The sequence below is a fragment of the Vipera ursinii genome (assembly GCF_947247035.1).
Source record: "Vipera ursinii genome assembly, chromosome: 1".
Lineage (NCBI taxonomy): Eukaryota > Metazoa > Chordata > Lepidosauria > Squamata > Viperidae > Vipera > Vipera ursinii.
The window spans coordinates 238653258-238797436 of record NC_139512.1 but is presented as its reverse complement, the minus strand read 5'-3'; the positions used below and the strand labels follow the sequence as shown (position 1 = coordinate 238797436).

The 144179-nt window shown below is 38.7% G+C and overlaps 2 protein-coding genes across 3 annotated transcripts in view; both read right to left on the bottom strand.

Annotated features, from left to right (window-relative positions):
• BCKDHB (branched chain keto acid dehydrogenase E1 subunit beta) overlaps nucleotides 1-32405 on the bottom strand; it is a 593817-nt gene extending 561412 nt beyond the window's left edge. Inside the window, exons 1-9 of one of the 2 annotated variants that reach the window (XR_014494206.1) lie at nucleotides 32203-32405; nucleotides 30417-30494; nucleotides 29800-29868; nucleotides 28664-28797; nucleotides 26520-26675; nucleotides 25008-25116; nucleotides 20439-20536; nucleotides 20000-20110; nucleotides 8035-8121 (exon numbers count right to left, since the gene is read on the bottom strand). Coding sequence is in view for 1 of the 2 variants with exons in the window: in XM_083377561.1 (XP_083233687.1) it covers nucleotides 8035-8121; nucleotides 20000-20110; nucleotides 20439-20536; nucleotides 25008-25116; nucleotides 26520-26675; nucleotides 28664-28797; nucleotides 29800-29868; nucleotides 30417-30494; nucleotides 32203-32335 (975 nt within the window). In the remaining variant the exon portion in view is untranslated. The remainder of the gene's footprint in view (nucleotides 1-8034; nucleotides 8122-19999; nucleotides 20111-20438; nucleotides 20537-25007; nucleotides 25117-26519; nucleotides 26676-28663; nucleotides 28798-29799; nucleotides 29869-30416; nucleotides 30495-32202) is intronic. The other variant, XM_083377561.1, reaches the window with a different exon arrangement.
• Nucleotides 32406-53485: 21080 nt separating this feature from the next.
• TTK (TTK protein kinase) lies at nucleotides 53486-122596 on the bottom strand. The gene is made up of 22 exons (XM_083377069.1): nucleotides 122468-122596; nucleotides 104160-104303; nucleotides 101945-102170; nucleotides 99564-99670; nucleotides 96383-96526; nucleotides 93945-94041; nucleotides 93780-93861; nucleotides 93571-93668; nucleotides 92138-92225; nucleotides 89420-89525; nucleotides 87073-87251; nucleotides 78464-78630; nucleotides 77669-77789; nucleotides 73217-73309; nucleotides 69241-69398; nucleotides 68990-69141; nucleotides 64398-64522; nucleotides 62880-62960; nucleotides 56697-56873; nucleotides 56378-56468; nucleotides 56051-56148; nucleotides 53486-53772 (listed from the first exon to the last, which is right to left on the bottom strand). The coding sequence occupies exons 2-22, from the start codon at nucleotides 104299-104301 to the stop codon at nucleotides 53683-53685; spliced, it is 2622 nt and encodes an 873-aa protein (XP_083233195.1). The 5' UTR covers nucleotides 104302-104303; nucleotides 122468-122596; the 3' UTR covers nucleotides 53486-53682.
• Between the last annotated feature and the right edge of the window lie 21583 nt (nucleotides 122597-144179).

Here is a 144179-nt window from a genome sequence, read left to right as displayed (position 1 = left end):
ACATTTCAAATTCTTCCTAAATCTACAGTTAAGGGTTCAAACAATGTATATAAGTCAGAGCAATTATTAAACAAAGGTACTACTTCCATATAAATAGATATGCATATTATTACTGATAATTATTATCAACACATTTGCCTTACTAAGCATTAGGCTACTGATGCAAAATTGCTATATTTATAGTAATATAAAACCTTGACCATACTTTTTAATGTTTTTAATAATTCAGTTCTAGGATGTTCTAAAATATTGTACGTTTCAAAAATTATTTCCTGTCAACACCCTCATTACAGGCTTATTCAGTTCAAGGATTGTTGGATTTTTGCAAGTTTTATACAAAACTTTTCTAGCCTATGAACAGTTAATGACAGCTTGTCAGGAATCACAGGTGTACAGCATCAGTTCAAAAGCGTATCACCAATGACTGCTCAAAATATGCAATTTTGTTGTTGCTGCTGCTATACTAGAAATGATCAAAGCACTGTTTTGATGTCTATAAAATTATTCAGAAAACCAGGAAAGACTAACAATTTGTTCTATATTTTTATTTTTTACTTTCTAGGAAATTTTATGGTAAAACATTAATTCTTAATCAAATTAAAATGTTACTGTTCACTAAATGACCTAAGAAAATAAGCATTCTTCAGACCAACACCCACCCGATGAAGAGTAGAACGTGGAAAACTTGCCATTTATTCTGGACTGATGTATTTCAAAACTATTTTACCTATTTATCTAAAAATGAAATGAGTGAGATACTGATTTCTATCTAGTAATACAGAACCTACATCAATAGCTTCAAATTACTGTTTCAGTTATTTGTAACATTGCAGGAACTTAAATAATTCAGCAAGTTGCTGAAAATAAGATATAACAATTTAAACTTACACATTTCCACGAAGTTTATAATACTATTCTATAACAACTGAGCAGCTATATAAAGTCATTTTTTTTAAAAAAAAAAACAGTATAGACTAGCTCCTGTGAACATTTTAGAGTTAAAAAAAGTCTGGTAACGGTCCATACTATTTGGTTCTTCACATTATAAGCCTATATATTTCAAGCCACTTGAAGATCTTAAATCTACTAGGACTACAGCTCTAAGAGATTAATTGAAGTAAAAGATCATTACTCACATTTTACTCATTCCTTCTCTTGGCCTAAAAGCAATGTATCTTCTCCATGAACTAAACATTACTGAACCTTTCCATACTCAGATATGCTCTTGGATTTTTGAAAGCTCTTTTTAAAGAAGAAAAGCGTTCTTTAAAAAAAATCAATTACTCTTATGTAATGAGTATGAATTTAAATCTTTGTCATTTAGCAAATAGTAACATTAATAAGAATATTAACAAACATTTCCAAACTTTTATTCTTTTATTCTTGCTGAAATAAATTTAGTAGTTTTCTTCTTTTACTCACCTCCTCCAAGCAAAGTCTATATTTTGGTATGTACGTTATATGTGCATAGATTAAATGGCGTTCCAAGTTATCAAAGATTAGAGAACCCAACAACATGTTCTCAATAGCAAACTTTTCCCAGGGATAAATCTGCTCTGAAATTCCCTACAAACAAAAACTTTGTTATCAAACAATACAGCTAACTTTTTACATGGAATAAAATGATAGGGTTAACTTTCCAAACTGATAAGGTAATAATGTTCAAATTAGAGAAGATAAAAATAGTAAATAAAGTCATACCTACAACTAGCCTGAAATCAACAAAAATGACTTTTAAAAAATGAAATTCAAGCTGACACATCAGGGCAGAGGTCACCTTAAATTTAAATTATCAATAAATGCTTCTTGCATTTATTCAAAGTGTCATTATTATTAATTGAATTGCATCTTTCAACAATTATCTTCCATTGCAGACAGTAAGTTCTTTCCAATTTCCTTTTAGAATGAAGCTGTGAAAGGAATACTAAAAGATAATTAAAGAGATGGCTGAAAATATTTAAGTGAGTGGAAATTTCCTACAAGTTTGAATACACTTGTACATATCATTTTATTTGAGAGATTTAGGGATAAACAGGATAAACATCTGAAATCAGGTGGCCTGCCCTCTCTGGCATGCAATAACCTCCAAATAGGGAGGGGAAAAGTGCTGAAAAATTGAAAGACTATACAGGTTTAAAAGAATGTAGACCAGTGGTCTGCATAAAATAAGGAAAATCCATAAGGAAAAAGAGGTAAAAATTGTGCTCACTAACAGCCATATGTTTATTTTATAGAATCCCATTTTAAGACTGCCCAACTCCTTCGGCAACTTACAAATAATGTTACTTTTCAAGCTAATTTAAAGAAGCTTTAAAAGCATTTTTTATATTATCAAAACTTAAAATATATAAACTAAGAAAATTATAGCACAACACAAATACCATCAACTAGCAAACCATGCTTTCACATTTTGATACATTAAGCATATATATATTTTTCAAACTGAGTATCCTATTCCCAGTTCCCTTTTGGAAGAACTGAAAGGATAACTGAAAAATTGGTTGAGCTAATCATGAGTTTTTTCCCTCAGGAACAAAGAATCCATAACTGGAAATTAGAAGAATGTATTATTTCTAAAACACTATAGCATTGCATGTGTTAGCCTTACATTTTGTACTAAATCAATTTCTTCTGCTAAAAAATGGTTCAAAGGCATTTTCTTTGTAAAAGAATGTATGATAATCTCTCAAATATAAATATCCCCCGTTCAATGCCGAAAATATAGTCAATCACATAGTAGTCTAATTTTCCTAGAAACTATCAGGCATATAGGACATGTTAATTTCATGTTTCTTTCCTAAATACCATATACGTATTTAACCACAGCCACTGACAGAATGAGTAGATGGCTAAGTAATCACATAAAGTATTCAGAAGGTGGTCCTCAATGGAACTACATCTACGTGGAGGGAAGCATGCAGTGGCGTGCCTCTAGGTTTGGTCTCTTCAACATCTTCATAAATGATCTACATGAGACTGAAGGGGAACTCATCAAATTTGCAGAATGCCAAACTGAAGGGAATAGCCAACACTTTAGAAGACAGGCTCAAGATTCAGAATGAGCTCAACAGACTTGAATATTGGGGCCTATCCAACAAGATATACTTCAGTGGTGAGAAAAGTAAGGTTCTGAACAATGCACAGGTACAGAATAGGTGGCACCTGGCTCAATAGTAGTAATTATGAGAGGGCTCTGTATATCCTGGTGGACTAAGCACTTAAGTATGAGCCAGTAGTGTGCTGCAGCTGCCAATCCAGTCCTGGGCTGTATCAACAGAGGGATAGCGCCAAGACAACAAGAACTGATGATAGCACTACTTTACACCATGCTTGGTGAGACCACATAGCATACTTCGTAAAATGATCAGTTGCCAAGCAGTAGATCTACTAACAATTCTCCTCCCAATTAATCTAAACTAGTCAATCTAAACTAATCAAGGAGAGAACCAACCTAGAACTAAGGAGAAATTTCCTGACAGAATAATTTGTCGGAAATGGTATAGGGTTTTCTGCTTGAGCATGAGGCTGGAATAGAAGGCCTCCAAGGTCCCTTTCAACTCCGTTATTCTGTTCTTTTGTTAATTAGGAATTGGTTACCCAAACAAGGCAAACAGCTAAAAGCCCAATACAATAAGGGAAAAGTAAGAGTGCTTTTCCTACACTACCACTACAATGTAGGTTCAAAGCTGAGCTCACACCCATCCTTCATCAGATTAACTTCTAAGTCTTTCTCTGCTTGTCTGACTGATTTTCCAAGAACCTAAATGACAATTTGGGAAAAGAGTCTTATCATTGCCTACAAGTTTAGCCCATAAGCCTAGATTATTGTATGGACATAATAAAGGTCACTTATTATTACTGAGCACCCTAATGCAGGCTGCTTAACTATAATGAAACATGAAGATTTAGAAACTAATGCATCTCAAATTTCATCCTTCAAACTCTGTTCATTCAAACTGTACAATTAACAATCAATATGTCAGTCCTATCTGCATTCAGCTGCTTCAGGCTTTAATTTTCTCCACATAAAAGGAGAACTCCACATAAAAGGAAATCAAGAACTGTAACTGACATCAAGCACCTGCATATAAATGCTGTGTAAATGCATAGGTATTTATCACATTCTTTATGATTGTGTAAACCTAATATTTCTTGCTTTACTGCACAAGCATACAAGATGCATGCAAGTATGCATCATATTTGGAGCCAAGAGCTAACTTTTTTTACAGCATCATAATTTCAGTCTTTGTTACAGGTTATAGAAGCATGATAAGTATGAACCATCTAGTCCAGGGGACTTCAGACTTAGCCCTTTTATGACTTGTGGACTTCAACTCCCAGAATTCCTCAGCCAGGCACTGAGGAATTCTGGGAGTTGAAGTCAACAAGTCATAAAAGGGCCACGTTTGAAGACCCCTGATCTAGTCAATATGGAAAGAACTGTGACAAGGCAAGAGAAAAATGCCTAAACCAATAAGACAATATTAAGTCACATGCAATTTTACAAATATAATGAGACCTCACTGGTTAAATTTATGCACAATGTGCTCAAAACTAAAACATGACACCAAGTATCAGATGAAATTGTTTCTCTTTTTCATACAATTAGAAGACGAAATCAAACATAATTCTCCTGTTGTTTCAAACTACAATCTTGCACAAAATCTTCTTCCGTTAATTATACTGACAGAAAATACTAAACAGACTATAAACTGACCTCAATGCTATATCATTTAACCTAGAAGAAGTTAGTCATTTTCAAATAAAGATAAAATGGACAGTGTCTCTGGTCAGACAAGATACACACTGATTACGTGGTGATATTTTATGCAAACACATACAGTATATAAAATGCAAAACAATAATATCCATATGGTAAACTGCAAGAATTGCAATTTAGTTTCATCCTTCAAAATAAGGATGCCTTATTTCTTCCTCACAATCTGAACGACATAATGATATGAAAATATATAATCTACATTAACTGGAGTTGTTGTAAGTTTTATTAATTCCATATGGAAAAAAGAAAAGAAAAGAAAAAGAAAAATCAGCTTCAATCCCTGAGATTTTCTGGCTTTCTTATTACACATTTCATCCAGAAAAATGGTTTTTATAACGGTTTTTCCTTTTATATTCATGACACGACAGGTCTAACACTGAAGCCTTGCTTTCAGAGTCAAGTAAACATATATTAGAAATTAATAACAGTTCTTCTGCATGCCTAAAGCAACATTCTTCTGTGAAACACTTCATAAATCACACATCAAACCTATTTTTATATACTTATGAAAAATGACTATGATTTATCTATAGGAGAAGGGAGAAACTATGATGAAACAAATAAAATTTGAAACCGGAAACTCATTTCCTAAACTCTTATTGAGTTAAGACTTTGTAAATCTTTAATTTTTTAAAAAAAGATACTTCATAATATATAGGCATACATTCAAGGGATCTCTTTATCCAGGCTTCCATAGCAACTTTGGGAGCTGCTCTCAGCTGCCTTTAGAGATTTGAACATGAATAGCCACTCCACTTTGCATTTTTCTCAACAAAGCATCTTTCTTTTAAGGATTATTATAGACATTTTATTCTGCTTTTTTATCAAAACATCTTGTCTAAAGGATTTCCAAAACTGCACTATGAACTTGACACCAAGCAAGAAACAAAAGTGGATATTTTTCCCCTCATATTTTACCTCTTGACTATTGGACATAAGTGTGGGGGGGGGGGAAACAATATTGCTAACTGCAAAGCTGGTATTGTGCCTGGCCCTTATTGAGCCAAGGCAGGGAGTAAGGAATCATATGATTCCCAGAAACTCCTGGATCACATGATTCCTAACCTCACTGCAGCCCGGGTAAGGAAATCTGCAGGACCTCTGCCACTACATTTGGTAAAGTCTCCCCACAGCGACATTTTTCACGGAACAGCGTATCTAAAGTTTTCAATGGTTTTCTACCACTACCACAGAATGTTATAAAGAACAGATGTAGTAAATTTAGGATTGTAACCTAAAGCTTATAAACACTATGAAGCCAAGCACAATAAGTTCTCAAGGACTTTTTTCATAATTATCAGAGCAGAACAGTGTTATTTTTTTCTACAGGATGATGTGAACTTGAAAAGTAATCATAACTGATATATTATAATCTATTAATAAAAAAGTGTAGCAAAAATAACTGTGAAAGATCACAATATTCAGATTTTAAAAATACACACACCGCAAAGTAAAACGAAGTACAAGATGATTTAGAGATAGTTTCAATATACCAAGCTTTTCTCTGTCATTTTTTGAGGAAGTTCTTCAACTTCTCTTTTTACCGGCATTGTTGGATACATAATGAGACTGAAAGACTATTCCCCAACTTCCAAATAAAAATTGGGTAGCACCCACTTACAAACACCTATTTATTTATTTATTTAGATAATTTATTTGGCTACCCATCTCACAGAAACAACTGTAGATGTTGCACCAAGATATAAAAAAATTAAAAACAACAGCCCATTGACATCCAAGGTAAATTATATGTTGTAGTCCTAAAATCCCAGCTAAAACAGAGCTTGCCTAACTTGGCCCAAATAAAGAAACACCCAGCCTTCAGAGTGTTATGAAAGGCTAACAGAGTCAGGGCTAGGTTAGTCATTGGTCTTCTCTATTTTTACTATTAAGGTCTATGATGTTTGAATGTAACTTCATACAAATAATTATAATTTATATTATGATACAAAAGTTAGTTTACAATTAAATGATATAGACTTTCAGTGTATTCTATTTGGCTTTCTCAATTATTCAGTACTGTGTTCCTCAGTCTGTTCTAAAACCAACCTTGCTTTTTCCATGTATGACAGTAATCTGCACTAGATGATCTTAAGCCTTATTTTGCTAGTATGTGAAATCAAAGTACTGTGCAATAGTTTGCACTTTCTGTTAAGCCTCCTTTCTTTGGCATTAACATATAAACATCTCTTTCAATCCACTCTTTGCCAGATATGCTGGGATAGCTTAGTTAGAACCTTTATTGATTTTTTTTTCTGCTGCTTCCCTTTACTCCATAGATACTCCATCAGTTCCTGTAGCCTTCAAACTTAGCAAAAACCATTATGCTCTACTTTTAAGTTCTAGCACTAAGAATGCTTGTAAGGAAATATTCTGGAAAATAAGGTATCTTGGATGTTGCTATTTCCACCATGCAACATTTCAGTATACTTCTTCCATCTTTTGTTTTGAATCAGTTACAATGCCACATTAAAAGAGTGTCCTCAAAGTCTTATTGATAATATTTGTTCATTGACTGCATTAAACCCAATATTACTATTTTCCTCTTGATTATGGGAGCAACACTATCTATCATTTATCTCCTAAATGATGAATTTCTAACTGAAAGTGACTAATTCCTATACAGTTCAATGTGCTGATACTGAAGACACTAATATGTAGTTTGATTTATTTCATCTTTCACTCTGCTGAGCTTTCCCATGCTCATGCTTCTTACATTCTATGTTCCTGCTGTGATTCTATCTTTGCGGCTTGGATTTTCTTTTCCAGCATGGCAATATTAGCAGCTATATGTCGAACGTCTTTAATCTAATCATGTCATAAATACCATTAATACTGTAGATAGATCTTCAACTCTTCCTCAGTAGAATGTTGAATGCTATCCAGCTTAAAGGATCCCATCATCTGACACTACATCATTGATCACTTTATCTCGTCTACCCACCTGGCTTTTGTTATTTTCTTCCACACAGTATAAAATGATGCCTTTATCCTTGTCATTCAAATGGTCATCTGCTTCTAGTTTAGTTATATATCACTGCTGCCAGATATAGACACCTGCTTTAGGTGGGCAGCTGAGATCCTGGCTTTCTTCATTTTTTTTCCAAAAGTACCCCCATTTCATGTATGTATCTTTTAAACATATTTCATGTATTTTATGTATGTATCTTTTAAACATATTCTTTTCTCTTGTGAAAATCCCACTCAATAACCAAGTTGAGTTTCTTCTGAAAATTTAGCACTTCAGGCGTTACCTGTACTGTAGAGCTAATTTCAGATGCAAAACCTCCAGTAACAGGGGCTTCATGGGTGATGAGCAATCGTCCAGTCTTTGCCACTGACTAAAAACAGAGGGGGGAAAAAGAAAGACTTTTAAGAAGTATTCATAAAGGCACTTTCTGTAACTAAAAAGTGGCATAATATTTGCCTCTTAAAGGCACACATAAGTTATTTTGAAGTCCTGGCAATCCAAGTTGATGACAGCAACTATAGACAGTATCTGGGATGGGAGCAAATTATTTAGCAAGCCATGGTGTAAGTTATACCCACTTTATTGAGATAAATAACATATTATTTAATAACTATTTCAACTTTTCAGAAGAAATGTGTTCAACATTTTTTGAGCTCTGTTATACTGTTAATATTTTGAAAATACTATTAAACAAGTTTCTGATACCAAATAAAAGATAAGAAGAATTAGAATATTAATCTACATGAAATACCTTTAGACTATGAAAACCCATGCTTACATTAATACTAATTATATAAAGAACTTGATCAGCACAATTTGCCCAAAGCTAATAACATTTATTTTCACATAATCAAATATTATTTTTAAAGTGCTCTAAAGCTTTTAAAACTAAAGCCAAAATGTTCTATATTATTTATTTATTTTTAAAAAAGCATTTTTCCATGGCAACTGACAATAAACTAAACCTACATAAAACATTGAAACAGTATGAATACAAAGTGTAAGACAATAAAACAATAAAAATAGCAGCTAAAACGAATATTTCTAGACAACAGCATGTTAAAAATCAACACAATGATTTAAATACTCACAGGGGGGGGAAAGCTTTTGTCAAGTAAAGAGAATTTCAGAGGCAGGCAGATGCTGTAGGAAAAGTCCATTCTCTGATAGCTGCCTGCCTCATCTCAGCACAGGCAGACACCCAGAGAAGGTGAAGATTATGTTAGATTCCAGATAAGAACATACTGTCTAATTATTATAGTAGTCCTAAGCAGTGAAGGACTTTATAGATTAGTACAACCACCCTAACAAAATCCAGAAATGAAGTGAAAGCCAATGGAGAATATACTAGAGTAATATATTTACAACACCCATTTCTAGTTAAGTAATTCATAAGAAGCAGAATCTAAAGTTGGCCATGTTTGAACAATAAATTTCAAGTTGTTAAAAAAAAGCAGCAACCCCTCTCCGCCCCCAAAAAACATGTGTTTTACCTGGCTGCAACACTTTTTTATAATGGAACAGATGGGCCCACATAGCTCTCTCCAGGTATGATTTCCTTATCAGATGTTCAACAACATATATATGATTCTACTGCTTAAGATTAAGCTAAGCAAATTAATTCCAGTTACTCGTTATTGCATTAAGCAATTTTGTGTGTGCAAGAACTAAAGAGGCACATTATATCTTTCAAATATTCTGAAATAGTTATACTTACAACCTTTTCTTCAAATTCATTTGAACATATTAAATTCCTCCCTAACCCATACATATGGCTAGAAATGGCATATCTGGAAGACCAAGCAAGGATCTCATTTCAACTGACTACAAAATAATAAAGTGTATATATTGCAAGGGGAAAGACTCCCTCAAGTCAAATTCAACTCCTGTTGAGTGCATACACAACACATTAATCTTATCCTCAAGTTGGAGCACTGACAGGTTCAAACCTCTGACTGGCAATAAACTGGCTGGACCAGAAGATAAAAGAATTAGACTTATGTTTTATGTTTTATTTGGTAACCTAGCCAGCCAAGCAACTGGTAAATTTTCCTCCTGATGGAAGGAATGCAGGAAAGTTAGGAGCTATATACCTTCTGGAAAGTTGGGAAATTTAAATTTATTATTTCACAAAGTAAGATTCAGTATGTGGCAACTATAGATTTTGGTTTTAACTAATTTTGCCTTACTCAATATGTCTTGATAGACTTAACAGATTTACACATATAATTATTACAGTGCTGTAACTACCCAATGTATGGGCAGTTTATGAATGATAAAAACATTCCTGTCCTCTAGAAGAAAAATGCCTTTCCAAGTCATTCAAAAACAGCATGTAAAATGTGGGGAGGGGGAACCTAATCTAGACTTCTTCATAAGATTCAAAAGTTCCTCAGTCATACCTTTTTTCCCCCTCATCACAGACTGGCATTTATATTGTTCTAAATACTGATACAGGTCTCTCAAATTATGCTTATAAAAAAACAAGTCTACATCTGTAACTTGTGAAACAGTATAATTAAGAATTAATGGGCAACCAGAACAGAGGTGCAAATTAATTTCATTAATACTATTTCTTAATATCAAACCACCCACCCATCCAACAGAATTAGGAATACCATCACCCATAGTACATCAGTGATTAGAATTCTAAGTCGTAATGTACACAGAAAGATATTATAAGCAAAAATGTGCACTCATAGCTCATGAATTGGGATGTAATCTAATCCTTTGAAGTTCTACAAATACTTAGCCCAAAGAAATATGAAAGACAAATACAAGAATGCAGCCATTCTCTCTGCCTGCCAGTTCATTTTAACACTATCTAGGAAGAAGTAGGTAGAAGGAATTGTTAGCTATAATTCTGCAATAATATCATGGCTATTTTCTGAGTGATGCTTCATATTCTCGAGCAATCGTTAAGGAAGGCTAACTATGGAGTCATACTTTCTTCATATCCTACTTATTACTGAATAGAGCTAACTATCTGTATGCTATTCTGAAAAAAAAATCCAATGCTGTATAAAATTAGCTTGGAAGAAGCAGGGGATTTGCTTTTAAATAACTAAGGCTCAAGAATTAAGGAGCAGATTAAGAATAAAAGGTGCTGAGCCACGAAGGGATTTAAAGACCATAACCACCACCTTGAACTGCAAATGGAAGCCAATCGGGAGCCTGTGAGGCTCACAGATTAACAGTGTAACATGGGCCATTCTAGGGGCCCCAATGACTGCTTGTGCTTGCCTTACACTGCACTAGCTGAAGCTTCTGAATGCATTTCAGGAGTAGCCCCATGTAGAGCACACTGCAGTAATCCAGACAGGAGATGATTAGGGTTTCAGTGACTAAACGCAAGAGTCCTCATCCAGGAAAGGCTGCAGCCGATATACAAACCAGAGTTGTGCAAAAGCTCTCCTAGCCGTGACCGCCAGCTTCAAGCAGGAATCACAAGTACAGGAGAACCCCTAAGTTGCAAACTCAGTCTGAAGAGGTTAGTGCTGTCCAGAATTTAAAAAGGTTCAAGACCTGCATCTTGAAGCTCCATGCCTCCAAAGCCACTCAGCCTCAGTCGTAGCCTGTCTATGGTTATGGTTAATAATTAGGGTCAGGCTTTATCTACCTTAAATTATAGGTGTCAGTTTTATTTCATCCTTACACAGCCTAAATTATTTCATGGTAGTAATGAATGTATACATTTATAAAATTGTTAGTGTTATTTGTTATATTTTACAACAAAATGATTTTCAGTACTGTACTTTGATAACCTAAAGTTTATTATGAGCAGTTTACTAGAAAAGAAGTTTACATGAAAAATAAAATAATTCTTACTGGTATTATTCCAATATCCAAGGCCTATTCTCTTAACACACTCTTCTTAAATCTAGAAATATTCCTATTCTGGGTTTTTTTTTCCTTGTAAGGCTTTGGGGGCTTCATTTTACCCTCTTCTTTCTCCCATCATGCTACCATTCCTCGTTTAGATGCTTCTGCTATAGGACAAAAAAGGATGGGAACTACTATTCCCTTTATATTTTAGGTACAATCTTTCTCCTCACAATTTCCATTCTCCTTTACACTATTCTTAATTATAGTAATTCCCATCTCTCCCTTGTCAAATTCCTTTCTGTAAATGTAAAATTTTTACTGTGGTTAAACACTTTTCTTTTTAATTGCTCTTTTCTCCTTTTACTTTTTTTTTTACAGTCTTTATTGATACTGGATAGTTATTTTGTTTTTCTTCCTCCAGAGAAATTCAATTTTCTTGAAAATGACTCTCACGTTCTGGTGTCTTCCGTCCAGCTAATTTTCCTTTTCATTTTCCAACTTAATCCTCTCCTCCCGTTTTTGTTGTTGTTGTTGTTGTTGTTGTTGTTTTGGCAACATCTGTGAGAATCAAGCTCTCACTTAATTTTTTATTATTATTTTAACCTAACCGCTGCAAATCTAACTTAAATACTATGCATTTTGTCTATCAACATAATGAACTACGTATAGTTCATCTGATTTATGTAGCCCGCTTTATTTCACAACGCATAATGACCCCCCAAGACATGTTATTCAAGTATATACAGGACTAGAAAGATATGGGTAATAACTTAATTTCTTGGTATGATAGAAAACTTATCTTTAAAAAAAAAAGAACTGCATCATTTAATACAATGATATGGGACTGCCAATATCCTGGCAACTGATAGGAAGAAGCAAAGAAATCAGTTTTGTGACTCTTTTGACATCTAGTCCAGATTTTTCAAGCCCAGAAAAATGGTAGCCCTATGAGGGTGGTAATGATGATAGCGGTGGTGATGAATTTGTGATCTGCAGTTGCAAAGCAGTTGCAAAGCAACTGTATTGGGCAAATGTAGGACATATTTTCAGATCGTAATCACTGAAACTTTGAATCTGATCGATGTCTTGCCTGAACGGACTGTTTCAAAATCTCAAATGTCAACAAGGTATCTGAGATTGAACAAATCCCTCAACAATGCAGGCTGATGAAAAAATTATTTCCTGATAGCTCAGAGGCTAAAACCCCACTGTATTATGAGAAACAAGCAAGCTATATGTATACCACTCCAACCCATTTCAGGTTTCTTTGAGCACATGAAGATTTGTATTGACATTTGCTCCCTCTTTAGAAAGCTATTGCTAGACCCAACTGTTCTGGACAATTTTTCTCCAGTCTCTAGTATTTCCTTTATAAGGGGAAATTGTTGAGAAGGTGGTTATGCATCCTTGCCCTTGACCTCTCAGCAGCTTTCGATACCATCAACCACATTTGGGATGTGGGCAGCACAGAATTCTGCTGGTTTTCTTCCTTCCTTCGGTGTCAGTTCCAATTAGTATTGATCTAGTAGAAGGTCCTGCTTTGGTCCTGCTTTGCAGGATGCCACAAAGTTTGGTACTTTCTCCTCTCATTTAACATTTACATGGGTGAGGTTATCTGATGGCAAAGGGTGAATTATCGTCAGTATGCCAATGGTACTCCGCTTTACAGTATATCTCCACCCTGGGCCAATAAGTGATGCTACGGAGGTCCTGCTCTTTGGAGATGGTGATTGGTTGGATGAAGAACTGGATTCAGCTCAAACCAAGCAAGACTAAGTGGCTTTTAGTATTAGATCCTCCTGGATTTTGGGACTTTCCATCTCTTTTTCTGGATGGTATACTACTCCAACATGACCTGTGTAAGATCTGGGGGTCTTTCTGGACTCACTGCTCCTGTTTGAAGAATAGTAGCAGCTGTGGTCAGGATAACCCTTGCGCACCTACTATTGTATGTGTCCATTCCTAGACCAAGAGGCTCTGCTGAGTGTCATTCATGTTTTATCCCCGTCATATGGATTTACTGCTATGCATTCTACATGAGTATGTCCTTGAAGACTATTTAGAAGCTACAATTGATTCAAAATGCAGCCAGTTATATGTGGACAGTTATATGTGCGCTATTCATCTGCGCACATTATACCTTTGCTCCAGAAGCTGCACTGGCTACTGGTTTGTTTCCGAGTTCAATTTAGTAATGGTAATGAGCTTTAAAGTCCCACATAGCATGAAACCAGGTTACTTGAGGGACTGCCTTTATCCAATTACAACTACCCATCCCATCAAGTCTGACAGGAAGGGCAGGTTTGGTTACCATCAACCAAGGAGTATTGTTTGGTGGACACAGGAAGAGAGCCGATTCTGCCATACCACCTGCTTTGTGGAACATGATTCCCTGGAGATGAGATTGGCCTTGAGTATGCTGGTTTATTGTAAGGCTCTGAAGACATGGTTTTACCAACAGGCATTGGGATTCCGGAGTGTAGTGGAGTCGGTACAGTGGTTGTACTGATTGTTTTGAAGAATGGGCTTATAATAATAATAAAGTTGGAAGGGACCTTGGAGGTCATCTAGTCCAACCCCCTGCTCAGGCAGAAAACCCTATACCATTTCAGGCAAATGGCTGTCCAGTCTCTTCTTAAAAACTTCCAGTATTGGAGCATTCACAGCTTCTGGAGACAGGTTGTTCCACTGGTTAATTGTTCTAACTGTCAGGAAGTTTCTCCTCAGTTCTAGGTTGCTTCTCTCCTTGATTAGTTTCCATCCATTGCTTCTTGTCCTGCTTTCAGGTGCTTTGGAGAATAGCTTGACTCCCTCTTCTTTCTGGCAGCCCCTGAGATATTGGAACACTGCTATCATGTCCTCCCCTTGTCCTTCTCTTCGTTAAACTAGACATACCCAATTCCAGCAGCCGTTCCTTATACGTTTTAGCCTCCAGTCCCCTAATCATCCTTGTTGCTCTTCTCTGTACTCTTTTCTAGAGCCTCAATATCTTTTTTGCATCGTGGTGACTAAAACTGGATGCAGTATTCCAGGTATGGCCTTACCAAGGCATTGTAAAGTGGTATTAGTACTTCACGCGATCTTGATTTTATCTTAGCTGTTTTATAGATTTCATTGTTATTATATGCTTTTATAGTTTTCCACATTTTTAAATTTTAAATCTTTTTGTTGCTTTTATTTTTGTTTCAGTTTTTTGTAAACTGTCCAGAAACCTATATGTGAGATGGGCGGCTATATAAATTTAGATAATATATAAACTGATGCACACCTGTTTAAGAACAGTTCCTTTACTTTGAGAATAAAAAAAGGTATCGACATGGCATCAATTATAAATGAAAAGGAACAGTAAATTTGTAGATAATCCTATATTTCTCTATATAATTAATTTACATCTTATTTTTTAGTCTGAGTACTAGAGATTTCCAAAGGAAAGAAAAATAAAGAGTAGATTTTGTATTGCTAAACGAGAGGATGCAATTAAGCAATTAATCTTGCTTTACCCATTGATTTTTGGGATAATTAATCAAAAAAAGTGTTAAGAGAGTGTACAAAAAATATGTAGAAGACTGCCAAATTACTTTCAGCTATACAAATTCTTCTCCCTTTCTATAGTTTTACATATGTCTAGATTTAGGGAAAAACCTCAATGCTTTCCACACAAAAAATTAATATGAAAAATATTGGGTAAATAATTATCTTACCTTCTCATATATGTTGTTACAATATTTATTTATATTGTATGTATGTTTAGCAAATATTACACTTTAAAATCATTAACATTCTCTCAAAAATTAATTAACTCTGTAAAATAAAACAAATAACAAAAACACAAAATACTATGACATTTAGAATTCAAAAATATTAGACCAGAATAAATTTGCAAATGTATTACATTTGTATTTATTTTGCAGAACGGTATCCACGTCCTGAACTACAATTAAATTAATATCTCAACATTTCATTCTGCAATAGATTTTTCAATTCCCACAAATCAGCATAGACTCGGCAAAGCTTAAAGTGCGTTTAGCTTACTTATGTCCATGAATTCTCTTACAAAAAAGTATAACTCATGCCAATGGAATCACAAGCTGAAATGGAGAACAGGGGAAAAAAAGTTGGTTTCACCACCATCATTTACAAAGAAAAAAAGTGTCAAATGTAAATGTCATCCCAAGTCAAAAATAAAAAAAAGCACAGAATCTCTTCCTACCCTTAAATCATTCATTTTTAAAGGCTTTTAGGAAGATTCCATCATCTAGTGCAGGGGTAGGCAACCTTGGCTCTTTTATGACTCGTGGATTTCAACTCCCCGAATTCCTGAGCAATTCTGGGAGTTGAAGTCCACGAATCATAAGAGAGCCAAGGTTGCCTACCCCGATCTAGTGTTTCTGGAATACAGCGAACATAGGCACATGACTAAATTGTGGCAGGCAGCTGCCAATTTTTCTTCACCATAATTCAACATTTGACCAACTGATACATGTATCTCTATCAAATTAAAAAATGACTTGCGTAGAAAAATCTGGAAGGAAATGACAACTTGAGATGGATGCAGACATGCTTTTATGGAACTAAATTATAGAATTACCCAGTGTTTTTCCTTTTCTTTCTTTGGAAAAACCTAGAATTAAGAATGTAATTATAACTACAAAACAGGCTAAGAATTTCAACTAATATGCTGTGCGTAATCTTGAGCTATGGGTTTGGAAGCCTTCTGATGACAGGGATGCTCCACCTTTGACTCCAGACAATGTGACACTTCCCCGTGCAGAAGTGGTTTACAACTTGAAAAATCTTCTGGGCTCACAGGACCAACTTGAAAATTGGGGCTTGGGAAACCTTTGCCTATCTTCCTCTTGTGCTCCAATTAAAGCCTTTCCTAGATGAGGTTTGCTTATAGCCAAAAAACGATTTCATCAGCTCTTGCTAGGAATACACAACTACAAAGCTCTTAAAAGAACCTTACCTAGTCTAAAAAGCTATGATTCCATCAAGTGATGGGAACTTCCACATCATCTTAGGGAAGATAAGGGACAAGCCCTCTCAACCACTTCCTTCCTTTTGGGGGACTACTGTTCTCCCCGATATGAGCTTTGTTCCCATTCTAAACCAAAATATGAAACCTGGCCTTTTGATTAGTGCATTCTGTGAGCTCAGCCAGTCTTGTTTGTGAGCCATGGCTATAGATTAGCATTATATACAGGTAATCCTCAGTTACAACAGCATCTGGGACACAGATTGTTGTCACTATACATTGCAGTTGCAAAGCAAAGTATCACATGACCGCATAAGTGTGGGCTGGTTGCCAAGTATTACAAATTTTAGTCATGCCACTGCAGGGATACTGCAATGGCCAGCATTTTGAGAACCAGTTAAATCCCTTTGTTCAGTGTCATCCTAACTTCAAACAGTTGCTGAACAAATACTTGTAACTGAAGGACTACCTCTTGAGTTTGGAGTTAGATTCCATATTTAATTTATTTAAACACAATTAAAGAAATCATGGTTAGCACTACAATTGGGTCCATCCATCCCCTTATTTATCTCTATTGAAAAAAAAGCACATTTCTAAATCAACAGTCCTGACTTATTTCATTGAACAAAGACATTTCTTATTACAAAGAATTTCTAACAACCTTTCTTAGATAGTAAGTTATGGGGAAGCAATCGGTCACAGTACAGAACAGAAGAATAAATAAGTTTAAATTCACTGAAATAAAATGTAATAGATAAAATGTATCCTTATTTTGTGATGTAATTTTGTTCAAATTAATATTCAGTACACATGGGATAACTATCAGTTTGAGAAGTGCACTCATGATCGACAGGTGGCCTATTCACCATTACCTTGAGATTTAATAATATATTACTAACATCAAATTATTGCAAAAACAGTTCAAATTATAAAACAGATTAAATACTCAAATTATTTTGGAAAAAAATAAAACCAGATTTTAGAAAACAATACTCAGTAAAACATATGTAAAACTCAAATTTAATTGATGTAACAGAGACCTCTAGTGGTCTATACTATTTATAATTTTTAAAAAACCCAAACTGTAATGAGTAGTATGCAAATTAATTGGCATTCATAAGACTTACTTTTATTTTTTCCTAAAATAATTAAGAGGTTAACATTTATCCTACTAATGCTGCCCTTAATCATTTGCATTCCATTCCATGCTGGCTCAGGAATTCTGGGAGTTGAAGTCCATGAGTCATAAAAGAGCCAAGGTTGCCTTCCCCTGGTTTAGATATATTTAATTCTTCTTATATATAGAAATGCAGTTGTAAAATAGTACCTTGCCTTCCCAAGACAAAATTTATATATGGTGTCAATGGGGCTTGTCGTGTGATCAGTATTAACATTTATTTTCTTTTGGAAAAGATGAGGAAAAGCTGTTGACTATTGCTACTTGTTATTTTTGGATACTGGCATTATTTACTCCTGTCAGAACTATAAAAAACAGCTATTAGATGTTATAATACTTGCACCGAATGATAGCATTTTCATGAAAAAAAAAGATACTTCCAATTCACAACCAAATTCCAAGCTATCGTTACCAAAAGTCTTGTGGCTATTTACAGGGAGAAATCAGGTTCTGGAGGCAGGGAGAAATACTGAATATCATCCATGGGGAAAGTGTCACACGTACTTAAATAAAGGGGTTCACTGGATACTTCCCCACAAGGAAGGCAAGGCAAGAGAAATTAGGGAGTGGTATGATACAAGGAAATGACAGATGAAAGGATAAGAGGGAAAAGAAAGAAAAAGGAAACAATTAGCACAGAAGAATAAAAATTGTGAGGAAAAATAAGCTATCGTTCTTCAAAAAAAATGGTGACGTAATTTATTTCATCCTTTCATTCCCCCATTCCCAAAGGCCCAGACTACATTCTTTCATTATTTGGGACAGGAATAAATCCAACATCCCTAATAGATAACTGCTCAGCAGGCCAGAAGCTACACTTGCAGCTCTTGGAGGGGAAGGGGAAGTAGTTGGCTCAAAATTGCTAAGCACATTGATTTGTGCTTTAGATTGTAAGCCGCCCTGAGTCTTCGGAGAAGGGCGGGATATAAATGGGATTAAAAAAAAATCCCTCTTCAAAACCCACATTTTATATTTAGCGTATTTTCCAGCGTATAAGACGACCCGGCGTATAAGACAACCCCCTACTTTTAAGAAGTTTTTCAAGGTTTTTTGTCTTATACGCCAGAAAATACTTACATGCCCTGCCCTCCCCGTCCGTCGCAGAGGAGGCGAAGGCCCGACTGGCCCCACCGGCCCTCCCGCTGCTCCCGCGCTTCTGCCGGCCCCCGAGGTGCAGCGTTTCCCAGGCGGCAGGCAGCGCCGGAGGGCAGCCGCCACCCTGCCACGGCCAGCGCCCCTCCTGCTTCCCCCCCAGGCCTTGAACTTCTCCCATTCGGCACAGGGCGGGGCAGCTCCGCCCGCAGCCTCTTTTTCATGTGCCGCTTCCCTCTCACCATCAGCCGAGGCGCGCTCGGCCCGGGCTCCCGGTCCCTCTTCCCAGCCAGCTTCCTGCCCTGCCCCTCATGGAACTGGACTGGGCGTGCAGCCTCTCGGTGTGGCTGCTTTTCCTGGGCAGCCTGGCGGTGCGGCTCCTGCGCTCGGACCTGTGCTGAGCCGGTGGCTGCTGCTGCGCGTGGGGTTGCTGGCCGTCCTGCAGGCGCTGGGCCGTCCTGCCGCTGCCCCTCAGCGCCGCACTCACGGTGGCTGCCTGCTGGCTCGTCTCGGCCAGCACCGCCCGGCGGAAGCGCATCCCCGCGGGGCGGAGAGCGGTGCTGGTGACAGGTGAGTCTGGCAGACGCGAGGCCCTCCCCTCGGGCAGCCAGTTTTTCAAGGTTTTTTGTCTTATAAGCCAGAAAATACTTACATGCCCTGCCCTCCCTGTCCGTCGCCTCCTCTGCGACGGACAAGAGCCGACGGGCAGCGCCGCCTTCGCGTGGGGAGAGCCGCCCGACGCTCCCGCCCAGCCGTGTCCCGGAGCCGCGCCGGTTGCACGGGGCGGCCCAGCTTTGCAAGAACAAGGACGCTCGACTGATTTGTTTTTTTTCCGGCGTATAAGATGACCCGGCGTATAAGACGACCCCCCAACTTTTGAGAAGATTTTCATGAGTTAAAAAGTCGTCTTATACGCCGGAAAATACGGTAATCTCAGACAGAGAAACCTAAAATATCAGTTCAGTGCTGCCCCAGTAGTTTGTGACATTCCTTTTTTAAATATATATATATATATATTTTTCCTAAGCATTTGGTTTCCTTGGACCATAGATTTCCATAGACAAACAACAGAGATTTGTTCAAAATATTTTGTATCCATCTTATATGTCACTACGGTATAATAATCAGATCATTATAAATGAGTTTGATTAAATGGACAAACAGGATATGTGCACTTACCTTGCACACAGTTTCTGCATCCCAAGGCAAAATCGTCTTCAAATCAATTATTTCACAGGACACTCCTAATTTTTCTTGTGCCATAACTGCTACCTCCTTTATAATATGAACCTAAATATTAGGAGAAAACATGCAATAAACTTTAAATCTCACGAATTTCAACAAGATCTAAATTTCACTAACATTCTGGTTCTAATCCTATCTATTTTGGTCTTATTTAATTTTCATCATTTTCATTAGAAGAATATTCTAGAATATTACATACACACATAATGGAGGCCTGAATGAAACATCTGTTGAAGTGATTGCTTCAGATACCAATACTACCGAGATGAACATGCCAATAAAGTGATAATGGTAAAGTATTAGGAAGTAATAGTAGTAACTAGTAAGAAGTATTTGGGGTTTCTTTCCTCAAATCCTAACAAATCTTACTCACCTGAGTACCCCAAGCCACCAAAGTCACATCACTTCCATCCTGAAGCACTTCTGCTTGAGACAAAGGGATGGAGTAAGGCTCCACAGGTACTTGTTCCACTGAATAAAAGGAAAGCAATTAAGTTTATAATTTGAGTATCTAGAACAGAGATAGGGAACTACAACTTCTAGCAGCCCCAACCAGCATGGATAAAGTTGAAGGATGCTGACAAAACCTGCTGGCAAAACATGTTCCCCATCCCTGCTGCAAGATGTCTAAATTGAGAGCCATAACTGTAATAGAACTGACAAGGAAAGTTCCATTCTGAAGAAGCGGCAAGGTATGAAGATAAAAATTACGGTAATTCACTTGTGTCATTGTGCAATTTATTATCAGTTGAAGCTATGACTGCAGAAAATAAAAAGCCCAGATATATAATTTAGGAATTTCCCTGGAAAGAATCAGAAAACTCTTTTTTTACTGAAAAACTTAACCACAATTAAATACTTACGTAGATGAAATCCAAGTTTTTTGGGAAAAGGAAGCAGCAACTAAAACTCGCTACAAATTTAGCAGGCAGATAAGTGATCTTATAAACCAAAAAAAAATCTGTTTGTGTTCACAATTATTCAGATATATTGCAGTACAAACCAAACAAAATTAAATACAGGGATAATCCAACAAGATCCTATTTTTTGCAAGCACAACTGGCCATCTCTATGAATAAGAGCAGACATGTCAAACACAAGGCCCGGGGGCCAGATCTGGCCCGCGAAGTGGTTTCATGCGGCCCGCGAAGCCATCCTGGAAACAGTGAGGGAACGGCCCCCACTGCCTTGGCCCTGGCCCAGAGACCCTCCTTCTGCCAGAGACCCTCAGATCTGTCCCACTCCTGCCCAGGCCCCCATAGGCACCCTTGATGCCAACGATGTAGAGCTGGCCACGCCCACCCAGTAGGCCATACACACTCTAGCCACACCCACCCAGTAGGCCACACCCACCCAGGCCACACCCACCCAGCCCCCTGAGGGCAACCGCAATGCTGATGCGGCCCTCAGTGAAATTGAGTTTGACACCCCTGAATAAGAGGGTGTCACAATAGCAAGAAATTAAGCATATGCTTGATAAATGCTTATATGACAATTTGTGAATGGAGGTACAGATCTAACAGCAATGGCAGAAAGCCAGCGGAGATGATGGAACTTTCTAACACAGAGCCCTATTTATGATTATTTCTCTGCTGAACATTTATATGCACACAAGAGATACAATAGTTTCAGAAAGACAAGGCATCCACTAACTTTCCCCCTTCACAGAGCCAACTGCCTCCAATTGATAGTTTTTAAATGCCAGTGTCAACCGTCAACTGAATCATTGGCTTCCCCTCTCCCCAACCTCGTTCTACTATAGAAGAGATATTCCTCCAACCAGTGGTTTCTTGGAGCTCACCTACCAAACTTTCTCTGTCAAAAGATTTTACTGCAATCTCCTAATCTTTGGAGGTGTCTTTAAAGGATGCAATGTTTGGATCAAATTTTCACCAGGAACCAAAATAAGTTTAGCTTAGGGTGAGAGTTTAAAATTATTTCAGTTTCCACTCTTCAGAAATCGAGGAAATGGAAAATCAAGATCTTATATTTTATCTAATACAGTCTAGAAAGATTGTGTTTATTCTTTGTATGTCATAAGGAGTTTACAAGTTGAAGTCGCTGTATTCACAATCCGCATCCTTCTTTCAAGTCAGTCTTGGGAGGGACATATCCAGTCATACTTCAAGAGGTGAAGTGTCCCAAATCCCTTGATAGAAATTCCCTGAAGAGATTATGACTGTTGCACAAGAGTTGGCACTTCCATAAAACTCCACTCCCTATACTAGTACAATTCATCCACAATTCATCCCTGCCTGAATCATAATGAATTCATATAGGATAAGGTCACTACAAAACGTTCTGATGTATATCCCAATATTCTAATAGTTCTGCTATCACAGTAAGTCCATAGGCAACACATTTCTTTGTTCTAAGCATTAAGAATGTAATTGTCAGTCTCTTGATACAGCAAACCTATAGGAAACAATCTAATAATCTTTGAAACTGCACCTCTTCATATATTGAAGAAAATGTCCTGTTTAAAAAATATTAAATTGTCAATATGTTATAAAAAGTGATTACTGATTCTAGTTCAAATTTTTCTAACCTTCACAGAATTACCTTAATTTTCAATTGTTTTACATTGTTTTACATTTGCTATTTTTCTTTAACTTGTTTGCTTTGCATATTTTGTGTATCCTCTATTTAGACTAACATTCTCACCACGTGGAAACATTATAAAGACTTGCATTTATAATTGTCATTTTCATTCAGGTCTTTAAGTATTTTGTGAACACTTTACTATAAATATAGGTATATAACTATACAGATATACAGATATATAAATACAGGAAATATAGAAAACAGGAAATATTTTAATTATATTTCATTTATTGATAAAAGTTATTATTTGGACATATCAAACTTCATTCTTATATGTTAACTATGCTGTATTAAACATTAGCAAAATAATCATTCAGAGATACTTAAATAAGGATTTATCTAGTTTTCTTTCTCAGAGTTTTCAGCACCCCATTAATGAAAAATTAATATTTGCTCATAGAACTAGTAATCTATATGACCTGTATTGAACTCAAACTTCTTCAGGTCAGTGGCTGCGTTCACACATTGTAGGAAATTATTACATTATTTACTTCTGCCTTAGTATGATTGCCTATGCTTCTATAAACAGCCACAACTGTTAATTTATGCATGTTGCAGTATATGAATTTTAATTCTATTAATCCTTAATTATAGTAGGAAAACGTGTAGATCCTGTGACAGGACATTTTAAACACTGATTGAAAAACTAGTTGTTTTTAATCTTACTTGCCACGTCACTATAACAACCACTGATGCAAATCATTTATGTCTACACTATTTATGTCATATAAGGTGGAATTAAATGAAGCTTGAAAGGTCATAAGAACAAATTCTCCACAAGAAATTTAAACCTGATAATGTCAAGATGACTCATTTTTCCCCCTAAGTACCACTATCTGCTTTTGAATCATTCAACGATTCATTAAAAAAAAACACCTCTACTATTTAAAGTTTAATTTCTGAAAAACAACTGTCATATTTGAGTAGAAGAGTTTCTCAATACCCTGAATTTGTGTTATAAATACTAAAATCATAAAATGTCTTTATAAGTCACCTGTCTCACATTAATCAGTATTGTTGAGCAATAAAATCCCACAGCTATTTAAGGAGGTCAGAAATATATGTACCTTGCCATAAATTCTGTACCTCCCAAGCTAGGGAATTTTGACTGAATGCAGATTCAGCTTAACTGAATGAAACCAACTGCAAATTATCTGTCATGACTACATGGCCTATTATAATTTGGGGGGGAGGGGGGAAATTCAGTTTTATTTTCTCCTTTATTTGACAGAAGTTAGGAATATGTAGAACATTCCAAACATAAACCTTTCCATGCACAGAATAGCTATTTTTGGGTGGTCAATAACCAAATTAAAAGTGGAATGGAATGGCTTTGTTCATGCATTCAATGAAACTATTTTAATTTTGGTGCAGGTGGTACGGGGGGGGGGGGAAGAAGACAAGAAGAAAACAACAAACTCATCAGAAGTTGAGGGGAGAAACAAGAGAAAGGGAAGTTGCTTAGAAGGCTGGGGAGCTGGTGGGATATGCTACACTGGACATTGAAGAAAAGCAAGGGACAGGTCATATCAGAATTGAGATTCCACACTTGTTTCTAACCCACAGCACAACAATGACTTTATAGCACTAGAAAATGTACTGCACTGTTTGACCAACACTAAATATAGTTAAGAAGAAATCTTCAATCAGTGGGATGGTCAATTATTAGATATGGTTAGTAAATTCTGCACCAAGCAAACAAATGAACTAGATGATATACTGCAGGGGTGGCGAACCTATGGCACGCGTGCCACAGGCGGCACGCAGAGCCATCCCCGTGGGCACATGTGCTATCACCCAAGAGGGAGGCGGGGCCAGGCTGCCCCACCCCCTCTCCACGTGCTCCTGCACTCTTGCTCTCTTTCTCTCTGCACTGAAAGTCCGGGAGCAACTGCAAGAGTTGGGTGGATCTGGCTGGATGGTGGAGGCAGCTGCAGCACGAGTCCAGGTAAGCCTCTGGAGCGATTTCACCCCCCTGGCCGATCATTTTACGATGCTCCAGCGGCCTGATCCGGGCATCGGAGGCCTGCAAAACACTTCTGCTGCCGAGATCTAGGGCTGCAGAGCGATTTCGCTCCCCCCCCTACAGCCAATTTTGCAGGCCTTCAATGCCCGGATCGGATCGCTGGAGAATCGCCCACTCAGTGGCCACGCCCCCGGCACCTAGCGATGCATAAGTGGGTTTCGGGTTGCAGTTTGGGCACTTGGTCTCAAAAAGGTTCACCACCACTGATATACTGTATAAGGTCTGTTCAACTCATACATGCTATGTTTCTACCATGTGAATAAATAAGATGTAGGTTACATTTTTACCTTGAATACAATGAGAAAAATTTACCTGCTGCTCTGTACATTATTTTAGGTTCAAAGAATATGCAAGGGTTTTTATCTTCTATACATGACAATAATAGTCCTTTGGCTTCAATAGGTCCTCTTGGAACAACAATCTTCAAGAAAATGAATACATAAACAAGTTAGAGATTATCTTGGCTAAGAAAAATATCAAGAGTAAAAAACATTGTTCCAAGGGATAATTTCTTATTTCAAATTATCCCAATAAGACTCAGTGAAAAGATGCTAAATGCATGACAAAGATAAATCTGGTTAAATAAATGACCATGCATTAATTAGAGAATTAGAGAAATTAGAGAAAATGAGATTGGTGGCACCACATTACACTATTAGGGTAATTATTCAACCTGGATTACAGACTCAATTAGCACTATATGGATGGTTTTCATCTATGGAAGAAGTAGTATGTGCATATCTATCTATCTATCTATCTATCTATCTATCTATCTATCTATCTATCTATCTATCCATTGTATCTCTCTAGTATATAAATCTGCTCCTATTAAAATATGATTCAGAGACCAAACATGTCAATGTCTGTATGATTAAATGTATGCAGAATTTAAGGAGGATAACTGACATGCAAAAAACGGAATATCAATGAAAATGAATTTCAACTAATATACCTAAGAGAAAAACTGGTACAATAAGTTCTATTGTTCCAATGATGATTACTACAATAGATAATGAATATTGAAATAAAATATGGAAATGTAAAAATCAAAATGGAACCATAAATCATATCTGGTGACAAAGTAAAAAAAACTCAGGTGTACTGAAAAGTAAACTATTATAGGATGCAACAACTCTTAAACATTGGTCTTCCTTTTCCATCAGTCATTTTTTCTATTAGCAAACATTATATATCTACAAAATACACTGAGCTGATTTTACATATGAAAACTGGCATCAGAATACTTCTTACTGGAAATCACATCTAATCTTTCATTAGAGGAATGGCAGCTGAAACTATGGGAACACTAATCAATATGAAAAATAACTTCATAAATAAAAAACCCTATTCTGATGTTAATTTCAATATAACCGAGAAATTATTTATGGATTATAATTCTGCACATAGCTTGCTGCCACACCCAAGATTTGAGTTTCCTTAAAATAAGGTTTTTAATCTCTTTAACCATAGTTATTTACTATTTAGCTATTCTTTGACATGATTTCAAAACTAGCTTTGAAGGTATTAAACTGACACAAAAATATACTGTATATGTTCTAAACCATTTTGATATCTAGGATAAAAGAGAGATAGTTTTTCTTCCAAGTGGATTATTTTATAAATGCATCCATTTAATTTTACTTTGTGGTGTTTCATTCTGCAAATTTTCCTGTGTAATATTTGTATTCTATAATTTCCTTGTATCTGTTTTAATATAAAAAACAGATAAAACAAATATAAAAGGAAGCTTTTATATTTATATTTTAAAAGAAGTACCAGTATTAGAACACGCTAAAGACCATCTAATAAATGATTACTCTATACCTTCAGTCCTGGACAATGAGCAAAAAACGCCTCTGGGGACTGAGAATGATACAGTGCACCATGACCCACACATCCCCAAGGGGCTCTTATTGTAAGGCTTCCACAGTTAAAGAGATCTCCAGAACGGTATCGATACTTTGCTGCCTCGTTTACAATCTGAAGAAATAGAGAGAGAGATTTAACATTACATGCAGTTATCAGGATCTATTTATACAGTTACAGCACATTCATGTTCTATTATAAATTGTACAGAAAAGAGGCAAATTCTGAAATTATGGATACTATCCAATAGTAAAGAAAATACTATGAGGCAAGAACTTTATATGCACTGCTTGGAGTTATACAAAATAAAGGAAGGATATCAAACTAACAATAAATTTGCAAATCAGAATCCTACATGGGGGGAAAAAATGCCAGATGTTCAAACTAACTGTAGAAAAGGAACACAGGCCATGATTTTTGGTGCACTCTGGAAAATTGAGAAAGCTAAACAATATTTAAAAAATGAAGTTATTGTTTCATTGATTACAGAAAGTCTTTTAACTAAGTTGATAACATCAAGCTGTGGAATTAATTAGAAAAATGGATATCCCGGAACATCTCATTGTCCACTCTTCTGATAGTCAAAAATGCAAAAATCATGAAAAAATGGTACTAAAATTAAATATAAAGACCAAACTAACAACTGGTAGACCTACCAGGACTGACAACGAAGGTATTGAAGTGGAAGATAGCTTTTGTCTTTTAGGATCAACCATCCCAGAAAAGGAACAAAAAGTCAAGAAAAACACTGCTGACAATTATTCCATACAGCAGCCATGAAGACCTTGGAAAAGATAGTCAGATCCCATCATGTGCTTATATCTACAAAGATGAGAATTGTCCAAGCTATAGTATTCCTTATGACACTATGGAAGCAAAAGTTGGACTTTGAAAAAAGCAGGATAGAAAGTTTTTTTAACTTGAATACTAAATACTCCGGCACCTTTTTTGGATGGAACCTTGTAGGGTAGGCAAGGCAGGTTGTATGACATGTGTGAGTTCCGGCACCTTTTTTTTTACAAAAAAAAGCACTGAGAACAACATATCATGAAATAGCTTGAAACATGTTATCATGAACAATATGGTAAGATGAAAAAAAATAAGTACAGCCTAGACCAAATCAATCCACTCAAGGCACAAACAACCAAGCTCAAGTATTCACATTTTGGATACATTATACAAAGACCTAATTTTCTGAAGAAGTTTTAAGGCTGGGAAATGTAGAAGGAAAGAAGAGGATGACTAGCAGCAAGGTGGATTTACTCAGTTATAGCGACAATGCATGCACTGTTGGAAGATATAAAAGTTCAGGTTAGGGACAGATCATCATGAAGAATATCTAGAGATTGTTGTTGTTGTTAGTTGCAAAGTCGTGTCCAACCCATCGCGACCCCATGGACAACGTTCCTCCAGGCCTTCCTGTCCTCTACCATCTTCTGGAGTCCATTTAAGCTCATGCCTACTGCTTCAGTGACTCCATCCAGCCACCTTATTCTCTGTCGTCCCCTTCTTCTCTTGCCCTCAAGCTTTCCCAGCATTAGGCTCTTCTCCAGTGAGTCCTTCCTCACTAAAGATAGTCCTCAACTAATGACAACTCAAACTTACAACAGCCACAGAAAGGGTGCTTTACAGCTTTTAAAGCAATTCCAGCTTTCACAAAATACCGCACCACCACCATCCCTGCAGTCACATGATTGTAATCTGGGCACTTGGCAACTTGTTAGCCAAGTGCCCAGATTCCTTCCCATTACAGGACAGAAATATAGTATTGGTATGCTCATGCTTCTGACATTACTTCTTCTAAAAGTATTTCTTCCATAAAAGAATACATTTTCCTCAAGAGGAACAGGTAGTACTTTCAGCCATCCATAGCAGAAGTACCAATTCTCTTTTTGCATATTTTCAAACATATTTTCACAATTTCTCTTCCTTTTGTCACATACAAAATGGCACAGACTCTTCAACAAGTCTAATTCATATTCATGAAGAACCTTTCAATCATCACACCTAATCTCTCTCCAGTCACATTTTCATTGTTTTAAGAAAGTTAATGTAATATCTCTAAATTTCCTTCTAATTTTTGACATCTTAAAACATCTAACCTGATCAAAGGCGGGATAAATATAGTCAGCAAACTGGATTTCGGCGATAGCTGTGGCACCAGTGACTGCAATTCCAATGCCAAATCCCACAATTCCTTGTTCACATAAAGGAGTATTGAACACTCTATCTTTACCTATAAGAGATTTTTATTAATATATAATATATAAACCAGGAAAACATATTTTAATACATGGTATCTGATGGAATGAAAAGAGCTTACAGTGTTTGTGGGGGGTTTTAATTAGCTTTTAACTAAAAATAGAACTAAAAGATAGTGATGAAAAGGGTCATTTTGGCCAATATCTCCAATCCTCTTCTCTATAATCAGAATCAGAATTAAAACACTGGACATAGACTGAAAGTCCATTACTTCTATGGGTAATTGGCATCACCACTGAACCACTCTTGCAATCTCAAAGCTTTTTCTAGGCATTCTGCTGAAATCCGTCTTCCTATTACTCAAAACCTTTAGTCCATGTTATACACACTGGATTCCATGTACTTCAGACATTTTAAGAGTATGATCATATTTCCCCTCAATGTTCTCCCACAGCTATTTCCAGTTCATAACTTTTCTTCTAAGTTTCTAAAGTTTTCCTCAATAATCTATGCAATAATTTCAAAATTAAACCGCTCTAATTTATTTTATGTAAAGCTATGCTAGTGTAGCTAGATTCCTCAGTAGAACTCCATATTATGCCCATATGAGCAATGTATTATTTACAAAATCTTAAACTTGACATCATACTATTTTCCATACAAGTTGTCTGAGAATGCCTTGCATACTGTAGTGCCAACGCCCATTATATGTAACGATCTCCCCACCTAGATCAGGTGCACTCCTAAACTAGACAATTAGAACATTTATCAATTATTTAATCACATTTAGATAATATCCAAAGTGGCTCTGGACGGCAAAATAACATCCATTTGCAAAGACTAATTCATACCAACCATTCCAGTGACTGCTCTAAAGTTATTCAAAATTATGGCTTTAACCAATGATCTCAATTTTTAATTACTGCTAATTATGTTTACTTATTGTAAAATATAATAGTGAGACCTTTATTAAAATTAAAAACATTGTTTTATGAAAATAATGTAACATGATGAAATTATTAAATTGTGAACTTACCAAATTTGTCTCTCAAGCCAACAGTACATCTGAAAACTCCACCAAAGGATACATCTTCACCAAATATTACTGTGTATATTAGAAATCAAGGAAATAGTTATTCAGAAAGAAAACTGGATTGTTAAAATGAAAGTCACCTTCATCCAACTTTTTTCTACTGTGTGTTTTTCTTTACATAACATGAATTTGATGAGTGATAAGAACCAAGACCTTTCATAAATAATACTGGAAATGAAAGGACTAGCCAATTTACACAAACCATGAAAGAAATCTATTTCCATTAAAGTTGTACCTTTTCCACTTACTTCATTTCATAATTTTTGCAACAAAGGCTATCTTCATTTTTCCCCCAGCAAAATTATATTAATTCAGCAGCACACATCACTGATGTAAGGCTTCAAACTTCAAACAAACTTTATTTGGGAGCAAATTCAAAACCTAAATAGAATTGTTTTACCATCCAAAAATGATATGAGAAAATATGCTGATTAAGCATCTCCAGAATAACACAATTGTTTTTGCCTTATGTAGTAATGAGTGAATTATGTAGTAGTGAGTATCCTCAATTGAAGAGGCTCTAAGTAAGTTTCTTTTACATAGCAAAGCATAAAACTTACCTGCAGTTGGATCTCTAGATAAGGCATTATCCAAGGCACTTGTTATAGATTGGAAAAGGTTCATTTTTTGTGTCTGGCCTGTGAAGAAATTATTTAGTTAAACAAGGCCAATATTGAACTGATTGTCAAACGGCACCATATAAAAACAGCAAGATCCATTTGGAAAGCTTTAAGACTTGTCAGAATCCAGTATTTCCATCTGTTTTCCAATGCATCACTAATGTATGTACTCAGTAATTGTGTTTGTTCAACAGTAACAATTTGAGAGAATAGGGAGGGAAATCCACAAAAATCATCCCCTTGGTTGGTTAGCCAGTCAACAGAAGTTCCACCAAATTAAAAGTATATTTTTAAAAGATCCATTTGTTAAAAGATCTTGCTGGTTCCCCTGCTGTCCATGTTTACAAAATTATCTTATATGATTTAATCCTTTAACTTAATTTTTCTGAGATCATAAATATCTCAAGTTCTGTGGATCATAGAATTCTCATCTCTATGGCTTGGTTAAGGTTGGTTTACATTTTAATTAGGAGATGAAAGGGAATTTCCTCAGAACTAAGCAGTCCTCTACAGCAGTCTTAGCATGCAGGGACCAGTAATAGATTAAAGTCCCAGAACAGGAATTATGACATTTTAAAGGTGACCTCAATTACTACATAATACATAAATGTCTGGCACAAGATATTACTTTCACTCCTACCTAAAGTGGGCTTTTCAATATCACTCATGCTCTTTCCACATTCAAAGGGATAATGAAGGACAGATCTTTTGTCAAATTGAAACATCAACATGCCATAAGGACAGAAAATGAAGAGACAGACAGAATGGCACAAGAGTGTAGTTAACTGTATTCACAAAGGCAAATACTCCAACACTTTGCAGAAGGTGCCAAGCCTCAGCTATGAGTGATAAACTGTATCTACTCTAGTTTCCTCTTCTATAAAATTCTTCACAGAAGTTAGAATAGAACAACAGTCTTGGAAGGAACCTTGGAGGTCTTCTAGTCCAACCCCCTGCTTAGGCAGGAAAACTTACACCATTTCAGACAAATGGTTGTCCAATCTCTTCTTAAAAACTTTCAGTGCTGGACAGGGCTTTTTTTCTCATAGAACGCTCAGAACGGAGTTCCGGCACCTTTTTTGGATGGAACCTTGTAGGGTAGGCAAGGCAGGTTGTATGACATGTGTGAGTTCCGGCACCTTTTTCTTTTACCAAAAAAAGCACTGGTGCTGGAGCATTCACAACTTCTGGAGGCATTGTTTTGTCAGGAAAAGCCTTTACTTTAAATTATGGGAAGGGACAACCTGCGTCATAACCAGGCACTTGGTAGGTGCCACCAGTTTTAGTGTCTTGTGGTCCCACATGATTTCCTGAACAATCATAGGTTACTTGTACCGTATCACATCAGTGGCTGCATCTACACGGGTGGTGAAACCTTCATTTTAGGATGCAAGGGGAGGGGGGAGAAGTACTTTCTGATTCGCGTGTAAGACTTTTTACAGGCATAAACCCAACGTAGCGGGGTCGCCGTTTTCATAAGACCCTGGCCTATTGCGCCAAAAGCTTTTGAAAACGCCAGTCTCCCGCTTGCACAGATGCCGTTTCCCCTTCCGCCATCTCAGCCAGCCTAAACTGGAGAAAAAGCCGCAGCAAAGAGGGGGGTGTCTTCCTCCGACTGACTCGCTTTCCCCGCACTCGACAAGGGGCTGCAAAGAGGCCGGGGAGCGGCGTCTCCTCCCTACGACGCTTAGCACGGACCCGGGCGATGGACGATTAAAGCGCTCACCATATTGGGTGGGCTCCGGGTCCGGCTGGAAAGAGAAATGCGCCGCGCGCCTGCGGGGTGGAGACCCCGTTGCGAGACGGAGCCGAAGAGTGGAGACCGCCGCTCTCCGGAGCCCGAGACCGGCGACCGCCATCTCGACCACACGCCGCCGCGGGGTCGGCTCACTAGGACGAGCGCGAGCACGTTGCGGGAAGGCGGGGGCCCACGCCGGCTCCTCTCATTGGTAGCGGCGCCAATAGTAAACAAACCAATCGGAGCCCTGCCCAGCTGGGGCGGTGGGTATTTTTTTAAAGAGCGAGCCTGCCTTCTAGGAGTGAGGTAGGCTGGACTGCTTTACGCATGCGCAGAGGGCGAGCGTTGATACGCTGACGAGGCAAAACCAGTCCCAGATGGGGAGAGAAGAGAGTGTGAATGTTTTGGGCGGAGCATCTGTAGGGTAAAGAGAATCTGTTGTAGATTTGCACTTCGGGTTCTAGTTTGATAGGTAGTGCTTGTAGTATAAGATCGTACAGATGACATACTTTCCTTTGTCGGCAGAATAAGGAAAAAGCAAGCGTCGTATTCCGATATTGTGAGGTTGCACCTTGTTAGCATCGATGTGGGCCTTCCAATCGCCCTATCCGAAAGGCACAAATGATCTTCACAAATTGCCTTGGTCTTGTAGCACAAAAAAGTGGTTGCTTTAATTGTACCGTGCATAGAAAAGATTCTTTTGAATACAAAGAAAAGAACGAATTTTCTCAGCAGAGCACGTGCTTTTCATCCAAAGATGTCAAAACTCTCGAAAAACCTGAATGGCCAGTCGTGGCGCAGTCAACTCAATGAGCTGCTTTTGGGTTACTGCAATGTGTAGATTCACATTGCCACGATGTGTGTTTGCTGTGCAATATACTCCAGACAATATGTCAATGCAGATCTTAGACGGAGGCCCAATTTGCTTTGCTATATACTTTAATTGGAAAGTACAATCATGTCTTAGCCATGATTGCCACCTTTCCTTTTCCAGCAGGAGTTGTGATTCCATGAGGACCCCAGATTACACATCAGGTTCATCTGGGCAGTACAACCCAGTTCAAGAACAAAGATGGTAACCTCCCCCCCTCCCCCGCCACCCCAGATACAGGCGAGCCATTATTCTTCCATTGCAGGGATTATTTCTTGTGGTAAGATCACAGTCCAGACCACTTTTGTTATCCAATGTTATTCCATATTAAAGAAACATCTCAACCATTCTCTTCTTCATGGTATTTACATCTTATATGAAACCTCTAGAAGAGATCTGATGAGCTTGGGGTGAGGTATCATCAGCACACTTTATTCACTATTCATTACACCCCCATATTGATATTACAAAGAGCCTTGGTGGAGCAGTGGGCTAATGCCTCCTTAAGTAACACCAGCTGCCTGCAATTAGTGCAGGTTCGCATCCCACCAGGCTCAAGGTTGACTCAGCCTTCCATCCTTCCGAGGTAGGTAAAATGAGGACCCAGATTTTTGGGGGCAATTAAGCTGACTTTGTAATAATGCCGCTTGGGGTGGGGGCGAAAGCCCTAATAAGCAGGCATATACATAGAATGAAGGCTACTGCTAAGCTTGTAAGCCGCCCTGAGTCTTCGGAGAAGGGCGGGATATAAATGGAATTAAAATAAAAAATAAAAAATATACCATTTCACAATGCTTTATAGCCCTCTAAGCAGTTTACAGAGTCAGCATATTGCCCCTAACAATCTGGGTCCTCATTTTACCGACCTCAGAAAGATGGAAGGCTGAGTCAACCTTGAGCCAGTGAGATTCGAACTGCTGGCACCCGGAAGTCAGAAGTAGCCTGCAGTATTGCATTCTAACTACTGTGCCACTAGGGCTGATAAAAACCACCTGTTGTTTTTTCTGGATAACACATAGAAAATCTGCACATTGACAAAATTTTCACCCATGAATTACAAAAGGCTAAAACTATTTGGATTTGCATATATACTGCACCAATATATTACAACATTCTAGGTTCTTGGGAAGAACTCAGTACATACAAAGGCCAACACCAGCTAAAGAATTGGAATAACTGACTTCACATTTTTCTGAGGAGATAATAAACTGAGCCAAGTAAAACTATAGGGTCACAAGGAGCCTTGCACATTGCCACAGCATGAACTGAGCAGTAACATCATGTGACAAGACTTCCCACTCAGTCAGTGCCCAGGAGCACCAAGTAATCTTTGTTGCTGCAGCCTTGCAGAGGTAGCCAAGCTGCTCCCTATCTTCCAACCTCCAGAGGGCACAAAAGAGCACTTTCCTCCCAAAAAGATGTTCCAAAAAAAGGCTTCATTAATATCTGTTGAATTGGATCACACTTAGTTGCTGTTAACTTTATTTTTTAAAAAATCAGTTTTTAAACAAACAAATAAGTTCAAAATACATGCTGAGAATGGGGAAGAAATGAAATGCATTTAAATGCATTTTGAATACTACTTTTCTGTTTAATTATTATGGTATCACATGCTAGAAAAAAAATGAAATGCTTACAAAACATTGATAGCAGTTATTAGTGATTAGGGAATTCATATTATAATCTGTGAGCACACATATGTGTAGAGTCAATATGGAGAATTGGTTAATGCACCTGGCTAGAAACCAGGAGACTGCCTCAGGTGGGGTGTGCCAGTCCCACCTGAGGCACAAAGCCAGCTGGATGACCTTGGACCAGTCACTCTCTCTCTCTCTCTCTCAGCCCTAGAAGGGAGAAAAGGCCAACGACTTCTGAAAAATGTTGCCAATAAAACAGCAACAAGGAGCAGAAAAGGCACAACTTTTAAGCATGCATGTTGCATACTGAATTATACTTTCTGGTTTCTATACATTAACTAAAAATATGTAAACATGTAATATATTGCTATTACATGAATTTGCAATTTACTTGTATAGTCATATTGTGATACACAGATTTGTTCTTAGTTTGGGGAAAGCTGCACAACGTGATTTTTTTCTTCTGCATGCAGCACGTCAGAAAATACAGAGAGCATTGCTCCCACCTGTTTTCACAATGCTTCTTGGCTCTCAAGAGCTATGTGTTTAGTATCTCTGCTCCTCAGACTATGGGTGTTGTAGATATTGAGCAGATACATCCTTAGATTAATTGGCTTGGATTGCCTCCCTCGGTTTCTGGGAGGAACGTAGATGAGACTGATGTTTATACAATGTTTAAAATATTCTTTCTTTCTTGGTTATGGGACCCATTGATCAGCAACTCTGTTTCTGGGATGTTTAGATTCCTCCAGATTTGACAGCACCAGTGGGGTGACACCAAAGGGATTACCCCTGTAAGGGGCACTGCATGAAGGCCTGCTATATGACATCATACAACATCATATTTCTGCTGTGTGCATTAAGAGATGTTGCTGATGGTAATCTAGGATAGAACAAACAGGTCTAACTTAAGTATCGGAAAAGAGAAGTATTGGCTTCAGGAAATTATTGCCAAAAAGATCTGTTAGATATCTTGTGCTTTTCCCCTCTTCTGAAGAATAGAATTGTGAGGATCTAAAACATGAGTTCAGCAGCCTCCTGGTATTGTTAAATATCAAGGTGGTAACAAAAATGAAGCTGTTTGTCATTGTCTTTTTTCACAATGATTCTTTATCAGTGATGATGTTTTGCAAATATTCTTTACAGAGTTATCTAGTCTACAACTTTGAGATATCTTAGTGTTCTTTCAGTCTCCCATCCAAGTACTAAATGTAAATTACCTTAGTATCATGTAGTGCACAAAAATCTATCCATGATTCATGAACATACCTCTTTTTTTTTACACAGCCAGGTACAAATGGTTCAAATTATTATATTTTGGATATGAGAAGATTCAACTCCATTGAGAAATCCATAATGCTGAGAAAAGTGGAAGGAAAGAGGATAAGGACAACCACGGTTGGAAGATTTGAAAAACCAAGCTGAGGACAGATTATCCTGCACAATATCTATGTGGTCACTAAAATTCAACACTGACCTGATAGCAAATGATAATATTTAAAATAATAAAGCTCAAACAATGCAGGTCTCCCTTTAACACTTCACTTTGTCATGCTAACATCGGATATTTTTTGCTTTGACACACTTGTTCCTTCCTCAGCTCAACTTTAAATTTCTTTATACACAGTACCTGAAATCTTAAAAGGATCACTGTTCTCAGGCTTAGTTGATTGCCAAAGGATCTAATATGTAACCAGCAATTATGTGATTATTAATTGACAATTATATAAATGGGGCAATGTGTGCTAAGGTAGATTAGAGGGTCTGAAGGAACACCCAGAGTAAAAGATGCTTGGGAACAAAACACCATGTTTGAATTGCATGCAGATCATGTTCAAGGGTTCTTGAAATGTCTTCATAATGCCACTTATAATCTTTGATCTCCAGGTTTCAGTGGCCTTTAATCCTGCCTCTGGTGAAGACTGTCATTTGTCAGTGCTTTGCTAAGTCCTAGGTGAAGCAAGTCAAATGTAGGCTGTGTTGTGAAAACAAGAGTCTCAGTGAAAGCATCAGAGGGAGTCTGTTAACACTTAACTGAACAATTGAAACACCATGTGATGAAGGGAACTGCAGCTCATGAAAAGGTATGCTGTTTGTTAGTCGGAAAAGGACCCCGGAGAAGAGGAAGACCTGCAGCTTAGACAATTTTGAGTTGTTAGGATTCAAAGTGAAAATTTGTCCTAAGGAGGACAGGTGGCAAAAGCCCTTCAGAATGTATTCTCCCTAGATTTTGGGAGAGTAAAAAAGAAAAAAAGGAAGGGGTCCTTTCAGACTTGCAAGATTCTGATAACCAGGGCTTTTTTTCTCATAGAACGCTCAGAACGGAGTCCCGGCACCTTTTTTGGATGGAACCTTGTAGGATAGGCAAGGTGGGTTGTATGACATGTGTGAGTTCCGGCACCTTTTTCTTTTACAAAAAAAAGCACTGCTCATAATATAACCTTGCAATGAAGATAGAGCTAACACTAGTTGTGCTTCTCTGGACTACCATGTAATGCTAACACTTCCTGACTCATACATACATACAATTATAAATACGATCTATAATTTTACAGTTTATAAGCTTAGTGTGATATCTTCTCTGCAACATTGCTTGACTCTTAAAATCCCTTACCCCTTTCAGTAAGAACCTGGCCTGGAGGTGAATTAGCCTCACAACTCAATGTGGATTCTTGATATATTTCTGATATTACAAACTATCTAGGTGAGTTGTCTCAAAAATAAATTCCACTTTATCTAAGGCATCCTCAAGAAGTCAGCTTAATATTGCAGCCTTTTTATGATTGCTGTCCAGGCCGACAAGATTCCTTTGGATTTCTTTCAAAATAATTTCAGGCTACTTTGAAATTTAGTAATGGTTGCAGAGCAGTTTTAATGCAAATTGCTGATTTGGTTTAGAAAATTGATTCAGTCTGGTCATTTAAACCCATTTAGAAAATCAATAGGAATTGTCAAATTGGATCAACTCCCCCCCAAAAAAGCCGGTTTCTACATATGTCTAGTAAAAAAGTTCAAAAGTATCTCTTTGATCCAACATTTTTATTTGACTTTGTTTTCAGAATATCAAATCCATTTGTGGAATTTATCAAACTGCTTTCACATTAAATCTCTAAAATGAAGCACTGTAAATTCTTAAGTATGAAAGCATTCTTAGCTTCAAAGTGATGCAGAATACATACGTAAGTTTTAATGTGGCAGTTTATATAAATGACATCCATTAAAATACTGACCTGCCTTGCAATGATGAAAGCTACTTGTCCTGTTCTAGATTGAGTAATCTCACAGTAGCTAGCTACAACTGGTTTAATGATGGGATTGTAATTCAAACAACTAAGAAGGCAAACAGAATGATCAGCTATGCCATCTCATATGAGCTGCAGAAAAAAACTCAGTGAAGGTGACATCGGGTAGTCAGGGGAAAAGGTCAGGGGGGCTAATACCAGTTGCAGCCAGGAGTCCCAAAGGTGCTTTTCCAAAAGGCAACTGGACTTTCTTGGGTTTTTCTTTGAAAACATTTCGCTTCTTATCCTTCGCTTCTAAGCTTCTTGGATAAGAAGTGAAACATTTTCATGTAAAAAACCAAGAAAGTCCAGTTGCCTTTTGGAAAAGCAACTTTGGGACAATCGTGACCTGGATGACTGAGAATCTCCATAGATGTTGCAGCCAGGATCAAGAGCTAGAGGTCCAGAATTGTGGCCATAAGAGACAAAATGAAAGGCTAGGAGGAGTTAGCCACTGTTGCACAAATCCAGAAAAATGGGACAAGGCCAGCAGCAGAGAAACAAAAGCAGTTTGCGTTAGTCCATGATTCGACTGCCGTAGAGATCCACAAGCTAACCCAAGTGATAAAGCTTAGAACCTGAGACCGGAGCAAGAATCCAGGAATATAGGTCCAGCATTGGGATAACTCCAGAGGGGGGCAAGGAGCCACAAATTACAACATATCATCATCCAAATACGTAACCCAAGTCAGATGTGATGCAAATACTGTATGTAATTATCATGTTTGTGTAATGATGTCATCACACACATCATTATTTTGAACCCCTTGCAGTTTCTTTTTTATATATATATTTAGAATCCAAATAAAATTTTAATATAGTTCCTTCCAGATCACAGTTGTTGTTGTTTTTAAAAATTTTACAAATTTTATTATTTAAAACTTTGGACAAGGTGTTAACGGTCTGACATTCCTTCTTGTCTTACATCCTTTTTGTGTTTTATATACATATCATTTATATACAATTATACAATATTCAATCTTATCGACCACCTTATTCTAGTAATATGTGAAATCAGCATCTTGTGTATCTCTATTGAGACCTTCCTTTCTGTTCCCACCATAGGTAAAACTTATTCCAAATTTTGTAATAATCTAACTCATTATTTTTTATTTCCAAAGTTAACTTGTCCATTTCTACGCATACCCATATTTTATTTATCACTTCACATATATATATATATATATATATATATATATATATATATATATATATATATATATATATATACATACATATATATATATATATATATATATACATACATACATATATATATATATATATATATACATACATACATACATATATATATATATATATATATATATATATATATATATATATATATCTTCTTTGGTATGTTTCTCTGTTGTTATGCCAAGCAGGAAAAATTCTGGTCTGTAATCTACTCTCCATCCTGATATTTCTTCTAGCCATGTCCATATCCTTTGCCAAAACTTTTGTGTCTTATTACAGGACCACCAAACATGAAAATAAGTACCTAGTTCTTCGGAACATTTCCAGCAACTAGGGGATATTGTTTTGTACATTTTGGCTAATCATGCTGGAGGGAGATGCCACCGGTAAAACATCTTAGATAAATTTTCTTTGTAAGCTGAGGCCAGCGTTATCTTTTTATTTCTATCCCAAATAGTTTGCTATATATCAAGATCAATACCATGTCCCAAATTTTTAGCCCATATCAACATTCTTTCTTTAACTTGATCCTCAAACATTTTATACCCCAATAACACTCTATACAATTTCCTTATTTGTTTCTCATCTGGTCCCAATATGATTTTATCCAATGCAGTTTCTTGAATATTTATCCCCTACTCTTTCTTATCTTTCCCATATCGTGTTTGTATCTGTAAGTAAGCCTATCATTCCAATTTTATCCCTTGTTGTTCTAATTCCTGTCTGGATTTCAATTCTCCCACATCATTCATAATATCTTTGTACGTAGTGCTGTTCTCCAAATTGAACAAATTTGGGTAGACTATCGCCTCTAGGGTGGACAGCCAGACTGGTACTTTAATATAATTTTGTTTTCTAATTTTATTACAAATTTTGAGTAGCGCTTGTCTAATCTGATTGTTTTGAAAATGTTGGTATAGCCCTTGTTTCTCATTCCATAGGAATGCATGCCAGCCTAATTGCAAATCATGGCCTTCTAAAATTAATAATCTTTTATTCTTTAAAATTATCCATTCTCTGATCCAGGTTAGCACCGCTGCATGGTAATATGTTTCCCAGTCCGGTAGTCCAAAACCCCCATTTTCTTTAGCATCTTGCAAGTATTTCATTTTAATCCTCGGTTTTTTCCCTTGCCATATAAAATTTGGTGTCAGTTTGTTCAGATTCCTGAAAATGTTTTGAACTAGTTGTATAGGGATATTTTGGAACAGGAATAGGATTTTAGGTAGTACATTCATTTTTACAACAGCGATTCTCCCTAACAACGAAAGACTCAAGTTTCCCCATCTTTCCAGGTCTTCTTTTATTTGTTTCACTATTTTGTCATAATTGTCTTCTTTAATTGAAGTACATCTGGCCATAATAGTAATCCCTAGATATTTTATCTTCTTAACTATTTGTATGTCCATGAACCTAGCCAAGTTTTCTTTCTGTTTATTCATCATATTTTTAACAATCATTTTAGTTTTACCCTTATTTATTTTCAGCCCAGTGACTTCTCCATATTTATCTAGTTCTTCCAACAGCCTTCTGAGGGTCTAAGTTCTGGAATTTCGGTGCTCCCAGACATGCAAGGGATTCGCTTCTCGTGTCACCTGGATTTCTTCATCGGGGGGGGCCCTGTAAAGGGGTCTAAAGTTGCCCTGGAGGGGCGATGAGCGGGGGAGAGGTCTCTCCAGTCGGTAGAAGGGCGGCGGCCCTCCCATCAGCTTGGAGCTACTCTCCAAACCGAAGGAGAAAGGATCGGCCACTCCCATGGCCCATCATTTAGCCGTTTCCTACCGAAGCCAAAAGCACAACAAAGCACTTGAAAACTTGGTGAGAATTGCCTTCTTGTTTTCTTAATTGTCTACTTTGCCTGTCAAAAGCTTTTTGAATTTGCTTCCCCCTGCGAGGAGAGAGGGAAGGGATTTTTTTTCCCCACCCTCCTTAAGAGCGGCCTTTGTTTACATCGGGGGAGAAAAGAAACAGCCTTCTACTATATTATACTGATTTATTGGACTTACTGCCTTTCTACTTTTGGCCCAAATTTCCTATATTTATAGAAATTGACTATTTTACCTATTAGTCTAAAAAAGGGGACAAAAAAAGAAATAAATAAAAAGATACTGTCTTTTGAAGTACTCTGAGGATATCTAGTGAATATTATTGGCAAACAAGCTTGCTTACATTTTGGACTGACCTTGGCATTAAGATAAAAACCTGAAACAGCTGGAGATGAATTTGGCTTAGACTTGTGGAGGTGGACTCTTACTGATTTTTGTTTGAAAAATAGCCTCCACCAAGGACTATTTATAATTATTACAAAATGGAGAAGGATCAGCCACAAACCTTGCTTGATTATAACCTCATACTTGAAAAAATCTAAAGAGTCACTGAGATGTCTATCTCCAGATTTAATAATTTACATGCTAACCTTAAGTCACAAATTGAAACCCAGACTGCAACTAAAGAATTTACACTTCAGAATATAATAAAATTGGAAGATATTACTATTGAGGCAGAGGAATATAAGCAACAACTATCCAAAGAACCGACAACTTTAAAAGTACAAGGAACTATCACTATGGCAAATAACCTTAGGGACCAACAACATACTATGGCAAAACGTAATGTGCAAGATAGTGATGTTAACATAGAGGATGTGGAAGATCAACAAAGACAGTTTCCTGAAAGCCTGGATAGCCAAGCATTAATTACAAAATTGGATAAGACTTCTATTTAAAGCAGATGAACCAAGATGGAAGAGGAATCCAGACCGAACTGAAGATAAAGTTTTTAGAGCAAATACAGAGACTAGAACTAACAGGGCAACAACATAATGATTACAAATGGTTTGGTTTTTGTGGACCACTGATGGCTAGATGGCCTTCTTCAATTCAAATAATATGTATTGGAGCGAAGGGAGACCCATCTGGCAATTCAAAGGCCTTGGTCTGGAAACCTGACTGGCAAAAAAAGAAAGCCCAAGTTAGATTTAAAAAGTGAGTTCTTAGAGAACCATTAAAGGTTATCCTTTTAGTAATCAGTGATCTATCAGGATCTAAAATAGAAAATGTTTATGAGATAGAACTAGAATGTGTTTATGTATCTATTAGGCTTATTTTAGACATTATAATTTGTGCACTGACATAATGGAAATTTGGTTTATAGATCCCACATTTGATGTTAAAAGATGTTTGATTATTCCATTCAAGAATTAAGAATTAGCTAAAATTTAAAACAGAATCTGGTTGTATATAAATAGTTCTAGATTGATAAACATAGGCTGTGGTCCTGTCAGTAACATGTGATGTATTAGGATGTAAAACAGACAATATTTATTAGGTAGAACATAGCTACTCAGCCACTGTGTACATGTTAGATGCTATAGTTTTTGCTGTAATGAAATAAGGGAAATTTGGGTTGTGAATATTATTTGGGATGTTAAAGGCTAAATTTGAATAATATACCGGTAATTAAAATTAAAATTAGGTAAACTTTAATAACGGGACATAGATATATCTCAATAAAATTGAATTGACAAATTTTTCAACTGACCATGCTACTTCTAGAAATTTATTAGTTTAAACTGGTGGTATGAAATGTTAAAGGAAATTGAGAAGGATGTTTTGATAATGTAACCTGAATTATGTACTGAAAACTCTGTTACTGAATCTCTGATTACCCAGTCATCATGATGCTTTCTAAATATGTAGATTTTAACTGAAAAACCAATAAAACTTGTTTTTTAAAAAAACTAATAACGCCATTTGTTGTCCACTATGTATTTCTTAGTATTCTAGCATATCCAATATTATCCTAATGTTGTTTTTTAAGTTTGTCTTTGGCTAGAAATCCGTTCTGATCCACGTGTATAAAATCATTTAAAAACCTTTTTAATCGCTCAGCTATAATTGTTGTAAATATCTTATAATCAGAGTTAGGTAAAGATACTGGTCTATAGCAGGGGTGTCAAACTCAATTTCATTGAGGGCCGCATCAGCATTGCGGTTGCCCTCAAGGGGCCGGGTGGGTATGGCCAGGGTGGGCGTGGCCTACTGGGTGGGCATGGCTAGACTGTGTATGGCCTACTGGGTGGGTGTGGCCAGCTCTACATTGTTCGCATCAAGGGTGCCTCTGGGGGCCTGGGCAGGAGTGGGACAGATCTGAGGGTCTCTGGCAGAAGGAGGGTCTCTGGGCCAGGGCCAAGGCAGTGGGGGCTGTTCCCTCACTGTTTCTAGGATGGCTTCGCAGGCCACATGAAACCACTTTGCAGGCCGGATCCGGCCCCCGGGCCTTGTGTTTGACATGTCTGGTCTATAGTTTTGGATTGATGTATGGTCCGTATTATCTTTTGGGATCAGAACAATATTCGCCTCTGACCATGACTTTGGGATTTTTGCTTCATCCAGGACCACTTTAAACACATCCAATAAAGGTTGTCCTAAGATGTTTTGTTGTTGCTTATAGATTTCTGTCGGAAGGCCATCAGGACCCAATGCTTTATTATTTTTTTGTTTATTACTGGCCGTAATCACCTCTGTCATCCTAATTTCTTCATTCAACATATTTTTAATTTCATCTGTAACTTTTAGTAGTGATGCTTTTTTGAAATATTCCTCCACTTTCTCCTCATTTTCCTGGTTATCTTCCTTGTATAATTTCTCATAGAATTCCCGGGCTATGATTTTTTCTCTCCTCTTCTTGATAGTGTATTCTCCCTTTGTCATCTCGTAATTTACTGATGCAACTTTTCTCCTTTTGTTTTTTCAATTTGTGTGCAAGCCATCGACCAGGTTTGTTTGCATTTTTGAAGAAGTTCTGTTTTGTACATCTTATCTGTTGTACTAATTTTTTTGGTAAGATGTTAAGTTTATGTTTAATTAAGTCCATTTGTTGTTTTACATCCTTTTTTGTGGTTCTTGTTGAAGTATTGTTTCTCATCTTTTGTATTCCCCTTCTAACATTTTCTGTTGTTGTTTTTCCTCCTTATTCTTTTTCACCATATATGCTATGGCTACTCCTCTCATAATTGCCTTAGCTGTGTTCCAATGATTTTGGACAGAGGTGTCTTCAGCTTTATTTTCTTTAAAAAGAAGTCCAATTCCCTCTCCATCTTTAGTCTGAAGTCATCTTTTAGTATTGATCTTTGTATAGTCCATCTAGATGTTTTTTTGGACCCTTTCCAGCTACATTTCACAGGGTTGTGGTCTGCCCAGGTGCTTGTCTCTATACACACATCTTCAACTTCAGAGTTAATTTCCCTTGACATCTACACCATGTCGATCCTAGACCACGAACTGCGTCGATTTGAGTAGTATGTGTACTGTCTTGCCTCACAATTCCTTTCTCTCCATATGTCCTGAATGTTTAGGTCTTTGGCCATTGTAAAGAAGGATCTTGGTAGTGTCCTTCTTTTCCTTTTCCTGGTCTTGTTACCCTTGTAATCCAAATTATTATCAATAATAGCATTGAAATCTCCTAGCACACAGATCTCGTCGTAATCTATATCACGTATCTTATTATGTAACATTTTTAAAAAACTGTTCTTGGTTTCCATTCAGAGCATATATTTCTACTATCACTACTTTCCTATGGTTTATTTCTACCTCTGCTATCAATATTCTACCTTCTCTATCTTTATAAATTTGTTTAGCTATCAGTTTCTCATTCACATACAATACCACTCCTCTTTTTTTTTGTTGATCTAATGATACAAATATATTTCCTAATTTTGGCTGGTGTAACAGGTGTTTTTGTTGTTTTCTATGAACTTACTGAATTGCTATTATATCTAATTTTTGACGAATAAGTTTATTAAAGATTTTCCATCTTTTCATTGGTGAGTTTAAACCATTAATATTCAGTGACAAAATCCTGCATTCTTCTTTATTTTACTTATATCTGGGTCTTGTGCTTCTTGTTGTGCGGATCTCTTTTGTTTCTTTGTCTCTGCCTTCATATTTCTATGTAGTCTCTCCAGATTTATTTCCTCTATCCTCTGTTCCAGTACCTTCCCTTCTATAGCCATCTGTCTTGCATCCCTTCCTCTTATGCCCCCTCCACCTTGGTCTTCTACTTCACCTTCATTGTTAAAATGGAGCTTATAAAAATCTTCTGCCTTGTCTATCAAGTCTAATCTATACCTTCTATCTTGCCACGTGACTAGAATGCCTTCTGGAGTTAGCCATCTAAAGTTCACATTGTATGTAATCAGTTTCGATGTCAAAAATTGGTAGCCTCGTCTCAAGTGTCTCATTCTTTTAGGTATTTGTTTGAGAATTGTTATTTGTTGCCCTCCATAATCTAGCGGTTCCTCTCTTGATCTATGTAGTAATTCATCCTGGGTCGATTTTTTAACCAATCTCACATGTACTTCTTCGGAAGGTTATGTCTCCTTGCATAATTAGTTTGGATCCTATATGTCTCATCTATTTCCACCATCATTTCATCTTTTCCTATGCCTAGTGCTTTCGCCATTAAGTCCGCCATCATGTCCAGCAAGTCTTCACCTCTTTTTTTCCTTAACATTTTGAAAGCGCAGATAGTGGGTGGCTTTCTCCGCTTCCAGGAAGATCACTGTTGTATCGAGTTCTCTGTTTACCCAGAATAATGTTTCACTTAAGTCCTCTACCTTCTTCTCCTCCTTCTCCATTCTTACTTCCATTTCCTGTAGTCTTTGCTCATTTTTTATTAATTGCTGTTGAATCACCTCAAATTTACCATCAATCACTTGTATTTTTTCCTTGAGCTCAGCAGTATCATTTCTCACTTGGCCTATCTCTTTCTTCATCGCTTTTTTCATTTCTTTATGGTTCTTAGTCATTGCTTCTTGCATATTTTGCAGAAGGGCTTGTAGATCTTTAAAGGAGTTTGACCTTTCCCTTTGTAACATATCATCAATGGACTTCTGACTAGAAGGGCTTGAAGATATCCCTAACCCCTGTGGCGCTGCCCTCTTTCCTGCACTGATCTTTGTTAAGCTCAGTATGCTTCTCATATTTAACCAGATTTTTGTAAAAATACTCTTTGTGGGGTATTTCCACCTTCTTTTTTCCCCTCTATCGCCCTCCACCACAACCTCCTTTTCTATTTCCTAATTCGGCGGACATATATCGAAATCAACAGCCACCCTACCCTCTATCTCTACTCTATTGTAGCTCTTATGATATTGATAAATTCAACCAAACCCGAAATATATAGGGATGCGGTGGCTCACTGGGTTAGGACGCTGAGCTTGTCGACCAGGTCAGCAGTTTGGCAGGTCGAATCCCGAGTGCCGCGTAGCAGAGTGAGCGCCTGTTACTTGTCCCAGCTTCTGCCAACCTAGCAGTTCGAAAGCACGTAAAAATGCAAGTAGAAAAATAGGGACCACTACGGTGGGAAGGTAACAGTGTTCCGTGCGCCTTTGGCGTCTAGTCATGCCGGCCACATGACCACGGAGACGTCCTCGGACAAGCGCTGGCTCTTCGGCTTTGAAACGGAGATGAGCACCGGCCCCTAGAGTCGGAAACGACTAGCACGCATGTGCGGGGGAACCTTTACCTTATGATTACAGTAATAGAATTATCAACACTTAGTTTGTGGAGAAACTAAACCTATACTTAAAAAAGGTAAAGGTTCCCCCGCACATGCGTGCTAGTCGTTTCCAACTCTAGGGGCCGGTGCTCATCTCCGTTTCAAAGCCAAAGAGCCAGCGTTTGTATGGGTGGGAGATCAAAAGAATGGCAGGGCTGGAGCTTAGCTTGGAAATCTGGAGAATCATCTTGGAAGAAAGCAGTAACAACCAATGCCAAAACAGGGCATCTGGCCATGTGGCCACAAAGATTACATGGCTGACCCAAAAGAGATTTTACATTTTATGATATAAACCCATCACTATCATTTTAAGACCATTGTTCATGCTTACCATTCATCTTTGGTTTATTCAGCACACTTATAGTTAAGTAAAATATGGTGTTACCCAATGTGTGGACCTAGAAAATAATCTATTTCAAGTAAGTGAATAAAATTAAATGTTTGGGTCATTGACTCAACTGTCATATACTTTTAAATAGGGCACTTCATTTACCACAAGAGCCACCCTGATTTTAGTAATCCATCCAATTAGAGTCAGCATATCATGATTGCAGCATTCTCACTGTTCTCTCAGCCAGCATGAAGTATTGAAATGAAGAGTCAGATTGCAGCTCAGAGTTAGTGTCTCCCATGGCCCTGACAAACACTCTGCTTTCATCGCCTCTTAGCATTTGGGGTTCAAATTTACATTTTCATTAATCAAGACAAATATTTGTAGCTCAGGGTTGAAGTGAGGGGTCCTCTCTGAGCTTGTTTTCTTGCAGACATTTCATTACCCAACCTAGATAACATCATCAGTAGTACTAGCAACCAAGCAAGAAAACAACCAAGCTCAGAGAGCACTAAGGACCCCATCCTAGTTGGCTATTTATGTGTGCCTCTGTGACTGAACATGAGAGAAAATCTCTTTTGTGTTTGCTCCTTCAGTGAACAATTTCTCATTATGTGACTTGTAATTAAATATCGGACAAATACAGTATGTAGACCAGTGTCTCTCAACTTTAGCAGCTTTTAAGATATGTGGACTTCAACTTCCTGCAAGTTGCAAGGTTGAAAAACAGTGACGTAAACTATTCACTGGCTTATTTTGAATTGAAAGCCTAGTGTTCCCTGTGGGATCTCATGAGTCTTCTGTACATTCCAAATACAATTTGTACAAAAAAAGGTAAGGTTTTTTTTTCCCTGGAGGACATGGGAAAGAAAAGTGATGGGGATGTTTTCTATGTTTAGTAATATTTGCAGCACTTTGTTTGCCATAAAGGAACATACACACCTTGTACAAAACTGAAAAACAGCACATCTAGGCTAATTGTGTTCTCTTGCCTCATTCACTAAATAATGTGAAACTATTACACATATAGTAGAGGTAGTCCTCAACTTACAATAATTGAGACTGGCAATTAAGTCATGATCATCATGAAGTGTGTCACCACGCAACTGGACTCAGTTTTATGATCTCATTTGTGGCAGTTGTTAAGCAAACCTATTGTTCACAATAAGCTCACAGAAGTAAATGCAGGTTTCCAGCAAACTGTTGCAAATCATGGTCATGGGGCGCTACAAACAGCCACGACTGCAGGCCGGTTGCTGAGCACCCCAAATGTAGTCAGAAGCTGAACACTCTCACTGCGGCCCTGATGTTGGAACTTCAAAACCACATTGTAAAGTAGCTTTTGGGGAAGAGTTCCCATCATAACTTTGAACAGTCGCTAAGTAATCGATTGTAAGTCGAGGCTCACTGCTATGTCTGAGTATTGATCACGTGCTAATACTTTACAATGCCTTGGTAAAGCCACACCTGGAATACTGCATCTAGTTTTGGTTACCACAATGTAAAAAAGATGTTGAGACTCTAGAAAGGGTACAAAGAAGAGCAACAAAGATGATTGGGGGACTGGAGGCTAAAACATATAGGGAACGGTTGCTGGAATTGGGTATGTGTAGTTTAACAAAGAGAAGGGTGAGGGGTGACATGATAGCAGTGTTCGAATATCTCAGGGGCTGCCACAAAGAAGAGGGAGTCAAGCTATTCTCCAAAGCACCTGAAAGCAGGACAAGAAGCAATGGATAGAAATTACTCAAGGAGAGAAGCAATCTAGAACTAAGGAGAAACTTCCTGACAGAACAATTAACCAGTGGAACAACCTGTCTCCACAAGTGGTGAATGCTCCAACACTGGAAGTTTTTAAGAAGAGACTAGACAGCCATTTGCCTGAAATGCTATAGGGTTTCCTGCCTGAACAGAGGGTTGGACTAGATGACCTCCAAGGTCCCTTCCAACTTCTTCTTCTTCTTCTTCTTCTTCTTCTTCTTCTTCTTCTTCTTATTATTATTATTATTATTATTATTATTATTATTATTATTATTATTATTATTATTCATTTGGAGCATTTTTAAATTAATTTAAAATTAAAAGTCAAACTTGTTAAAAATATTTGCAGGCTTTCAGCAAAGATGCTTGAATACTCAACCTATGCACATTGGAAGCATGTCCCACTGAATTCAGTGACAGGGAAGTCACACTAATTTTAGAGCTTATTTCCAAGAAAATGTGCAGTCACATTGTATATATTTTACAATATGAATTATTGTATGAATTTTATGAGGATATCTCTTTTCATGAAAATAATCTAAGGTTGTATCCAGGATTTTGTTTATCAGTTGACCACCATAAATCACAACATAGACCTAATAAGCTACAAGTGTTATGTAGGTTAACTTACATTATATCTGAAAAGATCTGACAAATATCTGGCTAATTGTTTGATTTGATGGGCCACAAGTTTGGAATATTGGAATTTGACTATTATGAATTCAGAAAAGAACCTCTCTACAGCAAGCATGAGTTGATGCTCTATGTTGCAGCATCAATATTTCCAGAAAAAAACGGGGGAGGGGGCTGTTGCCTGAAAACTATTAATACCTTGCAATGAAACACTGAATCATGGCTTATTGACTAAATCACAATCAAATAATTTACACGAGAGGAACATCACCAGTCAAATAAATGTCAGCTTTAGACTGTCTGGCCCAACTATGTCTAACTTCAGAAGTAAGCAAAACTACTCCTGCTTAGTACTTAGATAGGAAATCACTAAAAAAGTGGTTATAGATTGGACTGGGAACATGGCAAATAAGGGCAAACTTTTCTATATTTCCAAGACATCCATGAAATTACCAAGTGCCAAAACATTCTGAAAGACTTTTTTTAAATGAAGAAGGCAACAGATCAAATCTTCTTAAAAAAGAGAAACTGTAGAAGAGGCCAGACTAGTTTTGTCAATCTACCATCTCTTATTTGCGTAGGTGCTTGTCCAGTTCCCAACCCATCCTTTTGTGACTCCTCCTGCGATGTGTCAGAGCTGGAAGATTCTGCCTGACTTCTTCTACACCCATTCCTTGGGAAGGGAGTGGCATCCCCAAGGATTTCTGTGATCATAAAATATTTTAGAGAAATCAGCTGTGATTAAGTAGTGTTATACTTCAGAGTTAAGAAGTAATCTAGAGAGTGATAGATTTTAGAGTTTATGGTTGTTAGCATATGGATGTTTATGATTGTTCTTTTTGTTTTTTATACCTTGTACTTAGCTCTGGGAAGTGAGGGGGAGGGGAGGGGTAGGGAGGGAGGGATAGGGGAGGGGTAGGGGGGACTGTTAAAGATAAAATGTATGATAAAACTTTTCAATAAAAAAAAAGAAGTAATCCACATTACTTCCAGGCCTTAAGGAAGTAAATCAGAACCTTTTGAGCATTAGGACATTTATCTGTGTTTTAGTCACTTGACCATTGTGATTGTTAGGGAAGTCCAGGGAATGATAGATGCCTCTGCACAGGAAATTGTTCTTAGGGGTTGTTGTTGTTGCTGTTTTGCCTTTTCTAGGACACCAGTTTTGAAAACCACCGCTGTATGTTGTATAGAAGCTATCATATGAAACACTCTGCTGTTGAGATAAATTATCTCCTTACTGAATGTAAAAGTGATCAAATTAGAACATATTTCCGTATCTCATATCACATGCTGGGAATATGCTTTTCTGTAACAAAAAGCACGAAACACAATTCACAATTACTTAGAGAATTTTGTCTGACCTAAAAAATTCCTTAAAAAATTCCCAACTATTAGCCCATTGTTCATCTTCTTTTGGGGGAATTGGTTTGCAGGGTGTTTTTTTTTTTTAGCACAATGAAATGTTTCCTGTATATCCAATTGATAGACTTCACACCTGCTATTACATCAATAGCAGAGCAATTCAGAGGCATGTATACTGGCCATAAAATCTGATAAATAAAATAATTAATATAGAGTATCAAGATACAATCGTGCTTAACACACTTTTCAAGTTCAATACAGGAAAAATGGAAGATGTAAATGATTATACTATATGCACAAATACTTTAATGTTAACTCTGTACTGTACTAATAATAACTAGCACAAATACTTTAATGTTAACTCTGTACTGTACTAATAATAACCAGTGATTTTCCAAAGTTAAAAGGCAATTTAAAGTGAATATATTCCCCCATGCCATGCTTTCACTTTAAATTGGGACTTTTTGCAGATGCTTTTGATAGAACATTTTGACTCCTATTCATTATTTCTTCAATACGTTTTGGAGGTGGGGGTATGTGATGTCAGGAGATGTATGGTACGCTTAGGCAAAGTGTGGCCTTATCACCGTTTCTGATCACTGAACAACGGAAATAGAGGGCTGACCTGAAAATTAAATAATTAAACTGCAATGCAAATTTCACATCACAAAGGGTTATCTAAGTGATAACATAGTTAAACCAAAAATTAAATCTCCAAGCTTAATAGTAAAGACGAACCCCAAAGATGCTTTTCATGAGGCAACTGGATTTTGTTTTTTTTTAAAGACATTTTGCTTGTCATCCAAGAAGTTTCTTCATCTCTGGATGGTGAGGAATGGGAAGATTTATACTCCTTGCAGTCAGCTATTCATTTGCATTCTTTTAGCAAGTTATTAATGCTATCTGGAGGCTTATCTGTATCTTCAGGGTCACCTGCGTAATGCAAATGTGTGGAGCCTTCTTGGAACTGTTGAAAGGACTGTGTTGTAGAATGGAGATAGATGATGTTGTATCCCTCCCCTTCTGTTGAGAGGGTTGTTCAGTTTTGACATAGATGGCCTCTTTTACCCCTCTTTCAAACCAGCAGTCCTCTCTGTCCAAAATGTGGACTTTGCTGTCTTGAAACAAATGGCCTGTCTTTTAAATGCAGATGGACTGGTGGATCTGGTCCTGATGGGTTTGTTCTCCTATGTTGTGCCGTACGTTTATGAAGTTGTTGTTTCGTTTCCCCAATGTACAGATCTGCACACGGCTCACTGCATTGTACTACATATACCACATTGCTCAGTTTGTGTATGGGTGTTTTATCCTTGGGGTGGACAAGCTTTTGTCTTAGTGTGTTCTTGGATTTGAAGTGTGCATGTATGTTGTGTTGGCCGAAGATCCTCCTGAACTTTTCTGATATTCCTGCAATGTATGGAATGATTACATTGCTTTGTTTATTGTTTTCTTTGTCTGGTATGGAGGAGCTCCCGCTGGGTGTTTTTTGAGATTTGATGAAGGCCCACTTGCGATAGCCACGTGTTCTGTCTCCAGTCTACAACACAGTCCTTTCAACAGTTCCAAGAAGGCATACACATTTGCACTACTCAGGTGACTCTGAAGACACAGATAAGCCTCTGGGTAGCATTAACAACACGCTACAAAGGTAAAGGTAAAGGTTCCCCCGCACATGCGTGCTAGTCGTTTCCAACTCTAGGGGCCGGTGCTCATCTCCATTTCAAAGCCGAAGAGCCAGCGCTTGTCCGAGGACGTCTCTGTGGTCATGTGGTCGGCATGACTAGATGCCAAAGGCGCACGGAACGCTGTTACCTTCCCACCGTAGTGGTCCCTATTTTTCTACTTGCATTTTTACGTGCTTTTCAACTGCTAGGTTGGTAGAAGCTGGGACGAGTAACAGGCGCTCACTGTTACGCGGCACTCGGGATTTGACCTTCTGATCGACAAGCTCAGCGTCCTAACCCACTGAGCCACCGCGTCCCTTTTAACAACATGCTAAAAGAATGCAAATGAAGAACTGCCTGCAAGGAGTATAAATGCAATAAAATAAAATAAATAAATAAATAAATAACTCTTTCCATTCCCCACCATCCAGTCACAGCTGAAGAAGCTTCTTGGATGAGAAGCAAAAAGTCTTCAAAGAAAAAACAAGAAAGTCCAGTTGCCTCGTGAAAAAGCATGTTTGGGATAACTATCATCTGGATGATTGAGAATCTCCATAGACAGTAAAGAGGAACAAATTTGTGTGAACCAGAACAAATAGAAAATTACGATTTTAATTTCAGGATCATTAATTTGTTAAGCTTTTCAAATCAGAATATTTAATTTTTATAAGATGCGGTTTACTTAGAAACTTTGCAAGAAGATTAACAGTATGAATATCTTTTTATTTACAAAATTGAACATCAGTATCAGTAGACTGTATCATCTGTACATCAAAATCTTTCCATGGGAATATGTACAGAATAAAATAATGTATAAAAGCAGCATAATTTGAAGTACTGCTTTTATAGTATCTACCACCAGCAAAATATGAAAAAATGACAGCTGAATCTGATAGAAAATAATAATTGACTTGAGTCTTAAAAACAGATAATTGTCCAACACTAAACTTCCTTAGTTCGTGTTAAAACAAGTCAAAATATGTCTCACAAAATAAGCAGACCAGCCTGTTACATAGCATGGATGTCCCATAATATTCATATGCAAATACTGGAAGAACAAATGATGAAAAGTATTTGTAAGTGGCAAGACAGATATATGCAGATGGGGCCAGCCTTTGCTTGGAATATCTTATTTTCATTAATATCTTTTGTAAATCAGTCCTTATTACTTTTGTTTTCCAGGTTGTCCAACTGTCAGATTTCGAAAAGCAGACACATCTAAACCTTCACCTTTGTTGCACTGCTCATATAAAGTCTGAAATTTAAAGACAAGACAAATGTATTAAATCTTTCCTCTTTCAAATCCCCTTACTTTCTTTTTTCTATGGAACATTGAGCTTAATCTTTTTTTGCTGTCATCTTTAACTAAAACAAATCCTTAATAAATATTTACTCTTCTTCCCAGCCCAAGTTTTTTATTTTTGCTTCCATTTTTTTTCCAGTTCTCTCAGCCACTTAGGAGAGGATCTTTTGCCGTTCTTTCTAAAATTTCTGCAGCAGTACTGTGTAAATGCCAGTTCAATATACACATGACCACAGTGAAAACATACAAGGGGAATTCCAATGTTACACATGTCCTGCAAAGAACAGAATTAGTAATACAATTTGGTGCAACCCTTATTTTTCTCCTCTTGTTTTCTACTTAACATACTTTTTTTATTCTTCTCAAGGAGAAAAAGAAATAACCATCAAAAAAAAATCTGGTTGATGTTACAAATGCAGCAAAAACTAGCAAAAAAAAAATTCTTAGCAGGATCAAAAGAAGCTAGTGAGAAAGTTATATTTCTGAGGCTTGGCTAAAGTGTTTGTACATTTATAAAAATAAGGATTTGGCAGTATATGATTTACAATTGAATCTCATTAGTTTACATAGCCTTGGAAAGGCACAGGTAACTTGAATGAAATAAATTGCACAACGTCTGCTCACACATTTTCCTTAATCCCCTCACTCTTCCCAACACATATAGCAAATAATCTTCTGCAATTTATTTTGGCCATGCTCAGCAGTGTCAGGCTTAATATTAAATAATTACAGTATTTTCATACATTCTTATAAGAGTTCTCTACCATTTTAGTCAAAACTTCAATTTTAATTAAGATTTTATTTACATTTGTTTTGTATCAATCAGTGCCTGACAAAGGATTATTAACGTATTTTTCTGCAATTATTTTCAAAAGGAATTGAAAATTATATTCATAAATATGAATCAATACAAAGCCCCATTGTACATTGCTTATTTTGATCAAACTAAATAGAAACACTTTGTTTAATGAAATGTTATTTTATTTCTATATGTAAAGTCAAATTGGCATGGTGATAAATTTTCTTTAAAAGAACATCAAGCAAATCCATGAAAAATCAACTGGCTACTTCTACATTTATAAACTTAAAATAGCTTACTTGATATTTCAACTTAGATTTAACACATGAGCTGGAATTAAAGATATTCCGGAAGGTAACTATACTCATAATATTGACCCCCTCATGAGAAGAACACATACTGTAAATTTAAATACCTTCCCCCCCAAGCAACAATTTCTTGGAATAAAAGTAAAAGTTTCCCTAATTGTCCACAGCTCATTTTATCTTTTCTTGCTGTGCTGCAGTGGCAGGAAAGGAGGATACTTTTAGGGCAGTGGTGGCGAACCTATGGCACAGGTGCCAGAGGCGGCACTCAGAGCCCTCCCTGTGGGCACCCGCCCCATACCTCAGAGGTGGCAACTGTCCCTCTTCAACCAGCTGCCCCCCACAGGTGTCCCTCCCCACGAGCGTCATTGAGTCAACCACATCCACCTTTGCCACACCCACCCAATCTTCCATGACCATCACAGCCACACCCACCCAGTAGGCCACGCCCACCTGGCACCCAGTGACAAATAAATGGGTTTTGGGTTGCAGTTTGGGTACTCGGTCTCTAAAAGGTTCGCCATCACTGTTTTAGGGTCTTCTGGGCAAACAGAAGCCCTGTTCAGGGCACAGAGTCTCTGGTTGGGGCATGAGAGAAGCTCTGGAAGCACCAGTGCGAAAGGAGGCACAAAGGCTCCACCAGTACAGTAGTGGCACTCAGTGTGGCAATGGACAAGGCTGGGAGATTGGAGCAAGTGGACAATAGGCGATCATAAATACAGGTGGGCCAAAGTGAACCCAAATTTAGTTCATGTGACCATGAAAATAATGAAATAGCCAGAAGTTTGAGGACTGGTCATAAATCCCTTTCTTTAGCACCATCATAATTTTGAACAGTCGCTGAATGAATAGATGTTAAGCGAGGACTAGTTTCGTAGAAGAGCATCCCACTTTGCCTAAATCAAAGTATTGATCATTATCTACTTTATAAGAGCCTCTGTTTCATCAACAACATTCCTTATTACTTACTTAGTAACTTTTGAAATCATATCTCATTACACATTCACCACCCTGACAGCCTATTTTTCTCTTCCAAAGGAATTCTGAGCAAGAAATGTATAGTTCTAACATGATTTTATTATTTTTATTTTAATTATACTAGCAGTGATATTACTTATTTACTTACTCTAGCAGCTTTAGAAATAGAGTTAGGAGAATTCAAGCCAATAAGGTGACCAAGGATAACCTTCATTTCTTCTGTTGTTCCTTTTGCATTTTGATGTCCTAGAAGAATTTAAAATTAAATTCTGTTTGAGATGTATGCTCTATGATTTGATTTAAAGCTCTTTGAAGATTTTGGTACCGTAACACTTGGTGACCTAACTTAAGCTAACATACATACTTTAGTCTGCAAATAAACTGAGAGCATGAACATAGATCTCTTTTAAACAAAAGAACTTTGGTAAAATAAAATGAAACGCTATAGTAATATCTATTAGAAAAGCTGAATTACCTGTTTGTGAACTGGACTGTAAATGTACATAAGGATGAATCAAGAGTTCAGAGATAGATATTCTTTGCTTAGGATTCCTAATTAAACAATTCTAGGGGGGAAAGACATAAAGATAAGGAAAAAAATAATTGAAAACAGAACCAATCATGTTAAAGGATATATACATAAAATCAAGAAATATGAAATCAAGAAACCTATTGTGCCTCCCATATTCTGGGATATTAAAATGTAATTAAAATAAATCATGTTTTGGAAACATGAACTCTGAAACATAACTCAGAGCATGAATTTATTATAAAAAAGAGAGACAAAATATTACCTTTAAGACATCTAGGAGATCCTTTTCTGCAATCTCAGGAAACATTATTTCATAATTAGGATCAATTATAGCATGAAGTTTTGTTATATAATTCGTTATATTCTGAAATGGAGTTTTTCCATAAGTCATGCAATATAAAATACAACCCAATGACCATACATCACTTTTTTGGCTAATCTAAAAAGTAGAAAGAAAAACAGGCTCAATCACACAATTATTTTGATGTTCTTGTCATTCTTAACATAATCCTATCTGACACAATTGATTACACAGTAAGGGGAACCATTCGTTTTATACGATCACACATTGTGATTCTGCATGCTGCCAAAATGATGTATATTAACATCTGTACATGTCATTAATTCACAGTCAAATCAATGAAAGTGAAAGATAATTAACCAAAAATCAACACTGCTTTCAAGGTAAACAATCTAAGTGGCATTGACAGGTAGTTTTTAGGAATAAGATAAAGGAAATGCTAAAAATTTATATCCATTAAATCACAAATCAGTTACTCCAGACATGTCAAACTCACGACGTCACGTGACGTATCAGAGCTTTTCCCCCATTGCTGGCAATGGGGTGGGTGCGGTTTTGTTGTGACGCATCCGGCCCATGGACCGGCAGTTTGACACCCCTGAGTTACACCAAAGTTTCTGCGTTAAAGTCTGTAATTTTATGATCTAACCTCCTTAACAATACATTCAGCTGAATCTCAGGGATGACATAGAATAGGTGAGAGTAGGCAGAGAAAACGGGACCAGGGAGAAGGAGAAGGAGAACATCAAGAGGATGAAACAGAGGAAAATGGTGCTGGAGGAGATCAAGCTATAACTTCTTTGGATGATCCTAGAGAGCAAAGGGTAACGCGTGCTGCTTTAAAAAGAGCAAAGAAAATAAAAGAACAAGACCAGCAAAAGTCTTCAGAATCTTCACAACATACTCATAGCCAAGCAGTGGGAGGAGCACGGCCTAAAGAAGATAGTCCTATCAAAGCAGTGCTTCAAGAGCTTTGGGAGGATATGCATGGCAACTAAATTTTTGACTTGGAACGTTAATGGACTAAATTCACCACAGAAGAGAAAGAAAGTTTTTCAATATTTAAAACAATTCAAGATAGATGTTATATGTTTGCAAGAAACGCATATTAGGGCTATGGACCAAAAGTTTTTATTGAACTCAAGACTGGGTACGCACTTTGTTGCCTCTGCAATGAATAAGAAAAATGGAGTGGTTGTTTATATTAAAAGTGCCATAACAGCGGACTTAATTGAAGCAGATAAGCATGGAAGATACGTACTGATAGACTTGTTGCTAGAAGGCAAAAAGACGCTTTTAGTTGGACTGTATGCCCCTAATCAACAACAACAACAGGCTGACTTTTTTAGTTTACTTCATACAAAGCTTACCCAGTTGGATTATAAATCTTTTATTTTTATGGGGGACTGGAATGGTGTTTTGGATGTACAGATGGATAAGGCTGGAGCTTTTAAGCGCATTCCAAGTCATGCTAGACTGCCTAAATCTTTTTTTGAAATGAAGGATGACTTGGAACTGCGAGATATTTGGCGTGAGAGACACTTGCAGGAAAAGGATTATACTTTTTATTCTGATAGACATCAATCTTTTTCGAGGATTGATTTTATTTTGGTGACTAATGACTTTTTTTTGAGGACTAAAAAGGTGAAGATTTGTGCAAGAACTATCTCTGATCATAGTCCAGTTTGGTTAGAGATTGATAAGGAGAAAAGAGACAGGCGCTCGTGGCGCGTAAATGAGAATTTGTTTAGAAATCAGAGAAATGTGGAAGAATGCAAACAGCGGATGAAGGATTTTTTTGAAACTAATATGAACAAAGGTACCTCTATGGATATGGTGTGGGATGCTAGCAAGGCCTACATGAGAGGGGTGTTGATATATATGAATAACAAACATAGACGTGCTGTGGAAGCTAGGAGGAAAGAACTGGAGAATGAAATAAAGGAAAAAGAAAAGGCTTTGATTTTGAACTCAGAGGATGTGAAGACTAAGGAGGCTATTAAATTGTTAAGAGGACAATTTGATAAATTAATGGCTGACCAAGTGGCAACCAATCTGCGGTTTGCCAGGCATAATACTTTTTGCAACGCTAATAAACCAGGTAGATGGTTAGCTTATAGACTGAGGAAAAAACAAAGGGCTTCTAATATAGACAAGATTGAGCATAAAGGAAGGGTTGTGTTTCAACAGGACCTTATTAAGGACGCTTTTGTGGATTTTTATTCTAAATTATATGCTAAGGAGAAAATTAATGAAAAAGACATTGATATATATTTGGAAAATGCTAGCATCCCGGTTCTTACGCAAGTACAAAAAGAAGGGATTAATCAACTGATTACAGAAGAAGAAATTTTTACAGCAATTAAGGAATTGAAGGTGGATAAAGCACCAGGTACGGATGGCTTGACTGCGGCCTATTACAAAAATTTACAATTAGAAATGATAAAACCGTTAAAGGAACTGTTCCAGACAATCCAGAGGGGGGGAAAGGTGCCACCGTCTTGGAGAACAGCTTTTATTTCTTTGATTCCGAAGGAAGACCAAGATGCTACTCAAGTTAAAAATTATAGACCGATATCGCTTTTAAATACAGATTACAAGATATTTGCTAAGGTTTTGGCTAATAGACTGATGAGGATTCTGCAACAGGTGATTCATGGGGATCAAACGGGGTTTATTAGTGGTAGGCAAATGAAAAATAATGTGAGGCATATAGTTGATGTGTTAGAGTTTTTGGAAAGGAACAACCAGATCGCTGCGGTGCTAATTTTTTTAGATGCTGAAAAAGCTTTTGATCAATTGAATTGGAAATTTTTGTTGAAAGTTTTAGACAAAATGGATTTTGGGGAAAAAATTTTACAACCGATTAGGGCATTATATCAAAAACAAACTGCCCGAATTATAGTTAATAATAGCTTGACAGAAGCATGTAATATTGAGAAGGGCACAAGGCAAGGGTGTCCGTTATCGCCCTTGTTATTTGTGTTAACATTAGAGATATTATTGGTTAAAATTCGGAATTCGGAAAAAATTAAGGGGATTCAAATTGGAGATCAGGACTACAGATTGAGAGCATTCGCAGACAATCTGGTTGTTACAGTGACCCAGCCAGAGAACTCTGTTGTGGACCTGATGGAGATAATAACACAATATGGGAAGGTTTGTGGATTTAAAGTTAATATACAGAAAACCAAAATTTTGGCCAGAAATATGACAGTTTCGCAAAAGGCTCTCTTGGAAGGATTAACTGGATTTGAGATTGTTAAAAGGGTTAAATATTTGGGGGTGATTTTGTCGCCCTCTAATACAAAGCTATATAAAAATAATTATTAAAAATTATGGGGGGAAATTCAAAAAGAATTGGAGAGTTGGGAAAAATTGCAATTGTCTTTGTTGGGACGGATTGCAGCAGTTAAAATGAACGTCCTGCCTAAATTTTTATTTTTATTTCAAATGATACCGATTCTTAAGAAAGATTCTAATCTGGAGGAATGGCAGCGAGGTATCAATAAATTTGTGTGGGCAGGAAAAAAACCACGAGTTAAACTTAAGATTATGCAGGATACTCGTGAGAGAGGTGGCCTTAAATTGCCTAATTTTAAATTATATTATGAAGCTGCTGCATTAGTAGCAATAAGTGACTGGATTAATTTGACGCAAGGGAGGTTATTAAATCTTGAGGGCCACGATTTGTTGTTTGGCTGGCATGCATATTTGTTGTATGATAAGAAGGTAGACAACGTGTTTAGGGTGCATATTTTAAGACAGGCATTGCTGAGAGTTTGGAAGAAGTATAGACATAAGTTAAGTTGCAAGATACCATTGTGGGCAATTCCAAAACACGCAATAGAAAATATACATGCTGGCTTCAAACATGATGTGACTACGTACAAGGAGATCCTCAGTTTGGAAAGAAATGTTTGGTGTTTGAAATCATATAGCCTCTTGCGAGAAGAGAAGGTTGTTCAAAATTGGTTTCAATATACTCAGTTACGGGCCAGGTGGAAAGAAGACCAGAAAAATGGATTTATAATGACTGATGAAAATTTGATAAAGCAAATTAGAAATCAGGGACCAGCACATATCAAACGGATATATCTTGCATTGATAGAGATTGACTCAGAAACAGAGCTTGTTAAGGATTGTATGATAAAATGGGCCCAAAACATCCAGGAAGCCATCACAATGGACACGTGGGAAAAGATTTAGGTGAGGAACGTAAAATTTACTCAAGCTCAAAACCTAAGAGAGAACTTTTTACAAAATGTTTTATAGATGGCATTTAGATCCTAAAAAGCTTGCAAGTATGTATCCGAATTATCAGCCTAAATGTTGGAGGTGTGGTGATGAAGATGCAACATATTTTCACATATGGTGGACATGTAAGAAGGTTAAGGCTTTTTGGATAAAAGTCTGGTGGAATATGCAGAAGATTTTTAAACAGAGGCTAAAGTTTTGTCCGCAACTTTTTTTGTTGGGAATAATTGCAGACGCTACAGTTGTGGACATTAAGTTGATGTTGAACTTAATTACGGCGGCAAGACTTTTGATAGGCCAATATTGGAAGAAAGAGGAACTGCCGACCATAGAGGAGTGGACTTTAAAGGTTTCCGACCTGGCAGAGATGGCGAAGATTTCGGCCTATTTGAAAGATCATTCGCAAGAACGCTATATTATGGAATGGAGAAAATGGATTGAGTTTATCCAGAATAAGTATAGGGTTAAGAAGTTTTATGTAGCATTTGAATAAGTCTTCTTTCGTCTTTTTTTCTTTTCTTATCTTAGTTTCTTTTTATACATATTCAATATTATTAAGGCTTGTTTTATCCTATATAAGCTAGAGAGTGATGGATTTTAGAGTTTATAGTTGTTAGTATATGATTGTTTATGATTGCTTTTTATATATATACCTTGTATTTAGCTCTGGGAAGTCCGGGGGGGAGGGGGGGAGGGGGGGAGGTAGGGAAGGGGGAGGAGGGAGATTCTTAAAGGAAAATTGTATTTTAAAACTTTTCAATAAAAAAAAAACGGGACCAGGAAAGCAGAACATCCACACTTTAGGAAGTGGTTCTGAATAACTGCAGCAGCAACAGCACAGCATGATATGAAAATCACATGGAGGTGGCAGTAGTTCTACATCATGTAACATGCCTGTGTATCAGTAGAAATTTACAGTAAAGATAAGGCCAGGGTAAAGAAATCAGGCACTATATCACCCCAATTTTATTTTTGAACCTGAAAGCAACATTGCTTGAAGTTGCAGTGGGCTAAGTTTGGACATCAAATACCAAATAGTAAAAACCAAACACTAGAGGGGGAAGAGTCCCTGTTAATCTTCCTGACATCAAGAAGCAGAGGCAGTTCATTATAGAAGGTCTGGCATGGAAGGAACACTAAGAACATTAAATATGAGGACAAAAGAAAGCAATTGCCAATACCACCCATTCCATTAACCAGAGCTCAGTGGATGAAAAACTGTACTCTCAGATGCAGATTATATAACTGCTTCTTTTGCATATTTCTATGCAGATGTCATCAATTTGATGTCAACTTGTTGCAGATGCCTATGGGAATAATGCCCCTTACTCTCTAAGCAAATTATCTTCTATTAATATTAAATCTCTGCCTGCCTGCATGTCGCTTCTTGTTTTAGTAAGATGTCTTCCACTTCCTTAATTCAGTCTAATGTAACAAAGCATGGAGGTTTCATGCTTCATTTTTAAGGAAAGTTAATGCAACTCTTAAAGCCACAACAACCCATTTTTCTTAACTGCTGTGGAAGCCTGAAAAAGTTGGGCTACTTTTAGTACTTTTATAGGAGAGAAGAAAGCGCTGCAGTTGTTCAAGGTTGAAAGCACTTCTAAATCAATGCTTAAAGCATGCACAGAACCTCATAATTTTGTGCTGCATAAACAAATCCCATGGGTAAAATCAGTCCATCAGCAGCTGGTCACATTTAAGATGAACTTTTTCTTCCATTTTGTTTCAGAAGAAAGGAGAGATGGAAGGAATAAGGAGTTTGCCTCAGCCTTCTTCTCAAGCTTCCTTATAATTTATTTCTATCTCCTTATTCAAATAAAATTTGTCCCCAAATTGCTCCAATTTAGAAAACAATATCAACAATTGATATATGAAGAATATTACCTTTGATCTTGACTTGCCATTTTCTGCATTGGAAGACACATCTTTGAATGCCTCTGGTGGCATGTAATTAATGGTGCCAACCTTTTAACATAAAAAATAGGATGATGTACATTTAAATAATAGTTATATTTAACACTTCTATAACTGATTTAAATATATTAGAGAGTTAGCTCCTTTTTGGGTTTTTAGAATACTCATAGATGCTACAAATCAAAATTGCTGAGATTTCAGCAATTTAATCCCAAAGATCTTACAAGCTTTTGACTGTCTTACTAAACATTTCCAGAGAACACCGACACCTCATAAGAGCTCAGCCATTTCTGGGGTTGCTATGTAGCTATACCCTGCTCTAATAATAATCCCAGATATGATGTTAACGGATACTAATATTAACCATGCTAAAGGCTAATTAGGCTCTCTGGTTAAGAATTCTAGTAAAATAGGAATCCTAATTCACTCTAGAATCAGTAATAACTACACTAATTTAGCTACTGTATAACAAGAGAAGCTTGTTTTACTGAGACCAGTGCAGTCATACAACCCATTCATGATTGCTTAACCTTAGTTTAACAGTTGAACAATTCTATAGATAACAGCACAAGGTGTTAGTTTTTTTCCATATTGCAATGATGCAAGGCAGATATTCCACTTTTAAACCTAAAGGTGGCCATTTAGATAGTAAACTTGTTGGGAGTCTACTCATCAGCTTTAATCAGAATAGTCATCCATAAAATAATGAGAGCTAAAGCCACATCTAGAGACCAAACTATTGTCATTCAATGTTTTTAGCACCTTAGATAGACGTTTGATACACTTCATAGTCCCATACATTTACATATATAAGACTCTCCTTAAAATTTTCAGTGAAGTAACTGGAACTGTAATAGCCAGGAAAATTCACTTTTTTCTCTCATTAGAGGTCATTATGAATCCTTCAACCTAAATCTTTGGAAAAATAAGATTTAACTCTGTCCAAGCGTACCAAGAAAGTAAATGAAATACACAAATGCAACGTGTCTCTCTCTGTGTGTGTGTGTGTTTTTCCTGATTATAACATGTTCTTATCACACCCCATTATCAAACAATAATGCCAGGCAATTATTTCAGATAATTGCTTTTTTTTTTACTATGTTTAAAGGTAAAGGTTCCCCCGCACATGCGTGCTAGTCGTTTCCAACTCTAGGGGCCGGTGCTCATCTCCGTTTCAAAGCCGAAGAGCCAGCGCTTGTCCGAGGATGTCTCCGTGGTCATGTGGCCGGCATGACTAGACACCAAAGGCGCACGGAACGCTGTTACCTTCCCACCGTAGTGGTCCCTATTTTTCTACTTGCATTTTTACCTGCTTTCGAACTGCTAGGTTGGCAGAAGCTGGGACGAGTAACAGGTGCTCACTCTGCTACGTGGCACTCAGGATTCGACCCGCCAAACTGCCGATCTTCTGATCGACAAGCTCAGCGTCCTAACTCACTGAGCCACCGCGTCCCTTTTACTATGTTTAGTAGTTCACAATTGTCTCACCTGGGAATCTTTAACAATGCTAGTCACATCTGGCTGCATCTGATTTGCAATGCCAAAATCTATTAATTTTAGCATTCCATCTACTAACAGAAAGTTTGCTGGTTTCAGATCACTATGAACAATACCTGCAAATTAAAATTTGTTGAATTAATTCAAGGTGTGTCAAGAATGATTATTATTTACCCACATATTAAAACACAAGGTAGGGAAAAAAATCAAAATCCCATGTAAAGTATCTAGGCAATCAGGAAAGGAGGATTTTTGTGGCCCTGATATCACTGAATCTTTTCTGGTATATGATATTGTAGAACAGCTGGTTTAGAAAACTCTCTGGAGACACATGTGCAGTTTTGAATTATATATATTTTTTGTTCCCCAGGTTTGCCCACTACATAAATGACCATATGCCTACACAGAATACCACAATCCTCTCTACTGGTTGCCTCTGAAGACATCTGGATTCCTCAAGTAGTGCAGAATATTTCTATTACAATATGCATTCCAACTGCAGTTTGAAATCCTGCCTTTTATATTTAAAATTTTAAAGTCTGTAATTGGGATCTAGTTACTTGGAAGACTGTATCCATTTCAACCTGTCCATTATTTAAGATTTGTTGCTATGAACTACGTCTCCATGTTGATGTCTTTAGAGGCTGATGATAGCATTACATAAGGAAGCAATTTTGATGGCATCATCCTGAAGTGGAATTTGTTGCCTCAAGAGTTCACAATCTGCTTCCTTCCTCCCTTGGTTTCTGTGGAAATCTGATTGATTTTAAGCCTTTTTTTCCTGAGTAGTTGGTTAGTGTAAAATTTGTAAAGATTTTTCCACCCAAATCTTATTTAGCAGACAGTCTAATTAAACATATCTTTACATTATTATGGATATATAAATGTTTTCCCCTATCCCAAGCCATTGTTTTAAACGTACTGTTCTGGTGATGGCTGTTTTAGTGTTAATATTTGCTGAGTAGGTTGTTGTTAAGTTTTAAAATAATTTTATGGGATTGATTTGTAACTATTGTTTGGTTTGGCTTTGTACTGCCCTTTGATAAATAATAATGAATATAATTAATTATATTAATGAAGCTATTGATATAATTAATAATGAACTTTACAATAACAATAATAATGTACTTGCCTGTTATTTAATGACCATTAGATTTGGTTTTTCCCTTTTTGCTTGCTGTACAGGTGTTTAAATTATTTTTAATAGAATTTCTATTTAATAGAATTTAGAAATAGAATTTAGAAATTTCTATTTCTATTTATTTATTCTATTTATTTGCAAGCTACACTGCTTTTTTATGGGAAACTTCTCAAATACAGGTAGTCCTCAGCTTACAACAGTTTGTTTAGTGACCGTCTGAAGTTACAATGGCACTGAAAAAAGTGACTTATGACCATTTTTCACGCTTATGACTCTTGCAGCATCTCCATGGTCACATGATTTACATTTAGACGCTTGAAAACTGGTTCATATTTATGACGGTTGTAGTGTCCCGGGGTCATGTGATTCCCTTTTGTGACCTTCTGACAAGCAAAGTCAACAAGAAAACCAGATTCACTTAACAACCATGTTACTAACTTAACAACAGCAGTGATTCACTTAACAACTGTGGCAAGAAAAGTTGTAAAATGGGGCAAACTCCCTTAACAAATTTCTCACTTAGCATAACATAAATTCTGGGTTCAACTGTGCTTGTAAGTCAAAAGACTACTGTCAGGACCCCTCACAATTATATTTGCTTGCTTTTGCATTCTATGTACATGTCTACCTCATCCATTTCCCTATCCTTCCCTGCTTCGTTTATGTATCCATTTCCGGGGCCTGTCATTCTGTGGAGAGGGGGATGGTTGCTTGGGGAACTATTATCTGCTTTGCTCTGCTCTGTGCGAAAGGCCTCCCTCTGGGTGAGAGGAATGCGACTGAAAAACACCTGCCTTATCTCCAGACAACAAAGCCTGGGAGCGTTGGGAAACAAAACCAAGAGAGACCTTGAGAAGCCCACTGAATCTCCAGCTTCTCATAACATGGCGGCACCTGTGGATTGGATGCCCTTTTGATGTAATCCTTTACGGGCCAAATCTATGCTTTACTCTCCTGTTATCACTATCTCTCAAATAAAAAGTTCATTTTGAAATAAAGCCTGTTTCAAGAGCCCTGCTTTTTTGGGAGATTTAGTTGAGACAGGTACAGTCCTTAAGTCCATTATCTAAATTAGGGCTTTTCAACCAGTGCTACGGGTACCACCTGTGGTACATTGGCACCTGGTAGGTGGTACGCGACCATCCTAGAAAAGTGGTAGCGGGGGAGGGGAATGAGCTGAACCGGTGGCAGCACCGCACAAGCCTGAGCGGAGCCCGGCGCTGGAGCTGGAAGGCTGTCAGGCCTCAGCGGAAGCGCCAGGATCAGCACTTCTTCAGAACAGTCAGGGCTCAGTGGAAGTGCCAGGATCAGCGCCAGGCTTCAGCTGGAGCTCGGCGCTGATCCTGGCACTTCTGCTGAGCCAAGAAGAAGCGCCGATCAGCTGGAATGTTGCAGCATCTCCAGGGTCTTGTGATTTACATTCAGATGCTTGGCAACTGATTCATATTTATGAAGGTCACAATGTTCCAGGGTCATGTGAAGTGACCAAAACCTGCTGCAACCACCCAGCAGAGGGGGAGGGAGATAAAAACCAAACACCCATCCCCCCCAACCCCTGCTGCCAATCCTCAACAGAAATGCTCACAACAATGAAAACCTCGGACAGGAGGAAGAGCGCCGCCGGGCGGGCAGGCAGGTGTCTTGCTCGGCTGTGGCTTGTGGGGCACTTTTTTCAGTGCCATTGTAACTTCGAACAGTCACTAAGCGAACTGTTGTAAGTTGAGGACTACCTGTACTTCATCACTTTTTTCCTTTATTTTTTGGTCATCATGTTTTTGACACCTTGCTAGGCGACTGATGGTACTCTGATGTTGCCATATCCTAAAAGAGGTACAATGAGTGAAAAGGTTGAAAAGCCCTGATCTAAATACCAAGTTCAACTGTAGAATACAGCAATAGCTTTCTAAGCAATAAAAAGCTGAGGAGGTTGCTGAGAAATATTTTCACACCTGACACTATTATCTCATTAATTTGAACAAAACCTACACATGTACTTGGTATTGTGTAAATTATTGTGTCATTAGCAATACACAGTCTGACACTTAGCTCACACATGGTCAGAGGAAACAACTTTATAGCAAATCTGGCTATTCTCAAAGCAAGATTCCCAGCCTCCCAGCCAAATAAGGCCACCTATCTCATTCTATAGCTCAATTTGGAAAAGAAGCATATAAATTTAACTTCACTACAGGACTTTATGTGAGAGGAGCAGTCACTGAATTTTTTTGTAAGGACTTCTCAGCCTTTCTACAGTAAAATTACTTATTAGACATTTGTGTACCTATATAAGTGATTTCTGTCAGGGCTGATAGAAAAAAATATCCTATCTTTAGTGTGCATGTGTATAAACATAACTAAAATGTAGCATTCTTTAATAGTTAATAATGATTCTTTTTTACAATTTATAATTTTTTCTTGAAGCTAGCTCTGGAAACCTCTTTTTTTTAATCAGAGAAGAGTATGAATTGCTGGTCAGGCAAAATTTCACTCCGATATGCTGACAAATTGTTTTCTTTCTCCCTTCATCTTCTCAGATAGGATACTATAATTCGTTGACGTGCCCCAAATCCTCCAAAAAACATCTTTATTCTTAACCACCACTTTTCTTTGTTTGCATAGCTGAATATTAATGACTCTAACAATGAATTATAGTACTTTCTCTTATAGCTAATTATATCTTAAAACCTGGATGGGCAATCTTTTTTGTGATACTGTGTTTCCCCATAAGTAAAACCTATCCCAAAAATAAGCCCTAGATTAACTTTTGGGGGGTGGACCTAATATAAGCCTTACCCCCCAAAATAAACCCTAGTTTGGGGGTGAGGCACATGCCTAAAAATCAAGCTAGGGCAGGGGTGGGGGTATGAAGCTGCCCCATGTGCCCCGCACCCATTTACTTTGCAGCCAGGTCAATCCTCATTGTCCCACTTCTTCTCCGGCATCCACAGGTCTACATTTCAGAGTCAGGCCCTTCCAGAAGGCCACTGCAGCCGAGAACCAAGCTATGGATTGAGCTGCAGAATGAAGCTGCTCCTTCAGCAGCAAAAGTGGGCCGCCTGGGCGGGGCTGTTGGTGCCAAAGATGAGTGGAAAAGACACCCCCACCAAAAATAAGATGTGGTGCCTCTTTTGGAGGCCAAAAAAAAAAAAAAGACCCGGTCTTATTCTCGGGGAAACATGGTAGTACCCAACAATGCCTTTGTAACTAAGGCAAAGTTGAAAGGATCGGATCGTACGTGTGCGTGAAAGTGGGTTTAACAGGATTTTTTCTTTTTAGAAACTCTTTGAATTTTCATTTTACTCCTACCGCATCATGCATCTATTGTCTTGATGTTTTATTTTCTCTGACTATTCAGTTATACTATTCTAACTGTATTCCTTGCAATTGTTCCTGAGAGAAGCTATTCTAAAGAACAGAGTTCAAACATACAAACAGTAGTTACCATGTTGATGAATTGTATGTACAGCTTCCAGCATGTTTTTCCAATAACTTTTCCGTTCCCATGGATTAATTGTCTTTTTCTTTTTAAGCCAGCTATTAAGATCAATATTTCCACATTCCATCACCATATAGACATTCTTTTCACTGATTTCACTAAAACAATATAGTTGCAAAAATAAAAGTTAATCTGAGCATGCATGTTTGGGGAGGCAGAAAGAGGGATTAAACTGATTTTAAAAAGCGTTTACTTACTAGTCATAAAGTCGGATGATTTTATCACTATGTTGCTGAAGCTTGTTTAAGTGAGCAATCTCATTTTTATAGCTTTCTATGGTCTGTTTATCTGCTTCGTCTAAATTAACATGTTTGATGGCAAAAAGCTGTTTTTTTTCATCAAGTACTTGAAATACCTTTAAAATTCAATTAAAAACACATAACTAGATTCTTATAATATATTGCTATATTTACTCAATATCATTTTATTTTGGATAGATACATAACTTTACTGTGATTACTAACCAGCACAAGACTATGAATTTCAACATACAGTATAATAAAAAATACTCTATATTTAAAAACAACAAATAGAATCCTCAGTCATGTCTGAAATAATAAATAAAACAGGCTTGGCTGAAGTCTATTTCCCATTTAATACACTATATTAAAGCCAATGAACCAATATTTCACTGCTTCACTACTATCCACAATCTCCTGTTTTGAGATCTTTTTTAAAAAGCCTTTAAACAGTATATAATTATTCAAGCATTACTTTCAAAGTCTCAAAATTAACTTATTTATATCATTAAATATATGCATCACTAGGAGACTGACTCAAGATTATCAACATATTTGGATATTTCTGCCACCTGTAACAATGTTAAGGAGAATTAATATGGATGACCATTTAGCATTGTTACAGGGAGTGCAGAATTATTAGGCAAATGAGTATTTTGACCACATCATCCTCTTTATGCATGTTGTCTTACTCCAAGCTTTATAGGCTCGAAAGCCTACTACCAATTAAGCATATTAGGTGATGTGCATCTCTGTAATGAGAAGGGGTGTGGTCTAATGACATCAACACCCTGTATCAGGTGTGCATAATTATTAGGCAACTTCCTTTCCTTTGGCAAAATGGGTCAAAAGAAGGACTTGACAGGCTCAGAAAAGTCAAAAATAGTGAGATATCTTGCAGAGGGATGCAGCACTCTTAAAATTGCAAAGCTTCTGAAGCGTGATCATCGAACAATCAAGCGTTTCATTCAAAATAGTCAACAGGGTCGCAAGAAGCGTGTGGAGAAACCAAGGTGCAAAATAACTGCCCATGAACTGAGAAAAGTCAAGCGTGCAGCTGCCAAGATGCCACTTGCCACCAGTTTGGCCATATTTCAGAGCTGCAACATCACTGGAGTGCCCAAAAGCACAAGGTGTGCAATACTCAGAGACATGGCCAAGGTAAGAAAGGCTGAAAGACGACCACCACTGAACAAGACACACAAGCTGAAACGTCAAGACTGGGCCAAGAAATATCTCAAGACTGATTTTTCTAAGGTTTTATGGACTGATGAAATGAGAGTGAGTCTTGATGGGCCAGATGGATGGGCCCGTGGCTGGATTGGTAAAGGGCAGAGAGCTCCAGTCCGACTCAGACGCCAGCAAGGTGGAGGTGGAGTACTGGTTTGGGCTGGTATCATCAAAGATGAGCTTGTGGGCCCTTTTCGGGTTGAGGATGGAGTCAAGCTCAACTCCCAGTCCTACTGCCAGTTTCTGGAAGACACCTTCTTCAAGCAGTGGTACAGGAAGAAGTCTGCATCCTTCAAGAAAAACATGATTTTCATGCAGGACAATGCTCCATCACACGCGTCCAAGTACTCCACAGCGTGGCTGGCAAGAAAGGGTATAAAAGAAGGAAATCTAATGACATGGCCTCCTTGTTCACCTGATCTGAACCCCATTGAGAACCTGTGGTCCATCATCAAATGTGAGATTTACAAGGAGGGAAAACAGTACACCTCTCTGAACAGTGTCTGGGAGGCTGTGGTTGCTGCTGCACGCAATGTTGATGGTGAACAGATCAAAACACTGACAGAATCCATGGATGGCAGGCTTTTGAGTGTCCTTGCAAAGAAAGGTGGCTATATTGGTCACTGATTTGTTTTTGTTATGTTTTTGAATGTCAGAAATGTATATTTGTGAATGTTGAGATGTTATATTGGTTTCACTGGTAAAAATAAATAATTGAAATGGGTATATATTTGTTTTTTGTTAAGTTGCCTAATAATTATGCACAGTAATAGTCACCTGCACACACAGATATCCCCCTAAAATAGCTATAACTAAAAACAAACTAAAAACTACTTCCAAAAATATTCAGCTTTGATATTAATGAGTTTTTTGGGTTCATTGAGAACATGGTTGTTGTTCAATAATAAAATTAATCCTCAAAAATACAACTTGCCTAATAATTCTGCACTCCCTGTAGTTTAAATGATTTGCTGAAAAAATATGTCATTTTTTAAATTTAAAAAACCTTATGAATGTACTTTACAACCAGCTTTTTATCAATGTATATACTTAGAGATCTGAGATTTTTTATCTTAAGAGACGAGTAAAATTCTAGATTAGTTTTGGCTGATGATAACTGTTTTCAATGACTCACAATTGGATGTGTTTCATATGATGTATTTCCACATAATCTAGCTTTGAAGGCTTTCCAGAAGTTACATCTGGCACAGAACCCAGCTGCTAGGCTATTAAGGGGTTGGGGTTTTTTTTAGATAAATAGCATTATGCATGATTTCGATGGTAGAAATGTGTATATAGAAATCTCAGCCACTGAAATCACATAAAGAGTATTAATCCTGCATACCCAAGACTGCAGTTTCAGAACTACATCCAGTCATTATGTTCTGGTCATATTTGGGACTTTTGTTGATATCCACTCCCTGTGCATACTCTGAACTGGAGTAGAGTCCAAGCCATGCTTTCTAAAATAGATCTGGAATTTTTTCCTAGGAAAGGATACAAGCTGCTAGAACCGTCTACTCTGTGGTTGGACATATATAACCAAATATAAAAATACATTTTCATGGTTATACACATGAAACAAGTATCTTTTCAACACAGAATATTTTAGGACCAAGAATACTTATGATTTGTTTTCAAATAATAGATAGAATAAGCCTGCAGTTCCAAACTGTGAACTGTGGCACCTTGAGGTGCTATAGTGAACTCCGCAAAATGCTATGGGATATTTTAAATTTTTGAGATCCATTTGCAATGTCATATTTTTGCAACCTCAAGGGCACCGTGAACCGAGACTTGGAAAGCTCTGATGTAATAATGTATTGATATTTTATTTTTCACACATTATCTTAGTCACTTTATAAAAAACACAGGCATATACCACTGTTGCATTGTATGTGTTAACATACCAAATTAATGAATAAATTGGCTTCTGCTAACAGAAATAATGAAGTATTGGGTAGTGGAGTCTTATGCTGATCTGCTCAAAAGCAAGCACTATTGTACTATTTGAGCAATCCGGCCTGGTTTGATGGGTTAGGGGTTGGGGTTTTAACATGGTTTTTAATTACTGTATATATCGGGCATAATATTTAATTGTTTTTTAACTTTTGTACTTCGTTTTAATATTTATTGCCCTGTACACCGCCCTGAGTCCTTCGGGAGAAGGGCGGTATAAAAATTTAATAAAAATAAATATAATATATAATACTCAGACTGCAAGCTTGAATTATTCAATTCTCTGAACCAATGTATAAGTACTACACATTAAAATTAACTAACCATGAGATATTGTATTTGTAGCTGCTAAGATTTACTTTCCTCTTTTCCAAACTGAACTATTAGAATATGGAAATGAAAAAAAATACTGATTATCAAATTCTGATGATCTGGAAAGTTTGTACATTTTGTGTAATTTTGATTAGTCCTAATCCCCCAGTTAATGGATTTTGAACTTGAGTATTCATACCTTGTTTCTATATTAATGTGAGGTTTAACTGAATTGTATGATGAATGGTATAATAAACAATTTGAGGATGATTCAGAAACTATATAATAGAAAGGGGAGGTGTTGTATGTTTATGATTCTTAATACAGTAAACGTTTAAAGTAGGTACCTGTGTTTTTTTTTCACAACAAACCATTTCTCACAAATAACAGCTTTCATCAAATCAAACTAACTGATATTACAATATTATCTTACCTTACTAGATCCTCCTCTGCCTATTTGTTTTAACACAGAGTACAATTTTCCGTTAACAAGCATGCATTCATTTGGTGGTACAGAAGCTGAAACCTATATAAAAACGTTTGTATGTGAAAAGAAATATATATTAGAAAGAATCAAGTGAAACCTCTGGCACTTACCATATTTTATTTTTATCATTTATATTTTATGGGTTTTATTGTGATTTGATTGTTGTGGAACCGCCCAGTCAATGAGAGTTGGATAGCATACAGTATGTTTAATGAATTGTTTGTTGCTGTTATTAAAGGATAGATGTACAATGAGCATCATTATTTTATGAAGATGTAAAAGGTAAAACCAAGAATGGCTCCCTTAGATCTTTTTGTGCCTCTGTGATTCAAAGTTTGGCAGCAAAATAAACATCAGAGGTGTTATTTTCCAGCTGTTTTTTTTAGAAAAGAACAAAATAAAGAATCTTTATTTGAACAACTAGCCTTGTGGTGCGGCAGGAACAATTTTGAACTGAACACACTCAAAACTGTAGAAATGATAGATTTTAGGCAAAACCCTCCTATTCTACCATCTCTTACAATACTAGATAACACAGTATCAACAGTAAAGACCTCCAAGTTTCTAGGTTCTATAATGTCTTAAAATTTAAAATGGATACCTAACATCAAAAATGTCATCCAAAATGCACAACAATGAATGTTCTTCCTGTGCCATTTCAGAAATCTAAGATTACCCAAGGAGCTGCTGACACAGTTCTACAAAGGAATTATTGAGTCTGTCATTTGCACAGACAAACTGTTTGGTTCGGAACTGCAACCAAACAAGACAGGCACAGACTTCAACGAATAGTTAGAACTGCAGAAAAAACAATTGCTAACAGCCTGCCTTCCACTGAGGACCTGTATATTGCACAGGTGACAAAGAGGACTGAGAAAATATGTACAGACACCCGACATCCTGGAAATGAACTGTTTCAAATTCCCTCAAGATGATGCTATAGGCCGGGCACTGCACACCAAAACAACCAGATGTCATGGTTCCAACCGATGAAACTCTTCAAAGAACTTCGAGGCATTGTTTACCTTCAAGAATCTTTATTCAAGAGGCATAACTTCGGCACTTACATAGTCAAAGACAAAATCTGAATTCCCCTCCCCTGTGCACATAGTATCAAAGCACAATTCCCTCCTCTAATTCAGTCATAAATCACATTCTCCCAATTAGTTTGAAATGCAGACTCTCCCTCCAGTTCTCCAGCCTGCCAATTCTTATCATCTCTTATTTCAATAATCTTGGTTCAATACACTAGTTACAGTATTGTTATGTCTAAATAAACTCCCATGCACATTTTTCCTCCTCCCCCCTATTATCATCTAATTCTAACTCTAATTCTAAGACTAAAATACAAGAAGGAAAATGGTTGCAACTCCATATTTTGTCAAAGCAAAAACATCCGATGTTAGCAACGTTGACATCCTCCCCCCCCTACAAAAAGGACAGATCCTGTAATGTAAACAAAAGCATATGTTAAGGACTGTCTCTCGATTTGTTAGGGTGTTTCCTATAGAACCTTTTGATGAGTCTGTCAGTTTTCACAGCGCTAGATTTCACCCAAGTGGCTTCAGACAGCAAGTATCCCTTCCATTGTACTAGGTACTTTAATTTCCCTTTAAAAATTCTAGAATCGAGAATACGCTTTAGTTCATAGTGAGTCTGACCCGCTACCACGAGGGGTCCAGGTGCCTTCTTAGGGGGAGGTCTTAAAGTGGAGCCCCGAAAAGGTTTCAACAAGCTGCAATGGAAGACAGGGTGAATTCTCCCTAAAAGCCTAGGGAGTTTTAATTCTACTGTGACCGGGTTAATGATCTTCATGATGGGGAAAGGCCCCAAGAATTTTGGTCCTAATTTCTTACTGGGTAATTTGAGGCACAAATATTTAGTCGACAGATAAATCTTTTCCCCAACTTGGAATGTTCTTTGAGGAGCCCTTTTTTTAATCTGCCTGCTTTTTATAAGTCTCTGAAGTCTTTTTTAAGGCAGTCTTCATGGCGCTCCAAACTTCTTCCCACCCCCTCACCCATTGATCAAGTGTCTGAGAAGCGGAGGGCGCCTGGAGGGTATTCAGGTATTGGGCTGAACTGTTTTCCTGTGGCTACTCTGAAAGGCGTGAAGCCGGTGCTGCTCTGAACAGTAATTGTAAGCACCTCTGCAAAAGGAAGGAGGTTGGTCCAGTTGGTAGGAAACATAGCATCTGAGCTATTGCTCCACCATCTTATGTAAAACAAAAGAAGGAAAATGGTTGCAACTCCATATGTTGTCAAAGCAAAAACATCCGATGTTAGCAGCATTGACATCAGACACAAGGAGTTTTCCCCCATGCCGTCACTTTGCTAAACAACTAATTCCTACAACACTGTCACACTACTTAGTAAAGCTGTATTACTATTATTCTCTCATCTTTCCTATTACCTATCCTTATCTTCTTATGACTATAACTTTGTTGCTTGTATCTTACAATTTATATTATTTTATTTAGTATCCTAGTATGATTTATCTTGTTCGCTTAGCTAGTATCCTATGACTATCACTAAGTGTTGCATTTTATGATTTATGATAAATGTGTTGTATTTTATAGTTTATGATGAATGTATTTATGTTGATTATGATCATGATCTATCACTATTGTTTGTATGTACACTGAGAGCTTATGCACTGGAGACAAATTCCTTGTGTGTCCAACTACACGTGGCCAATAAAGAATTGAATGCTATGCTATGCTATGCTATTCTTAGCTTTCAGACTGTACATGCAGGAAATCCTCGATTTATGATCAATCACTTAGCAACCATTCAAACTTATGACACCCTCCCCCCAAAAAAGCTTATGACCCAGTTTCAAAGTTCCAACATCCTCCCCTACAATCACATGACAGCATTTTGGACACTTGGCATTTACGGCTGTTTGCAGCATCTTTTGTTCACCTGGCCACAATTTATTACCATTTTGCTGGAAACCAGTGTTCACTTCCAGTTTCCGACAAAAAGTGACCCTTAGCGAACAATGGGTCACTTAACAAACATGGCATTCATTTAATGACAGTTGCATTTGTTTAACAACTGCTGCAACAATGGCTGTAAAAATCCGGTTTGGTCACATGATGTTCTGCTCTACAACCATCACCACTTATGACCATAATTGCAGGGCTCAATTACAGTTGTAACTTGAGGACCACTTGTGCACAAACATATTGATACATCTTTAAAAATCAGTCCTCTGACCACGTTAAAAAAAACTGCTTTCCTGAGAGTCCAAGATTTAAAATGAGTCTCAAAACAGCCCTAGCATTACATTTTGATGAAGTCAAAAGAGCGACTGACCTTAAAGTGATTTAGTTTCCAATGATTTTGATATGTACAATTAAGAGAACAATTTAAAGTAGACAAAAAGTCCCTTGCAACTGAACATAAACCAGCATTTGAAACTGAATTACCTGCAAATTGTGAACATGTAATTGCTAAGATGTATACGTTTTTACTGAAATTGGAAGAAGAATAAGTTAAAGAGCGTATGATAACATGGGTAAAGAGCTTTGGTTATCATATACAGATGGATTAATGGGAAAATACGTGATTGTAAAAATATTTTTTATAAAATGATTTACCACTGGTATATAACATCAGAAAAACTTTCTAGAATGAACAAACACGTTTCAAACTTTTGGACATGTGGAAAATGTGAAGTGTTTTATCATGCCTATGGACTTTTTGAAAAGCTAGAAAAATTTGGTTTCAAATACATACAGTGATACAAAGAGTAGCATTCAAACCCAGAACTTTTTTGCTAGGACTAATGAATATACAAGTAGGAAAGACCTTTAAAAGATAATTTTTGTACATGGTATCTGCAGCAAGATTATTATATGCACAAAGATGGAAAGGGTCTGAAATACCCACTACGGAGGAATGGTTGGTGAAGATGACAACATTTGCAGAGATGGCAAAACTGATTTGCTTGATTAGGGAAAGAACTACATTTGTCAGTGACAAAAGGGGAAAATGAATTTGTGATTTATGGGTTTGACAATGGAAAGAAGGGAACCCCAATGTAATTATACATACTGAAGATAAAATATAACTGCATTTTATTGCACTCATAACTGCAATAAAGAAGATTGGAAGCTGCTTTTTATATTTCTTTTCTTTCTTATCTGTTCACTAACTTACTTTCTCATTCTTTTGTTTCTAATTTATTCATTTATCTTTTTCTTTTTTTCTACAAATTTGTATTGTTTTACTCTGTAAAAATGTCTTGAATAAAAACGTAAGTTTAAGAGTTAATATTAGTATGAAATCACCAGCAAAATTCTTAACTCCTTCTTGCCCAAATGAATGAAACATTATTTAGAAATCAACACCTTTTTTGCATTATCTTATACAATTTAGAAATAGCTGATACCTGTAATCCACTCTGTAGATGGAATGGAGGTGTTGGAGTACAATGTTGCAAATATGAAAACTGATTATATGGTGTAGTTGCCTTAGCCATAGGAAGAAAATTATTTCTTACAACTGGAGTACTGAAATGGGAAGAAAAGATATAATTATAATCTAAGCACAAAATACCGTATCTCCTAACAATCATATTTGTAAGTAATGAACAACCTGTTCTTTTTCTCTGAGCACTAAGATTTGAAGATATAAAGTTTGTTTTATTGAACTATTGTGGAGTATATGCCATTTCAATATTTTAAGAAATACTTTATACCAACATGAAATAAATTTCAGAATTACTTTTTCACTTTCAACTTCATGTGAATCCCTCAGAACATATTTCAATTGTTCATTTATGTGTCTTATGTACCAAAGTGATGAGTTAAACCAGGGGTCCCCAACCTATGGGCTGCGGCCTACTACCGGGCTGTGGCCTCTTGGCTACCAGGCCACGTGAATGGCTGGCCAATGTACGCACATATGTGTGCACTCCTCCCCCACTCGTGCCAGCCCCGCCCTGAGTGTTGCTTGGGCACTAACCCTGCACAACTTCACACAGCCACTAGCCCCGCCCCCCAGCATCACACGGGCACTCGCACCGCACCTTTTTGCGTCACATGCAGCCCCAAGCCTCCCCTTTCCTTTCCCTCTGGGCCACCAACCTAGGAAGGTTGGGCACTCTGGGTTAGCGTCCAAAAGCAAATTCAAATAACCTACAAATGTGAATATAAAAATAAAATCCAGCCTCAAGTGAAATTACCAAGCCACATAATCATGAATCATGTTGTTGTGAGGTGTTCCGCCAACAAAGACTTGACTCTTTCTCTGTGAAGCAGTCTCTGGTGAAATGGTACGTGAACCTTGCTCTGACGGTGAACATCTTTTAGGAACTGGAAAAGCAGCATGCTCAAAACTTGAATTTTTTCCCTGCAAAATGGGGAACACTTTTATATGATTGGTTCTTAACAAGAATATAGTATATGTCCACGTCCACTGATTCCTAGTTGACAATATAAATTGAACTAGAAAGCAGAAATGATTACTTAGTCTATACAAGACCGGTGTGTGGTGTAGTTGGTTCACATAGTGTGGTGGGATGGAGGGTTTGTTATCACTGTGTGTTGGCGGGAGAGAGCACAGGGGGAGGCTCAGCTAATCTCAATGTACACATGTTGTACTTTGACAATAAAGTTTTATATTATTATTTATTACAATGAGTGCAACTATCTTCACTATTGGGAAAAAAAGTCATTGGAGAAATCATAGAATCATAGTCCTGGAAAGGGCCTTGGAGGTCCAACCCCCTATCAAAGGCAGGAGTGCTTATTCCATTCCAGACAAATGGTTGTCCTATCTTTTCTTGAAAACCTCCAGTTATGGAAGTAAAAGCAAACTGAAATCACAAGTTTATTTTGCTTTTCTAGATGATTAAATGCACTTTTTATGACTTAAACAAACAAGGTTAAAATGAACACAATATTGTGCAATATGCAATCAAAGCCAGTCCTCCACTGGAATTTTTTCCCCTGAATGCAAACAGTTATGCTTTCAGTTTTGCAAATCTAACCAGAATTTGTGCATAATTTAGATTCTGGTATATTTTTCTGGTGAGAGTGCTGCAAATGCTTGGCTATAACTAATCAATCTATCTAGTAAGCTTTTGTCAGTCTGAAAAGTGCCCCTGTTCTCCATTTTGAGTAGAAACTCAACCAATATTCAGGTGTATTAGCAGTGATCATAATCTGAGTAACAGCTCCAGGATTATCTGTTCTATAGGTTAACTTAAAACTATTTAATTGTGGGAAGGGAATATAAAAGCGCAAAAGAAAATTTGTTTTTTTTCCCTACAAAGGAAGTTGCTGTAGACCAGGGTGGATAATAATCGATGATTTTTTAAAAAAATATCAAAAAAAACATTTTTTAAATTTAAATCAGACTTATTTTTATCAAATTTATTTCAATAAAATGCTTTTGGAGTAAAAATCTATCTAAATATAGTTATGTAGCATGAGGCTGTATATTCTGCAATATTTTCATTTTTGGTAAACTCATTCAATGAATCCAAGCTCTACGAGCTGAGATAACATACACTGCATTGATGCATTCACACAATTTCACAGTAACCATTAGACAAATCATAAAACAAAGTTCAGGAATATTACTTTATCCCATTGTTTTGTAAATCTATGTACACTACAAACTGTATGATTTTTTGAAGAGAAATGCATCTGTACCAGGCTCCAAGTGCTTTAATTAAATAAAAGAATTTGAGTAGTTCTCCAACTATGCGTGATTAACCTGTTAACCTGATATCGGTTCTGATATCGCTGTTTTACTAACCTGACAGCTTATTATTTTAAATAGGAAACCTTCATTTTGTTTGCAAATAATGTTAAAGATTCTAACTACCAGCAAGAATGAGTCCTTACATTTAAAGAGCACCTGTCATTTCAGATCCATCATGGCAGTGCCTGTTAGCGGGCATCCACTCACCTGCTGCCCGCCACATCCCTCACCTTGTTGTGTTACTGCCGCATCACCAGCTGTCCCATTAAAGTGAATAGCACTGTTGGTGAGTCAACAGCAATTCAGAGGAGGAGCCGCTGCGAGACAGAGATGACAGTTGCTCTTTAAAAATTATGATTTAAATCAAGTTGATTTAAAACAAGACATTTACTAGTGATTTAAATCATGATTTCAATCGTGATTTAAATCGACTTGATTTAAATCAAATCCACCCTGCTCTAAACTAAGGACTATAGTTTAACATCTACCTTTAACAAACTTGTTGTTTATTAAAGTAGATGCTAAACGTACTTACTTCACCCTGGGCATCATGGCGACACGGATGAAAGAAACTGGAGCTCCAGTTTCCTAGTCTGATTTCACTTTGTCTGGAGACCCAAAGAGGTCAGAAAATCGCCCTGGAGAGGCAATGAGGAGGAAGGGAAACCTTGGGAGTTCGGAGCCAACAGCAGTTGGCCCAACTAACCAAGGAAAGTCTTCAAACAGGCGGCAGAAAGGCTGCCGGCAAATATGCAGACAGCCCAAGCCACAGACAGCTAGGGAAGAAGCGAGCCGCAGCAGCGCCGCCAAACAGCTGACTGTCAACAATGTGTTTGATCTGAGTGAGATTCTTCTTTATTTCTCTTCTCTATGGACCTTTATAGAAACTATTATAGAAACTATTTAGAGACAGGGTTTTTTTCTTTTCTTTTTTCTTTTTTTCTCTAATATTTTTGAACTGACAGAAATATTTGGATTAGACTTATGCAGTTGGTGTTTTTTTAATTTTTTGGATTAAAGCTTAAAGTAGTTGGGTTTTTTTTTAAAAAAAACCCCAAACTTGGATTAGCCTAAAGCAGTTGGCTCCTTTCTAAACCTGCATTATAGCCTAAAGCAGTTGGCTTCTTTTTTAATTTGGATTACAGCCTAAAGCAGTTGGCTCCCTTTTAAACTTGGAATATAGCCTAAAATAGTTGGCTCCTTTTTAAACTTGGAATATAGCCTAAAATAGCTGGCTCCTTTTTAAACTGGGATTTTAGCCTAAAATAGCTGGCTCTTTTTAAAGTTGGATTGTAGCCTAAAGCAGTTGCCTTTTTTTTCTCTTCTCCCTGTGGATTTACAAAATTTGCCTTATTGAACATTGAGTGCACCAAACCTCACTAAAATTACAAAAAACCTGTTTCTGCACCCTCTTCTGGAACATCCAGTCCAGCAAGTTAGGGATCTATTGAAGTAATGTTACAACAAGACAAGGCAAACAACGTCCAAAAAGAGATGCATGCGACCTTACAATTAATGCAAGAAATGATGCAGAAGAATCATCAAGAAAGAAAAAGCAATGCTGATAAGCTAAACAAACAAATGCTTAACATAAAGACACAATCTGAGGTTCACCAACAAATGATCCTTAAAAATAAACAAAGAATTCAGTAGGTGGAAGATTAATCAGAAGATACTGGGGGGGGGAATTGAAGCACTAATGACAGAGAATGAAAGGTTAGAACAAGCAAATCAAAATCTAGAAGGAGTGGTCACTGCTTTGGAAATGGAGAAGGCGGTACACTATTTGAGATTCCAGAACACACCTGAAGATAAAGAGGAAAATATAGCAGAAGTGATTATTAATCTATTAGCAGAGGCCCTAGAAATGGAAAGACTGGAGATGCAGCAAGAAGTGGATGAAATATTTAGAATGAATTCAAGTTATGCAAGGAAACACAAATTGCCCAGAGAAGTCCATGTAATATTTGAAGAAAACAATGAGGGATGAGATATTAAGAAGAGTGATTCATTACATATAAAGATAAAGAAATAGTAGTGCTGAAACAGATTCCCAAGAGAATAAGGGATACTCGGAGTCAATATCATTGCCTGACTACAAAGCTGATTGCAAAAGGAGTAAATTTTAGATGGCTAATGCTAAGAAGGAATTTTAATCAATTGGAATAACACAAGATATCATTTGGACTCAGTGTGGAAGGCAGAAGATTTTGATGAAAGATATAGAGCATTTCTGGGAGAAAGAACACAATATCAACAAGAGGATGGAAAAAGCCAGAAACAGACAAAACAAACAAACGATTACACAGGTGGAAGAGGAAAATGAGAAGATGAATCAAGAAGATGAGGGAATAGTAAAAGAGCAGAGGATTACGAGATCAATATGACCTAAATATAAGTAAACCAAAATGGAGAAAGAAAATGGAATTTTTTCAGTGAATATAAATGGATTGCATTCCCCATTTAAAAGGAAAAGAATTTTCAAACAACTACAGAAATTAAACATTGATATAATTTGTTTGCAAGAGACACATAAAAAACCAACATCATAAATTTTTGGAAAATCCCAAACTTGGAAAACTTTATTATACATTAGCTCAACAAAAAAGAGGAATAGTTATATATGTCAAAGAGACAATAGATTCCAAAATGATTTATGCAGATGAAGAAGGAAGAATATTAATGCTAGAAATATTTTTAAATCAAAAGCAGATACTTTTGATAGCAATATATGCATCAAATAATAAACAAGAAGAATTTTATCAAAACCTTCACAGAAAAATAGTAGAAATGGAATATCAAAATATATGCTTAATTGGGGATTGATTGCTATAAAAGCAATAAATCAGGGAAAAAAGGAAGAAAAAGATTACCCAAGACTTTTTTCAATATGATAGAGGAAATTGGTATACAAGATATCTGGAGAGAAACGAACGCAGGAAAATCATAATACACATTTTATTCTAATAGTCGTAAATCTTGATCCAGAATTGATGTGATTTGGATGACACCTGAATTAAGAGTTAATATGCAGGAAATTGAAATAGAATTAGGTACTCGGGCAGACCATTACCCCTTAAAAATGGTGTGGAAAGGAATGCAGAAAAAATTAAGATAGACTTTCAATCAATCTATATTAAAAGAGAAAGAATTTATAGACTTAGCAACAAAAGAAATGGAATTTTTCTTCAAAGAAAATAAAAAAGAAGATACAACATTACAAAATGTATGGGATAAAGCCAAAGCATATTTTCCAGGCGTAACATACATGGTGAAAAAAAAATAAAGAGACAATAATGTCAGTTGTTAAGAGAAGAATTTAAAAAATTAGAACTTGAACTACAAATAAACCCACAAAAGAAAATATTGAAAAGACAAACGGAAATAATAAAACATAAATTAACTTTAATAAAATCAGAAAAATTGGCACAACAAATTTAAAGGGCAAAGCAAAACTTTTTTGAAAATGCAAACAAACCAGGAAGATGGTTAGCTTATAAACTTAAAAAACAAAAGGAGAAAAAAATGATAAACAGTTTAGTAGATGAAAAGGGCTGTTTACAATTTAAAAATGAAGAAATAAAAAAGATCATTAAAGAATACTATGAGAAACTATATGACAAGGAAGAAACTTCATGGGAGAGAATGACTCAATATATGGAAGAAAATAATTTACCAAAAATTCCAGAAAACTTTAAGACTATGTTAAATGAAAAAATAACAATGATGGAATTGACAGAAGCAATAAAAAGAAAAAAAATGAAAAAACGCCAGGAACAGATGGATTCCCATCAGTTTTATAAATGTTTACAAGGTATATTAAGTTCACCATTTAAAAATATATGTAATGAACTTCTATTGGAGGCAAAATTCCCAAATACATGGACAGAAGCTAATGTTACTTTGATACCAAAAGAGGACTCAGATCTGACCCAGATCAAAAATTATAGACCAATATCACTACTGAATGTGGACTATGAAATCTTCACTTCAATAATAGTTGAGAGGCTGAAAAGATTTTTGACTGAATTTATACACCCAGATCAAAAAGGATTTTTTTACCAAAGAGACAAATAAAAATAATTTGAGGGTAATACTAGATACATTGGAATATTATGAACTTCATCCAGAGAAACAACTGGCACTAGTATTTTTAGATGCCCCAAAGGAATTTGATAAATGTTTTTTGGCAATTTATGACTCAACAACTAAAAACAATGGACTTTGGTCAAAACTTGATAAATACGATTCAGACAATATATCAGAAACAATCAGTAAAAGTAATTGTAAATAGGGATAACACAGAGAATTTTGATATACGAAAAGGCACAAGACAAGGATGTCCATTATTCCCATTGCTATTTATCTTAACTTTGGAAGTTTTAAATAGACAAGATCCAGAAATTAAAGGATTGAAAATAAAAGGTGAAACCTACAAACTGCAAGCATTTGCAGATGATTTGGTATTCATTCTAGAGGGAACTATAGACGATTCCTAAACTGTTGGAAAAGATAGAACAATTTGGAGAGATAGCAGGATTAAAGATAGAGAAAAAACTAAAGTGATAGTTAAAATTTTTACAGATAAATAAAAAAGCAATTATCAGAAAAAATAGAATTGCTAGTAGTCAAAAAGGTCAAATATTTGGGAATATATCTGACAGCAAGATGTTCAACACTAAAAGAAAATTACATTAAACTGTTAAACCAAATAAAGCTTGATTTGGAAAAATAGAAGAATCTTCAACTGTCGATGTTAGGAAGAATTGCTACGGTAAAAATGAATATATTACCAAAATATTATTTTTATTTCAAACAATACCTCTAAAACTGGAGAAAAAATTCTTTGAAGATTTAAACTTTCTAATTCAAAAATTTATCTGGGAAGGAAAGAAAGCTAGAATTAAACTGAAAATGTTAGAAGAAGCCAAGGGAAATGGAGGCTTTGGCTTGCCAGATTGGGTTTTATATTATCAAGCATCAGTGTTAACATGGATAAAAGAATGGATAACTATTAAAAATAAAAGATTGCTGTATCTGGAGGGACATGACCTGCAACTTGGTTGGCATGCTTTTCTATGGTACAGAAAAAGTAAAATACATAAATACTTCCAAAACCACCATATTAGAAATGCATTATTATTAATTTGGTGGGAGGAAAATGTAAAATATATTTGAAAATTCCAGGATGGCTTTTAACAATGGAAGCATTCATACATCCAAATGTAGTCAGTCTCAATAAAATATGGACATACAAAGATATTCTAAATTCTAAAGGGAACTTGAAATCCAGGCAAAAGATGGAAAATCAGGGCATCGATTTAACATGGTGGTCACATTTACAAATGCAAGTCAGACATGATAAAGATATTAAACAGTATGGATTTTACAAAGAACAGATTAGGTTTGATCAGAGATTATTAACTTCTGATGAAAAGTTAATCAAAAAAATGTACAATTTCTTATTAAATTTCAAAATGGAAGATGAACAAGTAAAAGAGACAATGATAGTATGGGCAAAGAATTTTGGATATAATATAGACTTAGAAAAGTTTGTAGGAAAGAAACTATAAATTGACAATGTCAGCTTCATACAAAGAACACTTATATAAAATGTTTTATAGATGGATATTTGCCACCAACAAGATTAGCCAAAATGTTTAAAAACATGTCAGAGAAATGTTGGAAATGTAAACACAAACCAGGTACTTATTATCATATGTGGTGGACATGTGTTAAAGCAAGGAAATATTGGACAATAATGCACACTTGGTTAGAAAAAAATGTTAGAAAAACACAGACTATAAACCTGAATTTTTTTTACTAGTTATAATGCCAGAAAAACTTGATAAGCAAAGTACATATTTGATTCTACATGTGATAACAGCAGCAAGAAATATATTTGCACAATATTGGAAGAACAAAGAAATACTACCACCAGAAATGGACAGACTTACTTTAAGGTTGAAAGAAAAAGAAGAAACAGAATATTTTCAAACTTGAAACCTATTTTATCAATGGTTAGAGAAAAGATTTAGGGATTAGGAATTTAATTTGTATTAGTGAATAAGATACTCAGATAACACATTTTTGTTGAACAACTATTATTGAACTGTTAAAAAAATAATAAAACTTTTTAAAAAGTTACGATTTAAATCGAGATGATTTAAATCAAGCCTTTTTACTAGTGATTTAAATTGACTTGATTTAAATCAAATCCACCCTGCTGTAAACTAAGGACTATAGTTTAACATCTACCTTTAACAAACTTGTTTATTAAAGTAGACGCTAAACTTACTTTTTAGTCTATAGCAATCTCCTTTGGAAGAAAAATCCTTTTTTTTTTTATTCCTAGTGTTTTTTCTGCAAATGAAAAGTCCACTTATTTGGACCAATCAAGCATTGTTCCATTGGTTATGGCAGGAACTGATTAATCCGGTTGTCCCCGAGCTTGAAGTGTGACTGAATCAAAGTCATCTAGCCAGTTTTCATGCCTAAGGCAAGACTTGAACTCAGAGTCCTGTTTTGGAACGTTGACATGTGTGTTGCTGCTATGGTTACCATGATCAATCACAAAACAGCCATTTATCACAAGGTGGGCTATAATTCTCCCCCCCCCGATGCTGTCATCCTAGTGCCCACCTGAGTATGCCTGTGTATAAACGTGACTCTAAAAGCTTGCACTTTCCAGATTCCTCTTTACTTTTCCTGATACTTTTTAATAATCATAAGAATTTATCAAATTTGTATGTTGATTAACTCTCAAGGGCTCTGGGTGGCTTACAACTATCCGAAAAAAGAAATTAAAGTAAGTCAGGTAGAACGAGAAATCTGGTAAGAACTCAATGATATATCTGGGGTCCTACTAATATGATCCCAGGCACTAGACTGCATACCCTAACGTTAAGAGTAATGAGGTTTTTCCTGGACAGGAAAAGATGGGGGTCAAATAAAAAAAGACACAAAATATCACTATGTTATAATTCTAGCAAATGTACAATCTGAAATGCCAGGTAGTTCAAGTTCCATTTTCACATTGACTAAATTAATAATTCGAATGAACAGATTTTTTTAAAAAAATACCTCTGAGTTTCTTTTATACTGTGTTTCAAGATGGGGCCATTTATTTTTAGATGCAAGACAATTTAATCTGAACTGCTCCTGCTCCTTTTGGCAACTTCCAAGAGAAAGAAGGGGCTGCTGTTGTCCTCCCAGACAGGCGGATTCTATTGTTCTTGGTTCTTCCTGCACCATTTCAGTTTCTGAAGCAAATAATGTAGTTATTAAAATGAATACGACAGTAGAATATCTAAATAAAAGAGCCAATCAAGAAAAGGGTGAATCCGGATTGGTTGATTGTTTTAAATATGGTATAACTGTATATAACTGATGTGTATATTATGTGTGTATACAGTATATATATATATATATATATATATATATATATACAAAAAGCCTTGACAAATACATATATATATATATATATATATATATATATATATATATATATATGTATGTATATGTATATATGTAAATCTCAAAAATAATGTAAGACAAGAAGGTATGTCAGTCCGTTCACATCATGTCCAATGTTTTAAATAATAAAATTTATTTAAAAAAAGAAAAGGGTGAATCATATAGGAAATGTTTTGAAAATAATCTATTTGCCAATTTGTCTTGTTTTCTATGACTGAAACTCCTAAAAAGATTTGAAACTGAAAACAGAACGTATGAATTCCCTTGAATTCTGTTTCAGCAGAACATAGCCAGTTCAGAATATTCAGACAGAACATTGCAGGCACAGGTAGTCCTCAACATACAACTTCAGTTGTTTAATGACCAAAGTTGCAGCAGCTCAGAAAGAGTGCTTTACAGTCTGTAAACTCGTCATAAAATGCTGCACTGCCACTCCTGAAGGTCACCTAATTGTGATCAGGGTGCTTGGCAGCCTGTTTGCACTTATGACCAGTTGCCAAGCGCCTCCCAATCATGTAATCACCATTTGCAATCTTCTCTGAAAGTCACTTTGGGGAAGCTGGGAAGGTTGTAAGCTACTGCCACCTGCCAAAGGATTCCCCTTTTCTTTGCAATCCCTGCTTCATTTCTCCAACCCAGCATAGGAATTCCCTCCATGGATGGAGAGGAGATGAAGATCTCAATTTCATTTCGGTAGCCCATTGCAGGAATGTGCACAGAGGGCAGCTGCTTGCCCTCCTTACAAACTGTGGTCATAAGTCAAGGACTATCTATAGTTTCTGGAGAAATCAGTAAGAATCTATATTGCTATATTTTGATTTGACTCAACCAATAGTTTCTTTTTTCTTCTTCCTGTCATTCATATACCGTGTTTCCCTGAAAATAAGATCCACCCCGAAAATAAGCCCTAGCCTGTTTTTTGTTGGGGGGGGGAGGCTAATATAAGCCCTACCCCCAAAATAAGCCCAGGGTGGGTGTGGCCAGCACAAATGGCAGCAAGCACACAAGAGCTGATGGTGTCCGGCAGCAGCCGCAGCCCACCAGTCCCTTGGAGCAGTCAGGTCACTACAGCGTGGAGGCAGAGGTGGGGAGAGGCAGGCGATCCAGACGTGCCATGCACTTTTTGCCCAGAGGGAGACTGGAAGTTTCGTCTGCTTGCAAATGGGGCGCTTGGAAACTGAGGGATTAGCTCTGTTTCCAACTGCCCCATTTGCAAGCAGACGAAGCTTCCAGTCCCCATCATTTCTCCATCCAGGTGAAAAGTGTTTGGGTACCTATGGGGTGCTTGCAGCAGCTCCACCCCACCTGCCTCAAGTTGTGGCGGCAGCACAGCACAGCGGGCTACGCAGCCTTCTGCTGCAAGTGGCCACAGAAGTGGGCCAGCAGCCACCCAGGCTCCTGCTGGATGGGGCTGTTGGCATCGACGAGGTGAGGGAGGTGTCAGGAAAAAAATAAGATATCCCCGAAAGTAAGACCTACTGCCTCTTTTGGAGGCAAAAAAAATATAAGCCCGGGTCTTATTTTTGGGAAAACACAGTACAGATTGTGCTATGTTTATTTCTATGCTCTATTTGAGCATAGACATCTATGCATGCCAACTTAATTGCCCACAGAAAACATATTTTAAACTAGCACAGTAGAATTTTGCTTCCCTTTTAGAATTACATTTTCAATACAAAATGCAAAACCAAATTCGACAAACAATATTCAATATATGAATCATAAGCCTTTGCAGTTCTTTAAATTCAAAGGATTACTTTGGAGCGTATGGAGGCACTTAAGAAGCATCTTTTAAGCTCCTTAAAGCAGCTACCTCTTAGTCAGGATCGTGAGGCTGTGCTCCACAGATGCACTGAAATCTCACCTTGTTCCTTTTGAACCCAGAGCACTGAACAGTGCTAATAAATTATAAAAATAACAAAGTTATCATAATTCCACATCCATTGAAACAAACCTCTTTTTTTAACATAAACAGGATCCTTTTTCTCCTTTAGAGTTGAATTCATAGCACCTTCTGAATTCTCATCATCCGAGTGCCTAAGATTTCTAATTGGCAAAGACTAAATAAAAGAAGAAGAAAAATAAGGCTCCAGTTAATGGCTGCATGACCACACACCCCCTTCCCCATTTCCACTTGCCCCAAAACCACAGGTGAAAATGTGCAGCACAACAAGGTGGTCTGAACCATGTTAAGCAGATGTGCCCTTCAAAGAGAATTTATGGCACAGAAAACAGTTTCCCAATCTATCCTCTGTCCAAAGCTTGTAAGCCGCCCTGAGTCTTCGGAGAAGGGCGGGATATAAATGGAATTAAAAAAAAAAAAGTACCACTGTCCTACCGAGTTTAAAGTCTCTATTGTACAATGCAGAATGAGATATAGAGGTTACTGGCGAAATCTCTCCTGAAAAACGTGCAGCATCAGAATCAAATCTCATCTAAATCAAAGAGTCTAACAATGAGTAGAAATTTCAAGCATGTCATAAATATTCCATTTGCAGTTAGAATGTATCAGTTGAGCATTGGTTCAGACCTTCTTTTATTTCATCATCTGCTGTGTTGTTAAGGCTGAATGTGTAACATTTACTTTTTGACTGCATTCAAGGGAAAAGAGGGAGGGAAGAATGTACAGTTCATCCACATTTGTCCACACCGACTGTTTCTACTTCATTTTATTTTGCAAGATAGCACTGAATCATATCAGTGACTATGTTTTAAAAATATGGAAAAACATCTTAAAATTCAAAGCTAAGAATCAATACAGTACAGGTAGTCCCCCAACTTAGAACCCTTTACTTAGTGACCGTTACAACCATTTTTTACACTTAACGACTGTTGAAGAATCTCCATGGTCACATGATCAAAACTCAGGTTTTGAATACTGCCATGCATTAACCACAGTTGCACTATTCCGAGGTCATGTGATCACCAATGGTAACTTCCCAGCTGGCTTCTGACAGGCAAAGTCAATGGGGAAGGCCAGATTCACTTAATTCACTAATGCTAAGCTTGAAAGCCGCCCTGAGTCTTCGGAGAAGGGCGGGATATAAATGGAATTAAAATTAAAAAAAATAAAAAATAATAACTGCAGTGAGGCTTAACAACTGTGGCAAAAAAGTTGTAAAACTCACTTGACAATTCTCTTGCTTAACAATGGAAATTTTGGCTGCAATGTACCTGCAATTCATCACGCTAGGAAGATTCAGTGTGTAAATGCAAGTGATACCCGATTTCCTAATATTAAAACATTTTTATACTTAAACAGCATTAGCACTTAGACTTATAAACTGTTTCACGGTGCTTTACCGCCCTCTCTAAGCGGTTTACAGAGCCAGCCTATTGCCCCCAGCAATCTGGGTCTCATTTTACCAACCTTGGAAGGGTGGAAGGCTTAGTCATCCTACGACACGACTTGTTTATGTAACAGGACTATCTTCTTCATTTGAATCCCGTCCCAAAATCTGCTTAGAAAAATTCCTCCCCACCCCTATCAGTATGACTCTATTACCAAATTCCTATTTTTTCTATGAGTCACTTCGGGGCAGTTATTAAGGCCTCAGGCTAAAAATCAGGAGAAGGTAAGTTCTAGTCCTGTTTTACGCACAAAGCCAGCTGGGTGACCCTGGGCCAGTCAAATTTCTCTCAGACCTAGTAAGCAGGCAATGGCAAACCACTTCTGAAAAACCTTGCCAAGAAAACTGCAGAGACTTGCCTAGGCAGCCTCCAGGAATCAGACATGACTGAACAGAAGAAAATAAATGATCTATACTGTATGCAGAATGGAGATCTCTGATGATGGGCCAACTGGTCTGCCATCAGCCAAGGGTGGCTGAAACAGAGCTCTCTTATTTGCAGTGCAAGCCACATTTAACAAGCACTCTAGTTAGAACGTCTTCAAGAGTGACTTTCCTTCAGGTACCATTCTATTTTCTTTGATAAAGGGAAGAGGCAATTGATATTACCAAGGCCCACATTCCATAGGCAATTTTATTTGGAGCACTGCAAGCACAGCTCTGCTATTTTCTCTGCAGTATTGAATGAGTTGTCCCAGTTGGTGCTACACAGAAAAAGTATTTTTCTTCTCTAGGTAGGACACAGCATGTTCCTGGGTGAAGAAAGGACATCAAGAAGCAGATTTTCCCTCCAACAGTAGAACTCTGATATCTGCCCCCTCCCCAGGGTCTCTTATTTGTATCTGTAACTCCTACATGGACGCGGTGGCTCAGTGGATTAGGACGCTGAGCTTGTCGATCAGAAGGTCGGCAGTTTGGCGGGTCAAATCCCGAGTGCCGCGTAACAGAGTAAGCGCCTGTTACTCGTCCCAGCTTCTGCCAACCTAGCAGTTTGAAAGCACATAAAAATGCAAGTAGAAAAATAGGGACCACTACGGTGGGAAGGTTACAGCGTTCCGTGCACCTTTGGCATCTAGTCATGCCGGCCACATGACCACGGAGACGTTCTCGGACAGGCACCGGCTCTTCGGCTTTGAAACAGAGATGAGCACCGGCCCCTAGAGTCGGAAACGACTAGCACACATGTGCGGGGGAACCTTTACCTTTACCTCCTACATGCAGTTCCCCATTAGTTACACAATCAAATTCCACTTATCTCATTTCTCCTCCTCCTCCTCCATTATAAACTATAACAACAGACGTGAAACAGAGTATTCTATTACCTTCAAGTCTCTGGGCAAATAAGGACCACTTTGGTTAGGTTTTGATTCAGGCTGTAGTAGCTGGATCACATTGGTTCCAGATGTTTGCCTAGTTTCCCAGAATATTAAAATTTAGTTACAAAGTTCCAGACATAAAAGCAACAGTACTCAAAAATTAGCAAGGAGAACAAGCTAATATAATAGCTATTTTTTAAAAAAGAACAAGATATCAAACTGTCTCAGTTTGGCACTTTTTCTTGTTAAATAAACTCAAACAATTTAAAACAAATAGACTTCAATGTAAATTTTCCAAAACTCTGTGGCCTTGGGTTTGTCTTTACACTCCTTTTTGCCCTTTCACAATCCTAATTCAAAATTATCTTTTAGAAGCAAATGAGTTTGGAACATTGCTCTGTAATAGATGACCCGCTTGGGCCCCAGAGTTGTACTTACATCTTAGCAAAAATTTTAAAGCCATTCAGATGTCTGGAAAGTTACCTGCTCCTTCCCTGTCTACTACTTGTGGGAAAGAAACAGAAAAACAGACCCAATTGTTCTGGTATTTTATCTTACTCATCATAAGCACTTAACACCCAATACATTATCCCAAAGAAAACTTAATTACATCTATTACATCCTTCCTCTTCCACAAACACATATCTAACTACTTTTGCAGATATCTAAAAATCTGTTTCTTATTTTGTTGTTGTTAGCTGCGAAGTCGTGTCCGACCCATCGCAACCCTATGGACAACATTCCTCGACCTTCCTGTCCTCTACCTTCTTCTGGAGTCCCTTTAAGCTCACGCCTACTGCTTCAGTGACTCCATCCAGCCACCTCATTCTCTGTCGTCCCTTTCTTCTATTGCCCTCAACCTTTCCCAGCATTAGGCTCTTCTCCAGTGAGTCCTTCCTTCTCATTAGGTGGCCAAAGTATTTGACTGTTTCTTATTATTCTGCCTTTTTTCATCCATAACTCAAGGTTGTGAACGTATCAATACTCCTCCTTCCTCATTTTCCCCACAGCAATATCCCTGTGAGATGAATTGGGTTAAGAGAAAGTGACTGGCCCCAAATCATCCAGCCATTTTTTTCTTTCATTCCTTTATTAATTCATGCTCTTTACCATTTAGTTCAAGACCGAAGCTTTCATCTGGCCTGGTTGTCACCAAAAAGGTCCAGCAGATAATTCTGCTACCCATCATTTACTTGGTCAATCAAGGTTTTTCAAGTAACACTTAGCTAGTAAGATAGAGAACAGGTGTAGATTAAACTATTGGCCTTAGTTTTCTCATATTTTGGCTAACAAGCCACAAATGCAACCAAGCTTGTTCATGCTATTCTGTACAAGGTAGGAACTTTTTGTTGACTCTGTCCTATCAACTTCAAGATGCACACAGGATACTCTTTCCTGTCAAAATCCCAAAAGTTTTCTCTATAGGCAGTTTTTCATACCTCTTTGCAACAATAGGAATTTCCATCTTCAGTGATTCATCTGTGTCACTCTCACTTTCATTTATTAACTGAAGAGGAACTCTCCCAAAGGTACATTTCTAAGTAATCAAACACAATGGAACTGATCAGATGCAAATAAATAAATATAACAGAAGCATAAAGAATATGTTGTTTTTGTAGAATATTTATAGAAACATAAAGCTTTCTACCTGATTAGACTTATTCAATTGTGTTAATGGTTTCCGTCCACTAAAAACCAATTCAGTCTCTCTTGAGAAATCATTTTTTTCTCTAAAATGAAAATATGAGATATTCAGTTATACCAACTGAGGCTAGAAGAAAACGAATGTTGTGTAATATTTCAATCCACTTACCCTGGGAAAAAATTGGGCATACTGGTAGTAACCTCATTAAAATCACTATTTTTTTTCTTATTCTGCAAGTTTCCAGTTATATTATGCAGGTTTGATCCTGTAAATAGGCAATTTATCAAGATACAAAATAGTGTACATTTAAACATTACAGTAAAATTCACAATATTTCAGAATACACGTTTTAATATATTTTACCACAGCACCTTGAAGAACTTTAGGAAGTTTACTCATCTTTTTCTAGCAAGCAAGGCATGTTTGAATAACACTTTAGGATTAAAATTAATCTCATATCATGATTCATAACTAACTATACACTTAGAACATTCTAAATCAATCAACATTATCATCATTCTTCTAAAATTCATATTATCTATTGGAGCTATACAGTGATCAGATTCAAAGGGCAAAATGTATTTCAAAGTGCATGTGGAACAGGTGCATCTATCAGGAACACGTTAAAGCAACTGCATCTTTTCCTGAGTTGGCACATTTATATTCCACAGCTGATGCATGAAACCTGGAAAAATATGCACTTGGTTTAATGTGGGAATGAAATATTATGTGCATATCCATCTGTACAGAATCTAAAACACATATATAATACTTGCTGACATCTAGCCAAATAAAAATATCTAGTACTTGAGAGCAGGCTTCAATGCCTTGGTGGAGCAGTGGGCTAATGCCTCCTTAAGTAACACCAGCTGCCTGCAATTAGTGCAGGTTCACATCCCACCAGGCTCAAGGTTGACTCAGCCTTCCATCTTTCCCAGGTAGGTAAAATGAGGACCCAGATTGTTGGGGGCAATTAAGCTGACTTTGTAATAATGCCGCTTAGGGGGTGTGTGAAAGCCCTAATAAGCAGGCATATACATAGAATGAAGGCTACTGCTAAGCTTGTAAGCCGCCCTGAGTCTTCGGAGAAGGGCGGGATATAAATGGAATTAAAATAAAAAATAAATAAATAAATGCTTCCAAAGTTCTTGCTCTTTCCCCTTACTAAAATAATTTTTAAAATGATGCAGAAAAATACAGAAAATGAGGAAAATTAAATATTATTCATTTATTGGAAGTGTATGCTGCCCAACCCCAGTAACTCTGGACAATTCATAAAATGCTAAAAACTTAAAGCTGAAGGTTCTGAGTGGTCTTCAAGGGTAGCCCTATGTTCAGGTGTGAGATGTCTAAGGCATGAATAGCTGCTAAAAGGATCCCTTGATCTAGCAAAAACCACAACTGACATACTAGATCAGTGGTGGCGAACCTTTTGGAGACCGAGTGCCCAAACTGCAATCCAAAACCCACTTATGTATCGTCGGGTGCTGGCTGGGCATGGCCTATTGGATGGGTGTGGTCAATTGGCTGGGCGTGTCTACGGTGGTAACGGCAGACTGGGTGGGACTAAAAAGTTCAATCAATCAATTCCAACTTTGCGAGATATTTTTTTTCCAGGCGAGAAGTTGAAATTGATTGATTTAACCTTTTTTTTTTTTTGCACACGGCAGTGGAGGCCTAAAGCGAAAAGGTTTTATAAAACCCACCTGAAGACTTAGGACTGGGGCGACGGCGCACATGCCCACAGGGAGGGCTTTGCGTGCCACCTGTGGTACGCGTGCCATAGGTTCGCCACCATGGTACTAAATGAAGCTGTGCAAAGGTCTTCTTGGCTACAGTTGGTAGCAACTGCTCATCAAGCAGGAGCTGAGAGTCCAGTGAGATCCCCAGATTGTACATCAAACCTAAATGGTACCTCCATGCATTGGAACATTAATCTCAATAGCTTCACTTGGCCAGCCCCGGAGTTGAAAAATATCATGTGGTGTTCATACAGATATCTGGGATCTCATACTCAGTGGCAGACTCCTCAGGAGAAAAACAAAATACTAGGAACAACTTACTGAGGTGACTTGCAACTTTCTCTGCCAACATTCCCATTGACTTTGGTTGTGGGAAGCCGGCAGGGAGTCACAATTGGAGATCATGTGATGTGGCTCACTGTGATGCTGCAATAGGACTGGTTGCAAATCTATTTTTTTCCACTTCTGTCCTAACTTCACTGAACAGACATAAGCCAAGGACCGCCTGTATACGTTTTTCTTAAGTAAAATTTCTCCTACTATAGATTCATGCATAGTAAACAACCAATTTAATTAGGGTTAACCAAGTCACAAGCATTGTAGTTGATAAAATGAAAGCTGGAATTTTGATTGATAGATTTTAGTGAATAAATTAAAATTGTGAGTCATTTTTTCCAAACATAAAATTGTTATTTTCTAAATAGCTATAGTATGTATTAAGTGTGTAATTTCCCAGTGAAGTGAACTTTAAGCTTATATGAAAATGCTAAAGTCTACACAATTAGCTTAGAAAAGAGTGAGGTTACTTACCCAAGTTATAATCCCTTTAATTAAAATTCAAAAGATCAACAGTTTATGGCTCACCTGACAAATTTTCTTTTTCTTCAACTGAAAGTAGTTGTGTTTTTTGTAAGTTTAAGTTTCGTAGAGCAATTTCTAACATTTCTGCTGGAACTGCTCTTGATTCTATCCCTTTTTCAAGCAGCTGCTTGGCTTTTTTGATATTTCCTAGTAAAAGATAACAATCATTTTACTTTTCCAAGAAAAAAATCAACGACACCAAAATCATCTTCTGAGATATTCTTTGATGTCCCAGTCTAACCTAAAGGAATAGAAATCTTCATCTAACCAGAGATAATCCTGCCTGGCTCCCAAGCACAATGTAGTTAACAAAGAATTACAGATTGTTGCAATTACTTTCAAAAGGATTATTTCTCAAAGCTTCAGCCGAATTATTTTTTCCTTTATAGCACATCTAACTGTTGTTTTTGTTTCTTATGAAACATTAATTTCAAAAGTAAAGTTTCAAAGAGAAACATTTGTATTAATATAATAGCTTTTATCAAAGCAAATAATCCATAATTAGGCAAATAAATTAAATTTACTTGAGACAGATTTTCAGTGTCACACAGATATTTTTTTAAAAAAATCAATGATCATGCATTTTCTCCATTTAAAATTTGCCATTATCAAAGGCAAACTAAGGGGAAACAAGGTAAAATGTCAACGTCAAATCTGATTTGATATCTATTAAAGACTGAGATAAGTAAATACAGTCCTTCCTTAATGTACATTTGTTCATTCTAAGCTACAATGGTGCTAATGAAGGGACTTATGACTGGCTCTTTTAAGTTCCAGCCATTGTAGCACCCCTGAGGTCAACTGACCAAAATTCTGGACAATCCACATTTACAACCCCCTTTTGGCCACCCATCTACCTGGTGCCTTTCGCTACTCCCAGAGCACCTGGCCCGCCCATCACAAAGAAGGCAAAACGGCTGGTTAGCAAGCTTGAGTAGAGGTGGTAGAGCACGCCCATGCCCAGCAGGCCAAGGCCACTCCTAGTGGGGAAAGCCGGATCCCCATTGGTGCTGGGTGGGCCAGGTGCCCCAGGTGGCAGCCTAATGGACCTGCGCGAGCGGCTGGCAACTGTGGTAGGTACCAAGGGGAATGCACTCTACCAAGGGCAAGGGCAAGGGCAAGACCCTCAAGGGGACTGAGATGACCAGTGGCGACCAACTCTCCAACCCAAGAGATGGGATGGAGTAGGTGTGTCTGGAGGTCCACATCACGTGCTCCCCCGACTCCTTGTGCTGCCAGTGCCACCGCAGCGCTGCTGCTGGAGGGCCAGCCCAGTATTCACAGCGGGCTACACACCCGTTGCTGGATGCTGTCAGCCCCCATCTGCTCACCACCTCCTGGGATGCTGGCCTGGGCAGGGCCAGGGCCAGAGTGGTGGGGCCAGGGCAGTGGGGCCAGTCCCTTACCATCTCCATGGGGTCAACGCTGCTTGCTCGCTCACTTCCTGCCCCGCTTCCAAATGCCATGTGCTTGCTACTCTGGCAAACTCTGCTGGGGCAACGGCGCATGTGCCCACAGAGAAGGCTTTGCTGCCTCTGGCATGCATGCCACAGGTTCGCCACCACTGCACTAGGGCCTTCTTTTTGTGCCAGTGCAGCTAGGGTCTTCTCTTTACACACCAGCTGGGACTTCTCTTGCACTTTGGCTAGGGATTTCTTTCACAAATGGAGGAAAAGGTCAGCATCCAAGAAAAGGTCGCCCTCTGCACTGGCACAAAAAAATGGGGCACAAAAAAAGTCAAGCAGTACAGTTGTGGCATGTTATATGGTGGGCACTGTAAGCAGGGTTGAGAAGCAGGGGAAATCAATGGAAAGGGATAGGTGGATGGAGGAAGATGAAGTGGAGATAGTACCTTACTTTCTTCCAAGAACAACCACAATATTCATTCAAGGACAGCAACTGGGATTGCTAGAACTGCTGTCGCTAAACAGAATGGTCACATGACATTTTGCATAACGACCACATCAGTAAGCAACAGAATTGCTGGTCCCATCTAGGATAATTAAGTGACCATTACCTGTATTTCCTTTATTTAGGTTTAAAATGTATATATCAGTATTTTTCTAAAATCTTAATGTTGTTGTCTTGAAAATTTAATATTAAATTAAATTATTTAAATATGTGCACCAGTTTGGCAGGTGGTTAAGGGCGGAGATAGAAATTTGAAGACTTGAGTTCTAGTCCTCTATTATGCATGAGAAGCCAGTGGAGTGATTTTGGGCCAGTTAATCTTAGTCCAAACACCTTAACTGAGTTGCTCTGATGGAGAAAATTAGAGATGGAAGGATTATGTATAATGTATTTTAAAGTTTTTAAGAAGAGATTGGACAACCATTTGTATGAATGGTATAGGGTCTCCTGCCTAAGCAGGGGGTTGGACTAGAAAAGGCATGTCAAACTGCTGGCCTGCGAGCTGGATGCGTCACGCCGAAACCATGCCCATCCTATTGCCAGCAATGAGGGAAAATTGTAATATGTTGCACGACATCACATGACATCATGAGTTTGACATGCCTGGACTAGAAGGCCTCCAAGATCCCTTCCAACTCTTCTATTCTATTCTATTCTATTCTATTCTATTCTATTCTATTCTGCTTCTATTCCTATATAAAATAAAGATGGGATATACATTCTGTAATGAAATAAATACAAAAAGAATTATATTAAAGAAGTATATTAAATACATTATGTAATATTTTATATATTTTATAGAAATAAATATTTTAGATTTATTTAATAAACAATCACTGTTACATAGAAATGCCACCTTAGTTTATTTCTATTCCCTATTTCAATTTACACCTACCCAAGCACTGCACAGGAAAAATATCTTTATACCACAATTAAAAATTCATTTTGATTAACTGAACTTTCAATGCATTGAATAAGTACTGAAATGAAAAAATACAGTGTGAGAACAGGACAATATAATGCTCAAGTTACAATAAAGGAGTAGTCTATTCTAATTTTGTCTGCTTTGGTATAAAATTTGTTGGAAACTACCTCTAAAAAGAAAAGAACCATTTAATCGTTCCATTATCAATGTGTTCTCCTACCTAACCAAATAACTGTGTCCTTAGAATAAAATACATTGAGTGTAACTACACAGCTGAATCTCTCTATATTGCTAGGATAGGCTAATAGCAGCAAATCTACATTTAACTGTAAACCTGTTCCTACAAACCTTGTGAGAGTTCAAATTGTGCAAAAGCTACATGGACAAAAGCAAATTTCTTGCAGTTCAGCCTAGCCAGATGGAATTGATCACGTGCGTCTTCTGGTTCTTCAATACTACAAATAAAAAAAACCAAGATACCACTGATTAATTCAGAGAAAAATATTACATATGGTTTTTAAAAATAAATAAAACCCTTACAGAATAGCAGACGCTATAACATTTACACAAAACTATATTCTTCATACCATAAAGGTATCTCCTTCAGGTGAAACTCAACTTTGGGTGTCTTATCAGACACATCCATCTGCGTTTCTTGGAAACAGTGCAGAACTTTCACTATTACTTTTTCTCTGCAATTTTTTTTACCCTCTTCCCTACATCCCTAGCACAGTGATCTCTAATAGAAGCATCATATCCAGTTGTGCTTAGTCAAAGGCAGCAAAGACATTTAAAATAGTAATTGAGGCTCAAGTAGAATATATTCCACAACAATTCCACATGATCAACCAAATCCAAGCATGAACCACCATGAATTTCTAGTGGTGTTCAGGAAGCAAAAGGAGTTGAACCTCTGAAAGGAAGGAATTGAGAAACAGGTAGCAAAAACAAAATGAGCAATAAGAATTTCTTTAAAAATTGACAGTAGGTTCAAGACTACCTCTTCCAATCACAATCTACCTATCGAATGCCTTCTTCCTGTGGTTACCTACTAAGTCTTCTCTACTTCCATGAAGGGAAGGAAGCCAAGTAGTTTTTCCTTTTCAAAAGAGCCCTGTTGAATAGTCTCCCTATTTATGAAATCTGACTTGGGGCAATTAAATGAGAAAGAAGCGAAGGATATGGAATTTTGTAACTCGTGCCTCCCCAGACTTTGGAAGACTTTCTGAGAGCCTCCACAAATGTCATGCTGGGAATCACCTTATCAGTTTTGCTTACTTGAATTTTCAAAAGCATTTGAATTAGTGGTTAAGGGATAGAAGAAAAAGATCTTCTGAGAATTTGCATATACAGTACATAACACAAAAATACAAATGAACTGTCAAAAATATTAATGAAAGTGATTAAATGGAGTCACCAAAGAACATGTTTTGATTTTTAAATTGCTTTTAATTATCATGACTTAAAGAGTAAACAGTGAATTGGCCAAGTATGCAAATGATACCATCTCTATGGGGTGGTTAAAAGTAAGGAGATTCTGAAGAGCTCCAGAAAGATCATTTTGAACAGGGTGAATGATCAGTGAAAAAGCAAATGCCATCAATTTATGTAAAGATTAAATAATTTAAATTATGGCAAAATAACTACATAACTTTACACATGCAAAGGTTGAATGACAAATGCTCCCAATGTTATAAGTTGTCCACAGATGGCAGTACCGATGTGGCAGAATATCTGTCATGTTCTTTAGCATTGCTCCGTCACTTCATTTGATGGGAACCAGAGAGGCTTGCTTTGCTATTGTTTGGAAGTAGAAGCCTGCAATAAGTACCAATTCCTGTGCTTTAAGTAATAGGTTGAATTTCTGTCAGTATTCTATGTTGTTGGCCCCAAACTAGGCAAAGATGGTGAGCCAAGAAAAGCTGTGCAATCATGTACAAAGTGGAGGTCGGTGACAACAACTGAAAGTGTCATATTAGGAAGGTTTATAAACTGATTAAAGACAACCAATGATTCACTCATAAGGAAATTGCTTGGCTTTTCATAAGAATGTATGTGAGACATTAATGATGTATCTCTACATTAGAAGGTTTGTAGAAGATGGATTTTACAGTACAGAAATATTTTAATTCTTAGTTTTATTGTACACACACACCCCCAGAGACAATTTGGGTTAGACGGGAAACCATATAAATTTGACAAATAAAGATAAATAAAAAATAGTTGTAAAATCAATTACCATAATCATAGCCACTTACTTGGATGGCTTTAAAAGAAAACTAGATCAAATCATGAAAGACAAGCCTATCAAGATCTATTAGCCTTGATGACTTAATATCATTTCCAGTCTGAGGGAAACATGCCTCTAAACACCAGTTGTGAACGAACAATGGAAACTTATATTATCTCCACCCCCTCCTTGAGATTACTCCAGAGGCTGTATGTGTAAAATAAAATGATGAGTTAAGATGTGCCTGATCTAGCAGGACTAGTTTATGATCTAGATGGGTTCTGTGTAAAGTCAAAGCCTCTAATACAGAAATGCAAAGGCAAAAGCAAAAGGAGAAAAAAAGGAAGCAATTAAAATTAAAATCACAGTGTTATTTTGCTTTTCTAGAAGATGAACTATTTTATGACTTCAATAAAACACAGTTAAAATCAGCATGGTTTGTGTAAAACACCATTAAAATGAGTCTATTTGAATTTTTTTCCAGATTGCAAATACTTACGCTTTCAGTTCTGCAAATCTAACCAGAATATGAGCATAATTTTCATTCTGGCTATATTTTTCTGCTGACAGTTCTGCAACTGCTTGGCTGTAACGACCAATCAATCTATTTAGTAAGCTTGTGTCAATCTGAAAAGTGCCCCTTTTCTCCATTTTGAGTAAGAAACTCAACCAGTCTTCAGGATTATTAGCAGTCATCATAATCTGATTAACAGTTCCAGAATTATCTAAAACACACAGACAAAAAGTGTATTTAAGGCCGTATTAAAAAAACAAATCCATCTTCAAAATTAATATAGGAAAAGATTCCTCACAGATAGCCTACAAAGAGATATGTGTGTGTGTGTCTAACTAGATATAACAGTCCACATTATATATCCATATTATAATTTATAACATAACAATATTTAGTTGAAAGAAACCCAAATTATCAAATGACTACTGTAAATTCCTTCTGTAACTGAAGATTGAAGCATTACAAAGATGGTAACATACATGTGTTTTTCTGTACCTATCTATACTGTATTTGTGCAGAAAAGAAACATCTTTTTTGTATATACATGATGAAGTATTAAAGACATGTTTGCAACATAGTGCAAAATAGGCCATTCTAGCTTAGGCCAAAGAATATTCAAACTACCACACTATTGCACTCATCTCACATACTAATAAAGTTATGCTTAAAATCCTACAAGCTAGACTCCAGCAGTATATGGATCAAGAACTACCAGAAGTACAGACAGGATTTCGAAGAGGCAGAGGAACTAGAGATTAAATTGCCAACATACGCTGGATCATGGAGAAAGCTAGGGAGTTCCAGAAAAACATCTACTTCTGCTTCACTGACCATGCTAAAGCCTTTGATTGTGTGGATCACAACAAATTGTGGCATGTTCTTAAAGAGATGGGTATACCAGACCATCTTATCTGTCTCTTGAGAAACCTATATATGGGCCAAGAAACAACAGTGAGAACTGGACACGGAACCACTTGATTGGTTCAAAATTGGGAAGGAGTCCGGCAAGGCTGTATACTGTCGCCCTGCCTATTTGACTTATATGCAGAGCACATCATGAGAAAGGCAGGGCTAGATGAATCAAAAATTGGAATTAAGATTGCCAGGAGAAATATAAACAACCTAATACCACTCTAATGGCAGAAAGTGAAGAAGAACTAAAGAGCCTCTTGATGCAGGTGAAGAAGAGTGCAAAGGTTGGCTTGAAACTCAACATTAAGAAAACCAAGATCATGGCATCCAGCCCTCTCAATTCCTGGCAAATAGATTGGGAAGAAATGGAGGTAGTGACAGATTTTATTTTTCTGGGCTCCAAGATCACTGCAGATGGGGACTGTAGCCAAGAAATTAAAAGACACTTTCCTCGGGAAGAAAGCTATGGAAAATCTAGACAGCATACTAAAAAGCAGAGACGTCACCCTGCCGACAAAAGTGCGTATAGTCAAGGCTATGGTCTTTCCAGTTGCAATGTATGGCTGTAAAAGTTGGACCATAAGAAAGGCTGAGCGCCAAAGAATTGAGGCCTTTGAACTATGGTGCTAGAGAAGACTCCTGCGAATCCCTTGGACTGCAAGGCGTTCAAACTGGTCAGTCCTTGAGGAGATCAACCCTGACTGTTCTTTAGAAGGCCAGATCCTGAAGTTGAAACTCAAATACTTTGGCCACCTAATGAGAAGGAAGGACTCACTGGAGAAGAGCCTAATGCTGGGAAAGATTGAGGGCAAGAGAAGGGGACAACAGAGAATGAGGTGGCTGGATGAAGTCACTGAAGCAGTAGGCGTGAGCTTAAATGGACTCCAGATGGTACAGGACAGGAAGGCCTGGAGGAATTATTATCCATGGGGTCGTGATGGGTCAGACACGACTTCGCAACTAACAACAACAAAGCTTAGGTCATTATCTGACAAATAAACAAATGTTCCTTATATTTGACTATTAAAAATAAGGATTACTTAAATCTTTAAGAATCAGGGAACAAAGAGTTAAACAAGTATCAATACAAAAACATATAGCTGCCTTAGAAAAAGGCTGGGGGGAAAATGGAAAGTAATAATTATAGAAGGGAAACTATATTTATTTTATATGTCAGAAGAAATTTAATACATGTCCACTGAATATAATTTGTTAAAAAAATAAAGAAAATAGACATTTGGAGGAATTCTATTCAGTTGATGATTAATTTAGCTAAAACATTGCATACCTGTTGTATCAGTTGATACTTTAGTAAAGTTAAGTTCATCTGTAACGTTATCTTCATTTTTATATTTGCTTTTTAAGTCTCTAACTCTACTCATGATAGATGCGACAAACAGACCTTTTTCACTTAAATCGTCTTCCTGCATCTCTAGAAAAAGGAAATTCATATTAAATATAGAGTTTTCCAAAAATCTGAATGTTTAACTTTAGCTTTAAAAACTGGGATAACTTTGCAACCAGTATTTACACAAATAATTTAGTGCAAAAACATTGTAATGCTATACATTTCAGTAAAACAGAATAATTAAGACTTATCACATTATGCTTTATCCAGCACATATACTAAGAATTCATTTAAAAAGCAATTAAATCATATTAATTTGTACATTGAAAAATAAGTACGGTAACTTAGTAAGAAGTATTTGCATTTGCTCAGCTTAGTTTTTAATGCAATATTTTCTCTGTTCCCACAAAGCCAGCCAAGCAACTTTTCTGAAAATGTGACATAATCACGTGTAGCATATACATTCAGGTTTCCTGGCAGGGGAGCACATTAACTATCTAGTCATGACATACAGAGATGGGAAAAGTTCCAAAAGCAACCAGTTGAAGCAGTACAAAGCCACCTCACAAAATTTCGACATTTGCCTCTCCCCAGTCCATCCTCATTCTGAGTCTAAACCAAAAATATACAATCTAGAATGTAAGATGTCATTTTTTTATCTACTACTAAATGCATTGGTGATATTTTGCTAGAAAAAAACATTCAAATCTTCCTTTATTTCTACTTCTTTGTAACAATTTCTGGGGGCAAGCTATTCCACTGGTTCGTTGTCCTCACTGTCAGGACGTTTCTCCTTAATTCCAGGTTGCTTCTCTCTTTGGTCAGTTTCCAACCATTGTTTCTTATCCTGTCCTCTGGTGCTTTGGAGAATAATTTGCCCCTCCCCTCAAATACTTTGGAGAATAATCTGCCCCTCCCCTCAAATACTGGAATACTGCTATCATGTCTACACTGTGTCTTCTAGCCAAACCCAAATCCTACAGCCATATCTCATATGTTTTAGTCTCCAGGTCTTTGATCATCTTAGTTGCTCTTCTCTGAATTTTTTCCAAGGTCCCAACATCTTTTTTGTGATACGGTGACCAAAATTGGCTGCAGTATTCCAGGTGTGGTCTTACTAGGGTTTTATAAAACGGTACTAATACCTCGCGTGATTCTATGCCTCTGTTTATACAACCCAGGATTGCATTTGCTTTTTTGGCTGCTGCTACACATTGCAAACTAGAACTCCCAGGTCCGTCTCACAGTTATTGTTTTTAAGCCAGGTCTTGCCCAATCTGTACTTGTACTTTTGATTTTTCCTGCCTAAATGTAAATCTTTGCTTTCTCCACATTGAAACTCATTTTGTTGGGTAGGGCCCATTGTTCAAGTTTGTCAAGATCTTTTTGGAACCTTAGCTAGTCTTCTGGGGTGTTGGCTACTCCTGCCAGTTTGGTGTCATCTGCAAATTTTATGAGTTCTTCTTCAATTCCCTCATCTAAGTCATTGATGAAGTTAATGAAGAGAACTGGGCCTAGGACGGAGCCTTATGGTACCCCACTGCTTACTTCTCTCCGTGTGGATGTAGTGCCATTGACGACTATTCGTTGAGTTCGGTTTGCCAGCCAGCTACAGATCCATCTGGTGATGATGTTGTCCATTCTATCTTTTCTATCTTACCAAGGAGTAGGCTATGGTCTACTTTATCAAATGCCTTACTGAAGTCTAAGTGTACTGCGTCGACACTATTTTGCTGATCTATTAGTTTAGTCACTTTGTCAAAGAATGAAATAAGATTGGTTTGGCATGATCTGTTTTTAACAAACCTATGCTAGCTACTAGTTATAAGTTTGTTTGCTTCTAGTTGTTCACAGATCTGTTTTTTTATTATCTTTTCTAGGATCTTCCCAGGTATTGATGTTAAACTGATTGGTCTGTAGTTTCCTGGGTTTGTTTTTTCCCCTTTCTTGAAGATGGGAACCACATCAGCTCTTTTCCAATTCTTTGGTACCTCCCCGGTGCTCCAGGATTTTTGAAAGAAGTTGCATAATACTGCGAACCATAATGACAGCTGTCATAGGCCGCATTTACGCGGCCGCACTGACAGCTGTCAAAGATGACACATGCGCAGACGCTCCCGCAAGTACACGCGGCCGTTTGACAGCTGTCAAACGCCGCGCATGCGCATTAAGCCGCGAGCTGTCAAAACCGCGGCTATCCCACAGCGGCAGCCGCGAGCTGTCAAATACAGACGCATGCGCATTCACTACCCAACTGTCAAACTCGCGGCAAGCCCCCGGCGGCCGCCGCGAGCTGTCAAAGTTGGCGCATGCGCAGTCGCGGCGACGAGCTGTCAAAACGCCGGCCGCCCGCCAAATCCAGCTGACAGGATCCCCTGCCTAGTTACCCGCTAAGCGTTGTCGCTGGGGAAATTCTGCCCTAACAGCTGACTGATTGGCCCCTGTTCTTGGAGGGAAAATGCGCCCTGCTGATTTGCTGTCCCGTTTGACAGCTGCCTATATAAAGCATGTTTCTTCACTGTTCCGTTGTCCGGGCTGACTAAAATAAACCTGTTAACGAAGACGCGTCTCCCTTGTCCTTCCTGCCGATAAACCACCTGGCGACGAGGGTGGGATAACGGTACTAGCTGAAGTCACGGGCCAGGAGCGTGCTGTCCGGTCAACCGCTGAAGTCACTAACTAAGTCACCGACCGGACAAGCCGACCTCCTAGGTGCCCAAAGTACCGCGGACCCGGAATGGCAAACCTAGGGCATATAAGGGAGTTCGACGTCCGGCACCCTGAAGGATGGGAGTCGCATTTGGGCCAGGTCGAGGGGTACCTCCTTGTGAATAAAATCACGGAGGACCGCCACAAGGCCGCCGCGCTCCTATGCCTGAGTGGGCCAGCGGTATACGATATCGCCGTTGGCCTCTGCAGCCCGGACCCAGTCGCCACCATTCCGTATGCCGAGCTCATAGACCGCCTCAGCAAACACTTCATGCCAAGGCGGTCAGAACTGTATTGGCGGCTCTCTTTCGCCCGACGGAAGCAGCAGCCGGGTGAAACCTCCACTGCTTTCATCGCGACCGTCAGGCACGCCGCCCGCAAATGCCATTTCCCCGACCTGGAGGACCGGATCCGCGATCAAGTTATCGCCGGTCTCCAGAACCCGCGTCTGCAGAGGAAGCTTGTGGCAAAGCCCACAATGGACCTCGCAGAGCTCACGCTGGAGGTAATGGCGTACGAAGACAGCCATCGCGACGAAATCGAGTCGTTTGGCGAAAACTCGGGCAACTCTGTCCACCAGGCCAGGGAGCTCGACCAGGGGCCGCCGGAGCCCGAATCCGGGGTCGATGCGATCCTCTCCCGCTTCAACCGGATGACCGCCGGCCGGGAAAGGAGCCGCAACCAAGACCGACAATCGGGCCCCAACACGAAGAAGCCGCAGACCAACGCCAGAGCAAAGTGTGCCAGTTGCGGCGGAAGCCATGCCCGAGCCACCTGCAGGTTTAGGAACGCGAAGTGCCACGGCTGTGGCAAGACCGGCCACATCCGATCAGCATGTCGCAGCCTAAACCGGGAGACCCTCCACGACCTTGACGAGATCCCCGCAGGTAGGACAGTCCCTCCCCGTCCTCAACCAAGGGTTAGAGGGTCCGTATGCTCCCTAACAAAAACTCCCGCCAACAACATCCCCAGAGCCAAAGTTAGAACGTGGGTCAAAATACAGGGAATCCCCTGTGAAATGGAGGTCGACTCAGGATCCTCCGTTTCCATCCTGTCAGGGGACACCCTCCAAAAGATAGCCAACAAAACAAACCACCGCATTCCAATTCAACCCTCCAGGGTCTTGCTGGCAGATTTTCAAGCGGCGCAAATAGATTTAAAGGGACAAGCCGTCCTGAAAGTCGATTTTAAAAAATTCTCAGGCCACTTAACAGCCCAAATAACCAAGCAACCAAGAACTAGCTTAATAGGACTAGATTGGTTTGAGGCATTAGGCATTCGCCTCAAAGGGACACACCGCATCCAAACCGAGTCTTTAGAAAATATCTGCAAAAAATTTGCGGATGTGTTTGACGGTTTCAAGCACCACATCAGAGGCCACCATTCAAGCATTAAGGGGAGTTTTTGCCACCCACGGTCTACCAGATGTCATAATCACTGACAACGGACCTCAATTTACCTCCCGTGATTTCCAGATCTTCACGAGGAGGAACTGTATTAGACACGCAACATCGGCTCCGTTCCACCCGTCCAGTAATGGCCTCGCAGAGGTCATGGTAAAGACCACCAAAGACTCTCTGCGCAGAATGATCGTCGGAAACTGGCACCGTCGACTCGCCCGTTTCCTCCTCGCTCACCACTCCACTCCCGTGTCCACCACTGGGAAATCTCCAGCGGAACTAAGATGGGGTCGCCGACTGGTCACTCGACTTGACAGACTGCACCCAGACAGGCCAGCGGCCGAAAAAACTAACAAATTGCCACACAAAACATTCTCTAAGGGACAAAATGTCTGGGCCCGAAATTATGGGGGAAGGGATAAATGGACCCAGGGGGTGGTTCTCGATCAAACCGGCCCCCTGTCATACACCATCAATGCTGGCCCGGGACTCACACTACGGAGACACGCAGATCAACTCCGACCCAGGTCACCCCCCAACACCTCCACGCCAGAAACAGCGGCGGAAGAACCTGCACCCCCCAGCACCGTTCACCCAGAGAATGTCCCCGCTCCAGCCGATCTTCCTCCCGAGGAAGCCCCTGCAACAATAGAAAAACCTTCACCTCGCAGATCCACGCGACAGAAAAGGCCGCCAGCATACTTACTGGACTTCGAATGGGCCGGGAGTGTGCCAACAAGTTCCAACACTGTTAAAAGTTAAATTCAAATTACTTTGTTCAGTTCAAGGGGGGGGGAAAGGGGTGCATAATACTGCGAACCATAATGACAGCTGTCATAGGCCGCATTTACGCGGCCGCACTGACAGCTGTCAAAGATGACACATGCGCAGACGCTCCCGCAAGTACACGCGGCCGTTTGACAGCTGTCAAACGCCGCGCATGCGCATTAAGCCGCGAGCTGTCAAAACCGCGGCTATCCCACAGCGACAGCCGCGAGCTGTCAAATACAGACGCATGCGCATTCACTACCCAACTGTCAAACTCGCGGCAAGCCCCCGGCGGCCGCCGCGAGCTGTCAAAGTTGGCGCATGCGCAGTCGTGGCGACGAGCTGTCAAAACGCCGGCCGCCCGCCAAATCCAGCTGACAGGATCCCCTGCCTAGTTACCCGCTAAGCGTTGTCGCTGGGGAAATTCTGCCCTAACAGCTGACTGATTGGCCCCTGTTCTTGGAGGGAAAATGCGCCCTGCTGATTTGCTGTCCCGTTTGACAGCTGCCTATATAAAGCATGTTTGTTCACTGTTCCGTTGTCCGGGCTGACTAAAATAAACCTGTTAACGAAGACGCGTCTCCCTTGTCCTTCCTGCCGATAAACCAGAAGTGGTGCAATGATTCTGAGATAACATCTGCCAGCTCCTTCGGAACTCTGGGATGTAGTCTGTCAGATCCCAGTGATTTATATTCGTCAAGGTCGGATAGGTGTTCTCTTACCATTTTCTTGCTTATTTTAATTTTTGTTTCTAGTTTTGTCTTTTGTAGCAGGTTTTTTTTTGGTATGTTGGGCTATGGTTTCTTTTTGTGTGAAGACTGATGTAAAGTATGAGTTAAGCAGCTCTGCTTTCTCCCTGAGGCCTTTTATTTCCTTGCCATCTTCTCTCTTTAGTGGACCTAGTTTCCTTGACTCCTATTATTAGAGAAGTAACACTGAATTATTATTATAAGAAATCCATACAGTCATATGGATTTTGTTATAATGCAGTTCTTTTTCTATATTGTGGAAAGGAAATCATTAGTTTAGGTACTTTAATCCCTGAGTTACGAGTGTTCACTTAACGCTCGTTCAAAGTTACATGGTGAGCGCCTCCTAGTGCTTACGAGCAAGTTCCAAAATTACGAATGTTGCTGCACCACGGCAGTCAGTCGCCCTTATGAGCGACCGCAGTGGCACTGCAACATTCAACCTGGTTATTCCCTCCCTCCCCACCCCCGCCAGGTCTCCCTAGGCACCAGGCCTTCAATAATCACGCTGCGAAGATCAAAATCCTTCCTTTCTTTGCTGCTCCAGGCCTTCACAGAGAATAGAGGCCTAAATTAACGCAAGATCATGCGAGATCAATGGGACAAGATCTCACGCTACCGATCTCGCATGATCTCATGGTATTTTAGGCCTCTGTTCTCTCCAACAGAGAACAGAACCAAAGCCGGGGGACCTTTCCACATGCCTCCAGAAGCTGGATCGGGGTGTCGGAGGCATTTTCCAGGCCTCTGCCACCCAGATCTGAGGCCAGGGGATGCTTCCACGGCCCACCGGACGCCCAATCTGGGCGTTGGAGGCCTTTTCCAGGCCGCTTCCACCCGGATCTGTGGCCAGGGGACATTTACATAGCCCTCCGGCGGCCCGTTCCCAGTGGCAGCGGCCTGGAAAAGGCTTCCGGCACTCGGATCAGGCCACAGAGGACATGAAAGCATCCCCCAGCCTCAGATCCAGGCGGCAGCGGCCTGGGAAATGCCTCCGACTCCCTGATCCAGTGGGCCATGGAAGCATCCCCCGGCCTCAGATCTGGGTGGCAGTGGCCTGGAAAAGGCCTCCGGAGCCTGGATTGGGCCATGGGGGAGGCGTGGAATCATTCCCCCAGCCTCAGATCTGAATGGCAGCGGGAACCGCGGCAGAGAGGAGACAGATCCTTTACAGGTGAGTCCAGTGCAGCAGGAAGGGAGGGGGAAGCATGAGGTATCTTACAAGGTTGGGGAGGCCTTGGGAGCCTGTTCCATCACTAGGCCTTCCATGGCCTTCCCCACCCTGAGATACCTGATGTTCTCTTAACAAGCCACATGCATTTTAACAAGCAAGAGAGTGATGTTGTTCAAGGTACAAGATTCACTCTATAGGTTTTTGAGTTACGAGTGGAATGAGCACGCTCCATTGCACTCGTAACTCGAGGACTACCTGTATCATTGTAACCTGACTGTAAGAACTGAGACTGCAGCGATGATACTTTCAAAGACATCCATAAAAGTATTACAAGAAATCAGACCTAGTTACCTTCCAATCTGCAAAAGTGAAATGCAACCCACAATATGCATTGGGGTAGGTGCTTGACAATAACATCTGGTTTTACAGATTCAGTTTATCAAGCTCTGTTGATCATTAACTTGGTGGGTTACAGCTAGGGAAATCCATAGTTAAAGGAAAAGATAGGATATATTTTTAGATTTTATCCTTCAAGTATCAACAATACTTGATCATTATCTATAACTCTGTAATTTAGCCAATAAATTCTTTTGTTTAACATAACTTTAAAGCGACTTGAAGCTTAACATATTGGCTAAGAAAACACTCCTCTCAGTTGCTCGTACTGGGCAATGACAACAAGCATAACATAATCCTATAAAGAACTCCACCACTGTAAGTTGAAATAACAATTTGGAAAGCGAATGTCAACAGTATTCATTTTCTAACATAATTGCATATGCACATGAAGACACAAAATCTTTCAATCTATCTTAAATAATCCTTTAAAATTAAGCAAGATTACTACTTTAGAATCTGGCTCTCAACAAGACATTCCCACACTCACACAAGAATTAAGAAACACAGTTTTATACCAACACCAGACCTAATGCCCCAAATCTCACTCAAGTGGAAGTGAGAGGAAGTGTTAAGCAACTTTTCCCACTGGCAATAAAAGGTTTTGCTCAGTTTGTTCCTCTGATTAAACTGATTTTTTTTTCACAAACACTCCCTTGCCTTAACTGATCCTAGGATCTTGAACAAATATGGACTTGTAAGAGTTTGGAAAGAAGCAAATGCTTTTTGAATCGCAATTGGCCCACTTCTTGATGACACACTGTACACACTGTACACAATGTGTCTACCTAGCTTCTAGGGAGGTAGACACATTTAGAATGCTTTCTGATACACACCTAATCCACTAGAAAGGAGAATTGCAAAAAGTTCCAATTTAATTTTTTTCTTCATGCAAACAATATTCTATAGAATATAGATTTTCATCTAACTGTTCTCCATAGCCTGTCTTCATAATATATTTCTCTGTTTTAATTTCTTCAAATATAGCTGTTCCCATTGCTGAGAATCAGAGTACACAAGTCACTGTATTATGAACTAATTGTAGTTTTGAAATTGTCTTTAAGAGCAACGCAATATACAGGTAGTCCCAAACTTACAACCATTCGTTTAGACACTGTTCAAAGTTACAATGGCACTGAAAAAAGTGATTTATGACCATCTTTCACACTTACAACTGTTGCAGCATCCCCCTGGTCACATGACTAAAATTTGGATGCTTGGCAACTGCTTCATATTTATGATGGTTGCAGTGTCCTGGGGTCATCTGATTATCTTTTGCGACCCTCTGATAAGCAAAGTCAAAGAGGAAGATAGATTCGCTTACCAATCATGTTACTAATTTAACAACCTCAGTGATTCACTTAACAAATGTGGCAAGAAAAGTTATAAAATGGGGCAAAGCTCACTCAATAACTGTCTCACTTAGCAATGAAAATTCTGGGCTCAATTGTCATAACTGGAGGACTACCTGCAAAATGTGCTGTAATAGTGCAATTAAGTGGTGATAACAATTTTATTACAACTAAGTCCTCCTCCACTAGGCACACCAGGAGTATGATATCATCACTGACCACTCCCAGGAGTTTCACATAGATATTAAAGAGCAGAAAAGACCAACCCTTGCAGCACTGCACATATTAGAAGCCAAGGTTATCACCAAACCTCTTGTCTCCTATCACTTTAGACTAACATTGCCCCCTGAAGAGGAATAGAACCACTGCAAAACACTGCCCTCAATCCTCGACTCTGATGTGTGGGTTCTGCAAGATCGAATAATTACTGGTATCAAAGACCACCAAGAAGTCTAACAGGACCAGGAAGCTTCAATCACACACCCACACCCCATTCAACACTATTTCTATCCCATATCAAAGTCTGACCAAGAAAGGGCAAGATAATCCACTTCTACTAGGGTGCTGCGAAGAGGATGTTGGAGATCGGATGATAGTTATCCAAATCTTCTGGATCTAGGGACAGCCTTTTCAGAAGGGTTCGTCACCGTCTGCTTCAAGACTGCTGGTTATTTCTGCCTCCAAAAGGAGCCAGGACAGCCTACTGGACCTACATGGTAACCTTTCCTCCTGTTCCTTAAAACAGCCAGAGTGGTTCAAAAAACAAGTGGCAGGAAATACCACAGAACAAACTCCCAAATAATATGACAAAAGTCTGACCATCCTCTCCACTGCCTTGGTCTCACTGAGCTTCGATGCAACTGTAGGAGAGGGCAGGGCCAAGGACCTGTGTTCCCAAATCCATTTTACAAAAAGGCGTTTCATCTCCTTCTACATAGGTTAGGATAGCTATAAAAGTAATATATTCCATGCCTTAGTATCTTCAGAAAAAGATTTAACATAGCTTTCCAATGTTAAGGGTCCATACATACCGTGTTTCCCCAAAAATAAGACCCAACCGGCAAATAAGCCCTAGCATGATTTTTCAGGACGCTCGTAATATAAGCTCCAAAAATAAGCCCCGGTTAAGTTGGAAAGATGCATTTAGTACCACATTTCCCCAAATATAAGCCCTAACCAGAAAATAAGCCCAATGCGTCTTTTGGAGCAAAAATCAATATAAGACCGATCTTATTTTGGGGGAAACACAGTATATATTCTGGCCAAACTGAAACACTGGGTGGAATTCTGATTGCTCATTTGAAATATGAATTGGTAAAAGTACAGCAACAATCATCCCTCACATATTGGGCAGCCTGTTTAACCAAGGCAGATACATATGGTTTCTACCAGGGGACAGACCTGTCCCCATGCACGTAATCAATTCCCAACTAGTTGTGCAGGGCAAATCAAGAAAAAGATCTGTTACAGTGAGAAAGTAAATGTGTGGCAACACAGAAATTAATGTTAAAGGATTACAGAGAAGCAAGAGAAGCCAAGTATAGTATTTAACATTAGGAGGAAAGAAATGGAAACAACTGCTTCAGGGTGAGCAGACAGGACTTGCGGTTGATAAAACAAAGGAGATCACTGTAGATTTTAGAAAGAGCCGGCATACCCATACTCCACTCAGTATCAAGGATGCAGACATAGAGGTGGTCAAGAGTATTAAGTATCTAGGGGTGCAGATAACTAAAAATCTGAATTGGTCTCTCCACACGTCATCCTTAGTGAAACGTGCAAACCAGCGTCTGCATTTCATGCGTCGGATGGGGAGAGCACATCTTTCTCCTTCTGTCCTGGCCACTTTTTACAGAGGCACAACTGAAAGCATTTTAACAAACTACATCATTGTCTAGTTTGGTGGCAGCAGTGCCTCAGATAAAAGCTTCATGCAGAGAGTGGTAAGGACACCTGAGAAGATTATAGGAAGGATGCAGCTTATTTAAGCGCTATGTGCTTAGAGCTCAAAGCATTGTTAGAGATCCCACACACTCACTTTATGGACTGTTTCTATTGCTCCCCTCTGGGAGAAGCTTACGAAGTATTTCTAGCATTCTGTAATAGCTTTGTTCCCAATGCCACCCGTCTGGTAAACTTGCAAGATTCGTTTTTCTCGCCCTGCATATGTATACATAACCCAAACATATATGTGGGTATATGCATAATTCTGTATTTATTTATTTATATTTGTCATATATAGTGTACATCAGAAGCAGTGACCCTTTGAGAGCTGTATGCAATGAAATTTCATGTATGCCAATTAGTGTACATTCAAAGTGACAATAAAGTTATTCTGTTCTATTCTATTCTGTATTTTTTATTTATTTAGCACAGGGGTCTTCAAACTTGGCTCTTTTACGACTTGTGGACTTCAACTCCCAGAATTCCTCAGCCAGTGTACCTGGGTGAGGAATTCTGGGAGTTGAAGTCCACAACTCATAAAAGGGCCAAGTTTGAAGATCCCCGATTTAGCATATGGCATCTACAGAGGTCATGCAATCATTAATATACCAATATAGAGTAAGTTTAAATGAAACATCAGCAAATATACATGTGTATTTAAGGACTCCAGATATTATTCTCATTGTGTCATTAACATGAACATCAATCTTGTTGGCGTGACTTCTTCCCTATAAAATAGGTGAGCAGTATTCAAGGACTAATAATAATTGTGTCACTATATGCAATGTTTCCTAATCAAGTTGTTCTTGTTTTTCAATTTTTGTCCAATTACTTCAAATGCAAGGGATCAGTCAGTGATTATTCCAAGATATTTTGGGTGGCAGTTGTTTTATCCTCTTTCTGCAAAAATATATGTTTAACTCTTTCTTTGTTGTACAATTGCTTAGATGGAAGGGGCATACTTCAGTTTATATGGGTTAGGGCATAGCCTCCACTTTGGCTTAGTGTCCTCAGATCCTCAGTAAGATTGTATTCCACTTCCTCAAAATCATTGGTTGGATAACTATTGCATATCATCGGCATAGCAAAATTTTTCAGAGTTGGTTTCTGGTAAATCACTATAGTGGAACTAGAACCGATCTCTGAGGCAAGCCAATCTTAATAGAAACGGATTTACTAGGTGCCGCCAACAATGACCTTGAAGTATCGTGTGTGTTTTTTAACATGTTCTCCAGAACCCTTGTTACTTTAAGACCTGGAATAGTTTCCTTCAGCTTGAGCATCTTGCTGTATAGGAAATAAAATCACAAGTGGGACCAGAATTTTCATCACTAGCAATGTGGTGATTATGTGAAATATGTGACAGCACTGCTTAACAACAGTACTTCCAGTAGCAGTTGATCAACCAGGACAGTTCTATTTATTCACATTTATTCTGCCCTGCCGCAATCACCTTTGCTTCAACTCACCCAACCCACTGGGCTTCTAGAATTGCATCCAACATGAGCTGCAGTGTGTGTGCTGTGCCTCTGGGAAGCCTGCAGCCTTCAGCTTCCTCCAGTTATGCCTCCACCTTTGCCCAAGAAGCCTCTGCCAGCCCCCCTGCCTTAACCATCAGAGTGCTTCACCACCCTGTTACCGTGTTTCCTCAAAAGTAAGACCTACAGTTGCAAGAAAAAGTATGTGAACCCTTTGGGATTACGTGGAGTTTTGCATGAATTGGCCATAAAATGCGCTCTAAACGTCATGTAAGTCACAACAATAGAAAAACACAGTCTGCTTAAAATAATACTACACAAACATTAGCTGTTGTCATGTTTTAATTGAACATAACATGTAAACATTCACAATGCAGGGTGGAAAAAGTATGTGAACCCCTAACCTAATGACTTCTCCAAGAGCTAATTGGAGCTAGGAGTGAGCCAACCTTGACTCCAATCAGTGTGATGATATTGGATGTGTTGCTGACAGCTGTCCTGCCCTTTAAAAACACACACCTGTTTTGGGTTTACTGGTCTCAAGAAGCACTGTCTGATGTGAACCATGCCTCGCAGAAAAGAGCTCTCAGAAGACCTACGATCAAGAATTGTTGACTTGCATGAAGCTGGAAAGGGTTACAAAAGTATCTCCAAAAGCCTTGATGTTCATGTGTCCACGGTAAGACAGACTGTCTACAAATGGAGAAAGTTTAGCACTGTTGCTACTCTCCCTAGACGTGGTCGTCCTGTAAAAATGACTGCAAGAGCACAGCGCATAATGCTTAATGAGGTAAAGAAGAATCCTAGAGTGTCAGCTAAAGACCTACAGAAATCTCTGGCACATGCTAACATTTTTGTTGACACATCTACAATAAGGAAAACATTAAACAAGAATGGAGTACATAGGAGGACACCACGGAGGAAGCCATTGCTGTCCAAAAAAAATATTGCAGCACGTTTGAAGTTTGCAAAAGAGCACCTGGATGTTCCACAGCACTAACTGGCAAAATATACTGTGGACAGATGAAACCAAAATTGAGTTGTTTGGGAAAAACACACAACACTATGTGTGGAGAAAAAAAGGCACAGCACACCAACATCAAAACCTCATCCCCACTGTAAAACATGGCGGAGGGAGCATCATGTTTTGGGGCTGCTTTGCTGCCTCAGGGCCTGGACGGATTGTTGTCATTGATGGGAAAATGAACTCCAGAGTTTATCAGGACATTTTGCAGGAAAACGTACGACCATCTGTCCGCCAACTGAAGCTCCGCAGAGGATGGGTGATGCAACAGGACAATGACCCAAAGCATACAAGTAATTCAACAAAACATTGGCTTCAACAGAACAGAATACGCCTTCTGGAGTGGCCCAGTCCTGACCTCAACCCGATTGAAATGCTGTGGCATGACCTTAAGAGAGCGATTCACACCAGACATCCCAAGAATATTGCTACACTGAAACAGTTTTGTGCAGAGGAGTGGTCCAAAATTACTCCAGATCGTTGTGCAGGTCTGATCTGCAACTACAGGAAATGTTTGGTTGAGGTTATTGCTGCCAAAGGAGGGTCAACCAGTTATTAAGTCCAAAGGTTCACATACTTTTTCCACCCTGCACTGTGAATGTTTCCATCTTATGTTCAATTAAAACATGACAACAGCTAATGTTTGTGTAGTATTATTTTAAGCAGACTGTGTTTTTCTATTGTTGTGACTTACATGACGTTTAGAGCGCATTTTATGGCCAATTCATGCAAAACTCCATGTAATCCCAAAGGGTTCACATACTTTTTCTTGCAACTGTACACCAAAAATAAGCCCTAGCTTGATTTCGGGGGGGGGGGGGGCTAATATAAGCCCTACCCCCAAAATAAGTCCTAGTTTGGGGAAAGGCACATGCCTAAAAATCAAGGTAGGGCAGGGGTGGAGGGGTGGAGCTTACCATTGCAGCCAGGCCTCCCATGGATCAACACTTGCCTCGCCTGCTCAGTTCTTCTGCAGCCGAAGGAGCAGCTTCATTCTGCAGCTGAGAATGGAGCTCCAGCCTGCATTTTTCAGTCAGAGGCCTTTCTGACCTCTGCATTCGAGAGGCCTCTGCATTCGAGAACCGAGCTATGGATTCAATCCAGATAACTGGATGAGTAGTTGATATGAAAGAGCTAAGTAGTAGGGAGTACTTTGTGATGGGAAGATGGCATGATTTTGACAGGAGAGAACAAAAGTTGTATAGAGGATAACAAAACAACACAAAAACAGCTAGCATTGGTCCCAGCTTAGGTCTGTTATTAATACTGCAAAAGAAACTGCTCTTGCCAAAATCATCTTGGCTTAAAAAAACCTTAGATAAAATTCAGTTCTTGGACTTCTCAATGGAAAATCTATGCACATTAGGCTTTTATAATGCTAGAAAGCCATATATTTATCATCCATTCCAATTTTAAAGTTTCATAAGGCCTTCACTTTAGCCAGGTTGGATACAATACCCTTAGCAGTCCTTCTTGAATATTTTAAAGGTACTCCTATGTATCTTTGGTTATTTCCATGTAGTGACGGCTCAACAGAAAAAACTCTCTAGGGCCATATGCTCTTATACTGTTCTCTATATAAGAATTATAGACAACCTTACATATCCTATCTTGAAGAAATTTCCAGGTAGAGAGTGAGATTTCTATTTAATGTTACTACTCTCAGACAAGGACTCAAACATAATATCTCAAGTTGCACAGTTCTGTTCTACCATTTGCACAATATACCATACCACTATTAAGGATTGAAAGTTTTTATAATAGTATTTTATTTGGATTTATTCTGGTAGGTATGGTATGTTACACTCCATATACTTATTTTCTTCTATAGACATTATATGGGTGTGCCTTTTATTTGTTCGTATATGTTGCCTTCAAACGTGAAGTATGTCCTGAGGCAGAAATTCAATAACTGAATAAGGTCTTCTGAATTGGGCAAGTTGGGGTTCCGTGGCTCAGTATCTATACGAACAAATAAAAGGCACGCCCATGGGATCAGCGATCTCAGGGGCAATTGCAGAGGCAATTTTACAAAAATTAGAAGATAAGGCGATGGCTGATTATAAGCCTAAATTTGGGGCAAGGTATGTCAATGATACATTTGTTATCATCAAATGCCAAGACAAGGCTGGATTCATGGATATACTCAATTCAATTTACCCAGATATCCAGTTGATGATAGAAGAAGAAACTAACAACAATTTGGCATTTTTAAATGCATCAATTAACCAGGAACCCAATGGTATTTTTTCCACCAGCGTCCATCGGAAGGCGACAAACACCGACCGCATTTTACACAACAATAGTAACCACCCTACCACACACAAAATCAGCTGCATCCAGACATTATTGAATAGAGTCAACACCCATTGCAGCACAGCAGCAGCAAGTGAAAGAACGGACACAATTTTACCAGGTATGTATATAGAATGGTTACTAAGTAGATTTCATCCGAGGCTGCTGCCGAAACCGAGAACCATGACCAATCAATAATAGATTGACAACTGCCACCTGGACACTTCCATACATCAATGGGGTATCGGAAGCAGCTACATGGATACTCGCAGCCCATAACAACAAGGTGGCACACAAACCCAGTCAGACCCTGTGGACAAGGATGATGCACCCCAAAGAATCCTTGGCTAAAGAAGAGATGTCATCGGTGGTTTACCGAATTAATTGGAATGACTGCAAATGCAACTATGTCGGGGAAACTGCAAAACGCTTACAAACAAGGATCCATGAGCACAAGATGGCAGTCAGGCAGAATGAGCAATGGTCCCAGGTCTGGACACATACGTTTGAGCACAATCACATGTTCAACTTCGCAGGGGCTGAGGTCATTGCCCAGGGTCCAACAAAGGGTGGCTGTTTGCTGAAGAAAGCCTGGCTGTCTGACCAACATTCGATCAATCGACATGTCGATCTGCCATTGGCCTACCAGGCGCTAAACCAGCATGAACAAATACCCAGGGGGGCAGAATGGGTAAATCGCCGACCGCCCCTCACCTGCATAATTACTCAGAATGGGGAGATGGAAGATCCAGGTCACACACCAACGGAGATACCAGTGAGGCTGGAAGTCAATTAGGGATATGAAAGAATGGATCAGACCGACCACAAGGTCGAGGAGGTGGCAGAACATTAGCGGGATTAATGCAACAAACACAACTGAGAGATCACCAATAAAACCAATCATACAGAACGCTGACAGCAGGGTGAACCAGGATAGCGGGGGGAGGGATTATACGGCAACACCAGACAGTCAGGTGTTACATAACAAGCAGGCTCAACTGGCAAGGCGGGTGGGGAGAGGCAGAACGGAGAGCACGAAGCGGATGTCAGCCAGTATAACTGAATCAGGAGTGACACGACCAATTACAGGCAGGTGGGGGGTAGAGGGACCTATAACACGCTCAATGGCTAAATCAACAGCATGCAAATAGCTATAAAGGCGAGGCTCAAGCTACACTTTGACAACATTAGCCAACAAAAGCTCAGGGCTATAATAAATTTGAAATTTGATTGACTGCTCCTATCCAAATTCCAATACTGAGGCAGATAATAGTCATGAATAAAATTACTTTTCCTTCAGAAATAGCTTTAATTACACAAAAATGTTTCTGATGTAATTATTTATTAAATTTATATGTTGCCCATCTCATTATATAAAGTGACTCTGTTCTGAGTGGAATATTTATGCAATCCTGAACTGCAGAATGCTATTCTGCAACCTAGGTTGATACCTAGGTTGATACCTTCTTTCTCCAGCAAGTGGTTTGGACAAGGCAACAAGTAGCTTTCCAAGCAGGACTGGAAGCACTTGCTTCCTTTCCAAGGATTCAGCAGCAGGCATCAGTGATGTGTCAGCTCCAGGCTGGATCACTGTTGGGTATTTGCTCCCACTCTACCCAGAGGAATGGTAGCAGAGTTGAGTTTTTCTGCATTGCTGCTGTGGGAAGCAAGACTGAAAGTGAAAGTAAAAATAATGCCCTCAGGGGCTGTGCAGTAATCCTTCCCTTTAAGGAGTAGCTTTGAATTTGGCTGGGTTCCAGTTTGCTTCCTGTTGAAAGATCTTGTTTTGGAAAATAAGAGGGCTCTACCATTGTGTTAAGGGACGCGGAGGCTCAGTGGGTTAGGACGCTGAGCTTGTCGATCAGGTCAGCAGTTTGACGGGTCAAATCCCGAGTGCTGCGTAACAAGAGTGAGCGCCTGTTACTCGTCCCAGCTTCTGCCAACCTAGCAGTTCAAAAGCACGTAAAAACGTAAGTAGAAAAATAGGGACCACTATGGTGGGAAGGTAACAGCGTTCTGTGTGCCTTTGGTGTCTAGTCATGCCGGCCACATGACCACGGAGACGTCCTCGGACAAGCGCTGGCTCTTCGGCTTGGAAACGGAGATGAGCACCAGCCCGTAGAGTCGGAAACCGCATGTGCAGGGGAACCTTTACCTTTACCATTGTTTTGTCTAGATACAGGTAAAGGGATGAGAGTTGCAGCACCCCTAAAGTTGAGAACCCATGGCACACCTAGAAAACCACTTTATGGGAAAGAAGAAAACATCTGGACATTCAAACCCACACCACCTACAGAAATCCATGGACTCTTTCAGGAGCACTTTTCTCCCCAAACTGGACCTCTGAGCGCAGTACTCCATGCCTCACTCTGGCTCCCTGATCCTTTTGAATATGTCCTGGCCTCCTGTTAAAAGGGTCGGTTGCAGTGGTGGGATTCAAATATACGCGAACAACCAAGTTCTCTGTGCGGATGCCACTTCTGGAAGTCCCTTCTGGGCCTGGGCAACAAAACAAATTAGCCACCGGTTCTGCCGAAGCGGGGCGAACCGGCTGAATCCCACCACTGGTCGGTTGACCAACCCCCCCTCCCTTTTTTTTTTACGGTGAGGGATTTGGAAATCAGGATCTTGCTCAGAGATCAGCGGAACCCAAACGGCGAGTATAGGGAGGCTCGGCCTTCAGTCAAAACCAAAAGCCCGGGGGGGCGAGGTCGGCAGTCGAGGAAAGGGAAACGAAATGAATATACCGAGAAGGGCAGCAACTCGAGACGGGACGGAAAAAGCGGTAAAACGGACAAGAGACGCGCGAAAACGCTCCCCCCCCTCCCAGCTGGAGGGAAGCTGGTGGGAAAGGCCGTCGAAGAGGCCCGCAACCCAGAAGGGACCGCGCTCGCCTTCAGAGGAGGCCTATTCTCTAACGGAGCCAGACTCCACCGCCGCCATTTACTGAGCAACTCACCACCTTCGTGTTATTAACACTCCTCGTCACCTGAAGGGATTTGCGAGGAGGGGGGAAGGAGGGGAGGGTGCCGTTTCCCGGCGTTTGAATCTCGTCACCGACAAACAACTTGCAGACGATTGGTTAACTCCGGGGCGGAAGCTACGCCGCTTCCGATTGGATCGCCGTTTGATTGGCACGCGGCGAGGCTCGCTTCCGACCGTAGCCAACCGGGAAAAGGGAACGACGGCCGGTTCCGGTTGCTTGAAAGACGTGTTTCGGCGGGCGAATCAGCCGCCAGCGAAGCCTCGGGCGCGAGGAGAGGGATGAGCGCACGCTCAACCAATCCCGCTCGGAGACGGCATTTCAGTTCAGCGCGGGCTGCGGTCGCCTGCGGGTTCTCCTCGCTCAGCTCAGAAGTGCGCGCGCTGCAGCGTTGCTCGGATAAAAGAAGACGGAGGCTTCCGCGCTTTTCTCCCCACCCCTCCATTTCCCCATCTCTACCGATAAGCACGAGAGATTGGAACATACAAAGAGAACGGAGAACGTGCTATTGCTTAAGCACATTGATTTGTGCTTTAAATTGTAAGCCGCCCTGAGTCTTCGGAGAAGGGCGGGATATAAATGGGATTAAAATAAAATAAATAAATAAATTATGAGAACGTAAAAAGATGGTCGTGATGAAAGTCTGTGAGAATTCAGACCTTTAGCAGGCTGGCCTCTTTCTTCTCCAAAAAGCACCCCCATCTACATCGAGATTTTGCATTTATATAGCCTCACAGGACGACTGGAGGCTGTGTATAGTTTGAAACAAAAGGTTTTTCAAAGCCTTGAAAAACTAAACTCGTTTCTGCAGTACGAGTTGGCAAAAGTCGCATCCAGGAGCTGCAACCTAGCCGAGGTGTTGATCGTTTTTATTGTTTGCCAATAATAAAGCTGGGAGGGACCTTGGGGTGGGGGTCTTCTAGTCCAACCCACTGCTCAGGCAGGAGACCCTATTGTCAACACCTATACCAGGGGTAGGCAACCTCGGCTCTTTTATGACTCATGGACTTCAACTCCCAGAATTCCTGAGCCAGCATGGCTGGCTCAGGAATTCTGGGAGTTGAAGTCCATGAGTCATAAAAGAGCCGAGGTTGACTACCCCTGACCTATACCATTTCAGATAAATGGTTGTCCAATCTCTTCTTAAAAACTGCCACTGTTTGAGCACTCACAACTTCTGGAGGCAAGTTGTTCCACTGATTAATCGTTCTAACTGTCAGGAAATTTCTCCTTAATTCTAGCTTGCTTCTCTCCTTGATACAATGTGAAGTGAGTACTGTAATATGGACTAAGTAGTTGCAAGTCTAGCACTCACCTCACCAGCCAATCTGGAGTGTGATTCCTTTCCATCCTTCCAAACCATCTGAACAATATTAAAGAACATCTCTATTTCCTTAGTTATGACTAAGGGCCTTACTAAACAAATGGTTATAAGTCAAGGGCTACCTGTATTCTGTATGTTTGCTGCCTTGAAATAAAAATAATAAAAGGCAGGATATAAACAATAAGCAAACTACACAATCTATTCAGAGCATTTAATGTCTCTTACACAGTAAGCAGTGCTTTTTTTTGTAAAAGAAAAAGGTGCCGGAACTCACACATGTCATACAACCCGCCTTTCCTATCCTACAAGGTTTCATCCCAAAAAAGGTGCCGGAACTCTGTTCTGAGCGTTCTATGAGAAAAAAAAGCCCTGACAGTAAGTATTTATTGCTGGCTAAAGCAACCCTGGGTTGGATACCAGAAAATGAATGATCGACAGAAGATGCCAGGATATTTAAAATCAATAAAGATTTATTAATTAAATCTGGGTACTTAATGGGGGAAGATTCCCCCCCATCAGCTGCAAAAAGAGCAGCAAGAAAGGCACACAGCTCACAAAGGGGTTTCCTTTCTTGGGTGGATCTTCAGATTCTTTGCCCCACCCTTCAGAATGCTTGTCCCAAGAACAGAGGTGTCAAACAAATGAAAAATCTGTAAGAAAGATTACTTAGTAGCAGAGATTGTTCACCTTGGTTAAGCCCTTAGCAGTAAGGCAGAAGCCATGCCAGAGATGACAGCAGTAAGTGATTAGCTTATTAAGGTCAGAGCGAGGAGGCTGTTAGTTTGTGGCCTGCCATTTAGCAAGCAAGTAGTGCACTGCTCAGGCAAGCACACTGGAAGAGGTGGCTTACTCAAGCAGCCTTTCTTCTTACCATTAATTAAAAGTGTGAGTCAATCACAGGACAGTGTTGATAAGAGTACAGCCTGGTCACATTGTTTAAGCTTCATTTTAATTGGATGGAAAGCCTGATACCACTGAAGCTTTGGATTACTTTATAGCCGGTGGGGGCCAATAATCAGATAGTGGAGGTTATTGTCCAAAACATCTGCATAATAGTATTTACTTCTCAATAGACAGGCAAGTAATATATGATCCACATCAGTGTATAAGTATCACAGTTCTGACTTTTTAAAGAGAAGAGAAGCCATGAGGGGACAAGAAAACCCATATAAATAAATATGTGTTTTGACAGGATTTTTTTAGACCATGAACGTAATATTTATGGATATTTACTATTACAGATATTTAAGGCACAATGTTATGCATATTTAATGTATACGTTCACTGAATTCAAAGGGCTTATGTTACTTTTTAAAGACCTGAATAATATATTGGGGAAAAATGTCTTAAGGAGCATCTTCTCCCGTATACATACCAGCTCAATAATTGTTTATCATTCCTGGTGGCTTTACTCCATGTCATTAAATAAAATTATCTTTGTGGCTACAAGAAAGATCATCTTCTTTGCTATGGGGCTGCATTTGTGAAATGCTAACCCTAGAGTGCCCACATCATCATTCATCTTCTCCCAGGCATTTAATCTTTTATTTTGAATTGTTTACATTAATTTTGATGATAGCTTTTCCATGGATGTGTTCTTATATCTAATCTGATTTATTTACTAATAATTGGAGGAGGGCTTTACCTTTTAATGTTTTCAACAGGTTTATAATCTACCAATAAAGTCCATATATTGGATGGGTTAAGCAAGACAGAAGAAAATCAACTCATTTGAGCTGTGGTGCTGGAGAAGCCTCCTGCATGTTCCTTGGACAGCAAAGGCAACCAACAAGCAAGTACTGGAGTGCATAACACCAGACACATCACTAAAAGGCAAAATCATGAAACTGCGTCTCACTTACTTTGGCCATCTCATAGAAGGGAATTCACTAGAGAAAGCAATTATATTTTGAAGAGCTGGAAGCAAAAGGAAACCAGGCTGCCAAAGAATAGGGTGGCTGGATACCATCAAAGATGACACTACCCAGAATGTAGAAAAACTCAAAGAAGTAGTGCAAGATCAGAAGATGTGGAGAGACCTGGGCCATAAAATCACCAAGCGTCGGACACAACCCAGTGGACAACATCATCATCAAGAGGCAGGACTTGGAAAGGGGTGCCACAATTGCATCTTGCCTGTTTTAACACTTGTCATTTCATATACCTGCATATATTTAAGAATCAAAAGTAGGAACATAGTTTACTATAATGTGGTACAAATTGTAGTATTTGGATATTTCATCTGGTACGAAATGTAAATGAGTACCCCTTGACTGGCACCCATTACACTTCTGCTCTGCAAGCTCCAGTTAGGTTGTCATTTTGCTTCCAGATTCAATTCAAGGTGCTGCTAATGACCTATAAAGCCCTACATGGCATGGGACAGGGTTATATGAGAGACTTTCTATCCCCAGTTACACCTACCCATCCCACCAGGACTGACAGGAGAGTCATGTAAGCTAGTCCGTATCATTTGGCAGGGCCCGGGAAGACATGGCTTTTCTTTCATGGCTTCCAAATTATGGAACACCATCTCCCACCCTCTCCTCCCCTGGAGTTCATATCAGCCCTAATCCTGTTAACTTTTTGTAAGACATACTACTGGGACTAAAAAAAACGTTAAGGAAAGTAGGACAGAGAAGGCATAGGCCTCTGACTTGCAAACAGTATTTCGGAACAAGATTCCAGCAGTCTTCTTCTACTGCTAAGCTTGTAAGCCGCCCTGAGTCTTCGGAGAAGGGCGGGATATAAATGGAATTTTAAAAAATAAAAAAAATTAAAAAGCACTACACCTATTTTTAGAAATAGCCCTGCAGAACACCTCCATGCCTGACACTTAACACAACTCGAAAAATGGCTGAGCATCCCATTCCAGGCACATATCCACAATTGTCCTGACCCACTTCATGTTCAGAATATTTTGTGGGGGAAAGGAAAACAAAGCCAGAGGAATCAAATCACTTTCCTTCACTGGTTGCCCATTTAACTGTAAGGCCAACACTAATCACTAATTTTGTCACTGACCATCAAGACAAGTGCAATTTGTGCTGGCATACTTTCCTGCTGACTCAAGATGTTAACATCACTGCGAGGGGAAAAAAACACCCTAAATCCAGGATTTGATTTAAAGGTTTCTTTTTTAAAAATCAGATCTGAGGATGCAGTTAGATCCAAATAATTGGTAGACTGGTAACAATTGGTATGAGTTTGAGTGATGTGAGATTCTGTTTGGTATGAACTGTAAATTGTTATCAGATCATAGTTAATGCAACTCAAAATTCAGTTAATGCAAGGCTAGTGTGTGCGTGTGCGTGTGTGTAATTGAGGCTAGCACATATACTCTTACGTCTGAGGTTTCCATGCGCCTTTGGCGTCTAGTCATGCCAGCCACATGACCACGGAAACGTCCTCGGACAAACGCTGGCTCTTCGGCTTTGAAACAGAGATGAGCACCGGCCCCTAGAGTTGGAAATGACTAGCACGCATGTGCGGGGGAACCTTTACCTTTACCTTTAACCTTTGTATGTGCAAAATGGAGAAAAGGAAGATTCAACCAGAGAAAACAATAGATGTTTTTAAAAGAACAGGCTCATTATTACAAATAGAGGAAAAACCTGATGTAATAAGGTTTAAGAGGCACGGTGGTGCAGTGGTTAGAATGCAAGTATTACAGGCTAATTTTGCAGATTGCCAACTGCCAGCAGTTCTGCAGTTTGATACTCACTGGCTCAATGTTGATTCAGCTTTCCATCCTTCTGAAGTTGGTAAAATGAGGACCCAGATTATTGGGGACAATATGCTGACTCTGTAAACTGCTTAGAGAGGGCGGTAAAGCACTGTGAAGCCGTATATAAGTCTAAATGCTATTACTGTTGCTTTTGCTATTGCTAATTGAATGACCCAAACACGGTCATATAGTAATGCTAAAATAAGACAGGATGTTGGAATGCTTGAATCTATGGTAGAATTTGTTTTTATTTTGCTTACTATAAGTACTGAGTGACTTTGTTAACCATAAATTTAAGTTGTATTCTTTTTATAATTTATTGCAATATTTCATTAATATACAATGTATGTTTAAAAGCTTTCTTGCCTATTTCAAATAGAGCCAGAACCAATTACCATATTTTCCATAGAAATATCATTTTGAACAGTGTGAATCTGAATAATGAGACCATTTCATGGGATTCGTTATCAGCACCAGTCAAGACCCCCCTGTATTTCTGGAAATTTAGATTAATTAGTAATTCCTTTCTAGCTCATTGGCTGCAGCTGGGTCTTTCGTTCTGTTCATTCTTGGCCCATTATATCCAGATTAGATTATTGTAATAGCAATAGCACTTAGACTAATATACTACTTCACAGTGCTTTGTAGCCCTCTCTAAGCAGTTTACAGAGTCAGCATTGCTGTCCCCAACAGTCTGGGTCCTCATGTGCTGTATATTAAGATGAAGTTTATTTGGAAACTTTAATAAGAAATGCAGCTAACAACAACAACAATAATAATAGAGTTGGAAGGGACCTTGGAGGTCTTCTAATCCAACCACCTGCTCAAGCAGGAAACCCTATACCATTTCATACAAATGGCTGTCCAGTCTCTTCTTAAAAACTTCCAGTGTTGGAGCATTCACAGCTTCTAAATGCAGGTTGTTCCACTGATTAATTGTTCTAACTGTCAGGAAGTTTCTCCTTAGTTCTAGATTGCTTCTCTCCTTAGTTATTTTCCATCCGTTGCTCCTTGTCTTGCCTTCAGGCGCTTTGGAGAATAGCTTGGCTCCCTTCTTCTTTGTGGCAGCCCCTGAGATGACAAGTAGCTTGTGGATTATAAACTTCCAATATTGTGGCATTTGCTTGGTTTCCAATCTTATCTCCAGGTTTTACTGTAAAGCTGCTTTTCATTCTTACCTTTAAACAGCCTACACCAGCTTCCTCTATTCATTGCCTTAATGCTAAATCTACTCTACTGGCTCTACAATGTATCCTACTACTGTTAGGAAATGGGAGGATATTGTGAAATGCAGAAAATAGGGCTGTCACTACTGTGAGATAAATATTTTCTTAGTGGAGCTAAACATTCTCCATCTCAGTTTGCATTTTAGAGAAAGAACACAATTTTTCAATGCATTTTGGGGAGTACCATTTTAATAATGACATCCTTTTAAAAGGGGGGGGTTAAAATAGAAATAGAACATTTCCATTTTTGTGCATTAAATCTTGCTTTGGTTATCATGCATAAATATAAAATTCCAACTGTTTGTCCATGAATCACAAAAGAAAAACTTTAGGTTTAAATTCTATATTAATCTTTAAAATCTTCTGAATTAATGTATTTGAATCCAGAATTTTCTAGCTTTTATACACATATGCCAAACATGATAAAATGTCCTTTCTTCTTGTTCACATTTACAACATAAATTTGAAATGCTGTTATACTTTCTAGACAATTTCTCTGATGATATGTAACAATGGTACATATTTTTTAAAAAAAAAACCTGCTCTTTAAGATAATAACACAATATACATTTCAATCCTTTCAGCCACAAATTTTCTCACTGTTCCGTCAGTATATTATAATCAAACTTTTTACCATAGTTTACCATACACTCCACTTGTTCTTCTGTTTCAAATGTCAAATGTCAATAAAAATTAATACATTTACTAACTTTATTAATACACATACACAATTCCATTTCAAACCTATCTAAAAGTGTTCAGAAACATGAAATCTTTTGTTAGTATATTTCTTTATAATAATTATAAGAAAGGCAATTTCGTGTAGTGCTCAAGGCATCAAGAGCCTTGGTGGAGCAGTGGGCTGATGCCTCCTTAAGTAACACCAGCTGCCTGCAATTAGTGCAGGTTCGCGTCCCACCAGGCTCAAGGTTGACTCAGCCTTCCATCCTTCCGAGGTAGGTAAAATGAGGACCCAGATTGTTGGGGGCAATTAAGCTGACTTTGTAATAATGCCGCTTGGGGTGTGTGCGAAAGCCATAACAAGCAGGCATATACATGGAATGAAGGCTACTGCTAAGCTTGTAAGCCGCCCTGAGTCTTCGGAGAAGGGCAAGATATAAATGTAATAAAAATAAAAAATAAAATAAATAAATCAGGCTAAAAAACAGGAGTCGGTCAGTTCTGCTTCTGCCTTAGGCACACACCAACCTTGGGTGACCTTGGGCCAGTCACTCTCTTTCAACCCTAGGAAGGAGGCAATGGCAAATCACTTCTGAAAAACCTCACCAAGAAGACTGCAGAGACTTATCCAGGCAGTCTCCAAGAATCAGATACGACTGAATGGACTATAAAAAATATTGTAAATAAGAGAACCATTGACAACTGTATTATTCAGCCATAAGTTCTTCTCCTGGTTTTATTTTACATTTCCTCTTGAATGTGTTTGCCTGTTATTTCTTGTCCATAAATGCTTCATGTGGAGATATATAAAGGTGGTTTGAGGCATAACCTGGATTTGTATCTATTCCAATATTCTCAATATCACTTGTCTAATATAATGATTTTTAAAATCCATATTAACTTTGACTTTATCATATCTATACTATCCATGGTCCACAAATTTCAGGTCATGTCCTTCTAAATATAAAAGATTTATTTGTCAGCAACATCCACTCTTTTATTCAAATCAAACTGCAAAATATAATTTCAAATCAGGTAAACCCAACCCTTCTCTTTCCATTGCATCTGTGACAACTTATATTTAACTGACTGTTTTTTCTTCTACCACTCAAATTTAGATATATCTTTCTGCCACTTTTTAAATGGTGCATTAGATGACAAAACAAATATTGTCTGAAACAAAAACACCATTGTAGGCAAGATATTGATTTTTTTTATCACAAAAATTTTCTCCAGCAAAGACAAATTGTAATTTTTCCAATCTTAATATACTCTTCTTAATTTCATACCGTGTCTTAACACAATTATTTTGAATTAACATACAGTTCATATTTGTCATAGTGACAGATACTTTACCTTCCTAATCTTAAAACTCACTTTATTAATCAGTTCTGTTTGATCTTCTATTTTCACATTTTTGATAATATCTTCATTTTCTGTTTATTAATCTTAAAATCTGTTAATGTACCATTTTAATTTGCCACTTAATATTTCAATTCCATTTAAAGGATATTCATTTTAACAGTGATGTGATGATATAGCTAGTGTTTTAATTAGATATATTTGTATAGCTTTTTATTTCCCTAGGATACAAAAATGCACTGAAATGGGCCTCAATAACAACTTTTGTAAATATATATATATATATATATATATATATATATATATATGTATATGTATTTGTATATGTATATATATGTGTGTTTATATATGTATATGTATACGCAGTGGGTTTTTTGTAAAAAAAAAAAAAGGTGCCAGAACTCACACATGTCATACAACCCATCTTGCCTACCCTACAAGGTTCCATCCAAAAAAGGTGCCGGAACTTCGTTCTGGGCGTTCTATGACAAAAAAAGCCCTGTGTATACATACATACATACATACATACATACATACATACATACATACATACATTATTTATACACATACACATATGTACAGTACATACACATACACATACAGACATATATAAGAAACATAAATAATCCCCATGTCTTGTAGAATAAAACTTCAGGCCATTCAAGTATAACTCATGGCTGACAGATGATCTCATAAATTTGTGCCTATCACATAAAAGTATATTGCAATTCTTATGTAACTTCAAAATCAAAACCCAGTAAATGTATATAATCAACATCCAGTCTCCCCACTCTCCACTATATTGCCCCAAGCCACTGAAGAAGATTAGTTTGAATATTAATGCAGAAGTCATGATGCAAAATTATTCTTGTGAACAAATACACACCTTCAACTAGGTGATACACCCACTGAGGTGGATGTGGTAACAATAGCATACACCTGCGGAGTATGGACCAGCTAAGTAACATACTTAAAATTTGATCATACTTGAGACTATAATTTCAACATAAAACTCCTCGTTTGGCATATCCTTACCTCAGAGTCAATACAATATACATATTGCAAAAATTCACCACACCTAATATACGCTTGATAGTATGATAACACAATTTTAACTTATTACTCAAAAGATATTCAGATTAATGTAATGAAATTTGTAAGATGCAAATCCATAATACTTCCAAAGAAATATATGTCCCTGTTAGTATAGATAGTCCTCAATTTACAACTGGTCATTTAACAGTTGGAGTTACAACAGCTCCCACAGCTCAGGAAGAAAAGAGACGTTGGCTGATAGTATTGATAATCATTCCGGTGGTTACTTTCTTCATTCAAGGAACTTATCATTAAATAATCAAGGTGTACTATTCCTTCCATGTTCTGCTGGGGTTTTTTATTTTAACATAAAGCTTGGCTTGATTTGATCAAAACACTTTTTAATCTAATAATCAGGAAGAAATGGCCAATCAGTGCTTCCCATAAGGGGGAGAAGTCCTGCTTATGCATATTATTCAAACCTTGTTATTCAAGGGCTGACTGCTTTTGATCTGGGAGATGATAAAGGTTTTTTTAGAATTAGGAGTACAAAAGTTCATTTGTAAAGTTTTAAGCTCCCATCCCCAATCTTTTCAGGAATAAATTTTATGTATGAATGAACAGAAGTACAGAATGAAGTTTTTTTTTCTTCTCTCCTGCATTTCCCACATTTCAACAATATGCATCCTAAACAAATAATTTATTTCATGTATTATTTTGTAGAGTTTGATCTCACCTTTATTATTTTATAAATAACTCAAGGTGACAAACATACATAATACTTCTTCCTCCTATTTTCCCCACAACAACAGCCCTGTGAGGTGGGTTGGCCTGAGAGAAAGTGACAGGCCCAAAGTCACTCAGCAGACTTTCATGCCTAAGGCAGGTCTAGAATTCACAATTTCCTCGTTTCTAGGCCAGCACTTTAGTTATTGCAACACTGTTAATATTAATATTAATAATATTAAATTATATTATTATAACTAATATTGCTATTTGAATAAAACTCAAGTTTTTGAAAGATCTGATACTCCAATTTCCCTTTCCAGTTTATTTTTATCTGTTCTGTCATTTTTATTTATTTTTGTTCAAAGTAAAATAGTCTATGCTGCAGCTGTATTGCAGTGATATAATGTTCAGATTGTTCCTGTTCTTCCTATTGGTAGATACATTACTGGACTATGAAGTCAATATAATCTTGCAGTGACATATATTGCTTAATCAATTTGCCTGTTTCCTAATCATTTTGACAAGTATTAGCAGGATCTCTCACAGGGAAAACCATTTTTATTCATGAAGCCAGAGTATTAGTATTTAGTATTGTTGTTATTCTTTCTTTTATTATTTTAATGTGCACTGGTGTTAATGTTTGTAAACTGCCCAGAATAGTTTCTGATGAGATGGGTGGCATATAAATTTAATTAATAAATAAATAAAGTCAATCAGAATTGTTGACCCTGCATTTTTCCCCATCACCTTTGTAAAAATAAAAAATAAAAATACCTTTTTTACACCATCTGCAGTGTGAAGAATGTTCTAGAATCAAACTTAAGACACCCTATAGGTTGTTTGGGTAGATGTACAAATGTGTGCTTTATTATTGAACAAAGATTCTTTCTCCTTTCCTGGCACTAAAAGAATCTTTACAGTAATACTATGCTGAGGTAACACAAAATAATCCAATTTATCGTTCTGTTGTTGGGACAGAAAAACTGAACGTTATCTGCCTTAGCGAGGAGAAGACTATCACAGACAGGAACGCAATAATGACAGTGACTTCTCTCTTTCTTTACATCAACTGTGGCAGAGTTTAAGTTGATATTGCCATCGTGCTACCTATTCGGCACCCTTTTTTGTAGCCTTGTAATAAGTTTCCCAAGGACCTGAAGGAGCAGAAAACAAGGTAGTGTTTGTGTCATGACTGAAATACTACAGTAGTTGTTCAACTTCTGCTGTTAAGATCTTCTCCCTTTGGGGAACAATTGTTGCTGTAATTAACTAAAAATTATTCAAGCTAGCAGTCAGCAGCATGTGGCCCTCATTGGTTCAGAGTGGTAGTGAAGTATGATTGTTAGCTTGATCTAGTGGTACGTGGTCTGCTTTTTCTGGTCAAAAGCATTGTTGAACCCAGCATAGTTGGTAGGCAGTAATCAAGTCCTCATTAACTAGTACAATGAAGCGGGCATGAGGGAAGTGAAAGGACCATCTGCTTTAAGAACTATGAGCCTTACACCATGATCATTCTAACACCACAGAGACAGGTATAACTGAGGTTAAGAAAAATTACTGTCTCCTCATGTTTTCAATGCTAAGGGAGCAGTCTCTCTCTATGCACCTCAGCTTTTCTTTCCACACCTACATATTTCTTTTTTGTGAACCCCAGATTCCTTGCCCCCCGAGCCTGTATCTACCATTCCTCACAGGGATTCTAGATAATATATCACATAAATCCTACACCTTGATAATATATATGGACTTACGAATCCTTAGATTTTTATACAGTTGTGTTTTCTATTTCCTGTACTTGTTTTTAAGATGTTAAGATGCCAACATAAAAGTAGTTGCATGCTATCTCTGTAAAAACAGTTGGATTGGATTGATTTTCTGTTTTCTTTGCCATGCCAACACAAAAGAGAGCCAGTTTGGCATTGTGGTGAAGGTGCCAGCCTAGAAACCAGGAGACTCTGAGTTCTAGGTCTGCCTTAGGCATGAGAACTGGAGAGTTACTTAGTGCCATGAACTTCTCAGTCCAACCCACCTCACAGGGCTGTTGTCATGAGAAAAAGAGGAAGCAGGACTATTACCTGTGTTTGTCTCTTACCATATACTGTATATTCAAAAAAGGACAAAGTCCTGTTGGAAGACAAACAAGTTATACCAGAAAAGTCTGAGGCTAATCTGAAAGTAGATTACAAGAATGAGATGGAATGAGATTAAAAAAAGGAAGAAGAATTAAAAAAACCAGGAATGACAACTATTACTCAACAAATTAAGCTTTTATAGAGGTGACAGTCTGTGGTAAGAATGAGAGAGATTGAAATAAAGATGATCTATGCAAAACAATCAAATTTTGAACTTGCAAATAAGCCAGAAAAATGATTGGCATATAAAAAGAAAACAGAGTGATATTAAAATTACAAGAAGGAAATACTGTAATAAAAGTGTAATGTATTGGGCCTGTTTCACTTGAACTGTACCATGTGTCTTTGAATGCTGTTTGAGATTGCCTTAATCAGGGAGTCTGTGTAACGGTCGCTGGCCTCTCAGACAAGCAGTCTCCAGGACGACCATTGGTTGGCTCTAGGGTAGCAATAGGCTCCTTCAAACCTATTGGTCACTGCCTAGTGGCCAGCAGTATAAATAGCTGCATAGAAGCCTTGGTTACTAGTTCAGTTCCTGTTATTCAATAAAGCATGTTCCTGCCTGAACTCTCTCGCCTCGTCTCCTGCTTGCGAAGAACCCAGTACACAACACTAGCAACAAAGGTGGGATCCTGCTTCTTCAGAAGAGCTGAAAGTCACTAGGGGGTGAGGCCAGCCAAGTGCCTGGCAGGGAACGCATTCCCCCCCCCGGTTGGCCTAGCATGCGACGCTAGTGACTACTAGCCCTGCGGACCAGTCCCAGGGCCCACAAAGAAGCAAGCCAAGGAAGACGAGAAGCCCAAGCTGTGAAGACTTCCCAAGATGGTGAAAGTCGTAAAGCTTGAGGAGTTTGATGTCACTCACCCAGAGAGATGGGCGTCGTACATCTTGAGGGTCGAAAACTACCTCTGCGCCAAGCAAGTCGCCAAAGACAGCCTGAAGGCTGCAACACTCCTGTGTGTCTGCAGGCCTGCAACATTCGATATCACAGAGAACTTGGTTGCACCAGCGCAGCTGGAGTCTGTAACGTACACGGACCTGAAGAAACGGCTCGGCGACCATTTACAGCCCAAATTATCGGTGATAGCTTGGAGGCACACCTTCGAACAGAGAGTCCAGCAGCCTGGAGAAACAGCAATGGAATTCATCGCGGCATTGAGACAAGCTTCACATCTGTGCCAATTTTCCAACTTAGAAGAAAGGCTTTGAGACTGACTTATCTGTGGATTTTGGAGCAGACAGCTGCAGCAGAAACTCTTTGCAAAAGAGACTCTCTCGCTCCAGGAAGCCTTGAAAGAGATCATGGCGGATGAAGCCACCAGCGGGGCTGTGAAAGCCATGTGGCCCGCCAGAAGCACTCAGCACAAGGAGGCCATCCAACACGAGGACGCCGAGCTTCCAGAAGACATTGACTGTAGCCACGAAGTGGACAAGCTTCAATGGTACAACGGCAAAGAACAAAGGACTACTTATAAGGCAGTTCCCTTTCCTCGATGCCCGGGTAGTGGCAGCCGCCACCAACGCATGGACTGCAGATTCCGGACCGCCATGTGTTGGGCCTGCGGGAAGACCAGCCACATTGCTTCAGTCTGTAGAGGTCGACAGAAGGACATTCCGATCAGGAGAGGTATTGGGGCCCCAGGGCAGCTTAGCATAGGGTTACAAGTGCACCATTAATAGGGCACTTAATCAGCATGCCTACCTGGTGCCAGTTGTTAGCCACATCTTGGCATCACTGCAAGGGGGTATGGTTTTTGCGAAGTTAGATTTGGCACAGGCTTATCAGCAGCTACCTGTGGACGAGGCCACAGCAGCTGCACAAACCATTGTAACGCACAGGGGGGCTTTTAAGGTAAAGCGCCTCCAATTTGGGGTTAGTGTAGCCCCTGGCATTTTTCAAAGTGTTATGGAGCGTACGCTCAAGGGCATTCTGGGGGTTTGCCCCTATTTCAATGATGTGCTCATCACCAGTGAGTCCACTGAGGTGCTTGCAAGGAGGCTCAAGGCCATCCTTCAACAGTTCCGTGAAGTGAGCCTTAAACTTAAGAATAAGTGTAGCATTGAGGTTCCCTCTACTGAGTTCCTGGGTTTCCATATTGATGCTGAAGGCATCCACCCTGCAGAGTCCAAGCTGAAGGCCATTCAACTGGCACCTAGCCCCAGGTCAAAGGGAGAGCTTCAGGCATTCCTGGGTCTCCTTAATTTTTACCATGCGTTCCTTCCTAACAAGGCTGCAGTGGCAGAGCCATTACACCGGCTCTTAGACAAAAACACCCCATGGAAGTGGACCAAGCTTCACGAAAACAGTTTTAAGGCAGTAAAGTCACTACTGTCTTCCAATTCAGTGCTCACCCACTTTAAAGAGTTATGTACTACAGATATGCAGATGCCCCAGATTCTGTCCCCTAGGATGTTAAGATGGTCCATCTTCTTGTCAGCCTACAGCTTCAGGCTGGTTCACAAACCCAGCAAATGGCCTTAACTGGTTGCCATTGCCACAGATAGAGCCAGATCCGGCTCCAGCAGGTCTCATTTTGTCAATTCAGGATTTGCCTGAGTTTCCCCTCCATGCTGGGGATGTGGCTACAGAAACTGCTGCAGACAAGGTTTTAAGCAGGGTGCTGTCCTGGATTCACACAGGTTGGCTTGAAAATAGTCTGGACCCGAGTTCCAGAGCTACTTCACACATAGACATGAGCTTTCAGCTCACAAGGGTTGCATTTTATCAGGGAGCAGGGTCATTGTTCCCAGTTCATTGAGAGACAGGGTACTTCAATCTTTGCATGAGGGACATCCGGGCATAGTCCAGATGAAGGCATTGGCACAAAGCTACCTATGGTGGCCTGGGTTAGATAAGGCTATCGAGGCTCAGGTACACGGGTGTTACACGTGTCAACAGTCCAGATCTGAAATGCCACATGCTCCTGTCCACAGATGGGAGGAAACTCATACTCCTTGGTCAAAGATTCATATCGACTTTGCGGGGCCCTTTCAGGGACAGCAATTTTTGATAGTGGTTGACAGCCACTCTAAATGGCTGGAAGTTATTCCTATCGCAAATATGACTACTGCTAGGACCATCCAGGTGCTTAGAAAGCTTTTTTCAACACATGGGCTGCCGGATGTCGTAGTATCCAATAACAGGCCCAGTTCACAACGGCAGAGTTGCAAGCCTTCTTAAGGACTAACCTCATAAGGCATGCTACATCGACTCCCTTTCACCCCTTGACTAATGGGCAGGCCAAAGGGATGGTGCGCACTACAAAGGAGTCATTCAAGCGCATAGTGACTGGAGATTGGCACTATAGGCTGGCTGATTTTTTGCTTTGCCAGCACACTATGCCTTGCACAGCAACAGGCAAGAGCCCAGCAGAGCTTTGCTGGGGAATAAGACTCATCACTAAACTAGACAGGTTGCATCCAGACTGGGTGGCAGCAGACACCTCTCACCCAAAGCCTCTGAGGGGGTTGCAAGTGGGTGATGGGGTGTGGGCCTGGAACTATGGGCATGGAAACTTGTGGGCGCCGGGTAAAATTGTCAAAGTCTCGGGGCCCCTATCGTACCAGGTGGCTCTGGATGGCGGGTGAGTCGTTCACTGCCATATTGATCAGCTGCGGAAGTGGTTCCCAGAATGGCCACAAAGCGAGGACCTCATGAGGGGTCCGCTCCTAGAGCCAAAAACCAGCAGCCAAGCAGGACAATTCACATACTCTGAGGACTCCACCAGTCAATATAATGGGGGGGTGGTCATAGATGGGCAAAGCCCGGGAGTGCAACATGGATCTTTTGATGGGGAAAGTCAACCTGAACAAAACAGCTGCTGTGCTAACTCTGCTTCTACATTGGACTTGGTTTGGGCTGACCTGGAATGGCCAGCCAAAGGTACTTGAGTCAGTCTGACTCTCGTGAACTCATGAGTCCTGGTCTACCCAGCCCAGCAGGCAAGCTGGTAGATCGGGAGTTGCCTGGATCCGCCAGGAGATCTGCAAGGTCTCATAGACCTCCAACCTATTTGCAAGATTTTGTTCTGAAGTGATTGTGTATTGCAAATAATTGTATCACTGCTGTACTTTATTTCAACTAATTTTTTTATAATGTTTGAACATTCCAGGGAGGAGGGGTGTAATGTATTGGGCCTGTTTCACTTGAAATGTACCACGTGTCTTTGAATGCTGTTTGAGATTGCTTAATCAGGGAGTCTGTGTAACGGTCGCTGGCCTCTCAGACAAATAGTCTCCAGGACGACCATTGGTTGGCTCTAGGGTGGCAATAGGCTCCTTCAAACCTATTGGCCACCACCTAGTGGCCAGCAGTATAAATAGCTGTGTAGAAGCCTTGGTAGTTCAGTTCCTGTTATTCAATAAAGTATGTTCCTGCCTGAACTCTTCTCGCCTCGTCTCCTGCTTGCGAAGAACCCAGTACACAACAAAAAGATAAATCAGATATGCAAAAAAGTGCTTCATAGGTATTTATATTATCTTATACAAAGGTCAAAAACTTACTGCAGAAAAAGTGGATAAATATTTATATAAACAGAATTTACCAAAGATTACAGAGAATCAGATACAAATTTAGAACATGTCTATAACAATAAGGGAACTGTGTGAAGCTATCAAAAAGGCTAAAATAGGAAAGGCACCTGGTCCAGGTGGGCTGCTGGCTTTTTACTATTAATGTATTGAGGTAAAAAGCTTTTACAAACTTTACTATAAACAATGAATATTATTCTAAAAACTGGAAAAATTCCTGATAGCTAGAACAGGGATCCCCAACCTTTGGTCCGTGGACCGGTACTGGGCTGTGGAGTGCCAGGAACCAGCCTGCACAAACAAGCAAAGCCCCATTCGTGGGATGCAGGCAGCACACAAAACCACGCCCCCTCCAGTCCATGGAAAAACATCTCTGCACAGAACCAGTCCCTGGTGCCCAAAAGGTTGGGAACCTCTGAGCTAGAAAGATGCTAATATAGCATTATACTTAAAGATTTGACTTTAACAAGAAACTATTGATCAATACCTTTATGGAATAATGACAATTTATTAATGACTATGACTTTCACTGAATGATTGAAAATAATTTTACAGATCTTTATTCATGAAGATCAATACAGACTTTTATGTAAAAGACAATTATTAGATAATATTAGAAATATGCTGGATATTTTGGAGTATTTGGAGCAATATAATGAAAAATGAGCTGCATTGAAATTCTTATAGAGAGAAGGTCTTTGTGTCAGAATCCATTTATATCACATTCATAAATGTATGTTTAAAATATTGTACCTCCCCCTGGATTCTGCCATCTTCCGAGGGGGAAGGAGAAGAGCCTGCCTGTAGGCTATCTTCAAAGACCAAGGAAAACCTTTTGAACTGGGGACAACAAGGGGGAGGGTTAGGGAAGAAGGGATCTGGTTTGTATCTCCATTTGAAACTGAAAGAATGAAAGCAATAGCAATAAAAAGCATGAGAAGATTACCCTTTCCCACAGAAGGGCCTGACACCTAAGTTTAATTAATGTGAGTCTGACCAAATGGGGTTGAAGGGAGGGGGTTGAAACGGGAATCCTTTATATAGTATCAAAATGTAACACAATGCCAGATCCTGTCTTGTATTCCCACAATCGACTACATCTTAGTAAAATCCCCTTTTTGGACAAGCCTGGTTTCAAGAGTTCCTTATTTCCAAAGATGTGAATTGGGGTGGGTCCTGACACTTTGACAATTTGAATGGGATTTTCTTGTTAAGAATTTTGGAATAGATGAACCTTCAAGATAATGTTATTAAATGAGTAAGATCCATTAATACTTCAGTGAAAGCACAAATAATTGTTAACAAAGAGCTACCAAAATCTTTTGAGATTGAAAAAGGGACAAGACAAGGACGTCTACCAACTCCACTCTTGTTTTAGTTCTTTTGGTACTTAATAGAGACATAAGACAAAAATCAGAGAATCATGGGAATAAAGATATAAAAAGAAACTTATAAGTTAAGGGTATCTAAGGATAACTTGGTGTTAGTTTTGGAAGATCCACTAGAAGTAGTAAAAACATTAATGAGAAAATTAAAAGACTTTGGTATGGTCATAGGTTTCAAGGTTAACAACAGAAAATGAAGGTCTTAACAATAATATGACAATTAGAAGACCAGCTAGAACTGATGGAAAAAAAAACTGGTATTAAGACTGAGAAAAAAATTAAAATACTTTGGTATTACTATGGCAAATAAGAATTGTATGTTATTTCAAAATAATTATGTTAAGGCATGGGATAAAGTCAATAAAGATATGCTAAGATGGGAGAAATTAACATTGTTGCTGTTAGGGTGAATTTCTGGAGTAAAAATGAATGTTTTGCCTAGAATGATGTTATTGTGTCAGACAAGCTATTTTGATAATTGATGCTTCATTCAAATAATGGCAAAAATATGTGTCTATTTTTAATGGCAAGGTAAAGAACAATGAATTAAATATAAAGTGTTAACACCTGCCAAGGTAAGAGGTGAATTCAGTTAATCTGATTGTATTTTGAAGCTGTAATTTGGTCTGGGTAAAAGAATGGATTTGCCAAAAAACAAGAGACTTTTGGAGTTAGAAGGTCACTTTGGTTTGGATGGCATAGATATCTAGAGTACAATGAAGTTAAAATTAATGTGGATTTTAAAAATCTTTTTGTGCCATATTGAGAATGTGGAATAAACATAGATTGGGCCCAAAAATACATTTGTAAACCCAGTGGCGTAGCGTGGGTTGTCAGCACCCGGGGCAAGGCAAGTAATTTGCGCCCCCTAACCCGTGGATTTTAGCACTCGAGTCTCTTCCACTAGATTAGTTAAAGAAACCCTTACCCCCTAAGCACATGTATTGCCGCTGCACTGTCCCTTCCCCAGATAGTCCCTCGCTCTCTCTCCGCACCGCACCGCACGCCTGACACACACAGTGGGCGGCGACCCGGTGGCTCGGATAGGATTCGCACAGCCAGCACTGCAGTGAGAGAGAGTGAGTGAGCCAGGCAGGGGCAGAGAGCTGCGAGTGTGAGCGCCCCCCCCAGATGTTGCGCCCGGTGCAGCCGGCCCCCCCTGCACCCCCCATGCTACGCCACTGTGTAAACCTCAGCACAAGTAGTATTGCAATAGAAGCAAAACATCAGGCAAAAAACAAATGGTTAATGTATCGAGAATTATTGGAAAACCATTAAGGTAATATAAAATAAAATCAAGTAAACAATTAGTGGCAGAAGAATATTGTTGTTAATGGTTTTCCCATTTACAATTCTTAGAAAGATTCAAAATGGATTAAAAGATTTATGGCATGGAGAAAAGTAAGACAAAATTTGTTCAGTTGTGTACTGATGTTGAACATATAATTGCTAAAATGTATAAACTCTTGTAGAGATTTAAAACAGGAAGAAATAGATTAAAGAATGAATGATATATTTAGGTTAAGAGTATAAAACAGACATGTCAAACACAAGGCCCGGGCCCGGATCCGGCCCGCGAAGTGGTTTCATGCGGCCCGCGAAGCCATCCTGGAAACAATGAGGGAACGGCCCCCACTGCCTTGGCCCTGGCCCAGAGACCCTCAGATCTGTCCCACTCCTGCCCAGGCCCCCATAGGCACCCTTGATGCGAACGATGTAGAGCTGGCCATGCCCACCCAGTAGGCCATATGCACTCTAGCCACGCCCACCCAGTAGGCCACGCCCACCCTGGCCATACCCACCCTGCCCCTTGAGGGCAACCACAATGCTGATGCGGCCCTCAATGAAATTGAGTTTGACACCCCTGGTATAAAAGATGGAACTGTTTTCAACTGGTGTTGAAAAGCAGAGATTCATTTACAAAGAGCTCTTTGGAATCTCCTGAGTGACTTTTATCTACCTGGACAGTAGTCGAAGAAGCTTCCTTCCTTCTTTCCTTCCTTTTCCCTCCTTCCCTGTTGCCATAGTAGGAATGAGCATGAGAGTATTCATAAAGTATATTTGATACAAAGAAATTAGAAAGAAATCGTGCTGTGGTCATATTACGCGGAACATTCACTCTTGCATGTCGTAAGATTGCATATATGAGCCTTAAAAGTTTCATAATATAATTAGTGGATAATGTGGGCATTGATCCTGCTACCAATTTCTAATTTGATGTTATTCATATTTCATAATATGGGTTTAACTTGACCTGAGATGATGAGCCAGAGAGCTGGGCTGCCCCAGTTGTGTAAGGCCTCTGCCTTGCTATGACACTGCTCCATTTTATTTCTTCTCCATAACTGGATCCAGTGCTGAAGCAGGGTTCTCATCTCCATATGGAATAATTTGGCACTATCATTTCTCAAGACTGGGAAGCTGTACATATAAATGCAACCTGAAACTGCATTTTTCCAGTCACATCAAAATGCTTACTCATATTCAACATGTAATCAATTAATATTCCGAGATTCCATATTCTAGGTTCTATTACTAGGCCATGTAGCATCCTACCTAGTATATATATGCATTTAATATCTATTTCCTAACTAAAGAATTTCCTATCTTTCTCTATTACATTTCACTATTATTTTCAGCCCATTTGTTTAACCTATGAAAATCAATTTTCATTTTATTCTCTTACAGGAACATTAGCTATCTCACTCAGTTTTATTTCATCTGCAAATTTGATAGATGTTCCTTCCACTCTACATTTGATTTAAAAAAAGAGCTTATAATTGTTTCCACCTCACATCCCACCCCATTTTTCTTTACTTTTATCTATATCAGACGTGTCAAACACAAGGCCCGGGGGCCGAATCCGGCCCGCGAAGTGGTTTCATGCGGCCCGTGAAGCCATCCTGGAAACAGTGAGGGAATGGCCCCCACTGCCTTGGCCCTGGCCCAGAGACCCTCCTCCTGCCAGAGACCCTCGGATCTGTCCCACTCCTGCCCAGGCCCCCATAGGCACCCTTGATGCCAACGATGTAGAGCTGGCCACGCCCACCAAGTAGGCCATACGCACTCTAGCCACGCCCACCAAGTAGGCCACACCCACCCAGGCCACACCCACCCAGCCCCCTGAGGGCAACCGCAATGCTGATGCGGCCCTCAATGAAATTGAGTTTGACACCCCTGATCTATATAGTCACAGCAAACAGGACCGTGTTCATAATTTCATGATCTGATTATTTTATTTTCTTTAAATTGTAATTTTACAAGAAATCCATAATTTGAACAATAGTTTTAACAGAATAACAGAGTTGGAAGGGACCTTGGAGGTCTTCTAGCCCAACCCTCTGCTCAGGAAGGAAATTCTATACCAATTCAGACAAATGATTGTCCGATCTCTTTTTAAAAACTTCCAGTGTTGGATCTCTATGGAGATTCTCAGTCATCCAGGTCATGGTTGTCCTAAAGGTGACCCTGAGGACACAGGTAAGCCTCCAAATGGCCCCAACAACTCTCTAAAACAGGGGTGTCAAACTCAATTTAATTGAGGGCCGCATTAGCAT

Excerpts from the sequence above, each read along its gene's own strand:
- TTK (XM_083377069.1), bottom strand. The coding sequence starts at position 104,301 with ATGCAGGAAGACGATTTAAGTGAAAAAGGTCTGTTTGTCGCATCTATC. Across the intron at positions 56,469-56,696 it reads ATCTCCTAGATGTCTTAAAG|AATTGTTTAATTAGGAATCC; the intron begins GTAATATTTTGT and ends TTTCCCCCCTAG. Across the intron at positions 53,773-56,050 it reads CTATTTCTAAAGCTGCTAGA|ACTTTATATGAGCAGTGCAA; the intron begins GTAAGTAAATAA and ends TTTAAATTTCAG.